Source organism: Castor canadensis, chromosome 6 (assembly GCF_047511655.1).
Source record: "Castor canadensis chromosome 6, mCasCan1.hap1v2, whole genome shotgun sequence".
Taxonomy (NCBI): Eukaryota; Metazoa; Chordata; class Mammalia; order Rodentia; family Castoridae; genus Castor; species Castor canadensis.
The window spans coordinates 46,284,322-46,428,500 of NC_133391.1; the positions used below are offsets into that span (position 1 = coordinate 46,284,322).

Consider the following 144,179-nt stretch of genomic DNA (forward strand, 5'->3'; position numbering starts at 1 on the left):
ATGCCACTTCTATTCGATGCAATAATGTTTAGAGAGTGAATTTAAGTATGATATATTGTAAGCACTTGTAAATGTCCTAATAGATCCCGTGTACAACAATAATATGATACAGATTTTGAAAAATAATAATATGTTACTTCATATGGAAAGATTTTCTAATAATCTGTTATGGAAGCTGTGGGTGAGACAGCAATTTAGCATTTGGTTTCCATGGAAGATCGTTGTGAAGGTTTATCGAGCTTGCAGGGAACAAAATACCTAAACCTCGTATCTGACAGCACTAGACGACTGTGCACAATGTTGGCCACAAATGTCTTCCAACTCATAGCGTCCACACTGGCAAGGAAGAACATGATGGGCCAAGCTTAAAGATGAGACACGCAATGGGGTCATCTCAATTATGATTGACGGCCAAGTGATCTGGAGCTGATGTGAATCCTGGGGTGACTTTAGAAGTGTGTGATCCCCTGAAGTCTCTGGGTGATCTGTAGAGCCTGGGGGAGCAGATTTTACTTATTCTGGCATGGAAGGCTGAGAGCATGTTTGAACTACTAGGTATTCCATACCATCAGACCACTCACCCCCAAATATAGGGGCTCAATGGATAGCTGCTGAATGAATGGATGAAAATGTCTGGCTCGACAGTACAGCAGATGCCATAGAAATCTGAGTCCTTGGAGTTGAAAGGAGCTTCTGGAAGATAAGGTGTGTTCAGAGAAGAGAGAATACGGTTCCTTTGCCTACATGCTGACATGTACTGAAGAAGGTTAATTGATGATACAGAAGGAGCACCATTATACGTTCCTGGTCTCCGTCATCAACAGGAACCTCAATTCTATCCAAATGTCGAGGGTTCTGGGTATAGGCTCACACACTGTCCACAGAAGCTGTTTCAACCCACCCCACATTCTTTAAGCTTTCTGTCTACCTTCTCCAGGTCACTTTGTGCAGGAAAACTTGCACAACTCTACAGAGCAAAAGAAATAATCTCATGTGCTGGACATCCAAGATAGAAATGTCAAATGGGGGTGTTCACTCCTACGGTCCAAGCCTGATCTTAATACTCTTCCTATTACCACCACTTCAAGGAACTCCCTCCTCCCATTCTCTTCTCTCTCTCTCTCTCTCTCTCTCTCTGTTTCTCCCTCTCTCTCTTTCTCCCTCTGCTCTATTGAAAGTTACATGGAAAAAACAAATTGGACATATTTAAAGTATACAATTTGATAACTTCCACATACGTTCTCAGCTGTGAAACCATCTCTATAATCAAGATAATGAATATATCCATCCCCAAACATTTCCTGGTGTCTTATCATCCCTTCTTTTTCTCCTCCACAACAGGCAGTCACTGATCTGCTTGCTGTTACTACACATTTCCTTGCGCTTTCTAAAGTTTCATAGCATACAGACACAATCATACAGCAAGCATACTTTTTGGGGGACCGATTTTGTACATTCATCTATCAATAGGCATTTGGGGCTATTACCAATACAACTGCTACGAATATTCTTGCACAATTTTTTTCTTAGTACTGGGCTTGAACTCAGGGCCTGTGCTTGCTAGGCAAATGCTCTACCACTTGCGCCACGCTCTACCCTTTTTTTTTTTTTTTAGTTTATTTTTCAGGTAAAGTCTCTTGTTAACTTGGAGAGCAGCGTTGGATGGTTATCCTCCTACATGTATCACCCATGTGGTTGGAATTACAGACTCACACCCCCATGCCAGTCTTGTTTATTGAGATTGGAGTCTCACTAATTTTATGCCTGGGCTTAAACCTCTATCTTCCTGTTTCTGCCTCATAAGTAGCTGGAATTACAGGCATATACTACAATGCCTAACCCTTGTATAATTTGTAAAATCTTGACTAAATATCTTGAAGTCAGTGTTCTACTACTGATTTACATCCTCAGCCCTACTCATATTTACCCTTTTTTATATCTTGTGGTACTGGGGATGAAACCCAGGGTCTCCTGTGTGTTAGGCAAGCACTCTATCATTTAGCTGAACCCCCAAACCCCTGATGACATATCTTTAAGAAGACTTTGTCTAGCCTGAGCACACAAAGAGTTGCCCCTACAAGTTTTTCAGTTTAGGTTTTAGATTAGACCTGTGATTCATTTCAAGTTAATTTATATACATAAATCCATTTAAATTTTTTGCATATGGTTATCCAATTTCTCTTTGTGGAAAAGACTATCCTTTCTTCACTGAATTACCTTTGTATCTTAGCTGAAAATTAACTGAGTTTGTATTTGTGGATCTATTTCTGGACCCCTTATTCTCTTATTATAATCTATTTTTCTATCTTCTTTTCTTTTCTTTTTTTCCTCCAGATTGAGGATTGAACCTAGAGTCACACACAAGCTTGACAAGCACTCTACTACTGAGCTACACCCCACACCTTTTCACTTATTTGATAGTCTCACTAAGCTGCCTAGGCTTGCTTTGAACTTGCAATCATCCTGCTTCAGTCTGTTAATTGTGATTACAGGCATGTACCACTATGCCTGGTCTGTTTGTCTATCTTAATGCTTGGTTGCTATTTTCCACACCAGTTGTGTCATAGACCACTTGGCAGCCTATAGGTTGGCTTTCTTTCTTTCTTTTTAAATTTATTTGATTGTTTTTGACACTTACTTTCATGTGTATACATTATTTGGGCCACCTCCTCCCACCAACCCTGCTTCCGGGCAGAACCTGCCTCTTGAACTCTAATTTTGTTGAAGAAAAACATGGCGGTTTTGCTAGCTTGAGATAAGGATAGCTATATAGGGAAAGTCCTTGTGTTGTTTCCATGTACTTGTGTATTACAACCAATATTGGCTCATCTCTACCAGACCTCTTCACTACTTCCTAGTTCCTTTCCAATAGTGGCCTCTACCAGTTTAAGATTACAATATTCATTCCTATACCCGTGAGTACATCAACCACATCCAAGTTTTTGGTTTCCTTCCCTTGCCCTATTCCTCCCATGCATGGTCTCCCCTTAGTGTGTGACCATGTCCAGTAATGTCACTGCATTTGTTTTGGGTCTGTAATTTGCATCTTTGTCTTAGGCGTTCATCTACTGTCTATATACAGTTGCAGCTGAGTGTTGAGGGAGCACCCTTGCTGAGACCAAAGCAGGTCTGCTGAGGACTACCTCTCTGTGTTGAGGGCAGGGCAAGCTCTTTTAACAGATGATGTGCTCATGCAGGTACCAGCTCTATCCTGAAAACACCCTATTTTTCTCCCTTCATCTAGTTTATCTTTCTAAAATGCAAATTGGATTATATAATAACTTAAAAAAAAATCCATCAGTGGTTTTTGGAGTGTCTTTAGGATAAAGTCCAAGTTCTTTGTTCTTTAAGATATGTCTTCTGTTTCTCTTTTCAGTTTCATTTCTTACCACTCCCCAGGCTTCTACTTGCATGCTACTCTCTTTGTGAGTTACTTGCTGTTCCCCAGACATGCCAACTCTCCCCTACTTCTTAAGCTTCCTTCTTGTTTCTCCCTCTGCAAAGAATACCCCTTCCCCCAGCTAGCTTTTAAAAGTCTTTTGGGTCCTGCTTTAGATATAACATCAGTTCAACTCAACAAATATTTTTAAGCAATTAACATGAGCTAAGAACTGCACTATAAGTAAGGAACAACTCATAAACAAGACAGACCTGGCCTTTGTCCTCACATAGTATATAATCTAGAGGAGGAAGTAGACTTAAATAAGTAATTACAGTAAAATTCACATGTATAGTCATGTAGAAAATAACACATAGTACAATTATGTTCCCTGAGAATACAATATTAACTAGAACATATCTAGCCATTAATCCTGTCCTCTGTTCCAAAGCAGTGGGTTAAAATTCTATCTAGTGGAGGGGGTGGAGCAAGGTACAATGAAGTAAGTGGGACTCTGCATTCCCAGTATTGTCCCAACTCAATCTTCTTGGATAAGACAGATGAAGTGGGTGTTGAGAAACCTGGAAATTCCTGGAACCAGTGTTGTGATCCTGCAATTCCCAGCTAATCATAGGACCTAGAATCATGTCTACTGTATTTAAGTTGGAGAACTCAAGTACCAACTGACTGGTCCAAATTCTAGTGGACACCAGGATGGATTTTGATCACAGACACATGGAACTCTCACTAGCCAACCATGTAGGCTCACTTGAATCATTTCATTAGCCTTATAATAATATCACCTCATAATTTGTGAAGTTGAGTATTTGGAGCTTTTTTGGAGCCTGTTTGTTCAGGAATAGTGAGATTTACTGTCGCATGAGGTGAGAGTAACAAAAGAGAAAGCATAGAGAGTTATGTGAGAGTGAGGTAGAAGAGTGAAGGAAAACCTCTCTGAGGGATATTTAATTGAAAGTTGAAGAATAAGTAGGAGCTAGCCCAGGCAAAGGAGTGGGAAGATGGGTCTATGCAGACAGAGCCTCCTCCAGTTCCTTCCCCGGTCCCCTTGTTGGGTTAGGTCCTCCTCCTCGATGTTCTCAGAGTCATGCTGAGTGCTTACTCTTATGTTATACTCATTACATGTATCACAATGGGTTTTTTCTTTGTTTATCTCTCTCCATTAGACATGAGGATAGGGATTGAGTGTCTAGTGTCCAATAACCTATCAATTCCCTCTGCATGAAATAGGGAAGAGGAAATAGGGAAGGACCTTCTTTGGGTAGAGGATTTGGGAAAGGTGGCCCTTCACGCAGAATCAGAAAAAGGTGAATGCAGGCTCATGGGTACAAGGATTGCTTCACAAGGAAAGGCATGTTTGTGGGAAGAAAATGGTGCCTTTTTCTGTAGACTTATTAAGTCTTGCAGTAGAGGGCATGGCTTGGTGAGTGAAGAACAAAGTGAGTTTAGCCTCCATTGACCTGCTTGGCTGGACATTTTTGTACAGTACAAAAACTCCACAACTGTACATAGTGACTCTGTGGATTTTTTCACTGCAGGCTCTGATACCTAGTAAGCAAATATTTACTAATAGTCCATAGAAATAAAATATTAGACTTGGAACCCCAATACTGGCTTAGTACCATGTGTATTCCGGATAGTCAGCTATGGCCATGGGGATGCCTGGCAAAAAATGGTGATGGTATGTGGCAAGCAATGATTTCTAGAAGGTTGACTAGTAAACATTGACATAGTTTGCCAATCAGGGGAGGAATGAGGAGCTAATGGAACCTGTTCCAGGGTGCAACAAATCCTTCAGGAGACTATGTACTGAAGTAAAAAGTAGCAAAAAAGAAAACAGTGAAGAAAAACCTCAAAGATGTCGCCAAAAAACTATCAGAACTAGTAAATGAATTCAGCAAAGTTGCAGAATACAAAGTCAGTGCACAAAACCCAGTAGTGTTACCACATGCCAATGGCAAATGGATTAAGTTGAAATTATTAAGTGTATATCCTGGAACTACTAGAACAAAACATAAGGGAAAGGAAATGGAATTGGCAAGAATTTTTTTAGACATGACACCAAAAACACAGGAAGCTGAAGCATAAATAGACAAATGGAATTACATCAAACTAAAAGGCTTCTGCACAGATGAAGAGACAACCTATGTTTAAATTTGTGTTAAGAAACTGAATCATGGGGATCACTGGTTTCCAGGTCCCTCTGCATTCTCCAATATGCAGTCTTTCTCTTCTCTTTTCTCCAACTAAATTTTCTACAAATAAAATCTTTCCAACCTCTGAAAAAAAAAAAAAGAGACAACCTACTGAATGAGAGAAAATATTTGCAAACTGTACATCTGACAATGGGTTCATGTCCAAACTACATAAGGAAGTGTAAAAACTCAACAGCAAAAAAAATGCAATTTTAAAAGTGGGCAATAGACCTAAATAGACATTTCTTAAAGAAGACATACAAATGGCCAACAGGTATATCAACATTACTAATCATCATGGAAATGAAAATCAGAACAACAATGAGATATCACCTCACCCCAGTAAGGATGGCTATTATCAAAAGACAAAAGATAACAAGAGCTGGCAAGGATGTGGAGAAAAGGGCATCTCTGCACACTATTGATGGAATGTAAATTAGTACAAGCATTATGGAAAGCAATAAAGAGGCTAAAACAATCAATAGCCAGGCATGGTAGTGTATGCCTATAATCCTAGCACTTGGGAGGCAGAGACAGGAGAATCATGAATTCGAGGCCAGCCTGGGTTGTATGTCAAGACCCTGTCTCAAAAAAACAATAGCAAAAAGAAAAAAAATTAAGACTAGACTATCATATGACCCAGCAATTTCACTACTGGGTGTATATCTAAAGGAAATTGTGTAGAATTTTTGTTGCTATGACAAAATGCCTGGGATTTATTTTGGTTCATGGCTCAGAGGTTTTGGTCCATGGTGATTTGGAGCTTGTTGCTTTGAGCCTGTGGTAAGTCGGTACATTGTGTCCAAAGTGTGGAAGAAGAAATCACACATCTCATAGTAAGGAAAAGTATGCGGGGGAGCCTAGGGACCCAATATACCCTTCAAGTGCATGTCCCAATGACCTGCTTCCTCCAGCTAGGCCCCACCTCCTAAAATTTCTACTACCTCCCAAAACCTCCATCAGCTGGGGATCAAGCCTTCAACACACAAGACTTTTGGGGGAAATTCCAGATCTAAACTACAATAGAAATGAAATAAGTATTTAGAAGAGACGTCTCTACTCCAAGGTTTATTGCAGCACTAATTCATAATGGTCAGGAAATGGAAATAACCTAAATGTCCATCAACTGGTGAATGACTTACAAAAATGTGGTACATACACACAATGGAATACATTCATCCATAAAAAGAATGAAATCCTGTCAGCAGTGAAAACATGGATGAAACTGGAGATCGTTATGTTAGGTAAAATAAACCAGGCACAGAAAGACAAAGTACTGCATGGTATTACTCATATGTAGAATATAAAAAAAGTTGGCTCCATTGGTTAAGAGTGGAATGGTGGTCACCAGAGACAGGAGGTATGGGGGAGGAAGGAAAGGGGAAGGCTGATGAATGGGCACTAAATTAAAATTAGATGGGAGTAAGAAGTTCTAGTGTGGTATTGCACAGTAGGGTGACTATAGATAATAATAATAATGTACTATATATTTCAAAAAGCTAGAAGAAAGTATTTTGAATGTTTTCACCATAAAGAAATGATAAATGCTTGAGGAGATGTGTTTAATCTGATTTAAGCATTACACAATGCATACATACATCAAAAAATCACATAACACTCCATTAATATGTACACATGTACAATTTCTATGTTTTCATATATCAGTTAACAATAAAATTTAAAGATGTAGGTCAGGATAGAGCACTTGCCTAGCATGCATGGGGCCCTGGCTTAGAACTCCAACACTGCAAAAAATATTAGAGAGAGAGAGAGAGAGAGAGAGAGAGAGGGAGAGAGGAGGAAGAGAAAGAGAAGGAAGGAGGGAGAGAAGGGAGAAGAGAAGAGGGAGGAGGGAGGAGAGAAGGAAGGAATACACCAAGAATACAGAAACTCCCTGGACTTCCCCATGTGCTTATATCACTGGACAATCAGGCTGCTGTTCTCTGAAGTTCCAAGTGCTTCAAAGCCCATTATTTGAGAAGCCACACAGGCTACCCTCAGCACCTTGCACCAATCTTACCTAGATGGAAGAGTTGCCTACTAAAATCGTTCAGCCTTGTACCGCTTACAACAAGCGATAGGAGGAAACTACCTGGGAGGAAGTGAGGAATGTATTTAAAAGGTGCAAAGCAAGAGTTTGGTCCCAATAGTCCCTTCTTCACCAAAGACAGAGTTATCTGCATCACCTTTGTGTACTGTTGGGGCATTGATTTGTTAAGGATTGATCTTATGTAGATTAAGAGAAGTAATTTTTCTCTGCTTCCTCACATCACTTTCCTTTGGTGCTCATCGCCTTACTCCTCTGGGGTGATGCCCAGGCTTCCTGTGCCCCTGGTTGCCTTTGATGCCTCAGAGTCTCCACTGAAGTCACCCAACCATTCTGCTTGGACTTTTTGGTCTGATCCCCTCTCCCCCATCAAAAGCGACCTGAATTATATCCCACTCCTCTAATTTTTCCTTTCACCTTCATACTTAGAAAGAAACTATTTTACCCCCATGCTATCAGGTCTCACTACTTCAAGATGTCTTTATGAATGTTCCTTTATGGGTCTTGAAGACAAAATGCCTTAAAGGAATGATGATGGGCTTTAGTGTCAGAGCCCCCAGTTTGAGTTCATGTTGTGAAGCCTCGGAAAAACTTCTTAATTAATATGAATATCAATTTATTAATTTGGTGAGTGGAAGAAAGAATAATTACTTCATAGTATAAAGAATAAATTGTCATTATAGCTATATAAACTATTCAGCATTAGAAAAAAACCCAGTGAAGTCTGGGTTATTGCAGAAGCCAGCAATACACTTGTGAATGAACTATCTCCAATGTCCTGTATCCCTTGGGAACTTAGCTTATTTATGACAACCTGATCAGAGTATGAATTGAGGAGAATCGAGCTTGATGTCATTTTTGAACTTATATGGTTTAAGTAATGATGTAGTGGGGCAACTATAAAGTTTGTGAAAGTCAATTTACCAAAACAGAATTAGAGGATTTTCTGAAAATGTCAGGCAGTTATTGTACTTCGATTGATTCTAAGCTATCACTGATTATGAACCCCCAAGAAAGAAAAAGAGGCCAATTACAAACTATCATTTTGAAGACAATTTTCTTTCAGAGACATTGCAACATTTTTTAAAAAGGTATGAAACTGATGAAATATGGACTATAAATATGGGCTATAAATTTCATACGTTTTATATATTGTTATATGTCTTTAGGGAAAATAAGAGTTATTTCTGTCTGGTGAGTGCAGACTGATGGTTTGATTCCCTTCACAGGTATCTCTTCATGCCAGAGCACAGTTTGCTATACAAGTTTCATGACACCCTCTGTTAAGAGCATATTCATCTAATTCTGTGCTCATCATGCAAGTAATTTGGTGTTCCTGGCAGAGAGGGAATGTTTTGGCCAGTTTGCTTGAGTATTCCATTATGTTTGGCAGTCAAACTTTTACTGTAAACTCATACTGTATTAGCCTATATTAGTCTCTTATATATTTCATCTACCTGACCTTGATCAGCTCTGGTTCAACTGATTGTCAATTTACAAAGCTAAGAGCCAAATCTTGGGGGTAAAATCACTCCAGAGCATTATCATCACCAGCTGTATTAGTCAGTTTTCTGTGACTGCAATACAAACATGGGATAATCAACTTATCCATAGCGAAGCAAAGCTGCTCACCTCATGCTTGGGCCACCAATAAAAAGAAGAGGCTAGGCTAGGATTCCACTATTCCATTCAAGGACATAATCCCAATGATTGGAAAGACCTCCCACTAGGCACTACCTCTCTCAGCAGCACCCCACTTGGGATCAAGGCTCCAATATACATGGGACTTTGGGGGACACATCCAAACTATAGCACCAGGTGAGATGTTAATTGAATAGTAAGCTGATCTTTTTCTTTTTACCTTTAAAATGCAAGTGGCACTTTGAGCATATGACTTTTGATTTATTCCATCATAAGGGGCCCAGCACAACATCTGCCACATTGTAGGCATAGGTCTATATAGGTATATAGACCTATATTTCTATTTCTAACTACATGCTTCTTAAATCTACTTTTAAAGGCCACAACTACCATTCTTTTCCTTCTTTCAACATAGTTATAAAACTTAAGTAAATAATATTTGACAGAGAGTTAATGCTTATTTTGAAGAGATTTAATTTCATTTGCAATTAAACCAAAGATCTCTACACTCAACTTCTAATTATTGTCATGTAGTTAAAAGAACACATTTGTACAATTGTATCTCCCAATTTTTGATTATAAGGAAAACCAATACATACAATTTAATGCCATGGTTTACCATTTTACATTCTTTTTCCTCTAATAAAACACATGGAATAGTTGAAATTACAGACGCCCTTTTTTCTTGGATGGATCACAACCAAATATTACAGAACATCTGGTATCTTCCACTGAAAAAAATAAACAACAAAGGCATTTCTCAAGTTTGATGTGTGTGAAAGTTTGATGAAGGACTAGTGAGGGTAGTTTTTTACCCGAGAAGTCTGGCCGATTAGTTGCCAAGAATCGCTGGGCAGTGGTATTTACCTACAGCTTCACATTAGTCTCCTAGTCTTTTGAGTCCAATTGCTTGATTTTATTGATTTTCTACTGTTCAGACTCAGTGGTGATTCTCCTTTCTATGTATTACCAAACCTATTCCACTGAGACAAGTCAATCCATTAATCTTGTCCTTCATGGTGACCAATGATCTTATATACCCAACAGACACCCCTGTCTCTTATGACCTTTTGCTACATTTAGTCAGGGGTACGTGAGACTCTGCTTTGTGCTCACCAGTCCCATTTCCTTTTCCTCCAGAGAAATTACATTTCCTAGCCTGTTCCAGCAGTTAGTATGTAACCACAGTGGGGACTAGTGAAAAATGAGAAGTGTGTTGGCAACACATGATAGAAGGGCTCTAGTTCCCTGAGTAATTACTCCATGACCTCCCCTCCCCTTCCAACTGATTGCCATGGAGTATGACCATGAATAAGAAATGAAACTTCCTTGTGTTAAGCCACTGAGATGTGGGGTTATTCGTTATAACAGTAATCTGTTACTAATACTTCCTTGACTTCTGTGGTACTACGTGCTTGCCTATATCTCTGTCTTATCCCTCTGTCCCTTCATTTGTTTCCTTGCACTTTGTTATGAAATGGCTAGGAAGACTCAAGTGTTAAAGGAGTGGGTTCTAGCTGATGGGATATTGGGAAGTGATTTGGTCATGAGGGTTCTAACCTTATCAATGGATCAATTCATTGATGGATTTAAAATTTGATGGCATTATTGGGAGGTGATGGAAACTAGAAGGTGGGATTTAATTGAAGGAAATAGGTTACTAGGGGAATGCCCTGGGAGGATATATCTTGTCTCTGGCCCCTTCCCTCACTCTTTCTGCTTCCTGACTGCTCTAAGGTGAGTAGCTTTCCTCTACCATGCATGCCCTTCCGCCATGATGTTGCTGCCTTGCCTCATGCCTAAGCCAGCACAGGAGCCAGCCCACCACGGACTAAAACCTCTGACACTGTGAGCCAAAATTTTCCTCCTTTAAATTGTTTCTTTCAGGTATTTTCTCACAGTGACAAAAAACTAACACAGACTCTGTACTCATTCCTTAAATTTTTCTTTAATGTAAGGTTCCATGGTCCACTATTTTCTTCCTGAACATATGTTCCACAAACAAACTCATATACTGTCTTGGTCTTATCTACTTCTGATATGCTGATGTGCAGAGTAGTATACATTCCTAAATATTGCATATAATTTTTATTAAATATATGGATACTAAATCTATTTTGTACCATGTTTTAAATATGATTTTTAAATTTTTATGAGATCTTCATCTCCCCCATTCCCTGGTAAGTTGAGAGTTGATTGTGTCTTTTATATCTAGTTCTTTTGTTGAACTATAAACTCATTTATTCAAGCTATTTATGGTATATCTGCAAGGAACTCTCTTATCTTCTTTTTTGTACAGTGTGTAGTATAGTGCCTTACATAGAGTAAGCAATCAGTGGATGTTAGTTGAATTGACTGGAAATATTTATTGCAGATCTGCTATCTATAAGGGTTCAGTCTTAGGGGTCAGTGTGGAACAAAAATAAATATAAAACTTGGTTTCTGTTTGCGTCTTCCTCTCTGTCTACTCTAAACATCCTTCTTACCTCCACCCCAATGAACAAATATCCTGAACCACACAAAAGTGATTTGCCTTATAGTTTTGATACTAAGAGTGGATCCAGAACTAGTCTGATTCTGAGCAAAATCCAAACCTTAATTTCACTTAATTACTGGGAGAGTAGATTAGTAAATGCTCAATTTTTTTGACCTGAAATTTAGAAGTATTGGAATGAAAATTATTATTGTTTTATTCCAGTACTGAATTACATTTTCTTTTTAAGTATGTCATTTAGACTATGGCTTCCTTTATATCTTTTATTGAGTAATTTCACTCTCTGGAATAATTCATAGATTCATATACTGTACAAATATTGTCAGATTTTAACATTTCTAGAGTAGCTAGGTCTTGCTTTTCCTTTCCTTTCATTTTGGAAAAGATTATTCATTCAGTGTATGCACCAGATCATCATTTTATCCACAGTGAGTAGATATTGGGACTTTTCTTCCAGGGCCAAATTGTCTTCCATATTTTGATTTTCATTCTCAATTGCAATTTCTTTTTAATGTCTTTAAGTACTTGGGCATTGAGTTACAAAACAGGCCCTTAGACTTTTCCAGTTGTTTGCTTTGTTTTATTCCATTTTGCATTCTTGTTCAAGCTTTCTGGTCTTAGATTTGCTCTTATTCATAGACAGTTTTTAAGATGTATTTTAGTAGTTTCAACTATTACTACGTCTATTATTTTAGCTACTAGACTTACTTCTACTATTATTACTATTTTCACAGTATTACAGTTCAATTGCTGAGTTCCAATATAAACAACCACTATTATTACTGAGACAAGTTCCTGGTCATTGCTGAATTCTGAGCGATTGTATCTGCTTGTGGTGTGATCTCTCTGCATGTTAGTCACTGATATACATGTACAGTTTTTTTTTGTTGTTGCTGTTGGTGGTGGTGGCTAAATGATTTTGTAGTGGTGAGAATTTCCATAGTGTATAACAATTTTATTTGTCCGAAGTCCAGTAGTAAACAGTGAATGTCTGGTTTTAATGGATTCTCCAAATGAAATGATCTAAAGGGTACCCCAAATGGCTGAAAATATGTGCACAATTATATTTTATTGTTTACCTGTTTGTGCAAATGAAGATGGAAATGTGCTTTTGCAAAGAGCCCAAAGAGCTGTTTGACTTTGTGAAAACTGCCTAATGGATCTTTGCCACATTAGGTTATAATGAAATTGAACAAATTAGAAAAATGCCTGGTACACAGCAATCATTCAGGTACTAACTGTTAGTATTAACTAATGAAGCAATTAATGTGCTTCATCAAGTAAATGTTATTTTGGAATCTGCTGCTGATGAAGGCAGCATCCTGTAGGAGACACTTTGTCATTTTTGTCAAATAAGTGCAACTGTGGTATATTCCTCTGAATGTCAAAACATCTTGAGGGTTTTGAGGGACATACTTTAATACAGCTGCTCAACTAATGAAAACTTTTAAAAGTTTTTACTGAATAAAAGCAGTTCATAGAAGCCAAAAGATTTATTCAGGCAGGACTAATGTATTCCTCAAGAACTTTTGGTTCGTCAACAGGTTAGCAACTTGTTTCTTCATTTCAAAAGCAGAGATTAGCCTCTAATCAGTGTTTCCCTGTTCCCAGAATCCTGTGGTGAATGCTTGTTGAAAAGGTAGAGTTCCAGGACACTCTGGGGAATCTATCGATTCTTTGAAGTGTTAACCAGCATCTCAGACGCTTCTTAGGGAACTTTCACTTGGAGAACCAAGACATATGCAGTCATGCAGAGAGAAAGTATCCACTGAGTCAAACTAGAGGAGACCCGGGCACCTTTTAGGGTACAGGCCACTCTTGATGCTTTGCCTGGCCACCAGGCACGTCCCGATTGGTCTCCTTAGGATCCTAAAACCCTCCTCTATGACTCCACAGTTATGACTGGCGCACACTGCATTCTGTAGCAGTTTTCCTCAACAGTAGGAAAAGAAAGGGGCTTCTGGCCAGCTCGTGATCGTGGATCCCAGAGAGGGCCTGCTCCACCTTAAAGGGCCTAGGCATGCCTGGTGTCTGGGTCTTGCGGAGTTTGGTCACCACCATATTTGGAGCGTGCCTACTCTGGGCGGGAACCTCCTCGGAGAGATTAGGTCAGCGCGGGGGGAGGTGACCTTGCTTGGTTTCGGGTACCGGGGGACAAGCGCTCCCTGTTGTGCCGCCGGGTGGTCTCACTGGCCCGCGCGCTCCTCGCCGGGCAGCCCCGCGGCCCGGCCCGGCCCGGCCTGGCCCGGCAGAGGCGGGAAAGTCGCGCGCCTGCGCCGTGGGAACCGGGCCGGAGGCGAAAAGCGGGGAGCGGAGGGGGCCGTTGGAGCCGAGTAGCGTACAGAGCGGCGTGTGACGCGGGGACGCCGCGCGCTCCCAACGTCGCCCCGGTTTGACGCACACGGCACCAAACTGTGAGTTTCAGGGGTTATTTGGTCGGATTAGCTGGGGCCCGAGCGGGTTTCGGGCCCCGGGGCTGTGGCGGCGGCGGGACTGAGGGTGGCGGAAGCGCGTGGGGACCCGGCCCCCGGCGCTCGGCCCGGGGAGCGGCGCCCTAGGCTGGATTCCAGCCATCCAAAGGACGCGTTTTGCCGCACAGGCTAAGATGGCGGCGGCGGCCGAGGAGGCGGAGCTGGTGCTGCACAAGGAGTCCGGGCCCCGGGTTCGGGGCGGCGGCGGCCGCGGGGGGCCGCGGAGCCGGAGGTGAGGGCGGCCGCCGCCGCGGGCGGGGACTCGGCGGGCGGGGGCCTCTCGGCCGCGACGTCGGAGGACGGGCGGCGGACACAAAGAGGCCGAGCCGGGCGTAGACTTGGGTTTTGTTTAGTCACATGAAGCGGAGCAGCCAGTGAGCAGGCGGGGGAAGGGGCCGAGGTCGGCCGCTCAGGGAGCCCGGCGGTCGCCATTGCAGCGCGCCGAGTAACGGGGCGGCCCCCACCCTGCGGTGTGCGGCCGGCTGCTGCGTCCCGGCCCGGAGCGCCGCGCGCGGCCGGGCGGTCACTGTGCCCGGGACCGGACGGCGCGGACGGGAAGGGACGGGACGGGACGGGACGGGGCGGGGCGGGCCGCGCGCCCCCCTCCCCACCTGCAGCATCTCGGGCCGCTAGGTGCCGGGGCACAGCAGCAAGAGGTAAATGGCTCCAAGCGTCTGGGTTGCCAGGGCCGTGGTGGGTGTCCAGCTAAAGCTTTTTGCCTCTCCAGGTCTGATTCCCTGGCCTTTGTGTCCCTGGGAGCTTAATCTCTGCCAGAGGAGAGCAGGTGTGCTCCACTTCTCCCGAGAGCCTGAAGATGAGTTGCCCCAGACCGTTCTCAGTGATTGGAAACTTAGGTGGTGGAGCTAAAGGTTTCTTGTTTCCACACTTCCACAGACGACTGTCGTGTTGGGATCCATCCGTGGTTTAGCAGCAGTAGTGGAGAACTTTTCTTGAACTGTTTTAAGTATGATTGACTTAAATATAGTTGTTATAAAACTTTTCTATTTAGACTTCAGATTTTGTGTGGTCATTAATCTCCACGAGGTGATACACACCACCGGGGGCCTGCCATGATGGTCCCGGTCTGTATACAAGTGAATACATTTCAACAGAAGTACCCACACACCATCATCTGTCTGGCCAGTCCTGACGGATGCCCAGGCAGTTGCATCTGGGTGATGAACTAGACTTGCCTTAATTGTGTCGTCCTTCTCTGCAGTAGTTTAGTTAACTTTGTTTGGTCCTACAACAAGGAAAGCATTTCAAAAACTAGACAACTAAAGCTCCTCAAAGAAACCTGCTCTTTGCCGTGTGTAAGTATCCAGGGAACTTGATGTTAGCAATTCTGTACTTTGGTAGGTTTGCTAAGGAAAAAAAGCCCAGGTTTTATAATGAAATTTTAACTTAGTGTAGACAAATAGGAGAAACATAAATGTCTGACTACGATTAGTGCAGTAGTGTGTTGATTATGGTTAAAATCATGGCTGTAAGTTTTACAGTTTCTCACAATTTAAAGTTATACTGCCCTTACATTGTACTTTATATTGGAATTAACTAATTACTGAAGTACAAACTTAAAAACAGGTAATGTTTTGTATTTGCCATGAACAGTATAACTTGAAGGCATAGTTAAAGACATTTAGATCACTGATTTATTTAGATTTCTGTGTTCAAAATGAAATCTGAACTTTTCACCATTACTTGAAGCTGTCATTTTCTTTGCTTTCAAGAGTGTATTTTCCCTTTCAACCCTTTTCTTCAAATAGAGCACAGCCTTGTTAAATCGAGTAGGAAATATATTAACCTTACTAAAATGTATTCCTGGATCATAAAATTTTACAGTGGAAGAACTCTCAAAGAACCACTATTCTTACCTCTTCTCTTTACAATATATTGTTGGGGACAGTTAAATTAGTGGCAAAATGGAAAATTTTTAGAAGTCTTTTGACTTCTATCTCGTTTTTATTTGTCATATTGCCTGGATGAGAAGGTGAATATCCACAATATTTGATAATGTTTAAAAAACAAAACAAAGGGAGTGTATTGAGAGTACCTGCTAATTAAACACTATCATTAATGAGAACTTCTGTGACAACAAGTTGACATTTATTGTGTTAAATGTGACACCATTTTTAAAGTGGTTTTCATTGAAATATATTCAGATACAAAGTACAGAGATTTCAGAGCAGTGTTGCTTATAGGTTGAGATTTTCCAGAAGCAGACTTGCCCTGGAAATAAAAAGTGAAAAAACAACCAAGTGCTTGATTCTTGGAAAGTTTGGAACAAATGCCATTATTGCCAGTTACTATGTGGGACGTGAGAGAAATGCTAAAGAAGGTAGTGCTAGTACCTTTCATCTTGTAATGGTATTTTGGTTGGATAAATAAACATGCCACTGAAACTGCTGCTTCTTAAAACAACTTTTTAAGACTCATTACTACTACAAGTCTGTTATGAAATTGAACAAATAGTAAACTTAGTTATGGTGGGATCCCTCAATGATACTTCACCTTTTGAATGTCAGCTTCATTAAAAACAGTTAAATTGTTTTAAGGCTCTTATAGGTCACTTAAGGTGCTTTTCAATTACTGATTTTCCTAAGAAAGTTGGTAGCTATTTCATAATTTTCAACACTATGTAAATGAATAGATTTAATTACACATTATTTTGTGATAATTAGGGTTACTTTGAGGTTATCTGTAAAGTGAGTCTGTTACTGGCAAACTTGACATACTCTCCAAGGTTTAGTTTATCACTCAAGTTACAGGAGAGAGAGTTTGGTTGAGTCAAGACTGATGGGTCCCAGCAGAAAGGGGAAAAAAAAGAGTCTAGGAGTGTCACAAGATGGCAGGGAAGGTGTAATTTAGAGAACATTCAGGTCCGCCTTCTGCAACCCCCAAGACTCTTAGTTGCTTAGGATTACTTATTTGGTTTTTTTTCTTGGGATGTTAATGGGGGTGGGGAGGAGAGTGGATCTTATTTCTATGGGAATACTTTTTTCAGGACATCTTTTCTGTCAGATAGTTAGGCAGTTGTAGTTTGTAGCAAATGTAGAAATTGGTATATCGAATTATCTAGCCTAATGTATGAAACAGTTTTAGCAGCCCTGTCAAAAAAGTTTTTTAATTTTTTAAAATTGATAGCCTTGTAAAATAAAACATGAAAATTAACAGTGGATACTATAATTGGGATAATCAAGTGAGCTCTAAATGTTCTAAAATTTAATCTCTGTGTTTTATACATGGGGAATATGTAAATACTGAGCAAAGTTATGAGGTGTAGCTTTGACTGAAGTGTTCTGGAAGTAGAGTTTTTGATTAAGGTTTATTAGAAGGAAATAACTGCTTTTAATAGTGCCAGTCATTTGTACAATTGATTCTAGCACTAGCTCACCCTGCTGGTTGGCCAAAGTATTTTTCTTCTTCCCTCTTAAGCAAACAAGTACCACATGAGACCTGAGGGTAATGGAACACCATATTCAATTCAGTCTTTTTTTCTGGGAGACTGAATCCACTTGAAATAGGCTATTTTCTCATCTCTTAAAGGCCTCAATTGCTCTACTCTTTAATTTTTCTTAGAGTTACCAAGGTGTAGTTACTTCCTGTTTGACCTTACTGGGAACTTTTATGTGATTATGAGTTAGTATGCTTTTATATTCTTAAATTCAAGATCAATCCTTTGAGATTAGAGATAAGCCAGAGTGGAGGTGCACACATGCCCCGGCACTCAGGAGGCCAAGGCAGGAGGATTGTGAGTTTGGGGCCCCGTCTCAAAAAATAAAACAAACAAAAAAGAAATTCTTTGACAATTGAGGAATGTTAGCAAGAAAAACAAAAAAAAGTCCTGTAAGGTAACTTTCCAGGAGGAGAAAAGCAGATTTCAAGAGGAAAAGGAGAAAGAGTCTGCCAGGGCAGAACCAGTAGCAGAGCACATTTCTCTTGGGGTGGGGGTAAGAGGAGTGAGACTGGATTAAGGTTGACTTTTCCAAGAGATAAATTTCCTCTCCACTCTCCCTCTGTTGATCTTTGTCTTATCTCTTCTCTCTCCACCTGTAGCCTTCCCATTTCATTTAGGATTCTTGAGTCTGTGATTTTGTAATAAAAGTACAGGTAACGTAATTTGTTCCATGAAATTTATTTCTGTTAGTCTAGATTGTGATAGAATTGAAGTTGATTAGAGAGCATGTGTATCATTTAAATTGAAAAGACAATGTTACTTAGGTGAAGGGGGAAGATAACGGGGATTGAACCCAGAGCTTAGAACACGCTAAGCACTTTCTATCACTGAGCTACACCCCCAGTTTTGTCAAAACTTTCTACAACATAAACATATTAAGAGCCAAACGGACAATTGAAAGTAAGAAAAAGACAGGATTATAGTACAGTTTACAAAGCATGTTTATGTTTTCTATCAATTTATCTAAGTTAAAAAATATTTTAATACTCTCTCATGGTGTTTATTGTTTTATTTGCAAGCTTAAGGTATGCACACATGCACAGACACATATACACACACTCACTGGTTTCTTGAGGAGAGTGTTAAATATAACTAGTACATTCAAAGCACCATTTATTGTAGGGGAAGGGGGATTTCCAATTTGTCTTGAGTGGCTTGTGAAGGTAGATAAAAGCCTTGCCAAAGTTGGAACCAATTGGTTCTGTTTGCTACTGACTTGCTGAATATTTTACCCACAGGCAAATGTAGTGTGTATATCCATGTACATAAAGAATGACAGTTGTATTTGTAATTAAGCATGTATAAAAAGGCAGGAAGGGATAAGTTTTAAAAGAATAACCTTTGAAGTAAAACTGGTGGTGGTCATATTTACCAGTGTGAACACGAGGCAAGTGGATTTAACAGTACCATGTTCTTAGGGTTCACGTTACAGAATCTGTAAGAAGTCCATAGCTTTCTGGCATATAACGAATACTGAGTAAACGTTAGTTACTGAATTTATAATAGCTGTTTGTTTACTGCCATTATTTGACTTTTCTGTAATGGCTTGAAGTGATCACCTGTGGTGATTTGGAATTGTGTGCTTTTGCTAATGTCCCATTTTTAGGCCATACCTATGAAGACCAGATTGTTACAAAGAAAGAAAGAAGGCAGACATCAAAGTGTGCCTTCTATGATTCTAGAACAAAACTTAAACCAGGTTAAATATTTCAGGATAACATTCCATTTGATGACTGACAGCTCATGAGTGGATATACTTGGCAATGAATGCCTTTTAGTGAAATTATTTCCCAACCAGATGCTGATTTGTCTTTGTTTACAGCACCCTGAATTTAAAGTTTGACCATGGGATAGTAGTAACCATTAGTAGAGGCAAGAGGGCAAGTGGCTACTTGTATGTAGTGCACATATAAATCCTATGTGAGAGTGAGGAGTGGCTGGCACAGTAGCTAGTTTGAGGAGGAATGGGATGTTTTCATTGGCTAGTCTGAGTTGGGAATTTCCCCAAACATGGTATTTCCCTTTGTTACTTTCCTTTTCCACACTTGTGTATTTATGTATGTATGTGAGTGCGTCTGTGCTGGTATACTGTCATCTTTTTTTCCTTTTTAATTTTCTTTCTGCCACCTACCTCCCCTACAACAAACACAGATTTTAAGCTTTTAAATAAAATTGTAAAAGGCAACCAGTAAAAATTTTAAGGTCACATATGAATATGAAATATTAAAAATTTCATTCATGTTTAAGTTGTAATTTTAGCAGTTTGGAAGATGAAGGGCAAAATCACCCATAATCTTATCTCCATTCTTTGATCAGTATTGAAAGGGAAGTGACACTGATGTTAATTAAAATCTGTGTGACTAAATATTTATATGCTACTTAGTGCTGTGAGTTATATATACCCATTTTACGTAGACGGAAGCATTTCAGTTACAGGTCATATAGATAGTAAACAGTGGAGCAGCCGAATTTGAGCCTAGGTGTATCTTGACTCTAGAGATGAGACCTTTTAATTCTGCCTCCTTGTCTTCCTGTATGTCTGTCCTTTTACCTGGTTGTACAGCTTGAAAATTCTGTCCTGGTTTTAAATCTTCACATTATAAATGCATTTTTTTCTGCCTACCCTTACTTCAAGTGGTGTCTTATTGCCCACATTGTTTATTTATGCCACCATATAAAGGCTCTTTGTCTCAGCTGCTGGACATTGGTACAGTGATACTGGCCAAAATGGATGCTGCCATTTCTTTATTGAGTGACTGTGATGAAAAAAGCTGAAGCCAATGCGAGCAAATTTGCAGTGGATTAGGATTGCAGTAGGTTTAATCTGGCTAGACATTGTACTCAAAATTGTATGTAAGTAAAATGTAGATGGCATTCAATTTATAGCCATCTGAGAACAATTTTTCTTATATTTTTATACTTTGAAAAATATAAGACCCTCCTTTTTTGAGTTTATTTTCTTTTTTTGGTACTGAGGTTTAAACTAAGGGCCTCATCCTTGCTAGGCAGGTGCTCAACCACTTAAGCCATTCCACCAGCTTTGTTTTATGTTGGGTACTTTCAAGATAGGGTCTTGAGAACTATTTACCCAGGCTGGCTTCAAAACACGATCCTCCCAAGTAGCTAGGATTTCAGGTGTGACCCACTCATGCATGGCTTAACCTTCCTTGCAGAAGCCATTAAAAATAGGCTGGGTGTGGCGTACATACCTGTAATCCCAGCTCTTGGGAGGCAGAGGATCACAAGTTTGAGGTCAACATGGATTATGTCAAATTGCAGGCCAACCTGAGGTCTTATGTTAAAATAAAAACCAAAATACTAAAAATCAACATTTGTAGGTTTATTTGTAGGTTAAATGGGCACTTAGATCCTATTTAGTTACTGTTGGTTCTTTCTAATATAATATTTATTTTTAAAAGAATAGGTTAAGATTGGCTTCTTAATACTCTTTGGGAGGATGACATTTACATACTCAAATATAATTTGTGGGGTTTAGTGATTATAATTTAACATCGTATACTTGAAAATTGCTGAAAGTATGTATACTTTAAAGAATGGCTGAGCTGGGCACTGGTGGCTCAGGTCTGTAATTCTAGCTACTTAAGAGGCAGAGATTAGGAAGATCCTGATTTGAAGCCAACTCAGGCAAACGGTTCTAGAGACGCTATCTTGAAAAACCCTTCACAAAAAAGGGCTGGCAGAGTGGCTCAGGTGGTAAGAGCACCTACCAACCAAGTGTGAGGTCCTGAGTTCAAACCTCAGTGCCACCAAAATAAAAGATGACTGACATAATGGGATACTTGAAAAATATTCCTTTAAAGAATTAATGGGAATTAATAGGAGACATAGGTAATAGAATGATTTGAATCCAGTTTTAGGGAATTTTGGTCAGGGGTGTGGGTGAGAGACAGACAACAGATATAATATATTGAATTGTGCCTAATCCTTGAGCACTTAAGGAATATTGAATTAAAATGTTGAGGAGAGTTAATATGATGCAGCATAAGAAAAATGCGAGAAAAATACCAAGGACTCGTGGAGATTCAAAGGTCAACTCAAAGAATTCCATTTAGGGAGTATTGTTGATTAAGCAGTGTGAAGCAGGTTGATCAAAAAAGAGAATTTAGAAAAGGTTTTTGGATTTTGCCATTATTGGTGACTTGTTTTTAATATGTTTTATTTAGGTGTAACTTACATACACTGATGTATACGTATCTTATGAATACAACTGAGAATTTTTACATATAAATGCTCTCAGGTAACTTTTACCTAGACCATAATAGAGAACATTTTCTGCACTGAAAAAGGTGCCTGTGTTCCCTCCTATTAATCCCCCCTCATAGAAGTAACCACTGCTCTGACCTCTATCATCATAAATTAGTTTTCCTTGTTTCTGAACTTGCTGATGGCGTATTTGTCCTCCTTTTCAAGGGTAGTAAGAGTTGATGTCTGAATCTATTTTCTGTCCTTGTTTGGCATTGCTGTGTGAATATGGAGGTAAATCAGATGATAGTTGGTACTGTGGTCTTGCTGGTTTTTTCCAGTGTGGTTTATGCCAAGATTGGAGAGGTGCTTCTTAGTTTTCATTAATAGTAATCTTTTAGAAGCTAGTTTTATGACCTGCAAACTTGTTTACAATGCAGAGATTTGAACTACCTCCACAGATAACATAGTTGTCTGGCTTGCTTTCATTGCAGTATTCTCTAGGCATATAGCCAAGAAGTTTGTGGAGGAGGTCTTGGATGCCTCCTTATATAGATGCCTTTTGGAGCCTCTTTAATAGTAGCTTCTAGGCATTATGTGTGTTAGCTTTCAGGCATTTCAGGTTACTTAATAAGGTATTTGAGTGTTTCTTACTATGAATATACAGATAAGAATAAATTGGTGTACTTCTTTTTATAGTTAGTTAGTATCTACCTCTCCAACAGAAAAATTTCGACATTTGTTTATGTATAAATAACTAGAATGTTCCCTTACAGATCGTTGCACAGGAATTTGAATGGCTAAAGCCCATGAAGGAGACTTTATCAACTGAGAATTGAAATGGAATTGTTGATCATGATTTTTACTTCTAGTGCTTGAATTAGCGTTTTTTTTCTAACTGGAATTAGTAGTTACATCATGATTATTTATTAATACTGAACAGTGGCAGCCTTATAGTATAATACTGAAGTGGTGCTTTGAGGAAAAAGTTTCTTTCTGAAATATGTATTACTTGTAATAAAGTTATAAAATACACAATAATGTGTCTTCACATTCTGTTATACCTTTGTTTTGAGGAATGGATACATTGTGTAGAAACTGCCATGAAAAGACTTTCTCATAAACATTTGAATTATGAATACTTTTGATGGTGAGAATGAAAATTGGTACTCCATATAAAGAATTTTTGTCTTTTAAAATAAGTTTAATATACTGTTGCTCCAAGAATTTTAATAGTTTTCTTGAGGAAATAATAAAAATCTCGTTTGCTAATTTATAATAACTTTTGTTGAAGTGTAGAAGGCTAAAGCAAAATTGATTAGACGCAGAAAGTTTGTTCTACAAAATATTAAGATTTTATACATAGCTTTTTTGGTACTACATTTAGAAAAATCACAAACATTAAAATGTTATTAAACTTAGCTTTAAGAACTGACTTCTGAATATAGAAAAATTGAAGAGTATGTTCTATGTTTTCATGTTGTTTTAAAACCATGTTTGAGTTTGGTTTTAGGAGATCGTGCTTTTTGTATTTAGAATACTCTTGTTTGTGTAATTGTTTTAGCTGGGTTAGAAAAATTCACTTAAAACCTCAAGATAGGAATGCACAGACACAGAATAGGATGTTTCCTGCTCCAAAGAACTAATGATGTAAGAAACAACTTGGAGAGTATTTAACCATGATGCATTTGAGTTACTGAGCTGACACAAAATTTAATATGAGTATTATATCATAAGAGTGGGTTAGTTAATAAAGCCTCTTGGCAAAAGTAATTATTTACCCAGTTGTGGAGGAAGTGGTTTTAATAGGCTGGAAAGAAAAGAGACTATCAGCTATGGAGAAAGGGATGTCAAAAAACATCAGAGATGGGAATTGTGGAATGCAGGCATTTTCCTTGGTTAAATTAGTCTCTTAAACAAATGCCATAAAAAACTTGATCAGGTGGCATGCACTGGAGTGACCTGAAGTTTGGACTAAAATTTTGAAATAAGGAGTTCTACAGACATTGACCAGAACTACATGAAGAAATATGAAAACATAAATAGCCAGATATAACAGGATTGGAGATGAGACTGAAGTGAAGAAGGCCTGTTTGAGGTTATTATCTTGGTGGTTGGGGGAGGGTACAGTAGAAGTCAGGGTAGTTTTAAAATAAATCATGCGAAACATCATGGCAGGAGCTAAGTATGGGAGCTTAGTGCAGAGTTAAGATAAAAAACACGTTTATCATCGGTTAGTCAAGATAAATTTAGTTGGAGATAGAGTTTGCTTATGAGTTATAAATGCTAATTGAGGTGTACATCTGCTTTTTCCCATAAAAAACTAACTGATTTGTATGTTTTTTTTTTCCTGGTAAGTTTGGTTTGAAAACTAAAACCCAAGAAAGTTATTCTGTAATTGTACTTTGAAGTAAAAAAAAAAAAAATGTGAGATGAATGGTAAGAGATCTTGTAGTGATAATGCTGAACTTTTCAGTTTTAATAGTACATTTTAGCCTTGGGATGAGAGACACTCCCTATTGATAGACAGGAGCTAAGGGAAAACAGGAGATAATAAAACTTAATAATCTGAGCTATCATTGTTTTTATTTGTTATTAAATAGTTTCTTATTTTTAAAGCACGTTTGGAGACACTTTTTTCCCCTTTGGCTGTGGTGGAAATGGAAACCACAGCCCTACACTAATTTTATAGGGGAAAAAATGTAATTCTAGTATTATTTTATATTGGAACCTTGAGGGTGTTTGTCTTTACTGAAGTGTTTTTTGGATTTTTTTTGTGGGGCGGGGGGTGTGATACTGGGGTTTGAACTTAGGGCCTTAGGCTTGCCAGGCAGGTGCTCTACCACTTGAGCCACTCTGTCAGCCCTTTCTTGTGTTAGATATTTTCAAAATAGGGGCTCTTAAAGCCAGCCCTTGAACCGCAGTCCTCCTGATCTTTGCCTCCTGAGTAGCTAGGATCACAGGTACAAGCCACTTCAATAAAGTGCTCAGCTTTACTGAAGTTTTTAAAAGCTTTTTTTTTTTGGCCTGCTGTCTTGCTTCAAGTCACACCTCCAGCCTTAAGGCTCTTTAACCGAGTGTACATTGTATTTTACAATGAGTAAAGGTCATTCTTGAAATAGAAGATTAGAACACTATAAAATAATGGAAAAATAAAAAATCTCCTCTTTTTAAAGAAGAAAATAGGACAGAAATTTGGGAGTCAATCATACAGTTTTAAGATAGTATGTTAACTTTAATATATAAATTAGTCGCTGTAACAATAAGTATAATCTTAACTTCAGTTTTTAAAGATGTTAATAGTTTCTGGGTACATAATAGAGAGGTATATTTCGCTGTGTCCGGGATACCTATTGAAGCAAGTCACCTAAAGCAAAAGAAAATAGGTTGCCCCCTGTTATCACTGGCAACTAGAGATTTCATCTATACCTCTAAAATTTAGGATTTCTATAAAAATAGTATAGTAAGTACAGACAGAAAACTGTTGTTCCCTGATTATCCTGGGATTAGTATAGATGATTTCCTGAAAGCTTTGCTCTGAATCTTGCTTAAATCGTCCCCAGTTTGTACCTCCGTGTAGCCCCTGAGTTCTTGAGAATATACCTATCCATACCTGCTTGCTTGCAATGAAAAAGGACTACATATGAGAGGAAAGGTAGCAGTTTGAAAGAGCTAGGCACTAGGAAACTAATTTGGTTATTCTAAATACATTGATGTCATTGAATCAGTTTATACAGGCAACAGGTATAGAGGTAATTTTCAGTGGCTGTAATTTTTCAAAAGTCTTATTCCATGAAGTGAATGTCTCAAGGTAGTGGTGCTATAAACAGTGATACAAATGCCTGAGTAGACAATTCTTTAGTGTGGGGTATTGTTCACCTAACCACCTCCTGGTTCACCTTACTTTCTAAGCTGATTCGCCAACTTTCTTTTCAAGTTTAATTACCTAAGACCCTGCCAACAGCTTTTTAATTTAACCAGTATTGATTTCTGCTCCTCCTCCTCCCTATTAAAGATTGGATTAAAAATTCTTTGCTGTGTTTTTGTCTCTTATCTAAACAAAATGACACAAATGTTGAAAATAAAAAATGGCAACACATTCAAAAACTTGTAAGCAGTAGAGTGATTATTGCATTGTTGATACCAAACAGGATAACTCCAGGCCAAAACAATTGAATGAAATAGTTCTTTTTTTTTTTTCCAGTAATGGGATTTGAATTCAGGGCCTACACCTTGACACCTTGAGTCACTCCATCAGCTCCTCCACCTTTTGTTTTTTTGTGTGTGTGTGAAGGGCTTTTCCAAGATAGGGTCTCACACACTCTTTCTGTGAACTGTGATCCTCCTGATCTCTGCCTCCCGAGTACCTAGAATTACAGGCATGTGCCACTGATGTCCAGCCCAAAACAGGAGTTTCTTTAATTTAATAAAAAGTTAGGTCCACTAAATAATATCAAGCTTGAATTTTGTGTAATTAACAGACAGCTTTGAAACATGCAGTAGAGCATCGTTAGAGAAATTGGTAATGCCAGTCTTTTTATTTTTTGCAGTGCTGGGGATTAAACTCTTGGCCTTACTACTCTTGTAGTGTGGGGGCACTTGAGTCATGCCTCCACTCTTAGGCCTTTTCATTTGTCTTTGATAGGAACTTCTGCTAACTTCCTGTTAACTTTGCCCAAGCTGGCCTTAAACCTTGAAATTACAGGTGTGTGTCACCATGCCCAGCCCACACCAATCTTTTTAGATAGTAATTTACCCTTCAGAATTTTTTAGATCAAGTAGACAAAAATTAAGGCAGTAAGGATTTGAATAGCAATATGTATTACATAATAAGATGTGTCAAATTTTGTTCCAATACAGAATATGTATTCTTTTCAAATTCTTAACCATTTTTTAAAAATGGTCTCAAAGAGAATTTGAATTTCATGTAAGAGAAATTGGATAAGTCAATACTTTTTACCATATAATGTAATAAAACGATGTTAGAGCTGAAACAATCATTTACTTAGACTCTTAAAATCGTCTGTCCTACTGGAACTTGAGTGTCATTTCATACTATTTAGAAATGAACAATGAGGGCATGACACAAAAACTGGTGACTCAAATATTCATCTAAACATGGTGGATTAAATGGCCATTTACTTTATTTGCTATCAACTTCCTACTAGAGTTAAAATGTTTAAAAAAAGGCATATAATCTCAACAAAACTAGAGGAGTGATGACTGAAGTAAAACTTGGGAAGCTAGAAAATAAGTAACTTTGTAGGGAAAGCTGACTCCCACAATCAGTGAGAAAGGCCTAGAATTGGTCTAGGATTGATGATCCAGAGATCTGGAATGCTTCAGGAATTGGTGACTGCAGGTACTTCTGAAAGAATTATCTGTATAACAAGTAAGTAACACGCATAGGGCCAGGAAAGGGTCTCTTACCTTCATCCAAGTTTCTTCTCTTACTTTCAGCTGGAGAATACTAGTCACAGCTGAGGTTTAAGGCATCATAACTAAATTCAGGAAGAATTGAACGATTCTACTTGTTGAACTGGAAAATTAACTCCAGCTTTGGTTCCCCTCCCAATTCTGAAAATACTGGCTGACAGGATCTACCCCCCGGATGTGAGATTGGAAAATTTGTCCTCTTAAGTGAACTGAATAGATAAGGACAAAAATTCATAACTAATGAGGATTCATCAGGTAAACGGCTCAGATCGGTCATACTGTAGTGGCACCCACTTACAAACACTTGAGTGGCTCACTAAAAGAGAAGAGGTAGAAGACAAAAACTTTATATAAAATGTTACTAATATCTTTGGCATTATACTATTAAAAAACCCAATGCTTAGAGAACAAGGAAGAGCTCTTAGAAATTTAGAATACGAAATAATAGGTTGAAACATTTAAATATTAAATAATAGAAGAGTTGGGAACATTTGAAAATAAGGTTAAAAATCTACAAAGGACTGAAAGATGTAAAGTGGGAGAACATAAAAGTAGAACACAGTTGCAGTTTTAGTATGAAAAATAATTGTAGAATGAAAGAAAATGGGTGGAGGAAATTAAATTGAACAAGACAAGTTTTCACAATAAAACGGCTCATGGAATGTTCTACATTATGACTGAAAAAAACAAAACACACAATGGAATTTCAGATACCAGAAATAAAGGGAAGATCCTCAAAACCCATAAAAGGAACTGTGAGTTTGTATTGGAAAGTAATAATGGAATAATCCCTTTGAAATCCTGAAGGAAAGTTATTTCCAGACCATTCTATACCCTACCAAGCTGTCAAGTGTAGGGGAATGGGTGTAAAAGTGAAAAATAGGAGGTAGAATTTCTATTTACTTCAAATGCACTGTGTCTCAGGAAGTTACTAAAAGGCACAGGCTCCATCATAGTGATGAGGTAAACCACAAAGATCCAGGAATTAGGATCCAATACAGAAAAGGGATGAAGAGAATCCCTAGGATGTTGGTGGTGGCCTGAAGAGTATCCAGTTCAGATTGGGGCAGGAAGATAACTGGATCTAGATGGTACAAGCCCTTTGCTTGGATGTTTAGAGCCAGAATGTTGCAGATTGCAGAGTTTTATGGATTTTGGAATATTTGAATAGAATTTACCACTTGAGCATCAGATGCTCGAAAAGTTTTGAATTTCAGATTTTTGGACTAGGGATCTTTAACGTGGGGAAGGGCTTGTGACCTAACTTGTAAGGGATACTTGTAAATTATATTTTTGATGCTTCTGGTTTTGGTTTTAGTTTTGGTGTTCTTAAAACATTTGGTTTAAATGTAGATTTCACCAGAGAAGCCATCTGTTCCTGGGCTTACTATTATTATATTCTTAAGTGGGAAGTTGCTTTGATTACTAAATCTCTTGTTAGAGATCTATTAAGGCTTCCTACCTCTTGAATCTGTTTTGATAATTTGTGTTTTTAGGTATTTGTCCATGTTATCTGCATCATTTGTTGGCATGCAGTTGTCTGTGTGCTTCCTTAAGTCCTTAATTTTTATTGTAAAATTGGTAGTAGTGACCCCTTTCTCATTCCTGACTGTAGTAATCTAAACCTTTTCTTAAGTCAGTGTATTTGAAGGTTCATCACTTTTGAACCTTCCTTGCATTCAGTTTACCCCCTACATTTTGGTATGTTGTGTTTTTGTTTTCATTTATTTGAACATATTTTCTAATTTCCCATGTGATTTCTTCTTTGACTTATTTGGATGTTTGCTTCTTAATTTCTACATGTTAATTCTTCATATTTCCTTGTTTTTGATTTGTGGTTTAATTCCTTTGTAGCCAGAGACCATACTTTGCTTTCATTCCTTTTAAATGTGTTAAGACTTGTTTCATGGCCTAATACATGGAATATAGTGGAGGAAGTTCCTAGTTCAACTGAAAAGAATGTATATTCTGCTGGTGATGGTGGAGTATTCTCTAGATTTTGTTAGGTCTAGTTAGTTTGTAATGTTCAAATCTTCTGTTTCTTTGTTGATTATTGGTCTTACTCTGCATTACTGGAAGTGAGATATTTAAGTTTGCACATACTAATTTTGGATTATCTTTGTTCTTTCAGTTCCATTAGTTTCTGCTTCATGTATTTTGGGGCTCTTTTGTTGAGTGTATATGTTTATAATTGGTACATTTTTTTGGTTGAGCTTTTTATTATAAAATGTCTGTTTTGTTTGTAATGTTTGTCTTTATTATGTCTAAGTACAGCTTCTGCCCTCTTTTGATTGCTGTTTGTATGGCGTATCTTTTTTCATCCTTTTACTTTGAACTTACTGGTATCTTGAATTTAAAGTGTGTGTCTTACAGACAGTATGTAGTTGGATTATTCATTCTGCTAATACCTGCTTTTTGGTCGGAGTGCTCAGTTGATTTGCATTTAATGTAATTATTGGTAAAGGGAGGATGTATACCTGTCATTTTGCTATTTGTTTTCTATATGTCCCTCTATTCCTCTAGTGTCTCCCTTTGTAGTAAATGAATATTCTCCAGTGTACCATTTAAATCTCTTGTCATTTTCTTATTTCAGTCTAGCTTAAGTTAATTTCAATAATATATATAGACATTTTGCTCTATATAGCTCTAACACCTCCCTTTACTTTGTACTATTACTGTTACACAGGAGACAGCTTCATATGTTTTTTTAAATCAGGTGAAAAAGAGTCACAAATGGAAAAAATTGTACTTTTTATATTTGCCCGCATTTATTCACCATGCTGTTCATATGGGATTCAGGTTACTGTCTACTGTCTTTTCCTTTCAGCTTCTATGTTATTTTTTAGTATTTTTGAATATCTTACTAGCCTTCATTTTTGAAAAGTAACTATAGAATTCTTGGTTGAAAGTCTCTCTTTCAGTCATTTGGAAATGTTTTCCCTTTGGCATCAGTCCTTCATGATTTCTGATGGAAATTAGTTGTTGATGTTATTGAGAATCTTGCTTCTTTTAGGATCCCATGTCTTTTGACAGTTTTGTTATGATGGCTAGGTATGGATCTCTTTGAGTGTTCCTTGATCTTCTTTGGATGTTTAGGTAATGCTTTTCATTAAATTTGAAGGAATTTTTATACATTTCCTCAAATGTTCTTTCCCCCTTTGTCACTCCCATTATGTGTATATATTGATATGTTCAACGTTGTCCTGCAGGTATCTTAGATCCTATGCATTTTTTAAAATGTGTTTTTCTTTTTGTTCCTCATACTGGGTAATCTCAGTTGATTGATTTATAGGTATACTGATTTTGTTTTGTTTTGTTTTTTTGCCTGTTCCGATGTGTTGAAACCCTCTAGTGCTTTGTTTATTTTAGTTACTGTGCTTTTAAATGCCTGAATTTCTATGTGGCTCCTTTTCATAATTTCTGTCTTGTTACTGATACTCTCTATTTTTGAGTTATCAATCTCATACTTTTCTTTAGTTCCCTATACATGAGTTGCCTTTATTTCTTTGAATGTACTTTTAAAAACTGAGTTATAGAACTTTATCTAGTTAAGGTCCATGTCTGAATTTCCTAAGGACATTTTCTGTTGACTCCTTTTTTCTTTCCATGTGTATGACTCGTATTTTCTTATGTGTGTTTTTTTAATGTCTTGTAATTTTTGGTTGAAAACCATGTTGTAAGTAATGTGGCAACTTTGATAATTATATCCCCCCTTCCTGACCAATGTTTGTTGTTTGTTTTAGTGATTTTCTGAATTGATTCTATAAAATCAGTGTGTGTGTATATGTGTGTGTGTGTGTGTGTGTGTGTGTCCATAGAAATTTCTCTACCCAGTTAGCTTAGTGGTCATCTAGTGGTTGGACAGAGATTTCCTTAAGGGCCTGGGACCAATGAATTTCCCAGGTTTTATTGAAGTTCTGTATAACACCTTTAGCACTCAGCCTGAAAATTTACAACTCTCTTTACTCTTCACTTCCTGCTTAAGTAGAGCCTCATAGTTAGGCAGAGGTGGGCATTTCGGGGCCTTCTCAGGTCTTTTCTGGGTATGTGTATAGTCTTGCACATGCATACGGTCTAGATTTACTGTATTGGCAAACAACCCTAAGGCAGAAGCATTTTCATATTCTGGATTCACATCTGTAGATTTCCATTTTCTTAGAATTTTGCCTTGGTCGGTTATTGTTGTGTTGGCTTTTGGTTGCCTTCAAATAGATGGTTTTTATTATTTCATTCAGAAACCATAGTGGATCTTGGTGGGAGTGTTGGTGAAGATTACCTATTCTCCCATTGCAGTTATTGCAGGCATGTTTAGATTGATAGATGCACATGATAACATTTGGATGATGTCACTTATCTCTTGACCTGCATTTCTTCTGTGATGGCTTCATTCTTAAATATGTTCTCTTGATGAAGTGGCAAAGATAGCCACTGGCTACTCTGACTACATCATCTCATAACTGTTGTTCTGGCTAAAGAAAGTAATACTTTATCCAGTAGTTTTTCCTTGGAGGAATTTCAAATCTTCCACGTTGGGCTAGATTCCCATCTGTAAACAAAATTACTATGGCAAGGAGGACAGGGTGCTCTGATCAGCCTGAGAGTCATTTATCTCTCTACTCAGGGGCCTAGGACTGGTGTCATTTTGATAGTTGAGTACAAATATCTTCCCACAGGAAAATCAGGATTCCATTAACAAAGACAGAGGGAATGATGGGCAGAATAGGAGACTGATTTAGAACAGTTTTCATAGATTTTTAGTGTATGATTTGATTTTGTCAAGCTCTCTGGAAATAAAATTTCACATAAAAATTATAGTGGTGACATTACTTGCAAAAATGATTTTGTCAATTCATATATATCCCTTGAGTTTGTAAAACATAACAAAATATTTCGTAGATTTATGGCTAAAGAATAGGAGGTTTTTTTCGTTTCTTTTTCCCTTTGTCTTCAAAAATTGAGACACCTACATAATGTTATTCTAAAATAACTCTAAGGATAAGAAAATGTGAATTATGGTATTGTTTAGATATTGTTAGTTTAGTCCTACTTACTCAGCTATTACTTTGTAACAGATTACTCTGAAAGTTGTTTTAAAGCAGTAAGTGGTATTAGAACAAGTCTGTGAGTCAGCAAGGTAGTGTGTCTGGTTTTGGCCTGGCTTACTTATTAGTCTGCATTTAGCAGCAGGTCAAGAAGGTGCCTCTGCTGCTCTTGGCTGGGTTTTTGCCTTTGGGAGTTGGTTGACTTGTAGACTGGGCTAGAATGAGGTGGAACATCTGAGATATCCTCTCATCCCCCCGAAGATTAAAGAGTTTGTTTTCATGGTCCTGGCAGGATTCTGAGAGAAATCAGAAACAGGCAAAGAAGTCTTTTGAGGCCTAGGCTCAGAACTGACCAACTGACACTACTGGCATTCTATTGGTGTTCCTTATAAAGTTAATCCCAGAATGAAAGGGTTGGTTGGGGAAGACTACCCCTGGATGGGAGAAACTACAGACTTCCATTACTAAGTAGTGGGTAATGGAATTACTAAGTTGTGGATGCACAGTTGGGGCTACTTTTGTAATTGTGTTGTCTTTATTCAACCTGTAAAATTAGAATAATTTTCAATGTGTGTTCTCATCTTTTACTTCAGTAGAAATTATGTTTGCGTGTAGATATATATATATGTATATATCTGTCTGATAGTCCAAATTACTCTTTGCTGCATTTTTATGAAGTATGTCTGATGTAGCTGGATGTGGTGGTTTGTGTCTGTAATCCAAACTACTTGGGAGGCAGGTTCAGGAGGATTGTGAGTTTGAGGCTAGCCTGGGCAAAGTTAGTAAGATACTATCTCAAAAGCAAAATATAAAACAAAAAGGGCTGGGCATGTGTGGCTTAAATAGTAGGGTGCTTGTGTAGCTTGTGTGTAGAAGGCCTTTGGTTCAAAAAGGAATAAAATATGTCTGATGAGATTTTGGAAGCATTATCAATGCATGGAATTACCAATTGTAGGTAGATGTTGGTAAATTACCAACTGTTGAGACATGATCCATTTGTATCTTTACTCTTTTGGTTATAAATAGCAATGATCTTTTTATGCTAATTATCATTCTAACTTTCTCAATTTATGATTTGAATTTTTCTTTAAATTTATTGTTTGCATGTTGTGAATTTTTTAAATTATAGAAGTATAATTGACACATAAGTCACACATTTAAGTTGTACAATGTAAACAGATAATGGCAACCGTATACTGTCATGAACACATCACCACAATCAAGATAAGGAACATGTCCTTTACTTTCAGAAATCTCCTGTGTTTCTTGGGAATCCTCCTCCTCCCTGTGCCCAGGCAATGACCTGCCTTTTGTTATTTATTAGGTAGTTTGTATATTCAAGAATTTTATATAAATGCAGCCATGCAGTATGTATTCTTTGCCTGGATTTTTTTCACTCAGCATAATTGTTTTGCTATTTCATCTGTCCACTTCTTCACCAATACTGATCATGGTTGGTCTTAATTATTTTAACCACTTTTACAGTTTTGTAGTGATATCTCCTAGTGACAAATGATATCAAGCATCTCTTCATACATTCATTCATCATTCACAGTTTGTTGGGAAGGCACTGCTTCAAATCTGCTTATTTTGTAATTGGGTTATTTTACTGTTTTTGAAGATGTTAAGAACAGATTTATTGAGGTATATTCGACATGCAGTGAAGCCTGCACTTTTAAGGATATAGCAATCTCTTGTTATCCATGGAGAGAGGGTTGTTCCAGGACTTCAGGGATACCAAACTGTAATAATGCTCAAGTCCCTTATATAAAATTGCATAGTATTTGCATATAATGATGCCTATCCTCCTGTATACTTTAAATCATCTCTAGATAACTTGCAATACCTAATACAAGGTAAATGCTATGTAAATAGGTGTTGTACTCTATTGTTTAGGGCATAATGACAAGAAAAAGCCCACATGTTCAGTATAGATGTAACTTTCTTCCCCTGAAGGTTTCATTCCATGGTTGGTGGAGTTTATAGATGCAGAGCCCATAGAGGGCTGACTATACAATTTGACAAGTTTTGACAATATATATGTACCCAGGAAGCCATAACCACAAACAAGATGACATGTATTAATCACCCTCCGTAGTTTCCTGGTGTCACTTTGTAATTTCTCCCTCCTCTACCACATTCTTCTTTTGAGTTTGTTTTTTAAACAGCATATAGTTTAGGGTTACTGTGTGCCCTACTGAGGCAAGATCTCTTTGTAACCAGTGCTATCTGAATTAGGAGGCTTTCTACTCTGAAGGGAACAGATACTATGTCTGGCTTTGTGTGAGTCTGGGACAATATTCCCTTTCATACTTTTGGGTGACTCTTAGGTGTGAGTAGTTTCCATGTAGTGATGCCCTAATAATCATGCTGCTTCATACTTGAAGGTGTTCTCTCTTTATTTAGTTGTCTTTTGTCCTGAGAGCTTGGGCTGTCTTGACTTCTTTGGATTTCTAGCTCAGTTGCTTCGCATCAGAGAGACTACTACTACATTCTGCCTTGGTCTCTTTTCTATAGGCAGGGGTGTATACTTTCTCCATGCAATAGGTTTACATCATTCTTATTTATTTCTCTTCTTTTAGGTTCACCATCAGTAGTTGTCTGATGTCTACCATCTGAAAACTCTGATTCCATATATATTTTTAGGCAGGAGAGTGACTAATATCTGTTACTGTATGAGGCCCTTGTATTTTTTTTCCCCCATGGTACTGTTTTTTGAACTCGAGGCCCTGTACTTGCTAGGCAAGTGCTCTGTCATAGTTACCTGTGGCCTTTTCATGTATGGCTTTTATTATGTTGAAATGGGTTAGTTGTTGGATGTTTTTGTGATGTACTGTTGGATTTTGTTAGATGGTTTTTGTGCATCATCTGAGATAGTGATGTGATTTTTTTCCCTTCATTTTGCTAATGTGGTTAATTATGTTGATTGGTTTCTTATGTTGTACTATCCTTGCATTCCAGGAATGAAACCTACTTGGTCATAGTGTGCAATCCTTTTAATATGCTGTTGGATTTGTTTTGCTAGTACTTTTTTTTTTTTAATGATTTTTATGTTGTTCATCAACTGTAGTTTTCTTTCTTCTGAGTCATTGTCTGACTTTAGTATCAGGATCATACTAATCTCATTGCGTACATTTGAACTATTTCCTCCTCTTTAATTCTTTGGAAGAATTTGAGGATGATTAGTGTTAATTCTTCTTAAAATGTTTGATAGAATTCTCCAGAGAAGCCATCTAGTCCTGGACTTTTCTTAGGAAGTTTTTGATTCCTATCCAATCTCCTTTTACTAGTTAGAGATTGTTGAGAGTTATTTTTTGTGACTGTTTTGGGAATTATATTTTTAGGAATAAGTCCATTTCTTCTCAGTTTTCCAACTTCTTGATGTATACTTGTTCACAGCATTTTCTTTTAGTCCTTTCGGCATTATTTGCAATGTTTCCACTGTCACTTTTGATTTTAGTTGAGTCTTCTTTCTGCTTTTCTTAGTCTACCTGAGTTTGTCATTTTTGCTGATCCTTTCTTGTTTATCTCTGCTTTAATCTCTTACCATTTCTTTCCCTCTGCTAACTTTGGTTTAGTTTGTTCTTTTTCTAGTTCTTAGAGATGTAGAGTTAGGTTGTTGATTTGAAATGTCCCCTTTTTTAATGTAAGCTTTTATGGCTGCAAACTTCCCTCCTGGTAATGCTTTCGCTATATCTTATGAACTTTAGTGTATTGTGTTTCATTTTCGTTTGTACCCATAGATTTCCAAATTTCCTGATTATTTCTTTAACCCAACTAGTTGGTTAAGAATGAGTTGTTTGGCCACAGCTGGTGGTACATGACTGTAATCCCAGGACTCAGGAGTTGGAGGCAGGGAAGATAGTGAGTTCAAGGCCAATCTGGGATTCATGATGAGATCCTTCTCAAATCTTTCTCCCTCCCCAATGTTTTTTTTAAATGAAAGAGTGAGGTGTTTAATTTCCACATATTTTCTGCTTTCTTTTGGTGTTGGTTTTTAGTTTCATTCTACTGTGGCTGGAAAAGATAATTTGTTATATACTTGTGATGTACCTTGTATATTTTTCATATGTATCTGAACTTCTGAATTTAATTCTGAAGGTTTTTCTGAAACATTAGTTCCCCATTTTCTAAAATGTTTATCTTTTATATATATATATATGTATATATATATATGTATATATATATATAAATGTTTATCTTTTATATATATATATAAATGTTTATCTTTTATATATATATATATATATATATATATATGGAAATCAATAGACTTTTTAAAGGTTTAGATCTATAGAAAATTTGAGTGTAGCACACTGTTCTCATAGTCCCTCTCCTCCATTTCCCCTATACTAATATCTTACATTTTTATGATGTATTTGTTAAAATTAACGAACCAACATTGTCACATTATTAGCCAAAGACCATAGTTTATTCAGATTTCCTTAGTGTATCTTGTATTCTTTTTCTGTTCCATGATAGCACATTACATTTAGTTGTTAGTTCTCCTTAGACTCCTTGTGACTTTATTTTGATGACCTTAACAATTTTGAGACATATTGGTCAGATAAATTGTAGGATTTTCTGTTGGAATGATGTTTTTCTCATGATTAGACTGTAGTTATAAGTTTCAGGGAGGATATATTTAACATTTTAGTATTCAAGTCTTCTCTTAAAGTCTTGCTGAGGAAAACTAGCTGTACTACTTTTAAGTGTTTTCCTCTTTTCTGTATCCCTTTATGAGTGCTTACCAAAATAATACCCCAGTTATACTGTACTTCTTACATGTGGACTTTCTTGCAAACTTCCTTGTAAATTCCTTTTTAAAAAAATACCTCTTTTTGCTATTCTCAAAAAGGTGAAAAATAACAGGTGTTGGTAAGGGTGTGTAGAGAAGGGAATCCTTGTGCACTATTGGTGGGAGTGAAAATTAATAGCGCTGTTATGGAAAACAATGTGGAATAGAATTACCAATATGATCCCGTAATTTCACTTCTGGATGTAGAAGTAAATTGGAATCAGTATGCCTAAGAGATATCTGTACTGTCATGTTCATTGTAGCATTATTCACAATAGCCAAGATACAGAAGCAACTCAACTGTCTGTCTCCAGATGAATGGGTAAAGAAAATGTGTACATACACAGTGAACTAGTGTTCAGCCTTTTAAAAAAAAGAAAATTGTGTCACCAGGGACAATATTGATGAACCTATATATTCAGTGAAATGAGCCAGCACAAGAGACAAATGTCACATGACCTCACTTACATGAGGACAGAAGTAGAGAGTGGAGAGTGTTTCCTCAGGCTAGGTGGGAATGAAGAGTGAATGAGCAAAAGAGATAGATGATAAGAGTATAAGGTGTCTTAGAAGAAAAGAGCTTTTATGATCAGCTACACAGAATGGTGACAGTAGCAAATAAAATGTGTTGCATATTTTAATATTGTAAAGAGTAGATTTTAAATGTTTCACCACAAAAAATGCTTGTGTTGTGATGAATTTGTTAGTGTAACTTAATTATCCCATGGAGTAAACCCATATCAAAATACCACATTTATGCCAAATATGTCTATATCTATAGAGATATATATGTATACACACATATATACATACAGTTATTATTTAATTAAAATAAATAAAAAGTTCTAAATGTGCTGGTTTGAATTTTGGTGAACAAATGCAGTTAAAAGTTTTTCAGATTTTTAAGGTATAACCCACACAGAGCAAGATTAAAAAGTTAAACTGCTAAAGTTATTTTATATGTATGTGGTATTTGTATGTACTTTTATTTTTTTATTGTACTAAATGTACATAGCATAAATTTACCATTTTAAGTGTACAGTTAAGTACATTTACATTGTTGTATAGCCATATATATCCTTTTATGTGCGCTAATGTGCACAGGCTGCCATAACAAAATACCACAGAGTGAGTGGCTTAAACAACAGAAATTTGTTCATTCACAGTTTTGGAGGCTGGATGTTCCAGATCAGTGTTTGGGTTTGTTTCTTTTGAGGCCTCTCTCCTTGCAGATCGCCTTTCCTTTGTGTAGGCTTGCCTGGTTTCTTCTTACAGTGATACCTGTCACACTGGATTATGACCTGTCCTTGTCACTTCATCTAATTTATTTGCTTCCTTAATATATGGTTAAGTTCAGGTTTAGGGCTTCAATATATGAATTTTGGAGGGAGGAATACAGTTCACTTTATCGTACCTTTTTATGTAAAGGTGCTTCTAATTCATTTTCTTGAGAACTTGCTGTTTTCAGGTTTTTAGTTTTCCTGTAGCTGCTATAGCAGATTGCCAGATTGTGGTATTTGAACCACTGAAATTTATTCTCTTCAGTTCTGCAGTCCAGAAGTCTGAAATCATTGTTAGAGGGCCAAAACAAGGTGTTTGGCACAGCTATCCTTCTGGAGGCTCTAGAGGAATACCCATTCCTGACCTCTTCCTGATCCTAGTGGCCATGTCCTTCTAGTCTTCAAGGCCAGCATTTTCATATCTTCATGCTTTTGCTTCCTCATTGTGTTTTCTTCTGTGTGTAGTTAAATTTCCCCTGTTGTCTTCTTAAAAGGTTACTTGTGATTGCACGTAGAGCCTGCCCTGATAATCCAGGGTAATCTCTGTGTCAAATTTCTTAATCATGTTTGCAAAGGACCTCTTCCCTCCATATGAAGTAATATACATAGGTTCCAGGGATTAGGGTGTGGGTATCTTTGGTGGGAATTTTAATGCTCTTACTTTGATGTATAGTTTAGTTTGTAACAGGTTTCAGTGTCCAGTTCTGGGTAAGTGGAAGTTGATGACCTTGTTAGGCTGAATATTCTGACCTTTTCTAGACACTGCAGAAAATTTTAAGTCTGATACTTAGTGTGTTGTCCCTCAAATAGCATATGCATTACCTTAGGGACTTAGTAGAAATGCAAATTTGCAGGCTCCAGTGTCGACCCACAAAAATAAAAACTCTAGAATGGAACCTAACAATCTGTAAAGCAAGCACACTAAAATTTGAAGACCACTTTTCTAATTACTGATATTACTGCCAAAACTATATTTGTCCTTCCTCTACAACCCTCTTCTGCTTAAGGCTCATACTTAAGCAGGGTTTCTGGTTCACAAACTTTTTTTTTTTTTCTGTAGTGTTGGAAATACTTAGAACCAAACTCTTGGTACTGATAATCAATTAACTAGCTCACTAAATAGAAGATGGCACTGGACTGATAGTTGTAAGTTGAATTTTTACATAGATGTAGTTATTTCATAAAGTAATGTTACTGTATCCAGAAGTGATAATTTTTTCTTCAGTCCTTGAAGATGTGAATTAAATTTATTAGCCTGAATTTTACTTGCTTGCTTTCTATATTCTGAATACATTTTGGGGTATAACACATAAATTTTAATCTCTTAATTCAGCCCACATTTAGTATGTGCCAGCCAGTTAGAGTACTGAAGACGTGAAATCTAGTCCTCAGTGTCCATAAGCAAGTAAACAGAAAGGATTCACCATTTCAGATTGCAGAGCTTTCACTAGTTGCTACAGTGATTAAGAAACACAATTTTATACAGCTCAAGGAATTAAGGAAGGCTCTACTAGTGAGACTGAGTTAGTATTGAAAAACTAGTAAAAAGATACTAGCAAAGTTAAAGGGAGGTGGAAGGTAGCTGTAGGTAGATGTTTATAAAAGCTCACTGTGTGAAAAGGCCTGAAAGCCTGAGATTTGGAAAGGTTTAGTGTGCTACAGACATGCAGGGATGAGAAAGTAGTGGTGTATGTGTTCAGGATAACCGTTGTAAATAAATCATAGCTCTGGGAAGGACAGATTTGAGATGCTAATAAGTTTGGAAATAGAACAGTTATAGCAAACTAGTTAAGAAATAAGTATGGTGGGTACCATTTTTTGAGAATAGAGAATTCAGAATAACAGGCTGAATTCAGATAGTGGAAAGAGAAATGTAGATTTTGAGGGTGAGACTCAAGTTTTCAGAATTTGCAAAATGTGGTAGAGTAGGAGTAAGATTTTTGGCAAGTGTGTTTTCAGTGACTTGTTGGAGAAGTCCTGTAGTACACTGAAGGTTAAATTGAAGAAGAGAATATGAAAACATGCTGTTCTCTAGAATAGTGGTAGTTAACATTTTGTAAGTACTTATCAGTGCTAGCTATTACCATGGTTATTACTAGCATGTTCTTTTATGCCATTCCATACTGTATCTTCAGACTTTTTGATGTATTTTTTGTTACGAACATTATATTAGCTAGACATTGATCTAAAAGTATGTTTTATTATTAAATAATCAGCCTTCCTTATCCATGGCTTCTGCATCCATAATTTAACCAACTTTAGATTGAAAATATTTGGGGAAAAATTGTGGCTATACTAAACATGTTCAGATATGTGCTTTCATGATGTTAATCCCTAAATAACACAATAAAACACCTTTTTACATGCCATTTGCATTGTATTAGGCATTGTAAGTAATAGAGATGACTTAAATTACATGGAAGGATCTGTGTAGATTATATGCAAAGACTATGCTGTTTTATATCAGGGACTTGTACAGCTGCAGATTTTAATGGCCTTGCAGGGTTTTGGAACCAATTCCCCGCAGACACTGTTCCTACAGCCATATACTAAGATTCATAGAACAAGTTGTGGAAACTTTTTAAAAGAGAACTACAAAGTTAAAGTTTCTCATTCAAATATATCATTGTTCCTCAAAGATGATTAGCTTAGCAGTAGTGTCCTGAAAGTTAAAATGCTCATGTGTTAAATACTTCTCAGATTATTTTCAAGAAAATAATTTGACTTATAATTCTTAATTTAGAAGAATAGTGTATTATAGATGTAGGTATTCATACCTGAAACCAAAAACTAAATGATGGTTTTTACCCTTATTCTTTCAGGTTTGATTTAATCTCGGATGAGATTGTTTTTGCAGCGAGATGTTAATAAGACAAAATCTAGGTAAGTAGATTACTTTGTTAAATGTTACGTGTCATAAAGTTTATGTTTTAAAAAAATGTGCCTTCGAATCCAGAGTCTTCAGAGTTTTAATACAATTTTGCAATATGAAGACTTAACTTTTTGAAAAATTTGGTTCACTTCATTTGATAGGAGCAAAAAAAAAAGGAAAGCACCCATCAGATTGTGGAACAAAATTCTTCTTTTGTGTTGAGGTTATCTGAGTATATATGTTTTTAATAACTATTCTAACATGTTAGACAATCAAGGTGATTTTTTGGGTTAGCTATCACTGGACCATAGATTTGTTGGATTGCTTCATTGCTCTCCTTGGTGGATATATAATGAGCAGTCTTCACAGTCATGAATTTTGTTATTTCTGTTAAAATTCTCCAAGTTATGGCTTCTTTCTGTTAATGTAATGTTCAGAATTGTAAACTATTGTTTCAATGTTTTTCTTGTAGATATGTCTACCGAACAACTTTTTAAATGTAGCATTCTGATTAGCTTTCTAAAAAACTTTTAAAGAATTAAGTTGTTATTATGTATTTTCATTTTTGGCCTGGTATGTGAAAGCATGCTTTTCAGTAATTGCAAGGTTACGAAATGTTAAAAATATGTTTCTTGTAAGTGAATATGGCTTCAGAATCTAAACAGTAAAAAGAATACATTGATAAAATTGCTATTAATTTAGTCTTTCTCTTACCTAGCCAGATGTTTGAATTGCCAAAATTTGGACCACTGAGTAGCTGGGACCTCAGGTGGTGCTACCATGCCTGGTTTGTTTTTAAGATAGGGTCTTACCAACTTTTCCCCAGACTGGCCTTATACCAAAAACTTCCTTTCTCAACTTCTAAGTGTCTGGGATTACTATGCCTGGCTTCATTATTATTTTTTAAATAGCTAGATTGAGCAGTGCAGAGAATGTGCAGTTAATAGTGTAATCTCAATCAGTGACTTAGGCATACTTTGAAACAAAAATTTCCTTTTATTGCTAGCTTATAGTAATAATACTAGTGGTAGTTTAGTGGTACAGTGTTCTGAATTCTGTTTAGTGCATCTCATTCCTTATTATATAGTACCTCCTATGGATAGATACTACTGTAAAAGTTATTATTTTTTGGTTAATAGTTTTTTCATTTTTATACTTTCTAAATACATTTTAATACTTTATTTTTATAACATTTATTATAAAGAACACTTGATTGTATATCATCTTGAAGTGGAGAAACAGCCAGACTTGTACTTCAAGGTCTTGCAGGGATTTTGTTTGCTAGGTGAATATACAATGTTTATTAGAACTTTTGTTTTGGTTACTAAAAGTTCAATACTACTTTTGATATGACAGTGGTTTGTCTTATTTGAGATTCCACATTTTTTCAGGGGTCGGGGGGAGTGAGGTTTAAACTCAGGGCTTTGAGTTTGCAAAACAGGCACTCACCTCCAGTCCATTTTGCTGTGGTTCTTTTGGAGATGGATAGTTTTGCAAACTATTTCCCTGAGCTAACCTTGAACTCTGATCTTCCTGATCGCAGCCTCCCCAGTAGCAAGGGATACAGGTATAAGGCACTGGCTCCTGGCTCCACCACAATTATATATGCATTTTTCTTCTTTATTGCATCATAACTAAGATACGGTAACTCTGACACCTAAAGTATAGAGTTGAATGATTGCCTGTATGTGTGTTCACACATGTAACCACCATCCAGATCAAGACACAGAAATTTTTATTACTCTAAAAGTTCCTCTTGCTTTTTCTCATTCCAATCCAATAGCGTTCCCTTGAGGTAAGCCTCTTTCTTACAAATGGTTTCTCTCATTGGTTTTGAGTTTTATCTAGGTTGTTGGGAGTATATCCATAGACATTACTCTGTGGTATGAATATATTACAAATTGTTTATATTCTGTCTATAATTTCATTCTCCGAGCCTCCAGCCTCACTTGCCAACTTTTCTGTCCTGCCTTCTTTCCTCTAGATACCTGTCCCTCTCATTGTCCCCCATCACCAGTAGAATAAAATGTAAGCTCTATAGCATGGCATTTAATTCTTTCACTACAGCTATGCCCACATGCTTAGAAGGTATGAATAAGTGAAGTTTAATGTTTCATACTCCTATAGCATTTGTTGTCACAGTACCCTCAGTCCCTTGCTTCCCTGATTCCCACTGCCCTTTTCCTTCTTGTCAGCTTATCTCTTGAAATACTTTATTATTTCAATATCATCTCATGAGCTGTAAGCCAGGCCTAGCCATACTGTAGTATGTTATTTTCTTTACTAGATTATGAGTTTGTTGAAGGTAGATACCATCCATGTCTCATTTATCTTAGCATACTGCTTGGGCTACTATGTACACTCAGTGAATGTTTGTATGCATCAAGGAATAGAGTTCTCAGACAAATAGAGATTCAGAATTTTGACTGGAATATGAACATTGAGCTGTCAGTTGCTGTTTGGATACAGGAAGGAGCTGATGAGGGCAACCTAGAAGCAGCATTGTAGGCATTTTGGAATGAAAAAATGTTCCAAGTCTTCTTTCATTCCAGTTGAAATAAAATGTCTAGTGAATATTTAGTTTCAGACCTTAAGTCAGACTGTGTCATTGTTGATTTTGATTACTATTTCTAAGCAAAGGTGTTAATGTGTGTTATGGAAATTGAAATGTTTTCTACTTAGTATTCTCTTTGAGGGCTTTTACTAGTTATATCTTTAATTTGAAGATTTTAAAAGATGTGTTGGACTAATACAAGAAGAAGATTAGGAAGATTAGTCACATATGAAAGAAGTGAAGAAAATGTCCTCATTTCCCTGAAGGTTAAAAAACATGGAGGAAGAAATTGAAGAACCATAGTCTCAAACTGTGATGACAGTTTTGATTACTATTGCTTAGGAAGCTTGCCATTTGTTGAAAATTTTTTTGAAATTTTTGTTTCATCGCTATAAATATGTCATATAATAAATAAATAATATACTTCCTTGAGAAATTAAGCATTTAAAATTTTTAAGTCATTTTGACTATATTTTTCCTTTTATATTTGAATCTTGGCTAGTTAGTTGGGTTGGCTTTTGTAGTCACTTGAGATTTTTATGCCTGAAGTTTGATTGCCCTCTCGCAAGTCCAAAGCAAGAAGAGGTTCTTCCCCATTGGGATCAATTTGTTTCTTTTCCTCAGTGCAGCTTCTCTATGAAGGCTGAACACAGAATTGGACATTGACCCCACCTCATACTGTTCTTTCTGTCTCCCTGCTAGGGTTTCTTAGATTATTACCAAATACAGAACTTTGGTTATCATCTGTTTCATCTTGGATACAAAGTATGTTTAGTTTTCCTGATGATTTAAGGAGCCAAAAAAATTTAACCTTGAAATTGCTTGATTTACATATCTCTACAAGATTTTAGACTAATCTCTACAAGATTTTAGACTAGTTTTCTCTTCAGAGGTTCAGGTTATTACTCATTTCTGCTGGGCCCTGAAGAATTGTGATTGGTGATATGAGCTAAAGAAATTATTTTGTAAAACATTTTTCATTTAACTGAATATTCATGTTGCCAAATTTACTGGCATTTTCTTTTTTTGGCAGTACTGGAGTTTCAACTCAGGGCCACACCTCCAGTTCTTTTTGCTGTGGTTATTTTGAAAATAGGGTCTCACTTTCTGCTCAGGCCAATCTGGACTGTGATCCTCCTATTTAAAATTTTCTGCCATTGCTGGGATGACAGGCAAACACCACCATGCCCAGCTTTTTCCTGTTGAGATGGGAGCTCACAAACTTTTTTGCCCAGGCTGTCTTGGAACCATGATTCTCCTGATCTCAGCCTCCTGTGTAGTTTGGGATGATAGGTGTACACCACTGAGCCCAGCCATTGTTTGGGATGGGGTCTTGTGAACTTTTTGCCCAGGCTGGCCTTAACCTATAATCCTCCTGATCTCAGCTTCCCAAGTAACTAGGATTATAGGTATGAGCCACTGGTACCCAGCTTCTCATTTTCTTAAATGCACTAAAGTTTTTGTTTTACTATAGTATACGAATTCATTATTTGAAGTGTTTCTTGTTCTGTTTTTTTATACAGTGAACGTTTTTGTACTGATAATTAATTTAATTATTTTAATATTGCACTGAAAGGTATGAGGTTCAGAAATAAAGACTGGCTTGAGGCCAGGTGGATAACTGCAGAGATAGAATTAGAACCCAAGTCATCTGACTTACCTAACTATTCTTTTGAGAAGACTGTTAAAGCTGATATTTGAAACCTTTTAGGTTTAGCTAGGCTACAGACTATGTACCCTCCCTGTCACATGATCTGTGCTCAGTAAACATTAACATTTCATTAATGTTTTATTGGTTCATTTAATATTTTGTGAATTAATTATGGTTAAATTGGTTTTAGCTCGTACTTAATACTAGTCTTAGGAGGAAAGATGACTAAATGTATAATTACAGTTATATGTGACGGGTGTTGTGAAGTAATCTGCTATTGGAAGGCAATGGCTGCGCATTTCATTTATTACTATAATTCAAAAGCCTGGGACAGTATTTTACTCAAAGTAGACACTTAATACATTTTTATTGAATGATTAAGTGGAAATACTGGAAGACTTCCCAGAAGAAGTGACAAATTGAAATTTGGAGAAACTCTTAATGACTTATCTGGATAAAAATTGGGGGAAGAAAGAATCAACATCTGCAAAGGATGAGAGGTAAGAGAAAGGGAGAATTGATAGAACAACATTTTTAAGTATAGAGCTCAACGTGGAGTATGGCTGGAACAGTGGTTGGTACCACTACTAAGTTTTAGGTATTCTGAATTTGAAATAGCTCAGGACTTCTGAGGTGAAATGTTATGTGACATTTGGATATAAGACCTATAATAAGAGAAAGATGTGAGAGTCCTCAGTATTAAATCTTCCTTTGCCACAGTCACTTTTGCTTATTAAATACTCAGTTGACCTAAACATTTTTGAAAAGTAACTTGCTCTATATATACTTATGAGCTACTGTTTTTCGTTAGAGATTCTGGCCTGTGTTTTTTCTTTGTTTGTTTTGAGATAGGGTCTTAACATGTGGTCCAGGCTGACCTGGAACTCACTATGTAGCCTAGGCTCCTCAAACTTGCAATCTTCCTGCCTCTGCGTCCCATGTGCTGGATTATAGGTATACACCACCACCCCTGGCATCTGCGTATTCTTAAATAAGATCTTCTACCTGTGAATAACAAAATTTAGGTTAAAGTGATCCTGATGTCTTTAGGTTAATCATAATTCAGTGTATCAATGGAATAAAAGGTGTATGTGAGAGGCAAATCTTGTTAACCATTGTATACTCATTGTCTAGAACAATTCTTGGCACAGAGGTTTTCAATAAATATTTGTTTATTGAATAATCAGTTACTGTTTACCTACAATGCTTTAATATTTAATCAAATTTTATTTTTTTTGATACATCACTGACTTTTTTTGCTTTTAAAAATTCCTAATGAGAGTTATTCCTATCAGATTTTTTTTACTGTTTTTACATTTATTCATATGTCTATACATTGTTTGGGCCACCTCTCCCCGCTGGCCCCCACCCCCTTCTGCCTGCCCTGACCCCCTCATGCTTCCAGGCAGGACCTGTTCTGCCCTCTTGTTCTCCAATTTTGTTAGAGAGAAAGCATAAGAGATAATAAGAAAGACATAGCATTTTTGCTAGCTTGCGATACAGAGAGATTCCTAGCATTACTTCCATACACGTGTGTATTACAACCTACATTGGTTCATCTCTACCAGACCTCTTCACTATTTCACTATAGTGGCCTCTGCCACTATAAGATTGCTATATTTGCTCACCTACAAGTGGGCACATCAGCCACATTAAGTTTTAGGTTTCCTTCCCTTTCCCTATTCCTCCTATGTGCATTCTCCCCTGAGTGTATGACCAATGTCCAATAATATTACTGCATTTGTTTTAGATCTATAATCCACATATGAGGGAAAACATACGATTTTTGGCCTTCTGAGCCTAGCTACCTTCACTTAAGATGATGTTCTCCAGTTCCATCCATTTATTTGCGAATGACAAAAATTCATTCTTCTTTGTGGCTGAATAAAATTTCATTGTGTATAAATACCACATTTTCTTAATCCATTCGTTGGTAGTGGGACATCTTGGCTATTTTTATAGCTTGGCTATTGTGAATAGTGGTACAGTAAACATGGGTGTGCAGGTGCCTTTGGAATAACCTGCGTTGAGTTGCATTCCTTTGGGTATATCCCTAGGAGTGGGACTGCTGGATCATAGGGCAGATCTATGTTTAGTTTTTTAAGAAGCCTTCAGATTGTTTTCCAAAGTGGTTGTACTAGTTTACATTCCCACCAGCAGTGTATGAGGGTTCCCTTTTCTCTGCAGCCTTACCAACATTTGTTGTTGTGTGTGTTCTTGATAATAGCTATTCTAACAGGAGTGAGGTGGAATCTTAGTGTGGTTTTGATTTGCATTTCCTTTATAGCCAGGGTGAGCATTTTTTTCATGTGTTGCTATTTGGACTTCTTGCTTTGAAAAAGTTCTGTTTAGTTCAGTTGCCCACTTCTTTATTGGTTCACTGATTTGGGGGGAGTTTTGTTTTTTGAGTTCCCTGTATATTCTGGTTATCAGTCCTTTGTCTGATGTATAGCCAGCAAATATTTTCTCCCACTCTGTGGGTGGTCTCTTCAATTTAGAGACCATTTATTTCGTTGTGCAGAGTCTTTTTAATTTCATGTAGTCCCATTTGTCCTTGGTTTCTCTTAATTGCTAGGCTGCTGGAGTTTTACTGAGGAAGTCCTTGCCTATGACTACTGCTTCCAGAGTATTCCCTGCTCTTTCGTGTACTAACTATAAGATTTCAGGACTGATATTAAGGTCCGTAATCCACTTTGAGTTAATACTAGTACAAAGTGATAGACATGGATCTACTTTCAGTTTTCTGTAGGCAGATAACCACTTTTCCCAGCAGCGTTTGTTGAAGAGGCTGTCTGTTCTCCATTGTAGGTTTTTGGTGCCTTTGTCAAAAATAAGGTGGGCACAGCTGTGTGGCTTTATATCCAGGTATTCTATTCTGTTCTGGGTCTTCATATCTGTTTTTATGCTAGTACCATGATGTTTTTATTGCTATGGCTCTGTAGTATAGTTTGAAGTTGGGTGTGGTGATACCTTTGGCATTGCTCTTTTCACTGAGTATTGCCTTGGCCATTCACTGTCTCTTGTGTTTCCAGATGAACTTTAGGGTAGATTTTTCAACCTCTGTGATGAATGTCATTGGGATTTTGATGGGAATTACATTGAATAGGTAGATTGCTTTTGGCAATATAGCCAATTTTACTATGTTGATTCTACCAATCCATGAGCATAAGAGATAAATTGGAAAATCTTGAAGAAATGGACAAATTTCTAGATACTTATGACCATCCAAAACTGAACCAAGAGGATATTAACCACCTAGACAGATCTGTAACATGAAATGAAATTGAATCAGCAATAAAGGGTCTCTGAAAAAAGAAAAGTCCAGGACCTGATGGATTCTCTGCTGAATTCTATCAGACCTTTAAAGAAGAACTAATACCAACCCTCCTTAAACTGTTCCATGAAAGAGAAAGGGAAGGAATACTGCCTAACTCATTCTACAAAGCTAGTATTGCACTCATTCCAAAACTGGACAGACACCTCCAAAAGGGAGAACTATAGACCAATCTCCTTCATGAACATTGATGCGAAAATCCTCAGTAAAGTAATGGCAAACTGAATTCAACAACACATCAAAAAGATCATTTACCATGACCAAGTCAGTTTCATCCCAGGGATGCAGGGATGGTTCAACATACACAAATCCATAAATGTAATACAGCACATTAATAGAAGCAATGACAAAAACCACTTGATCATCTCAAAACAGATGCAGAAAAACCTTCAGTAAGATTCAACACCACTTTATGATAAAAGTTCTGAGAAAACTAGGAATAGAAGGAATGTACCTCAACATTGTAAAGGCTATATATGATAAACCTATAGCCAACATCATACTTAATGGGGAAAAACTGAAACTATTTCCCCTGAAGTCAGGAATGAGACAAGGGTGCCCACTATCCCCACTCCTATTCAACATAGTCCTGGAATTTTTAGCCAGAGCAATAAGGCAAGAAGAAACAAAAGGAATACAAATAGGTAAAGAAATAGTCAAAGTATCCCTATTTGCAGACAACATGATTCTATACCTCAAAGACCCAAAAAACTCTACCCAAAATCTCCTAGATACCATAAACAGCTTCAGCAATGTGGCAGGATACAAAATCATTAGCTTTTCTATACACCAACAACAATCAAACTGAGAAAGAATATATGGAAACAATTCCATTTACAATGGCCTCAAAAAAAAAAAACATCAAATACCTAGGCATAAACTTAACAAAGGATGTGAATGACCTCTACAAGGAGAACTACAAACACTTGAAGAAAAGAGATCCAGGAAGACTACGGAAGGTGGAAAGATCTCAAATTTTATTTTTAGTCAGGTAAAGCAGTGGGAGACTTAGTTCTTTTTTTTTTTTTCTTTTATTATTCATATGTGCATACAAGACTTGGGTCATTTCTCCCCCCTGCCCCCACCCCCTCCCTTACCACCCACTCCGCCCCCTCTCTCTCCTCCCCACCCCCTCAATACCCAGCAGAAACTATTTTGCCCTTATTTCTAATTTTGTTGTAGAGAGAGTATAAGCAATAATAGGAAGGAACAAGGGTTTTTGCTGCTTGAGATAAGGATAGCTATACAGGGCATTGACTCACATTGATTTCCTGTGCATGGGTGTTACATTCTAGGTTAATTCTTTTTGATCTAACCTTTTCTCTAGTTCCTGGACCCCTTCTCCTATTGGCCTCAGTTGCTTTTAAGGTATCTGCTTTAGTTTCTCTACGTTAAGGGCAACAAATGCTAGCTAACTTTTTAGGTGTCTTACCTATCCTCACCCCTCCCTTGTGTGCTCTCGCTTTTATCATGTGCTCATAGTCCAATCCTCTTGTTGTGTTTGCCCTTGATCTAATGTCCACATATGAGGGAGAACATATGATTTTTGGTCTTTTGGGCCAGGCTAACCTCACTCAGAATGATGTTCTCCAATTCCATCCATTTCCCAGAGAATGATAACATTTCGTTCTTCTTCATGGCTGCATAGAATTCCATTGTGTATAGATACCACATTTTCTTAATCCATTCGTCAGTGGTGGGGCATCTTGGCTGTTTCCATAACTTGGCTATTGTGAATAGTGCCGCAATAAACATGGGTGTGCAGGTGCCTCTGGAGTAACAGTCTTTTGGGTATATCCCCAAGAGTGGTATTGCTGGATCAAATGGTAGATCGATGTCTAGCTTTTTAAGTAGCCTCCAAATTTTTTTCCAGAGTGGTTGTACTAGTTTGCATTCCCACCAGCAGTGTAAGAGGGTTCCTTTTTCCCCGCATCCTCGCCAACACCTGTTGTTGGTGGTGTTGCTGGGTCTTACTTCCAACTGAAAGACTGTAGTTTTCCTCTTAAATTATCCTATAGTAGTTCATATATATCCCCACCTCCCTTCACTATACTCCCCTTCCAACAAGTATATTTCTCCAGGCAGAACATTTTTTTTCTGGCATCACCATGCCTAAAGTTGGATTCAGAAGCCGTTCTTCTTGCCAGTGTTGTCCCCCATTCCCTTGCCATTGAACACAAAGCCTTGTGAATGCTACGTTGCTTTCCGTTTTCAACTCCTCACTAGCTCTTCTGCTTTTGCCTTGTCAGTGCAACATGTGCATATTATTTTCTTCTGTTCCCATGACTGCCAATTTGGTTCACATTGTCATAGCATTGATGTGTGTGTGGTCTCTCTTTGCTTACTTCATTCGCTTCATTTGTTTAAGACCATTTGAGTCAACTTTTTACAACGTTAACTCTGATTACATCACTTTTTCAAACATTAACAGCATCTTAAAGGATAGATCTTAATGCTTAAGTCTTATCTCTGGGTGTTTCCAAAGCAACTCTTGTACTAGTAGTGATTTCTAAAAGTGAAAAAAAAAATAAGACCATGATAACATAAGATTTATTTTTTAACAAGTTTGTATAGTGTTTGCTCTTTCTACATTTGACAAGAGCTCAAATATTTTTTGCCTAGTTTAGAAAAACCTAGGCCTACTTATTTATATAGTATAGGGCATTGATATAAATACTTTATAAATATTAATTCAACTCTCAATTTGTAGCTAGTAAGATTGAAATATAATGCATTTAGCAGTGAAAGGGTTGAATTTAAGCCAGGTAGTCTAGTTTCCAAGTTTTGTGTTCCTGAAGACTATAATATTACTTTCAGCACAGTAGTAAAATAATTTGTCTGTGAAGAAACACAAGAAATCACACTTTAAAAATACAATCATATGTAAATGTACACATAAATATATATATGAGCTCATACACACAGAGAACATGATTATATTAGTAAGTCTGTTTGAGAGGACTAGCAGAGATGGGAGAGGGAAATACAGTGTTAGAGAGGGAGAAGAATTGAAACATTGTGTCTGTATAAAGATAATATAACACAGTGCGCTATATGCTGTTAAATAATAGGGGAGTAAGGAAATAGAGAGTAAGTAAGTAATGGGGAGGTTAGTCTGAGTAAAGCACAATATACATGTCTAAAATGCCAAGGCAAAACCCCCTTTTACTATGAATGTACATTAACTTCTGTTAACTTTAAAAAAATGAAGGACAGGAAGGTAAAATAGGTCGTTTCCAGGGGTGGATATCAGTGAGGAGAGTAAGTATGGTGAATGTACTTTGTGTTCATGTAGGAAAATAGAACAATGAAGCCTGTTGAAATTATTCTAAGAAGCATGGAGGAGAAAGATGGGAGAATGATGGAGAAGGTAAATCAACTAAGATATATATATTATTGTAAGCACTTTTCTAAATGTCTCAATGTGTCCTCCTGTACAACTACTATATGCTAATAAAAAAATTAAATGAAATGAAAAAGTACATAATGATGTATATGCTAATCTCATTCATATTGTTACTCCTTTTTCACTTTCAGGTTATTTTGGAAAATACACAGGTACTTTATAGGTCCCTCCGTACCCTCATTGGTAATTTTTTTCCAATTTTAATATCTCATATAAACAGAATCATACATTATTTGTCTTTTGTGGCTAATTTATTTCACTTATCATGATGTCTTCAGGTTCATTCAAATGTTGTAGCATTTTACCAAATTTCCTTCTTTTCATCTCCTTCCCCACCCCACCCCCACCTGCACCCATGTCCCAAGGGAGTCAGTTTCCCTTTAAAGGCTTTGTAATATCACTGATGGACATTTGGGTTGATTCCCCAGTGTGTATATTGTGAATGATGAACATGGATGTATAGTAATCTCTTTTGAGACCTTGCTTTCTGTTCGTTAGAGTGTATACCTAGAAGTCGAATTGCTGGATTATATGGATTATATAAAATATTTTTAGTTTTCTGAAGAACCACTATATTGTTTTCTGTAGTAGCTGTATCATTTGACATTCCCACCAACAGTACATACATACAAAGATATTATTTCTCTTCATCTTCACCAACATCCGATATATATATATGTATAATTTTTTAATAGTGGCCATCTTTGTGTGTGAGGTGATAATCTCATTATGATTTTTGTCTGTTTTTTGAGATGGGAGTCTTGTTATGTTGCCCAAGCTGGCTTCTTAACTTCTGCGCTCAAGTAATCCTCCTGCCTTAACCTCCTGAGTGCTAAGCCACCATACCTGGCTCTCACTGTGGTTTTGATTTGAATTTCTCAAATGATTTGTGATGTTGAGTATCTTTTCATATACTTGTTGACCATTTGTATATCATCTTTGGAGAAATGTCTATTCAAGTTCTTTACTCATTAAAAAAAAATCAGGTCGGTTGAGGAGTTTGTTGTTATTGAGTTAAAAGAGTTCTTTATTCTGGCTATTATTCCCTTCATCATATATATAATTGGCAAATGTTTTCTCCCATTACAAAGATTGTCTTTTACTTTCCTGTTTCCTTTGATGCACAGAAGTTTTAAAGTTTGATGTATTGCAGTTTTTTTGTTCGTTCGTTTTATTTTCACATTTCTTGCCTGTGCTTTTGATATCATATCTAAGAAATACTGCCAAATCCCTTGTCATAATGCTTTTTTCCCTATTTTCTTCTAAGAATTTTATGATTGTAACTCTTTCATTTGGATCTTTGTTCCATTTTAAATTTTTGGACATTCAACTTTGTTCTTAATCAAGATAGTTTTGGTTATTCAGGTGCCCTTAATTCCATATGAATTTTAGGGTGGATTTTTCTGTTGGGATTCTGATAGGGAGAGATTATATTAAATCTGTAGATTTCTTTGTATTGTGCTGGCGTTTTAATGCTACTAAGTCTTCCAACCCATGATTATCCAATATGTTTCCATTTATTCGGCACCATTTTATAGTTTTCAGTATACAAACTTTCTGCTTTTCTGGTTAAGTTTATTCCTAAGTATTTCATTCTCTTAGGTGCTGTTGGAATTAGACTTTTTTTTTCTTAATTCTTTTTTCACTTTGGTCATTGCTAGTGTACAGAAATAAACAGCCCTTTTTTGTGTACTGATTTTTGTTTTGTTTTGTTTTTTATGGTACTGGGGCTTGAACTCAGGGCCTTCATGTTGAGCCATTCCACCAGCCCTATTTTTGAAGAGAGCTTTCCAGGATACCGTCTTGCGAACTATTTGGGCTGGCTTTGAACCATGAGCCACTGGTTCCTGGCTTGTACTGATTTTTTTTTTTGGTATACTGCAACTTTTCTGAATTCTTTTATTAGTTCTAACAGGTTTTATGGAATTTTTAAGATTTTCTCCATATAAGATCATTTCACTTGTGAATAGAGATGGTTTTGCTTTTTTCTTTTCCAATTGGATGCCTTTCATATCACTCTTCCTTCCTGCACTTCTTAGACTACCTCCCCCGCCCCGCCTTTTCTTTCTGGGCAGGGATTCCAGTGCTATATTAGGCAGATGTGGCAAAAATGGCATCTTTGGTTTGTTTCTGATCTTTGAGGAAAAGCTTTCAGTCCTTCACTATTGAATATGAAGTTATCTGTGATAATTTCACACATTGCTAATCGTTATGTTGAAATAGCTTCCTTCTATTTCTAATTTGTTGAGTGTGTTTACCATGAAAAAGGGGATTGAATTTTGTCATAGGCTTTTTTACATCAGTTGAGGTGATCATGTGGCTTTTGATCTTCATTTTGTTAATGTGTATTACATTATAATTTTGGTGTCAAATTATTACATTTTCAGGAATAAATCCCTGTTGGTTACTGTGTATAATCCTTTTAATCTGGCACTGAACTTTTTTCAGGTTCCCAGTTTCTTTTTTACCTGGAAAATTGAAGCCTCACAGATGACTTTTATAATAAAGAACTACTATAGCATATATTATCTTTTACTCTGACTTTTTCTACTAAGGAAAATTTGTTCAGTGGAATGAATGTAAGTGATGTTTTTCAGTAAATAATTGTATATTTCTGTATTTGGTTGTACATACTTCATATTAGTCACAATACGTGATAATTATATGATACCTGGATTTGAGACTGTTGTTTCTAATGGCTGTTCATTATAGTGCCATGAGCGATTATACACACACACCATTGTGAGAGTGACTTGGATCAGAATATTTCAGAGTGACTGAGCATCAGGTATTTTTGTTTTTTTGTTTTTTTAATTTTCAAGCGGACACATATTTGAGAATTTTATATGTAGATCCTGGCTACATATTACATAGAGTACTTTTATATAAATTCTACAGGCCTTGGTGAAGTTGAGTGAAATTCCAGGTCTGTCTGTTTAAAAAATTTCCCAGGCTTTTCTGAAACACATCTGAGATTTTATCACTAATCTATAATTTTCTCAGCCATAGAAAAGGGCTTTCGTAAGGGCTCTAAATCTCAGTTTTCTACTATATGGGTTGAGGGGAGATCCATATGTCTTCTGTATCAGGTATTTAAAAGTTTAGCTGTTCTCTGACCACTAAAGAAATTGGCATGAATATCTATCTGGGTAGAGAGCCAGCTCATTGATGTGTAGGATTGTGGTAACACAGGTACGCAGAACCACAGTTTTTTCTTTGGCAAATCTGTATATAAGCCCAAGCACATTTCAACAATTAGCATAAAGCATGGTAAAGGTTACCTTAGTTTGGTATTTTCAGAAGGTGGAAATTACTAGCTATTCACCTAGACCACAGTAGAACCTACATATGCAGTATGATTTAAAACATCTCATTGGTTCTGCCAATATGAAAAAATTAGTCTGCAAGTGTTGCCATAACAAAATTCCACAGAGTGAGTAGCTTGGTCAATAGAAGCTTATTTGCTCATATTTTTGGAGGCTGGGAAGCCCAATATCAAAAAGTTACCAAGTTTGGTTTCTCATGAGGCTCGTCTCCTTGACCTGCAGGTGGCTACCCTCTCACTTTGTTCTTATACAACCTTTCTTTTTGCTTGCCTATCCTTAGTGTCCTCTTATATGTCCTGATCTCCTTTCATAATGATATGTTAGATTGGATTAGGCCCACTCTAACAGCTTCATTTTAACTTTATTCTTTATAAAGTCCTCTTCAAATACAGGCTTATGTTGAGGTATTGGAAGTCAGGGATTCAGTTTCCAAATTCAGGTTGAACACAGTTATATTTGTAACAATGAGTGAGTTCAAAATGTTCTCCTGTATAAGTGAGTGATTTTCTGGGTTGAATTAATTTGGAATTGTTTATCAGATGCTCTTTACTGAAGAATGTATGCCAAAGATGATTGGTGACTTTGATTTTTGTAATGAAGATTTATTTAACCATAGACTGTACTAACAAAATGTAATACATTGATTAGATTTGTGACTTTCGCTTTGCTGGAGCCAATAAACATGTATATACTTATCAGTATATCTGAGGAATATAAAGTGTTTAGGAAAAGAGTCATCAGTCTGGGGAAGAGTTATAACCTTATATTATTTACACTACAGTTTTTTGAAGGGGATGCTGGGGATTGAACCCAAGGCCCCAAGCATCCCAGCCATGTTCTCAGCCACTGAGCTACACCAGTAACCCCACAAATTTGTCTTAAAAATTCATTCTGACCCATTTTAATTATCACTGTGATACTGTCATAAAGGAAAAAAATGTTTGTACTGTCAAAATCATACAGTTGAAGACAGTCATTTTCAGATACCAGAAAGCTAATGATAGAACAATAAGTACTGCAGAGATTTAATTTATTCTCTTTTTCTCAGAAGAAACAATAAAATAATAGTTTTAGAACAATTGTCTAAAGCTGCTTGTTTTTCACAAAACTGAAATACATTAGAGAGAGTGCTTATATAAAGTTTGAAAAGAAATTATCTAGTTGATGAGTTTTTAATTTGGGGGTGATTGCCTTTTTTTTCTCAATGCAGTGTTATTTTAAAATTTTCTACTATTGTAAATTCTGTAGTATATATGTGTTCCATTACATACATGAAATTTTGTAAATCATATATTGATACCAAGTTAAATAAACGATAAGGAGGAAGTATGTAAATAAAGTTATCACTTGTGACTATACACTTGAAATAAAGTATATACTGGGGCGGGGAGCGTTTAAGGGGGAGAAATGGTGGGGGGCGATCCAACCAATGTACCATATAAGCCTATTTGGAATTGCCACAATGAATCCCCCCTGTTCAAGTATATCCTAATAAATTTTTTAAAAAAGAAATAAGGTATATAATGTTAAATCATGTTTTCCATAAGCTTTCAAATTGACTGCATAAGTGATAATCATATGAGCTTGTATCTTTCTGCATACACTGGTGATTAGAGAGAAGCTCCAGAGAAACATTTAGTGTACCTGATGAAATCAGTTGAAGTTAATAAAGGAAAGTATGCATTGTTTAATTCCTGTAATTGACTAATTGCAGTCCCTTATTATTCATCTATAATTAGCTTATTTTTTAATTAGATATGTAGCATTTATTTATTATTTTTGTGATGTTGAGGATCAACCCCAGGGCCACATGCCTGTTAGGCAGTTGCTCTGCCACTGAACCACACCCCAAGCCTTTGTAACTTTTATTTATTTTTTTGTCTTAGCAGTACTGAGGTTTGAGCTCAGGACTGTAGGCTTGGTAGACAGGAGCTACTTGAGCTACTCCACCAGCCCTTGCTTATTTTTTTGTGTGTCCTTCATTTAGGTTGTCTACTACCGTCTAGTTGCTCACAATGCAGCATATACAACAGAAGACATGGTTCCTCTTCTTTTGGAACCTAGGGAACCTTTTTCTTGGAACTTAGGTTCATTGGGAGAGATACTTAATCAGCAATCATCAGTTGAATATTTGGAAAATATTTGAGAGGCGTAGCCCTTCATGAACATAATAAAAAGGAGTTTAATGGAGTGGGTTGAGGAAGGCTCTCCATAGTAAGTGACCTTGAGCTTATCTAAAAGGAGATTATGCGTTAACTACATTTGTGCCATGAAGAGCTAAGGATAAGAGAGCAGAGGATTCCAGAGTAAGTGAACTGCATATATAGAGGTATTTGAGAGAGGACAGTGAGTTGGATCACTGAAGACTAGTGGGAGGAAAATGTGAGGCCAGCGGGGAGAGGACCAACATAAGAACCAACACTGCTATCTCAGCAATGTTAAGGACTTAGGACTATGTATGAAGAAAGGAAAACTTGTTTCACAGAGGAGTGATGAACCTCAAAGTTTCATTTCACCTGCAGTATAGAGAATAGTCTATGGTATAGTAAGGGACCAGTAGATTCCACTTAGAATTCTCCAAGATGCTGTTCCAATTTCTTTCTGCTATAATATATAAAAAAGTAGTCACCAATTATATTCAACAAACTAGGTTCTGTTTTAGATGCATGGGACATATAAAACATGTCTCTGTCCTCCAGAGGCTTTCTTTGTGGTAGGGGAGGAAAAACAATCAAATAACTATATAATATGTCAGGTGTTAGTAAGAACGCCTTTGTGTTTCTGTGTACTATGAAGAAAAATAATAGCAGAGAAGAGATAGAGAGTTACTGAGAGTGCTATCTTAATTAGGCGGGTCTAGGAAGAACCAAGAAGGAGATAGGCACATGGGTGAAGAAACTGATCCATATGTATATTTGGAGGTAGAGCTTCAGACAGAGAACATTAATGCCAAAGTACCTGGATCATGGCCAAAGAATAGCAAAGAAAGCTAATGTGAGTACAGTGAGATGGTAGAAGTGAGTGGTAGGAGATGAAGTCTAAGACTAAGAACACTGTAATTGGATGGGACATGAACTATAATGATACTGGTTGCTTTGATAGCTTTATACTAAAATTTGTCATTTCTTTTGCTAGTAGTATTTCATGAAATTAGAATAGTATTCTGTGACTTCAACAATTTTTGTTCTTTTTTTCTTATAGTACTAGGGTTTGAACTCAGGATCTCAGGCAGGTGCTCTACCACTTGAGCCATGCTCAACCCTATCTTTTAAGTAAGAAAAATGTACTGTTATTTAAAAAAAAAAGATTCAAATACAAAAGTGTAGTGTTTTTGATTGAATTGTACCACCCCCCTAAATTTATAAATCCTAACCCTCTGTACCCAGAATGTAATCTTATTTAGAAATAAGTTCTGTATGGAAGTAAGCAAATTAAGGTGAGGTTGTTAGGGTTGCCTATTCCAATTATGACTAGTATTCTAATAAAATGATAAAATTTACACACCAAGATACTCATAAAGGGAGATGATGAGGAGACGTAAGAAGATGGCTATTTATAGGTCAAGGAGGACTGGTGGAGTGGCTTCAGTGGTAAACGTACCTGCCTAGCAAGTGAATTCAAACCCTAGTACCACCCAAAAAAATTGGGTTATAGGTCAAGGAGATCCTTTACTCACAACCCTTAGATGGAATGAACTGTTCTCACACCTTCATCTTGGATTTCTAGCATCCAGATCTATAAGACAGTAAGTTTCTCTTGTTCAAGTTACCCAATCTGTAATGCTTTGTTATTACACTCCTAGCAAACTAATACAGGTGTTAACTAAAGAGTAAAAAGGTTTTGTCTTTTTTTCCTACCTTCATTCTCCTCACACCTTCCCCATGTGTAATAAGGGTAACAGATTATTAGGAAACCTTTCAGTCATTTTACTGTGCACTTGCGTGTGTGTGTGTGTGTTTTAGGGAATTGTGGAATTAAAGCACATTAGCAACAAAAAGTCAGTGATGCAGCATCGTATACCTGTCACAAGGTACCACAATTTTTCAAAAAGAAAAAAACCTCTTGTTTTGTTTCAAAACTTTCACCAAAAGTATAAGACTGATTTTTCCATTTCACTGTAGTATTGCAGTATAACTTTTTTAATTACTTCAGAGTATTTTGGAAAAAAATTGCTACCACTTGGTGGCAGTAAATGGCTTAAAAATGAACTAGATTGCTGTTAACTGTACACTGTTATATATAATTGATAAAATTCAGAGGGGAACTATTTGATAGAAGCAACTTGATATTATAGATGTTAATTATTGTTTGTAAATAAAATAATTATTGGTATTGTAAAATGGAGTTTTACTAAATTTCATCGAATATAAAAATCTAAGCCAAGGCTTAGATTGATGGGTAAGGGATTATATAAATTTTTAATAGAAACCACTTTTAGTTCAGGTATCATTGATCATTCTGTCTTAATCCTCTTCTTATTCTAAATGTAAAAAGTGCTTTTAATATTAGAAACAAACATCTTCAACTTTAATGTTAGCATTTTCCAGGTTATGCATTTTTTTCCCTTTTACCTAAAGTTAAATTTTTTTCAGCTTATCAAGGTAAATAGGAAAACAGAAAAATATACCTAACTATGTCTTCCTGCAGCACATTGAAAGCTCAAGTAATTCTTTTTAGGATTTTTTATTCATTTAATTTAATTAGGCAAAGTATAATTGAAACATAAGGAGTGAAAATTCATTATGTTGTCAGGCATATTTTCACTCCCAAACAATTGATGTCTAAAACTGTAGTGAAGTATTCGGGCAGTGTATTGCTTCCCAGGTTGCATGTACAGCATGTTAAAGATAGTGCATTGTGTCTTTTTGAAATTGAAATAGGACTGGAGGCATAGCTCAAGTGGCAGAGCACTTGCCTAGAAAACATGAGGCCCTGAGTTCAATCCCCAGTGCCACAAAGAAAAAAAAGAAAGAAAGAAAGTACATAAAGGAGAGTGTACAAAGTGGAAGTATATAGCTCAGTGAATTAACATAGAGTAAACACTCCATAATCCTCTGCAGATCAAGAAACAGAATACTGCTAGCAAGCCAGAAGCACCCTGGGTTTTCTTGCCCAATCATTTCTCCTTTCCTCTTTCCTAGGCTTGACTTCAAAGAATATGACCTTTTTCTTTTTTTGTTTTTTAACTTTTATTTAAATAGAATTATATAGTAGTAGCATTTTGTCTCTGGCTTATTTTGTTCATTATGTTTGGGAAATTTGTGAATGTTGTCAGTTGTACCTATAGTTCATTTTCTTCATTTTATAATAGTTTATCTTTTTACTGTTGGACTTTGGGTTAAATAATGCCATCTTGAACATTCTTTTACATATTTCTTGTACATTGTGTTGGATGCATACCAAGAGTAACATCTGGGTCGTTGGTATCTCATGTGTTCAAATGTAGAAGATAACACAAGAATTGTTTTCAAAGTGGTTGTATGGCCTAATTAACCATATACAACTGTTCCTGTTACTCTGTATCTTCAGTTCTTGGTATTAATAGCCTCTGTAACTTTGGTCCTTCTGGAGAGTACATTTTCCTGACATCAAATGAAATTGAGTACTTTTCCTAAAAGAGTTGGTTGTTCAGAAAACCTTCTTTTGTGAAGTCTCTTCTCCCCTCCTGAAACCACCGTTTTTTATTACTGTTGATTTTCTACATTGGGATTTTTGTCATTTTTCTTTGTTTTTAGGAGTTTCATATATTCTAGATACAAGTTTTTAGTTACATTTGTTAGAAAAATATAACCCACTTTGGCTTGACTTTCACCCTGTTACTATTATCTTTTAATGAAAGGAAGGTTTTAATTTTAGGGTATCTCAGTTATCATTTTCCTTTTTTAGTCAGCGTTTCTTGTGTCCTGTTTAAGAAGTTTTTCCCTACTCTAAGGATGTGAAGATGCTATCTTATGTTCTAGAACAGTGGTTCTCAACTAAAGGCAGTTCACTTACCTCTCACTCCACATCTCCCATCTCTTGAGTGGAGACATTCTTAATTTTCATAGCAGCCTGGATAGAGTACTCCTGGCATCCAGTGTGTTTTTCTAGGGATGCTGTTAAATATCCTACAATGTACAGAATTCTAAGCATCCCACAGTGCATAAAATAGTTATCTAGTCACTTATCACTAGGGGTAAGGTTGAGAAACACTGTCTTCAGAACTTTATTATTTTTGCTAGAGTTTATTTTATCTATTGTTTAATATATAGAAGTCACCTTTTCTTTTTTTATATGAATATACATTTTATACTGTAACATTTATTGAGAGGATTGTCTCCTCTCCTGTACCATGTCATCTTTGTCATAAATCAAGTGATTATACATATACACATAATAGGTCTCTTTCTGAACTCTATTTTTAATCATTGGTTGTTCTACTTTATCCTTGTATCAATTCCAGAAGATAGTTTTGTTTTTTGAGGATTCCCTTACAGAGTGTGAGGGATCTCCAGTGGTCCTCAGTCCATATTTTTAAGACCTATCCTAGAAATTACAATGTGGATTCTTGACCTAAAAGAGTGATTAAATTATTTAAATCTTTCCTGACAACACAAGGGACCTAAAACTAATTCCATTTATTCTCTCCTCCACTCAATTTATTTGCATTATAGTAATGTATTTTTAGCTCCATATATATTTTAATCACCATGAAACATCATCATTTTTTACTTGTGCTTTTGGTGTTAAAGATAAAAATCCATATTTCTTATCTGTTACCAACCACTACCACCTCATGTCTTCATCCAAGAGCTTTACAAATTTAGCTGTTAATATTCAAATTGTTGATCCATTTTGGTTTAGTTTCTGATGTGATATGAGATTGAGTTCTTTTGCACATGGTTATTCAGTTGTCCCAGCAGCAAAGAACAGTCAAAAGATCCTTATTTCCCTGTTGAATGGTCTTGGCACCTTTCTTGAAAATCAGTTGGCCATACATGATTGGGTTTATTTCTTTTTTTTTTTTTTTTGGCATTTTAAATCTTTAATTAATAAACTTACATACCTGTTAGCTGGAGTCTTGAGATGGAGCCAGGCTGGCCTTGAACTCTTTTTTTTTTTTTTTTTTCATTTTTCTTTTATTATTCATATGTGCATACAAGGCTTGGTTCATTTCTCCCCCCTGCCCCCACCCCCTCCCTTACCACCCACTTCACCCCCTCCCGCTCCCCCCCTCAATACCCAGCAGAAACTATTTTGCCCTTATCTCTAATTTTGTTGTAGAGAGAGTATAAGCAATAATAGGAAGGAACAAGGGGTTTTGCTGGTTGAGATAAGGATAGCTATACAGGGCATTGACTCACATTGATTTCCTGTGTGTGGGTGTTACCTTCTAGGTTAATTCTTTTTGATCTAACCTTTTCTCTAGTTCCTGGTCCCCTTTTCCTATTGGCCTCAGTTGCTTTAAGGTATCTGCTTTAGTTTCTCTGCGTTAAGGGCAACAAATGCTAGCTAGTTTTTTAGGTGTCTTACCTATCCTCACCCCTCCCTTGTGTGCTCTCGCTTTTATCATGTGCTCATAGTCCAATCCCCTTGTTGTGTTTGCCCTTGATCTAATGTCCGCATGTGAGGGAGAACACACGATTTTTGGTCTTTTGAGCCAGGCTAACCTCACTGAGAATGATGTTCTCCAATTCCATCCATTTACCTGCGAATGATAACATTTTGTTCTTCTTCATAGCTGCATAAAATTCCATTGTGTATAAATACCACATTTGCTTAATCCATTCATCAGTAGTGGGGCATCTTGGCTGTTTCCATAACTTGGCTATTGTGAATAGTGCTGCAGTAAACAGGGATGTGCAGGTGCCTCTGGAGTAACCTGTGTCACAGTCTTTTGGGTATATCCCCAAGAGTGGTATTGCTGGATCAAATGGTAGATCGATGTCCATCTTTTTAAGTAGCCTCCAAATTTTTTTCCAGAGTGGTTGTACTAGTCTACATTCCCACCAACAGTGTAAAAGGGTTCCTTTTTCCCCACATCCTCGCCAACACCTGTTGTTGGTGGTGTTGCTGATGATGGCTATTCTAACAGGGGTGAGGTGGAATCTTAGTGTGGTTTTAATTTGCATTTCCTTTATTGCTAGAGATGGTGAGCATTTTTTCATGTGTTTTCTGGCCATTTGAATTTCTTCTTTTGAGAAAGTTCTGTTTAGTTCACATGCCCATTTCTTTATTGGTTCATTAGTTTTGGGAGAATTTAGTTTTTTAAGTTCCCTGTATATTCTGGTTATCAGTCCTTTGTCTGATGTATAATTGGCAAATATTTTCTCCCACTCTGTGGGTGTTCTCTTCAGTTTAGAGACCATTTCTTTTGATGAACAGAAGCTTTTTAGTTTTATGAGGTCCCATTTATCTATGCTATCTCTTAGTTGCTGTGCTGCTGGGGTTTCATTGAGAAAGTTCTTACCTATACCTACTAACTCCAGAGTATTTCCTACTCTTTCTTGTATCAACTTAAGAGTTTGGGGTCTGATATTAAGATCCTTGATCCACTTTGAGTTAATCTTGGTATAGGGTGATATACATGGATCTAGTTTCAGTTTTTTGCAGACTGCTAACCAGTTTTCCCAGCAGTTTTTGTTGAAGAGGCTGCTATTTCTCCATCGTATATTTTTAGCTCCTTTGTCAAAGATAAGTTGCTCATAGTTGTGTGGCTTCATATCTGGGTCCTCTATTCTGTTCCACTGGTCTTCATGTCTGTTTTTGTGCCAGTACCATGCTGTTTTTATTGTTATTGCTTTGTAATATAGTTTGAAGTCAGGTATTGTGATACCTCCTGCATTGTTCTTTTGACTGAGTATTGCCTTGGCTATTTGTGGCCTCTTGTGTTTCCATATAAATTTCACAGTAGATTTTTCAATCTCTTTAATGAATGTCATTGGAATTTTGATGGGAATTGCATTAAACATGTAGATTACTTTGGGGAGTATCGACATTTTTACTATGTTGATTCTACCAATCCATGAGCATGGGAGATCTCTCCACTTTCTATAGTCTTCCTCAATCTCTTTCTTCAGAAGTGTATAGTTTTCCTTGTAGAGGTCTTTCACATCTTTTGTTAGGTTTACACCTAGGTATTTGATTTTTTTTGAGGCTATTGTAAATGGAATTGTTTTCATACATTCTTTTTCCGTTTGCTCATTGTTAGTGTATAGAAATGCTAATGATTTTTCTATGTTGATTTTATATCCTGCTACTTTGCTATAGCTATTGATGATGTCTAGAAGCTTCTGAGTAGAGTTTTTTGGGTCTTTAAGGTATAGGATCATGTCGTCTGCAAATAGGGATATTTTGACAGTTTCTTTACCTATTTGTATTCCTTTTATTCCTTCTTCTTGCCTAATTGCTCTGGCTAGGAATTCCAGTACTATGTTGAATAGGAGTGGAGATAGTGGGCATCCTTGTCTGGTTCCTGATTTTAGAGGGAATGGTTTTAATTTTTCTCCGTTAAGTATAATGCTGGCTGTAGGTTTGTCATATATAGCTTTTATAATGTTGAGGAACTTTCCTTCTATTCCTAGTTTTCTTAGAGCTTTTATCATGAAATGATGTTGGATCTTATCAAAGGCTTTTTCTGCGTCTATTGAGATGATCAAGTGGTTTTTGTCTTTGCTTCTGTTAATGTGATTTATTACGTTTATTGATTTTCGTATGTTGAACCACCCCTGCATCCCTGGGATGAAGCCTACCTGGTCGTGGTGGATAATCTTTTTGATGTGTTGCTGAATTCGGTTTGCCATTATTTTGTTGAGGATTTTTGCATCAATGTTCATTAAGGAGATTGGCCTATAGTTCTCCTTTTTGGAGGTGTCTTTGCCTGGTTTGGGGATAAGTGTAATAGTGGCTTCATAAAATGTGTTTGGCAGTTTTCCTTCCCTTTCTATTTCATGGAACAGTTTAAGGAGGGTTGGTATCAGTTCTTCTTTAAAGGTCTGATAGAATTCAGCAGAGAATCCATCAGGTCCTGGACTTTTCTTTTTGGGGAGACTCTTGATTGCTGCTTCAATTTCATTTTGTGTTATAGGTCTATTCAGGTGATTAATTTCCTCTTGGTTCAGTTTAGGATGATCATATGTATCTAGAAATCTGTCCATTTCTTTTAGATTTTCAAATTTATTTGAATATAGGTTCTCAAAGTAGTCTCTGATGATTTCCTGGATTTCCATGGTGTTTGTTGTTATCTCCCCTTTTGCATTCCTGATTCTACTAATTTGGGTTTTTTCTCTCCTCATTTTAGTCAGGTTTGCCAGGGGTCTATCGATCTTGTTTATTTTTTCAAAGAACCAACTTTTTGTTTCATTAATTCTTTGTATGGTTTTTTTGGTTTCTATTTCGTTGATTTCAGCTCTTATTTTTATTATTTCTCTCCTTCTATTTGTTTTGGGATTTGCTTGTTCTTGTTTTTCTAGGAGTTTGAGATGTATCATTAGGTCATTGATTTGGGATCTTTCAATCTTTTTAATATATGCACTCATGGCTATAAACTTTCCTCTCAAGACTGCCTTAGCTGTGTCCCATAGGTTCCGGTAGGTTGTGTTTTCATTTTCATTGACTTCTAGGAACTTTTTAATTTCCTCTTTTATTGCATCGATGATCCATTCTTCATTAAGTAATGAGTTATTTAGTTTCCAGCTGTTTGCATGTTTTTTGTCTTTACTTTTGTTGTTGAGTTCTACTTTTACTGCATTGTGGTCAGATAGTATGCACGGTATTATTTCTATTTTCTTATATTTGCTGAGGCTTGCTTTGTGCCCTAGGATATGATCTATTTTGGAGAAGGTTCCATGGGCTGCTGAGAAGAATGTATATTGTGTAGAGGTTGGATGAAATGTTCTATAGACATCTACTAGGTCCACTTGATCTATTGCATATTTTAGATCTTGGATTTCTTTATTGAGTTTTTGTTTGGATGACCTATCTATTGAGGGTTTATTTCTGGACTCTGACATCTATCCTGCCTGTCTATCCTGTATGTCTACCTTTCTGCCAGTATCACACCCGTTGCTATAGTTTTGTAGTAAGTTTTAAAATCATAGAGTATAATTCCTTCTACTTTGCTTTTCTTTTTCAATATTATTTTTGCTACTCAGGGCCTTTGAAGTTTTATATGAATTGAGGAAAAACTTTTCTACTGCTGCCAAAAGCCTTTAGAATTTTGATAAGGATTGTATTGAATCTGTAGATCACTTCAGAGACTTGCCATCTCAACAATATTGTCTTCAAATCCATGTATTTATTTAATTTCTTTCAGCAGTGTTTTATACTTTTTAGTATACAAATACCTCTTTGGTTACATGTATTCTTTTAGTTACTTTAAATTATTTTATTCTTTCAGATGCCATGTAAATGGAATTTTCTTAACTTCCTTTTTGGCTTTTTCACAGCTGTTACATAGAACCAAACCTGGATTTTTGGTGTTGATCTTGTAACTGCAATGCTGGATTTATTTATTGGCTCTAGTGGGGTTTTTCTTGGGAGAGGGTACTATAGGACAAGTGTGTGCAGGGTATGTGTGTGTGTATTTTGCAAACCTTTTATCATGTTGAGAAGTTTGCTTCTGCTAGTTTTCTGAGTGTTTTTTATTAAATCATGAAATAGTGATAAATTTTGTCAGATGCTTTTTCTGCATTTGTTGAGAAGATCATCTATTGTTATTTTTGTTATATTAATGTGATATAATACTTTGTTTTTTCCCTTATGTTGAACCAAACTTCTATTCCTGGGATGAATTCCACTTAGTTATGATGTACTTTTAATGTGCTATTGGCTTCAGTTTTTATTTTATTGAGAGTGTCTATACCCATTAGGGATATTGGTCTGTAATTCCCATTCACTATTTTTCTCTAGCTTTGGCATTATGGTAGTGTTGAACTGATAGAATATATTACAAAATGTTCCCTCCTCTTCTGTAGAATTTACCCATGGAACCTTCATCTGGTCCTAGACTTTTCCTTTTGAGGAGGTTTTTGATTGTTGATTCAGTTTCTTTGTCATGGGTCTGTTTAGATTTTCTGTCTCTTCTTGAGTTAGGTTTGATAGTTTCTGTTTCTAGGATTTTTTTCTCTTTCGTCTACATTTTCTACTTTGTTGGTATGCAGTTGTTAACAGTATATTAACAACCTTTTTAATTTCTCTAAGGTCTGTAGCAATGTCCCCAATTTGTTTTTTTATTTATTTACATTTTTCTCTGTCTTTTCTTAGTCCATTTGTCATTTTTGTTGATATTTTCAAAGAACCACTTGATTTCATTTTAAAATTTATTTTTAAACTGATGCATGAAAACATAAAATTTATACATGTATGTGCAGTGCTGTGTGATGTTTCAGTATGTGTAAACATTGGGTATTGTTTAACTCAGTTAAACCTGTCTGTCTCCTCAAACATAGCTCATTTCTTTATAGTGAAAACATTTAAAATATCGTTAACTGTACTCACCCTACTGTGCAGTACCTCTCAAGAATTTAACTGCTATGCAACTATAACTTAGTGCCCACTGAGCAGCCTTTCCCCATCCTTCATTCCTCTCTTCTCTCCCTGGTCTCTAGTAACTACCATCCTACTCTCAATTTTTGTGACATCAACTTTGTTATATTTCACATATGAATGAGATCATGCAGTACTCATTTCTCTGTGCCTGGTTTATTTCATTTCACATAGTGACTTCCACTTTCATCCATGTTGTAGATAACAGGATCTTACTCTTTTTTATGACTGAATAGTATTCCATTGTATATGTGGGACACTTAGGTTGTTTCCATTTCTTGGTAGTTGTAAATAGTGCTTCAGTGAAGATGGGCTTTAACATACTGATTTTACTTCTTTTGTATATACCCAAGGAATGATGCTGCTGGATCATATGGTAGTTCTGTTTTTAATTTTTTGAGGAACCTCCATACTAATTTCCACAATGGCATACTATTTTCTATTTCTACCAAAAGTGTGCAAGAGTACCCTTTTCTCCACATCATCACCAGTTCTTGCAATCTTTTCTCCTTTTAATGATAGCCATTCTTGCTGGAGTGAAATGGTATCTCAGTGTGGTTTTGATTTGCATTTCTCTGATGGTTAGTGATGTTGAGTATTTCTTAATATATACTTGGCCATTTATTTGTATGCCATTTTTTGAGATGTCTATTTAGTTGGCTCTGTTGCTCTTTTTTTAGTCTTTTGTTGTGTTGTTGTTGTTGTTGTTACTGAGTTTTTGGACTTCCTTATATATCCTGGATACTAACTCCTTTTCAGATAGTTTGCAAATTATATATATAGGCAGTACTGGGGTTTGAACTCAGGGTCTCACACTTGTTAGGCAGGTGCTCTACTACTTGAGCTGCTCCACCAACTCTCTTTTGTGTTGGATATTAGTGAGGAGGTGGTCTCACTTTTTTTCTTTCTTTTTTGTTAGCAGAGGATGGCTGTGAACCTCCATCTTCCTGATCTTTGCCTCCCAAGTATCTAGCATGGGCCACTGGCACTCAGTTGCAGATTTTTTTCTTTTGCTATTCTCTAGTTTGATTGTGCTCTTTTAATGTGTGTGTTTGGTTTTTGTTTGTTTGTTTGCTGTGGAGGAAGTGTTAGTTTAATGTAATCCTGTTTATCTATTTTTGGTTTTGTTTTCTGTGCTTTGGGGACTGGTCCAAGAAGTTGCTCATTTCAGTATCCTAAAATATTTTTCCTAGGTTACGTTTAGGAGTTTCATGTCTTAATTTGTCTTTAATCCATTTTGAGTTGATTTTTGTAACGGGAGGGAGAATTCTCTATATTCTCTTCTCTCTGCTCCACTATTTACTACTTCCTTCCTGCTGGCTTTGGGTTTAGTGTGCTCTTTCTATAACTCTTTAAGACAATGTTGGGTTCTTTATTTGAGGTCTTTTTTAATATACAACTTGCAGGTATAAATTTTCCTCTGCATACTGCTTTTGCCACATCTAATACATTTTTGTATGTGGTTTTGTTTGTGTTCATCTTAGAATTGGACATCTTGCTAAATCTTTTTTTCTTTATTTTTATTTTATACATATGTGCATACAATGTTTGGGTCATTTCTCCTCCCTTCCCCCCTTCCCCCCTCACTACCTGACAGAAACTGTTTTGCCCTTATCTCCAATTTTCTTGAAGAGAGAGTGTAAGTAATAATAGAAAGGAACAAGGGTTTTTGCTAGTTGAGATAAGGGAGTTGACTCACATTGATTTCCTGTACATGTGTGTTACCTTCTAAGTTAATTCTTCTCGAACTAACTTTTCTCTACTTCCTGGTCCCCTTCTCCTATTGGCCTCAGTTGCTTTAAAGTATCTGCTTTAGTTTCTCTGCGTTGAGGGCAACAAATGCTATCTAGTTTTTTAGGTGTCTTACCTATCCTTATACCTCCCTTGTGTGCTCTTGCTTTATCATGTGATCAAAGTCCAATCCCCTTGTTGTGTTTGCCCTTGATCTAATGTCCGCATGTGAGGGAGAACACACGATTTTTGGTCTTTTGAGCCAGGCTAACCTCACTCAGAATGATGTTTTCCAATTCCATCCATTTACCTGCGAATGATAACATTTTGTTCTTCTTCATAGCTGCATAAAATTCCATTGTGTATAAATACCACATTTGCTTAATCCATTCATCAGTAGTGGGGCATCTTGGCTGTTTCCATAACTTGGCTATTGTGAATAGTGCTGCAGTAAACATGGATGTGCAGGTGCCTCTGGAGTAACCTGTGTCACAGTCTTTTGGGTATATCCCCAAGAGTGGTATTGTTGGATCATATGGTAGATCGATGTTTAGATTTTTAAGTAGCCTCCAAATTTTTTTCCAGAGTGGTTGTCCTAGTTTACATTCCCACCAGCAGTGTAAGAGGGTTCCTTTTTCCCCGCATCCTCGCCAAACCTGTTGTTCGTGGTGTTGATAATGATGGCTATTCTAACAAGGGTGAGGTGGAATCTTAGTGTGGTTTTAATTTGCATTTCCTTTATTGCTAGAGATGGTGAGCATTTTTTCATATGTTTTTTGAGCATTTGAGTTTCTTCTTTTGAGAAAGTTCTGTTTAATTCACTTGCCCATTTCTTTATTGGTTCATTAATTTGGGGAGAATTTAGTTTTTTAAGTTCCCTATATATTCTGGTTATCAGTCCTTTGTCTGATGTGTAGCTGGCAAATATTTTCTTCCACCCTTTGGGTTGTCTCTTCAGTTTAGAGACCATTTCTTTTGTTGAGCAGAAGCTTTTTAGTTTTATGAAGTCCCATTTATCTATGCTATCTCTTAGTTGCTGTGCTGCTGGGATTCCACTGAGAAAGTTCTTGCCTATACCTATTAATTCCAGAGTATTCCTACTCTTTTTTGTACCAACTTTAGAGTTTGGGGTCTGATATTAAGATCCTTGATCCATTTTGAGTTAATATTGATATAGGGTGATAAACATGCATCTAGTTTCAGTTTTTTGCAGACTGCTAACCAGTTTTCCTAGCAGTTTTTGTTGAAGAGGCTGTCTTTTCTTCATTGTATATTTTTAGCACCTTTGTCAAAGATAAGTTGATTATAGTTGGGTGGCTTCATATCTGGGTCCTCTATTCTGTTCCACTGGTCTTCATGTCTGTTTTTGTGCCAGTTCCATGCTGTTTTTATTGTTACTGCTTTGTAATATAGTTTGAAGTCAGGTATCGTGATATCTCCAGCATTGTTCTTTTGACTGAGTATTGCCTTGGCTATTTGTGGCCTCTTGTGTTTCCATATAAATTTCATGGTAGATTTTTCAATCTCTTTAATGAATGTCATTGGAATTTTGATGGGAATTGCATTAAACATGTAGATTACTTTTGGGAGTATCGACATTTTTACTATGTTGATTCTACCAATCCATGAGCATGGGACATCTCTCCACTTTCTATAGTCTTCCCCAATCTCTTTCTTCAGAAGTTTATAGTTTTCCTTGTAGAGGTCATTCACATGCTTTGTTAGGTTTACACCTAGGTATTTGATTTTTTTTTTTGAGGCTATTGTAAATGGAATTGTTTTCATATATTCTTTCTCAGTTTGTTCATTATTAGTATATAGAAATGCTAATGATTTTTCTATGTTGATTTTATATCCTGCTACCTTACTATAGCTGTTGATGGTGTCTAAGAGCTTTTGAATAGAGTTTTGGGTCTTTAAGGTATAGGATCATATTATCTGCAAATAGGGATATTTTGACAGTTTCTTTACCTATTTGTATTTCTTTTATTTCTTCTTCTTGCCTAATTGCTCTGGCTAGGAATTCCCATACTATGTTGAATAGGAGTGGAGATAGTGGGCACCCTTGTCTAGTTCCTGATTTTAGAGGGAATGGTTTCAGTTTTTCTCCATTAAGTATAATGCTAGCTGTAGGTTTGTCATATATAGGTTCTATAATGTTGAGGTACTTTCCTTGTATTCCTAGTTTTCTTAGAGCTTTTATCATGAAATGGTGTTGGATCTTATCAAAGGCTTTTTCTGCATCTGTTGAGATGATCAAGAGGTTTTTGTCTTTGCTTCTGTTAATGTGGTTTATTACGTTTATTGATTTTCGTATGTTGAACCACCCCTGCATTCCTGGGATGAAGCCTACTTGGTCCTGGTGAATGATCTTTTTGATGTGTTGTTGAATTCGATTTGCCATTATTTTATTGAGGATTTTTGCGTCAATGTTCATTAAGGAGATTGGCCTATAGTTCTCCTTTTTGGAGGTGTCTTTGCCTGGTTTTCGGGTAAGTGTAATACTGGCTTCATAAAATGTGTTAGGCAGTTTTCCTTCCCTTTCTATTTCGTGGAACAGTTTAAGGAGGGTTGGTGTCAGTTCTTCTTTAAAGGTCTGATAGAGTTCAGCAGAGAATCCATCAGGTCCTGGACTTTTCTTTTTGGGGAGACTCTTGATTGCTGCTTCAATTTAATTTTGTGTTATAGATCTATTCAGGTGATTAATATCCTCTTGGTTCAGTTTTGGATGATATGTATCTAGAAATCTGTCTATTTCTTTAAGATTTTCAAATTTATTAGAATATAGGTTCTGGAAGTAGTCTCTGATGATTTCCTGGACTTCCATGGTGTTTGTTGTTATCTCCTCTTTGCATTCCTGATTCTACTAATTTGGGTTTTTTCTCTCCTCATTTTAGTCAGGTTTGCCAGGGGTCTGTCGATCTTGTTTATTTTTTCAAAGAACCAACTTTTTGTTTCATTAATTCTTTGTATGGTTTTTTTGGTTTCTATTTCATTGATTTTCAGCTCTTATTTTTATTATTTCTCTCCTTCTATTTGTTTTGGGATTTGCTTGTTCTTGTTTTTCTAGGAGTTTGAGATGTATCATTAGGTCATTGATTTGGGATCTTTTAGTGTTTTTAATATATGCACTCATGGCTATAAACTTTCCTCTCAGGACTGCCTTTGCTGTGTCCTACAGGTCTCGGTAGGTTGTGTTTTCAGTTTCATTGATTTCCAGGAACTTTTTAATTTCCTCTTTTATTTCATCAATGACCCATTGTTCATTAAGAAACGAGTTATTCAGTTTCCAGCTGTTTGCATGTTTTTTGTCTTTACTTTTGTTGTTGAGTTCTAGTTTTATTGCATTGTGATCAGATAAAATGCATGGTATAATTTCTGTTTTCTTATATTTGCTGAGTCTTGCTTTGTGCCCTAGGATATGATCTGTTTTGGAGAAGGTTCCATGGGCTGCTGAGAAGAATGTATATTGTGTAGAAGTTGGATGAAATGTTCTGTAGACATCAACTAGGTCCATTTGATCTATGGTATATTTTAGATCTAGAATTTCTTTATTGATTTTTTGTTTGGATGACCTATCTATTGATGATAATGGGGTGTTAAAGTCTCCTACGACCACTATGTTGGAGTTAATATATGCTTTAAGGTCCTTCAGGGTATGTTTGATGAAATTGGGTGTGTTAACATTGGATGCATATAGGTTGACAATTGTTATTTCCTTTTGGTCTGTTTCCCCTTTTATTAGTATGGAATGTCCTTCTTTATCTCATTTGATCAATGTAGGTTTGAAGTCTACTTTGTCAGAGATAAGTATTGCTACTCCTGCCTGTTTTCGGGGGCCATTTGCTTGGTAAATCTTCTTCCAGCCTTTCATCCTAAGCATATGCTTATTTCTGTCAGTGAGATGGGTCTCTTGTAAGCAACAAATTGTTGGATCTTCTTTTTTAACCCAATTCATCAAACGGTGCTTTTGCTGGGGGAATTAAGTCCATTAAGTGTTAGTATTGACAGGTGTGTGGTGATTCCTGTCATTTAGTTGTCATAGTTGTTTGAAGGTTTGATTGTGTGTACCTAAGTTGAGGTTACTCTCTACTTTCTTGTTTTTTCTTTTCCTGCAGTTTGGTGCTGCCTGACCTTTCATGGTTATATTGGGTTTCACTTTCTGTGTGCTATATCCCTTGAAGAATCTTTTGTAGTGGTGGCTTTGTGGTCACATATTGTTTTAGTTTCTGCTTATCATGAAAGACTTTTATTGCTCCACCTATTTTAAATGATAGTTTTGCTGGGTAGAGTATCCTAGGGTTGAAGTTATTTTCATTCAGTGCCCGGAAGATCTCACCCCAAGCTCTTCTTGCTTTTAATGTTTCTGTTGAGATGTCTGCTGTGATTTTGATGGGTTTACTTTGTATGTTATTTGTTTTTTCTCTCTTACAGCCTTTACTATTCTTTCTCGGGTTTCTGTGCTTGTTGTTTTAATGATGATATGCCGTGGGGTAGTTTTATTTTAGTCTGGTCTGTTTGGTGTTCTGGAGGTCTCTTGCATCTTGTGGTCTGCATCTTCCCAAGCAGTCTGGGTGCTGGCATCTTCTTGCTAAGTCTTATCTGAAGGTAAGGTGTCTGAAGGTTGAATAAATTTTAAAATTAGTAAAGAAAGTGGCAGTCATACATTTTGTGAGAAGAGGGGATGTTGTCAGAAGAGGGATGTTTGGTAGTTGGTATTGCACAATGACTATATCATGTGGACCTTCTTACGTCCAACAGCAGAACAATATGATTTGGCTGAAAACATCAGATTAGTTCTTTTTTTGTGTAATTATTGTCTCTTCATAAGTATTCTTTTTTTCTGTTGACTGCTTTTAGGGTTTATCATCTTTTATGTACCATATCTGTATATAGTTTTCTTTCTTTGGTGTAACTGTGGTTTGAACTCAGGGTTTTGTACTTACTAGGCTCCTTGCTCTACCACCTGAGCCATGTCCCTAAACCCTTTTTTGGTTTAGTTATTTTTCGAATAGTGTCTCAGGTTTTTCCCTGGGCCATCCTGCACCACTGTCCTTCCACCTATACCTTCCATGTAGCTATGATGGCAGGCATGAACCACAATCCTCTTGATCTCTGTCTCCTGAGTAGCTGGGTACAAACGTGAGTCATCATGCCCAGCTGTAGTTTTCTATTTATCTTAAGAACTTCTAATGCTCCCAAAAGCTGCGGCTTGAGTTCTTTTTGTCAATTTTAGAAGATTCTCAGTCATTATCTCCTTATGTGTCTATTCTCTCCTTTTCCTTCTCTCTCTCTTATCTTTTCATGACTCCAAATAAATGTATTCTAGATCATTTCACTATGTCCTTTTTAGTTCTTACTCTTTTCTGCATTTTTCTTCTTTTTGTCTTTCCTTACTTCATTGTGAATACTTTGTTCTGACCTTTATCAGGTTTACTAGTTACCTCTTTCATTTTATCTCATTCCTGGTTTCATTGTACAGTGGCCAAATAATGTGGTCTACAGTGATTTCTGTTGAAGATTTCTTTTGGCTATTATAATAGTAAGATTTCCCCACCTGTGTTTTTTAAAGAAGAATTTGTAGTTATTTTAGAGGCTTCTTTCTGTACATTTGAGTAGTTGTCTTCAGTTTCTAAAAGAATTTTGGGAGAGTGTCATTTTTAATTGGCCAAGAATTTTAGAAGACTATGGCATTTGTAATTAGCACCTGACATTTTTTGTAGAAGTGAAATAATTACATGTTTATGTATTGTATGCATACTTTTTAGTCTTGATCTTTCAAAATCTTTGCACTGTAAGTTTACTTCATTCATCTTATAAGAAACATCTGCCGTATTAAAGATAAATTGAAGTGACCCTATGTTAGCAAAAATCTGACTTCTCTTTTATTTTTGGGTGATGCTGAGCCACCCTGCCAGCCCTGACTTCACTTGCAAATGCAAGTAAATTTTCACACATAGCATTTTTGAACTTCTCATTTCTGAATTTTAATTGTAAGACTGGGAAGCAAGGGAAAAAGATAAGAAAAGTATAGAGGTGAGACAGACATGCATACATTGGAATTGTGCCTTGAGTTGTATTTCACTGAACCAAGACTATGTACCCTTCATCTTTCCATATTCTTTGTTTTGGTTTCATGAGCCTCTTCCTAAAGAATAGGGAAGAAATAATGGTAGACCTGGATGTAGCAGTGGTGAGAAGCAACTGGATTCTGGATGTTTTGAAAATTACAGCAGTAGGATTTAATGATGATTTGGATATTAGGTATGAGAGAATGAGAATAATGAAGATTGTTCGAAAGTTATTGACCTGAAAAACTGAGGAAGATAAGGTTGACTGAATCTGTTTGGGAAACTTTCTTTGGTAAAGTAAGAGAAGGGAACTCTTTAAAGAAGGGGTGACTAAGGAGAAGTCAAATACAGCATTGCCAATGTGACCTGCCGATCAGTTTTGCAGGAAAGAATGTGTATAGAAGTTGAGGAAGTGGAAAGTGTCGTTCATACCTGACCACTCCTTCGGAGGTCTTTGTGTTCTTTCAGGTATCTACATAACCAATTTTCAGACTACTGTATTAGATAGATCTTATTATGTTACCAAAATCCTCAGTTCTTACTTAGATCTTCTTTTTAAATCTTGAATTGATTACTTTGGGGGAAAGTGGTTAAAGGTTCCCTCTATAGCTCTTAATTTTTCAATTTCACCTTGTACTTGTGCAAGGGTTTGATTTATTTTGTAGCCATTTTACTGTATGCAAAGAGGTTCATATCTTCATGGTAGATTATACAATTTTACTAATTTATAATCTCAATCTTTAGTATGTTCACTGCTTTTTTGCCTTAAATTCGATTTGATTTTTGTGAGAGTATAGGCATCTTTATATTAACATTTGCCTAGTTTATCTTTTCATTGCCTTATTTTCAGCCTCTGTGTTTGATAATTTTATAAACAACATGAAGCAGACTTCAGAACCAATCTGAATACCTTTGCTTAATAGATGAACTTCTCACTTCTGTGGTAAATACTGATACTCTTGGTGTTTGACCTCCTTTGCCCTCTTTTATTTTTACTATCTTTAGTACTTATTGGATTATTCAGTTTTTCCATTGTTTTGTTCTATAGGTTTGAATTATGTGTTATTGAATTGTTTTAGTTAATTACACTTAACATCTTAATACTTTTTACTAAGATGCTTTTAAATTTTGTGTCTAGTAGTCTGTCATAGTCCCCAGATTTTTAAGTACCATATACTTCTCATTTTGTGCAACTCATTTTTGAACAATTATCAATAGTTACTAGATTTAGTTATGCACTATAATGGTTTAGCCATTTGTTAGTGTTTCCTGATTCCTGTTTCTTCCCTTTTCATGTATTCATTTCTCTCTGTTCTTGAATATCTGCATGAGTAATTCTCTTTATGTGTTAATGGTAAGTGGAATTTTGTTTGTCTAAAAATGTCTATATTTTGTTACTATACTCAAATGCATGTTGAGCCAGTTACAGAATTTTGGGTTGAGAAATACTTTCATGTTTTTCACCATCATACTGAAAAATGGTAAAAAGGTAAGGAAACACATTTTTATAGTAAGATTTATTTATGAAATAATATCAGTAATGAAAATAAATTGAACTCCATTTCCAATAAATAAATGTGAATTAAAAATTTTAAAATATGAGTGAAAAAGCCAGTTGTAAAAGATATATTCAGAGTATTATAATTTGTATATAACACTTAAAAAAACATGCAGTTGTATAATTTTACGGAATGTTTTATGTTAGATATCATTATTTCCCTACCCATTGTTTATTTTATTCTTCTTGATTACTAAAGCACTGTTTTTTTGAGTGGTAGATTGTTCAGGTAAAAAGGATCACTCCCAGAGTGCTTGCAACCAGAGATAACCATTGACCTACATCTGGCCAATAAGAACTCAGTAGAGTTTCTGGCTTAGACAGTGATCACTGATACGCAGGAGCAGACTCAGATGCCACTTGACTTTTGTTCTACCTCCATGTAGGACATGAATTCTTATGCCTTGAATGTAGACATAAATTCCTACAAAATTGAAGAAATGATTTGGAAAAACTATACACTATAAGACTATACGTGGCTATTTATTGAAGCATGTGCATAGTGTAATTTCATTTCTGTAAAGATACACAAACCAATATACATGTTTTTATGAACAAGAAAAAGAATAGAAGGACACACCAGATTGTGATCTGGGAACTGAAATGGAAGAGAGTAGAAAGGAGAGTGGAGAATATTGCAACAAACATGTTCTACTTTTAGAATTTTTTTTTAGAAAAAAATTAATTTTTAAAGAAACACTTTCCCTCAAAAATATGAACCTGTATGTTCTTCCTTTGTTTTTGTTTTTATTTTGTTTTGTTTTTTTGAAAAAGAACAGAATTTTTAATTGTTAAAGTTGTAAAATGTGCCTGGGATTTGTCAAGTGGCATGTCTTTTTCTTCACCCTCTTAATCTAAAGAGTCACGTGTTTCTTAAGCCTTGACATTTTTTCTATTGTGTGCTCTTTTCCATTCTCCTGTTCTCAACTTCTGTAATCTGCTTCATTTAATTTGTGCAGGTATTCTATGTATATTATTTTCTTTTGCTTTTTTTGGGAGGGTGGGGGTCAAGTTAATTTAAATAGTTAATTAATGTTATACAAATTTTTATCAGTGTCAATATATACCATAATGTCATATATTTAGTACTTTTTCATCTGTATTTACTTTCATTTTACAGAAATAACATCTTTTAATCACTATTTGAGTGATATCTTTGTATGTTTATAAATACCATTTCCCCCCTTATTCTGAAAGAAAAATTTGTCTTGCAATTAAATTCTGTGCTGATAAATTTTTCTTTTACTTTTTTGCCCCCTCTCCACCCATTCGTTTTTTGGCAGTACTGGAGTTTGAACTCAGGGCTTTGCATTCATGAGGCAGGCACTCTACCACTTAAGTCACACCTTTAGCTCTTTTTGCTGGTTATTTTGGAGTTGGGGTCTTGCTTTTTTGCTTGGGGCCCATCTGAACCATGATCCTCTTATTTATGCTTCCTCTGTAGCTGGGGTGGCAGGCACATGCCACCATGCCCTGCTTTTTTCTGTTGAGATGGGGTTTCATGAACTTTTTTTGCCTGAGCTGGCCTTGAACCATGATCCTCAGATCTCAACTTCCGAAGTAGCTTGGGATGATACCCAGCTATTGGTTGAGATAAGGTCTTTCAAACTATGTTCCTGAGGCTGGCCTCAAACTGTACTTCTACCAAGTCTCTAGGATTTCAGGCATAAGCCACCTGTGCCAGCTTCTCCACTATTTTGGAGAAAGATCTTTGTTCTGAAAGAGTGCTTCCACTCACTCCAGCTGTACAGACTTTGCTCTTCAACCCCCTATTGAGGGTTGGTTTCATTCTTATTGCTGTTAGCAGGTTTTCATTTGAAAGTGCTTCGTCAGCCTGTTGCCAAAAGTCGACTGTGCTTCTCTGTTTAAAACATACTGCTTTAATGTGAGAATACTAAATATATGTATTTAGTATTCTAGTGACTCAACTGTGTACTTTTCATACATTGAATTTGTGTATTCTAGTCACTGTTAAGAATTAATAAACGTATCTCCGGCACCCTGACTCACACCTATCATCCCAGGGCAAAAACATGAGACTGCACACCCCACATGAAAAACAGTTAAAGCACAAAAGGGTGGGGGCGTGGCCCGAGCAGTAGAGCACCTGCCTAGCAAGCATTAAGCATTTAAGTGGAACTGAGTTTAAACCCCAGTACCACTGAAACCCCCCCCCAAAAAGAAAACAAAGATTGACAACCTCCTTGTAATGTAAAATAATTTCTAAAATGCTGTTGTACACTAATTTCAGCCATGTGCAGACCCTTGCATACCCTCAGCCTGTTTGAAAAACTTTTCTGGGATGGTGGGTAAGTGGTGGTCTTAGAGATTTGTATGTCTGAACATTTGAATATTGCTTAATATTTCTCTGTAGGATACTGGAATCAAATAATTTTCACCCCAAATGTTGAAGTTACTGATTTAACAGTTACTCTTTATGATGACAAATCTGATGCTACTTTAGTTCATATTCTTTTATATAAAACCTGGTTTTAGTTTTCTTTTTTTGTTTGTTTAATGTGGCATTGATCTTTCTGTTTTTAACCAGAGCCCTTGCTATGTCTGTTTTAGCTCCAACATCTTCCCCAAAAAGAGCTTCTCTTGGGACTGCATTGAAAAATTTAGCTGAAGTCCTCTCTCTTCTGTGAAGCTTTCTTTTTTTGTTTCTTTGATGGTACTAAGGTTTGAACTCAGGGTCCCCCACTTGCCAAGCAGGTGCTCCACCACTTGAACTATGCCATCAGTCCTTTTTTGTTTTATTTTTCAGGTAGTGTCTTGCATTTTTGCCTGAGGCTACCTTCAGACCTCTATCCTCTTAACTTATAGCCTCCTGGATAACTGGAATTATGGGCATGAAATACCACTCCTGGCTTACTGATTGAGGTGGGACCTCACTAACTTTTTAAAAAGCCCTGGCCTATCCTTGAAGTGTGATCTTGTTGATCACATCCCAAGCAGTTGGGATTGTAGGCGTGAACCATCATCCCCAGCCTGTGAGACTTTTCTTCACCATGATGTTTACAGTACCTTCTACTTCTTTTGAATAAAATATATATAATCTGTGTTACTCTTTGGGGACATAATGTGTTGCTTTTTAGTCACCCTTTCCAAACAGTAATCTTGCATTGATTGCATATAGGTTTCATGGATTAGGTAAATAAGAAACCATTCATTTAGTAAGCCTCTTGTGGGTCAGAATTTCTATTCATGGCCTTGCTTAAATTCTTCTTCATATGGGTACACTGGGAGGAAATGCTTTTAAAGATTTAAAAGCATTTGTTTTACTAGTGCTATACATTTGATTATTAATAAGTATTTGTGTTTTCTATGGCACAGTTTTTCATAACATTTGAGTGAAATTTTGTAAATATTGAAATTTGCTGTGAACAAATGTCCTTTCTTACAAATGCTACTCTAGAACTGAACATGTAATAAGTAAAAACTTGTTAGCAGCTCTGATGTAAGTAGGAATACAATGGCTATTTGGTAATTTGCCATCACAAAAATATGTTCTTTGGGGTTTTGAGGTTTTTGTTTTGTTTTGCTTTGTTTGTTTCCATCTAAGACAGTGGTGTGAAAAGGAAGCATCATGGCACACGCTGTGTTTCAAGGAAAGTAAATTCCTTGCATTTAAAGTTTTGCCATCCTAATTTATGATAATCATACAGTAGTAATTACCTTAATATTTTTCTTAGAAGATGATTGGATTTCTTTTTTTTTTCTTTTGGAGGTACTGGGGTTCGATCCTAGGGCCTTGTGCTTGATAGGCAGGTGCTCTACCACATGAACACATCTCCAGCCCCCTGGCTGTTTTCAAAAAAAAAATTGAGTAAATGATTACATTTAATAAAATTACTAGTTTACAGAGAGTAAAGCTTTCTTTTTTTTCTAGTTCTCAGAGAATGTCACTTTCCTATCTGAATACAAATTTGAAGTTACATAATAAAATTTGAGCATATATATATATATATATATATATATATATATACACATATATATATGCCTATATATAATACAGGTGAAAGGTTAAATATTCATTACAGATTATCATAGAATTGCAAACTTTTTATAATATGAACCCTCGTTCAATAAAATTAAGTTGTAAATTAAATATTTCATTCTGTAAATTTCAGTGTTACAGTACTTCCCATTGGAATAAAAATAACTGTATTTTGTAAATATAATGTGATGAAGTAAATGAATGTAACTTTCATATGAGAAGTTTACTTTTTGTTAAAATCTTCAAATTTTAAGAAGTGTACATTAAGTTAAATGTGTGAAATTTTGATTTTGAAAGAGTTTGCTAAATTGCTTTAGTACTTAAAGGAAGCTAGCATACATTTGTTGTATGCTAGCATCGGGTCACACACTATTCTTTCTGATAGCTAACATTTCAGTTGGTCACCTTTTCTGAAAATGAAATAGCTCCATCTTCATTGACAGTCTGTTAGGGCACAAATCATTTCTTCTACTGTTGTACAAAAGTTTCTTCAAAGACACACTGTTTATATTTGCTGTCATGACACTGACTTTGGTGTGCACACTCCAGTGTGCCTTGATCCTGTGGGGTCTGCATGATTGGGGTAGAAGTTTCATGAGCAGCGTGCTGGACTTCTTAGCTTTCAGGTTCTTGGAATATGTTCCTAACGTTTCCTAAATAATCATTAGGCAAATAGATTCTAATTCATGCTGGTTTTATACTCAAAAGCCCTTTGCCATGTTTATCTCTTGTTGAGTATTGCCACATATATGGGGACAGTAATTTTCAGTGGTGAAGTTTGCTTTGTCCTTTAGAATTATTTCTCTTTATTATCTCTATTATCTCTAACAAAATGACATGCTTTGCTTTCCTAGGACTTTTTACTCTCTCACTTCTTTATTATTTATTTATTAGTACCACAAAATTGATCACAGACAGCAAACCATAGACTGAAGAATACCAAAAGATCTTTGTTCGTGGAGGGCAAAGTTGACACATTACCTCTGGAGTGTGGGATTAACTCATTTTAGCTAGACTGGTACCTTTGATAGTTTAAAGATTTGGATAGATATGTTTACATTGAACTCACCTATGTTAATTACGCAAGTGTGGTCAAACATTTGATGAATGAAAAACATAGAAGCTATCACTCTTTTTAATTAAGCATGAATTGTTCTTATTGGAGCCACAGGCATAGGTCATTTACCTATCAAAGCCAAGACCATCATTTTCTGACTGGATGAAACCATTAACAATACAATAAACAGTCATTTCATGCTTACTATGACTTAGCAGTTTCCTTTGCCTTGACTCTTCTATTTGCAAAGTTTTTTTTTTTAAAGGATACAATTCATTATGGGGGGGATTCATAGTGACAATTTCGATTAGACTTATATTGTACATTAGTTACATTGCCCCCATCGTCTCTCCCCTTCAACTCCCTCCCTACCCCACTTAAAGCAATTGCAAGAGGTTTCTTAGTTCTGTTGGACTTCATATAAGTATACTGTCACCTTAATCTTCCTTCACCTTCCCTCCTCCCACTAGTACCCCCCATACACATGGTACCTATTTTACAGTCTTGTTTTTCATTATTAATATTTAAGTTGATGTTCAAAGGGATGTCTCAATGTATGCCTACAGTGGGTATACTTTGCTTTGGTCTGTTCAACCCCTTCCATTACTCTCCCTTACCCCTTTACTTCCCACCTCCCATTTTTCAGCAGCTTTCAGAACACACCCTTATATCCTTTACCTTTCCATCCTGTGTTTTACAATATTACTGATGCTCTATCATTCTCTTTTTCCTTTCTTCTTTCCCTGAGTTTCATAGTGTAGATTCACTATTGCAAACATGTTCTACATCTGAGTTTGTATATGATTGTGCTTGTTTTTGTGTGTATATGTTTATCTTTTGGACCTATCTTCCACATATGAGAGAAAACATGCAGCCTTCAAAGTTCTTCATTAGGAAATTAGCCTTTTATTATTGAACATTGAGGTGGCTTTCTATTACTGTTGATCCTCACCATTACATAATTTTGCTGAATTGTTAAAAGTTGTATCTTTGTAGCCTCCCCCTCTCCACATCATTCTTGTGGTTTCCTGCATCAGTTTACCATAAGGCAGCAGAATTTTTGAGAGTTTTCGTGATACACATAGTTCAGTGGTCTTAATATGTTAGTCATTTAGCACCATATTTTCATTGCTCAAGAGCCAAGGTATCAACATGTTGCAAGTTAACAGACATTCAAATGTTTGAAGATTGTGAAGATTGTAATTTACACACACCATGTTGTCTCTTGTTTTTCAGAGTTAGCCTCGTGATGAATGCCCTTATAAATGTTCTGAACTTTTAAAATATTTCCTTTCTGTGTGATATCCATAATTGAATACTACCTACATTACTATGTAGTGTACTCTCGTGGATGATGTGCAGAGTGAGAATTAAGTGTATATGTTTGTACATTGTGTATAGTATTATAGGCTTAAATACTGTAGTAATTTAAATGTACTTAATTAAGATTTGTTTTGCAATTAGGATGACAGTTGTGAATGTTTCCCTCTTCTTGACCCAGTCTCATACATTACCAGCTGAAGTTGTCATGTGTTCTTAAGGATAATTTAAATGAACGTAAGTTTTATGAAAACCTGACAGATCCTATCTATAACTCAGCTAGTAGGCAACATTATAATTTATTTATAGCTGAGTAATATAGTTAGTAATGAACTAATGTAGACCGAGGGCAAATTATACTGTATTTTTGTGCAAAATTATACTATATGACAAAGGTTAGCATTATGTAATAAGTATCCACAAAATGTTAACCTACTTGGAATAAATACAATTAATAATGTACATAAAAGAATGGAATTAACCTAATTTTCTATCAAAAAAAGAATTATTCATGAACAGAAAGTGGACAGCATAGATTTGATGACAGGAAGGTTGTATCTAATCTGAATTACTGAGTGACCTAGGAAGCTTGCTCAGAGGGATTACAGAATAATTATGTTAATATGCAATTATCACCTCATTTCTTCTGTAGTAACCTCAAGATGTAGTGTAGTGAGGGTGTTATAGCAAGTGCTGATAGTTTGCAAAAATACTGATGTTTGAGATTTCTGAGACAATAAGTCTAGCTTGAGGCATATAAGTGATGATCTGTCATCTTGAAGACAAATCTGACCTTTGTACTTTTTTTTTAATGCTTACAGTATATAACTAGAGGGAGTTATAGCTGTAGAACTCATTATTATTTTCTGGAGACTGAAGTATGTTTTATGTAGATTTAAAATTCCCATTTGCAGCTTTAAAAAAGTATGAATTTTTAAAAGAACATCTTTCAATTCAGTTAAAGGAAAATTTCTATACTATATGATTATATGGAGGTGGATTTAGTAATGATATCTAACCAAGGCTTTAAAAGATCCTAATTGATATAACAAATTCTTTGAATTGAGATTTGGGGAGTCTAAACAACATAACATTATAGTTTATTTTAAACTTACTAGCTTCTCTTTGTAAAACTTAATGAATAATGCCTATCTTCGAATATATCCCTTCTTTGTTTAACATAAACTGATACTGATGGCTTTGTTATGTATATGTGTGACCATGTAAAGATAGTTGAAAAACTGAGGTAGTGTAAAATTAGCTTATGTGTTAAATGCTTTCTTATCTGGATGCTACATAATCCTCTGTGAATGTAGGAAAATAAATGTCAAAATTTTAGGTCCATTATTCGGGGAGTTTGATGATCCATTGTCTATCATTGTGTTACTCTGTAACAGCCATGAGTCTTGAATACTATTATTAAGAACAAGTACATTTGGAACATTTTATAGTTAGAATATCTTCTGAAAATTACACCAGGAAAATTTTTAATTGTTCCTACAATACTAGCTTACAGAGTTCATTTCTTATGGCATATTTCCTAACAGATGCAGTAGATGTTAAATATTAATGTACTAGGAAAGCCCTGCCACTTACAGAAAAAGGAGGACTTTATTTTTGAGTAGAGATAATTATGAATTTGTAGACCACTACTAAACCATATTTCATTATGTAGATGTGACGGAAAACTTTGATTGTTTAAAGCCTAAATTTTACATTTGAAGTATATAATTTGATTTTTGCTAGATGTGTTTTATAGGTGAGATATCTGTTATGTTTTTACTATGTTTTTGAGCAAAGTAGTTTGATATTTTCAACATGGTAACTTAGGAAAAGCTCACATAAAACCTTTCTGATAATGAGGATGCAGTCTTGTCGACCTGGTGTTCTCATAGCTTGTCACCCTGCTGTTCTGGGGGTACCAATGAAGTTGCTTTAAATGGGAAGCGTCTGTTCCATCTCTGAACCTCTAACACCAGAACAGATGGGTGGAACATAGAACATGGAAGGTTTTACCTCTGAGGTGGTAACAGTGAAGCCACTCATTAACACTGAATTTACCACTTCGTTAGCAACGTTGCTTCCTGTTGAGAAAAGCTCATACAGGCTTTCAGATTGACTGAGCATGTATTTGTCTCCTCTGTGATTACAATAAATAGGAATAGAAAGTGTCTTTCAGGCCAGCTTTTTAAAAAGCTGTCATTCATTTAGATTTATGAGATTGTTACTAGTGAGGCATTTTACTTTTTCTACCTAATTTAATGAGAAATACCAGGAATGAGTAATAGGATGGCATCAAATTTGACTTTTCACTGACATTTGCACACTCCTTCCTAACACATGTTTATGTGCTGCCCATTTTTAACTTCTGGGTTTGAGATGTAGAGACTCCTGCTGGGTGCTGCATTAGCACCATTTTGGGGTGATATCATTGAATATGATCTTATTGGAAGTCTATTTTTATTACTGTGGAAGTTTGCCAGTCTCAAAGCAGAATTCTAAAATGTGTTGAGGATAGAATAATGATTATTGGTATAAATAAGGCCAAAAAGAGATATTTGTAATATTTGTTGTACTAAACATTTTGTGGAAAGAATAATACCATGTATAAATGCTGTTTTAAGTTGCAAAATGAGAAAAATGTTGTTAGAAACAATTTGTTTATTCTTGAACTAGATTTAATGTAAAAGCATGAAATTTGTACCATAAAGAAAGTAGAAATATTGAAATTTATCTAAAATGTCTTTATTTCTGAATAGTAGATTGTAAAATACTTCCATTTTAAAATAGCATAACTGTAAAAATTTAGAATACTACAAAAGAAAATGTGAAGGTATTCTTTGTGGAGCACAAACCCAGTCTGTGTTATTTACTATTGTATCTCTACTAGAGAAGTGACTGGTGCATAGTAAGTGCTCAGTAAGTATGTGGAGAATGAAAAACTGCACTTACTCCTATGCATAAAAGAAAAGGAAGTATAAAATTTATGCCAGCATCTTAAATAGTTAGCATGTTGGGGTTGGATATTTTGAGGGCCTCAGTGCAATTGCCAGGTTAAAAAAGTAGAATCATAATGGAACTTGTATTAGGATGGAATAACAGATTTCATGAAGAATACTATTGTTTCTTTTTTATACTTTCAGAAATTTTACTTTGCTTTTGCAGTTGTATTCTAAGTTCATTCAATCCTTATTCAGTCTTTTAGTCTACAAATATTGCCTAGCACCTATGCAAAGTGCTGCCAGGTTTTAGAAATATAATAGTGATGAGGTTGTAAACCCCTGCCCTCAAAGAGCTTATATTCTTCCATGAAGACAGGCAACTCAGATATAATGTGGCCATTTCTCAGAATAGGATATAAGATCAGAGTGCAAGAGGACTCAGCCGTGGTGTGAATGTCTCCCGAGCATTCACAAGTTCCCTTTCCTTTTAGGATGTCGTGTTGTCTTTTTACAATGATTCAATATTTTATCAAAAGTGCTTTGAAAAATCTTACCTACATTTTACATAAAATAAATTTAAAGTCTGTGTTTTACGATACTTCATTCACTTTTTAAACCACTCCAATAGACTGTCAGGACAAAAATGTTCATAATTGCACTTAGAGAATTCCTAGAATTTGGAAGCTCAGATCATTAAATTTTAACATAAAACTTCATTCATTTTAACTTTCTTGATTTAGAATTAAAGATAAATGATGAATGAATGAAACCCTGTGAATAAAGTATTATTATAGTTGGTAGAATTTTAGGAGAACATTAAATATCCTAAGAGCAAAACAGTCTTAAATATTTTAAAAATAAAAATTTACTGTTTTATACATGAGCCACTGATGTTGATACCAAATATGGTCAAATACAGTTCTTTCTGCATAGTGTTTTGTTACCTTCGTCCAGGAATGAGCTTTTAAGTGACAAGATTTGTGCTTCTCTGCCATATTTAATAATTCAAATTATTCTGACGTGTACAGTGGCTGTCCGTAATAAATCTACTTAAGCAACATAATTTTCTTTTTATTAATAATCTATGAGCTTTTAATTTTTTCTATATGTAGTGTATTCATTTATATTATGTAGATGAATGTACGTTGTATTTCCCTAGACATTTTTGTATATATGTAAAATTGAATTATTATTGCTGAGTACAAACAACAATATTAACTTTTGAGATAAGTGGTTCAATTTTTTTGAAGAAATCTTCATTCTAGGATAATTATTAGGATCTTGATACAGAAAGTAGAAAATTAAGCTAATAAAAATGTGTACTTTCAACTCTCCAAACATTCTAATAGAATTTTTTTCATGCCAATCTAAATTTTTGTTTTCCATTTTCTAGACTAAATGTGTTAAATGGGCTTGCCAGCAATATGGATGATTTGAAGATAAACACCGATATTACTGGTGCTAAAGAAGAACTCCTAGATGACAGCAATTTTGCCTCAGAGAAAGAAAGTGGAGTTCATAAACCAAAAGATTGTCAAATATCATTTCAGAAAAACAATACGTTGACTCTGCCTGAAGAATTGTCAAAGGACAAATCTGAAAAAGCCTTAAGTGGAGCCCAGTCTAGTCTGTTTATACGTGCTGGTGCTCCCACTGTTCCTAGTGAAAATTTTACCTTGCCTAAAGGAGCTGTTGTTAATGGACCAGTTTCACACTCCTCCTTAACTAAGACTTCCAATATGAATAAAGGCAGTGTTTCATTAACCACTGGACAGCCTGTGGATCAGCCAATAACAGAATCTTGTTCAACTTTGAAGGTAGCAGCTGATCTTCAGCTGTCTACAACACAAAAAGCAAGTCCACACCAAGTTCTATTTTTGTTATCAGATGTAGCACATACTAAGAATCCAACCCATTCCATTAAACTACCTACCTCTGCTTCAGTTGGTTGTGACATTGAGAATTCAGTAGGGAGTAGTGTAAAGTCAGATAGCACTTTAATAAATCAAGTAGAGGTGGGTGAGGATAGTGAAGATTTACTGGTAAAAGATGATTGTGTCAATACATTAACAGGAATTTCCTCAGGTACAGATGAATTTAGGTCAGAAAGTGATACGAACTGGGATCCCCAGAAAGAATTCATTCAATTTCTTATGACTAATGAAGAGACAGTAGATAAAGCTCCAGTTCACTCTAAAGTAGGTTTAGAAAAAAAGAGAAAGCGGAAAATGGATGTAAGCAAAATAACCCGTTATACAGACGATTGTTTTAGTGATTCTAATTGCGTACCCAATAAATCAAAAGTGCTAGAAGTTGACTTTGTGGAACAGAATGAAGAGGTACAAGCAATAGACTCACAAAAATACACATTACCAAAAGTGAAGCCCGAATCAACTGATGAAGACTTGGAATCCGTGGATACTTTTCAACATGTAATTTATAATCCAGATAAATGTGGAGATGACAGTTCACCTGTTCATACTAGCACTTTTATTTCAAATACCTTGAAAAAGAAATGTGAAGAGAGTGATTCCGAGTCACCTACTACTTTCAGTACTGAAGAGCCATCATTCTACCCCTGTACAAAGTGCAATGTGAATTTTAGGGAGAAAAAGCACCTCCACAGGCATATGATGTATCATTTAGATGGGAATAGTCACTTTCGCCATCTTAATGTTCCAAGGCCATATGCTTGTAGAGAATGTGGACGGACATTTCGAGATCGCAATTCACTTCTAAAGCATATGATTATTCACCAAGAAAGAAGACAGAAGTTGATGGAGGAAATTCGTGAATTGAAAGAACTTCAAGATGAGGGAAGAAGTGCACGATTGCAGTGTCCTCAGTGTGTGTTTGGTACCAATTGCCCTAAAACCTTTGTGCAACATGCTAAAACCCATGAAAAAGATAAAAGGTACTATTGCTGTGAAGAGTGTAACTTCATGGCAGTGACAGAAAATGAATTGGAATGTCATCGAGGCATTGCCCATGGAGCAGTGGTAAAATGCCCTATGGTCAATTCTGATACAGCCCAGAGAAAAACTCAAAAAAAGACTTTGATGAAAGACACTGTTACAGGATCATCCAAAAAATCAGCCACATATATATGTAAAATGTGTCCCTTTACCACTTCAGCCAGAAGTATTTTAAAAAAGCACACGGAGTACGTGCATTCCTCATCATGTGTTGATTCGTTTGGTAGTCCTCTTGGACTTGATAAAAGAAAAAGTGACATCCTTGAGGAACCCATAGATATCAATAGCACTAAACCATTAGTTAAACAACAGTCAACCACATTTCCAAAGAACTCTGCTTTAAAACAAGATGTTAAGCGAACATTTGGATCAAGCTCACAATCAAGCAATTTTTCGAAATTCCATAAGCGGCCACACAGAATACAAAAAGCTCGGAAAAGCATCGCCCAGTCAGGTGTAAACATGTGCAATCAAAACAACTCTCCTCACAAGACTGTTATGATTAAAAGCAGCATTGACCAAAAACCTAAGTATTTCCATCAAACAGCAAAAGAAAAATCTAATGCAAAGGCAAATAGCAACTATTTATATAGACACAAATATGAAAACTACAGAATGATCAAAAAATCAGGTGAATCATATCCTCTACATTTCAAAAAAGAAGTTAGTTCATTAAATTCTTTACACTTGTTTTCATCGTCAAGTAATTCTCACAATAGTTTTGTTTCAGACCCACATAACTCAGATACCAAAAGGCCAGAAAGCTTCAAAGACCACAAGCGTGTAGCTGTAAAAAGAGTTGTTAAAGGATCTAAGAAAGAAAGTTCTGTCGAAGGAGAAGACTTGGATAGCTATCCTGATTTTTTGCATAAAATGACTGTTGTTGTTTTGCAAAAACTAAATTCTGAAAAGAAAGATAGTTATGAAACAGAAGATGAAAGTTCCTGGGATAATGTTGAGCTAAGTGACTACACTACACAGGCCATAGAAGATGAAACCTACAATGATCTTAATCAAGAACATGTAAACTTATTCCCTCTATTTAAAAGCAAGGTGGAAGGTCAAGAGCCCGGAGAAAATGCTACTCTTAGTTATGATCAAAATGATGGCTTTTATTTTGAATATTATGAAGATGCTAGCACTGACAACCTTTTTCATGAGATACATGATCCTCAGCATTTAGAAAACGCAGAAGCTCCATTGTCAAAGCATGGTTCTGTTTTTCATTGGACTGATTTGTCTCTTGAGAAGAAATCATGTCCTTACTGCCCAGCCACATTTGAAACAGGTGTTGGGCTGTCAAATCATGTCCGGGGACATCTTCACAGAGCAGGATTAAGCTATGAAGCCCGTCATGTTGTGTCTCCAGAACAAATAGCTACAAGTGACAAAATGCAACATTTCAAAAGAACTGGCACAGGGACACCTGTTAAGCGAGTTAGAAAAGGTAAGTTCTCATGTGGATGGTTTGAGCTAAAGTATACCTATATTCAAATTCAGAAGAGCTGAAAGTTTTGTTTGAATTTGGTCTTTATTAGAATCACATAATTTCATATTTCAGAATTAATTCATTTTAGGATGGCCATTTATAAAAAAAATCTGATATTACTCTTAAAAATTTTTTTTAGCTATAGAGAAATCTGAAACTACTTCTGAACATACTTGTCAGCTCTGTGGTGGTTGGTTTGATACTAAAATTGGATTATCAAATCATGTTAGAGGCCACCTGAAAAGACTTGGAAAGACCAAGTGGGATGCTCACAAATCTCCAATCTGTGTTCTGAATGAGATGATGCAAAATGAAGAAAAATATGAAAAAATCTTAAAGGCATTGAACAATCGTCGTATTATTCCCAGACCATTTGTAGCTCAAAAACTTGCATCAAGTGATGACTTTCTGTCTCAAAATGTTATACCTCTTGAAGCATACCGCAATGGCCTAAAGACTGAAGCTCTGTCAGTGTCTGCATCAGAGGAAGAAGGGCTGAATTTCTTAAATGAATATGATGAAACGAAACCCGAACTGCTCAGTGGAAAAAAGAACCAGTCTCTCACACTGATAGAACTACTTAAAAATAAAAGGATGGGAGAAGAAAGGAATTCTACTCTTTCTCCTCAAAAGACCCATAATCAGACAGCAAGAAAGAGATTTGTTCAGAAATGTGTGCTTCCATTAAATGAAGACAGTCCATTGATGTATCAACCACAAAAAATGGACTTGACTATGCACTCAGGTAAGAGGACATTTATGACTCATATAATTTAAATGCAGTTCAATTATGCTTTCTTACATAGAATATTTGTGCAAAATGCTTTCTCAAGAATCTTCTTATTTAAGCTGCTTTTTTTACAGAACAGGTTGGTTATTCTACTGTCATTTCTATATAACTGATCAATTGATGCCCATCAGCATTGAGTCTCTGTGCCTCATTTCTTGGTCTGAATGTAAGTGAGAACAAAAGCAAAAGAAACACACAAACACATAACAAAACAAAAGGCTGATCTGTGAAAATAAAATTTTGTATGTTGAAAGATGGTTATGATGTTCAAAAGCATAGCATTCCTAAAAAAGGCAAAACTGTCAGATTTTTGCCAGTGCTCTTAAAGTGGTAACATTTTCAAGATTTAGCTGTTGGATTTTGCCCTGCTAGGTAAAACAAGAAAATAGCCTCTTAAATGGAAAGAATTTGTGTCTTTATTGTATTGCGGGATGTTTTGATTTTGGAAAACTGTTGTGAGTGTAAAACATACTTGTTTAGAATCTACAGTAGTATGCTTGTGGGACAGAACAGACAATTTAGCTTAGTGCTTGTGCGCCAATAGTTTTTGAAGGAATATTTTGGATGTATTGGCAAAAGATGTGGCAGATAAATTAACCAAACTTTATTTGGTATTTTTAGGTCTGGCCTTCTAAGCTAGAAGGTGTCTTCTGGAGGTTAAGAATGTTGGCTTACATATATGGTCTCATAATTAGAGTTCTAAGTTGAGTGTGTCTGAGGTAATAGTGATTGGCCGATGATTAATAATGAATAGTAGTACTGGAAAGTAATGTTGATTTGTTTACTTTTGGCAGACATTGAAATATCATAATAATTTGTAATGTAGTTTTGAGTTAGTCTGAAAAATGATTTATCTAGAATGGGCTTCTGGTTAATATAAATAATGTTTCATATAAAGAGTGTCTTTCAATGTTAGTAGCTTTCGGTATTTTTAGAAGGATAAAATGTAGAGAAGATGTGTGTTCTGTGTCACCAAGGTGTGGTGTATTTTAGAGAGGGAACGCATACTTGTGGCTATCATAATGATATTGAAGAACTCAACTGAGACATGTTGGGGGAGTGAGGGTTGTCTGAGATGTTAGAAGTTCCTTATTATTTCAACATGTTTTCTTTCCTTTGATGACTAAGATGTTAGCTTGTTGATCATTTATTTAGCACAAAGATTTTAGCAAAAACTTCAAATCATTAACTTTCACTATTGATTGCGCATTCAGAGTAATGAACATAAAATGCCCTGAATAAAATGTTGTGTCTAACAGCTGTTCAGTGGTGTGTTTTACCACCTCTTCTCCCAGCCTTCATCAGAAAGCCTAATTTAGTATCAAGCCTTTTACGGTTTTGTGGGTAAAACACTTTAATTACCACTTTGTCAACTAGACTTTTTAATTCTTTTTATTGGTAATGTTGCAAGCTTCGAAACTTCTCAACAGAACCGTGCTATTCAAATCACAAGATGTATTTTGGTAGGCTTAAGAAATGATCTGCATAACACAGAAATCTGCAAGAAAGTGATAATAGACGTTAAATCCAAAGGATCTTAGAGGCTCAAGTCACTTCTCTTCGACCTTTCCAAAGAGCATGGGTTGGCTGTAAATACTAACTACAAACTACTAATAGTTGGCTTAATCCCCCCCCTTCCTTATTTTAAATTAAGCTAATTCGATGAACATTTTTTAAACCATCTTTATTATGGTACTTTTCTACACACTTTAAGCTAAGAAATTTTCACTTTTTGAAGTGAGAACTGGATTATAGTTTTCTTTTGAATGATAGGTATGCCTGTGAAGCTTAGAACATGTGGGCATTGCAATACGACGTTTACAAGTGCTGTTAGCCTGTCCAACCACTTACGCGCTTATGCACGAAAGAAGAGTGCTGGACTTTTGACTGGTACAGGTATGTTTGAACAGATATCACAGAAGTCTGTTTGATACAGTACTCTTTTTCTCACCAGACTGGTGCAAATTCAGATGATATTTATAGCTTGCTTTGGTAAGCAGTAGTTAAGTCTGAATACACATTAAATTTCAGCAACTTGTAAACTATTAGGTAGAATTTTAAGCAAGTGATTCTTTTTCATCTTGCTCATGACTTGATTTTGGGAAAAAAATTAACCCATTTGAGGTGTGGAACTTCTGAGTTTAATTTTTAAATTAATACTATTTTTGATTTTTTAAATTTATTTGTAGATTCCAGTAAAGACACCTCTTTGATTAAAAAAAGACTGAAGTAGTGTAGTAGTGATAGTTTGAAGAAACGCTTTGTTAGGAGAAGAAAATCACAGTTAAATTTCCACTATATAGAATTGATTAGAAAACTAACCAAACAAAATCAGTTTTCGTTAGTCTATACATCAGATCTTTGAAGGGGCAGTCCTTAATAATGGCTCATTTTGACAAGTGGATAAATTTTTCTTTTAATAATCCTAAACTATATTTAGATTAATAAACATAGTTATAGACATAAGTGTTAACATGCACATTTCTGTGTTGTTTTTGGTTGGTTAGTCCAACCTTGCAGATTCCTGTTCATACTGCTTATTTGAGAATATTTTGCTAGCTCACTTGTATGTAATTCGCTTCTTATATCTTGCAAGATGCTTTGCCCTTTCATTTGTAGTCTTTCAAGCTTCCCTGCTTCAGCAAATCCCATTTCTCTTACATCTTAAAATATCCTTTTTTTCTAAATAGATCTATATGAATCTTTTTTGCCTAAAATTGTTTCTCTTTTTTTTTTCTCTTGCTGTTTTAAGATCACTACCTTCTGCTTTCTTTAGTTGTTGTTTTTCCAACCTTTTTGTTCTTCCTCATGTTCTGTGACTTACAACCAATATGTTCTTGCTACCAAAGACATACGTCTATTCATCTGATGTCTTTCTTCTGCTTCTTTGTGCTGTTCCTTGACTTGACATACAAATGACCTGGTTGGCTGTGACCATTTATACTAAAAGGAGAGCAGTAGTGAGTTTTACTTTACTGAATCAGAGCTTCTACTGTGGGGTTGTCATTTTTACATAACCCCACCTTCATCAGGCTTGGAAAGTAGCTGCAGACATTAGGGGAGGGGGGAGCAATGAAAATAAGAGAAGAGAGAATGGGAAATCATCATTACTGTTACCATAGTCACTAGTCTTTAATTGAACACTTACTGTGTGTCCAGCACTCTACTATGCAGTTTACATGCATAATATTTAAGAAACAGCCATATGAGGGTAGGTACTGTAATTATCTTCATTTTATAGGAGACTAGGTCTTGGAGAACTTTACCAATTTGTCTGAATTTATACAGCTAATAATTAACAAAATTGAAATTAAAATCAAGGTTGTCTCACCTTAGAGTTTTTAGAATAAAAACATTTGAAATTTATAAAATGAAATTGGGTTTAAGGTGGGAAGACATTTCTGCTGAGCACTAAATAAGTAAGAGTCTAATTAGAAAAAGCAGCAACCCAAGTTAGGCCCAATTTAGACTTCTCAGGACTTAGGAAAATGTTTTACTCTGATTATTCAAGATGATTATTCAAATATTCAATGGGGCAGGATCTCTCCACTGCATATTTTGTTAGCATTTTAAAAAATGCTTTTACCTCATCTGAAAGTCCTTCAGAACATAGTATCAGTTGCTTATAAATAACTGGTGGTGACATTATTTTTCATTAAAAAATATTCATTATCAGAGAGAAATATAGGATAAATTGTGGAGATAGTCTAGGCCATCAGGAGGCGGGGAGGAAGAAGAGGATATTGCTTTTAAAGTATCATTAACTAGTAACTAAAATAAAAGTGCTGGAAAATAAAGGGTGTGTTTGACTGTCCTAGGCAAAAAGAAGGGAAATGAACATCTGAAGAAGGTCTAAATGTAGTGTTTCCCATAACTGATACCCACTTTAAGAATTTCTGCTTCCTTTCCTTAGAAATTCTGAAATATTTTGCCCAAATTTTTAAAATCTTGCTGTCCAGTAGAGCTACACAGATGTCTTTCTTGCTTATTCATGCCAACTAAAAAGTTTTTATCCAGATTTATTCTTTTTCTTTTTCTTTTTTTGCTTCCCAGATGTGGAGAATTCTGTTTATATTTAGAAACTCTACATACCTTTTTTCTGTTCCATATCAATATCTGGTATAAAGCCATGTTCCCAACCTATGACTATAGAGGGGTTTACTAGGTTATTATAAGGGATTCATCAATTCTTATGAATAACAAGCATCATGTTTTCAAGAATATATAAGATGGTCTTTTAATGAATAAAATACTAATTCATATTTATAAGGCCTTACTGTAATACAAATACATTACAAAATGGAACATTGTAAAGGGAGAATAGACAGGAAGAAAGCCTCCATAAGGATATTCAGTATGTGTGTTCCTAGTTCAAGCAGTCTTCATTCACGGGGGGATTTTTAGTAGTGTGGTCCAGTCTTGAAGAAAAAGCTTAGATATCTCCAGACTAAATGGTGAAGGTCTTCTTGGTTACTTGTGCTAGAATAAACTAAAACCTTTTTAGAATCCACCAAGTCCTGGCCTCTTCTGTGAGATCTGGTAGTCTCTGAGGAGATAGAAGTATTCTTTCTGACTTAACATCTCTCCAGTTAGCCTTGAATAGACTAAAAAGGCTACCTCTCTGCTTCCCAAAATATCTTTTGACTCAAATACTTCTAATGTGATGGTTCCCAGTCTTTTGGGATGAGGTTACTGATTTTACTACTTTAAGAACTTTATGAAAGCAAAGTATCCCATCACAGAAGCATGCACTTACTCATTCACAGATAAAAATTACAGTCTTTGCATATCAATCAAAGGCTGCCATCCAGAATCCACTCCTGTGGCAGAAAATTGAGAGAAGAGGAATGCCAAATAAGAATGAAGTAAAAAGAACCCAGAACTGGGAATCAGGCACCTTTTTTTTTTAAATGAATAGAAGATGCTTAAGATACAAGAACTGTATAACGTAAAAACTAATTCTATTGTTAATAAAAAAGAATAATTTCACAAATTATAATTTTGCCCAGAACTGACCTAGTTTATCTTCAGTTGGTAGATTCATTTGCTTACGTTTTGTTGTGTCTTCAGTTGTAGATAATTTATGAAGCTGTTTTGATTTTTTTTAAATGCATCTCTGTCTAAAGAGACTACCCTATAAGGCAGACTTCTTAATTCACAAATTTTAGAATAAACTACACTATTGGTAGTTTTCTTTTTGAGATTTTAGTCTTTTCAGATTGATGTTTTACTTGCTTATACACATTTTTTCCTGGTTAATTCCCTATAGAAACATAATTGTCATTAAAAATCAGAGAAATTTCATGATATAGTTTATATTAAGTACTTTTGAACTTTTTTCACTTTGCTTTTTTGTGCTTAATATTTTAATTAAATGATATCTTTTTATATTGGCAGTATTATTTGGTAATTAACAGAGTACTGTACTCTTAGCTGAGTAATAGTGACTCTTTTACTCTCATAAGTATCCTAGATTAGATGACAAATTATATGATAATCCTAGTTTTTAAAATTTCTAAAACATTTAAAAATTATGTAAGGACTAGGGTTATAGCTTAGTGATTGAACACTTGCCTACCATGCATGAGGTCCTGGGTTTAATCCCTAGTACCTCAAAACAAAAATTATTTTTAAAATAAAATAATAAAAACAAAATTAAAGTTAATTCTAGCAACTTTGAGGAACAAAAAAATGTTTTGAGATCAAAATAAGTGAATTTCAGCAGAAAGGGAAATAATTTTTTTTTGGTGGGACTGGAATTTGAACTCAGGGCTTCATGCTTGCAAAGCAGGCACCATTTGAGCCACTCCTCATGATGGCGTACATTTTTATTGAGATTTCACTTTGCATTTTAGCCCCATATATCTTTATATTTCTACACACATACAATATCTGTGTACTCATTCACTCACCTGAATTGAGTGTTATATACTAATATTTTCTGTTTTATTTTTTCTCATTATTACTTGGCTAATTCTGGTCATGACCTAGTAAATTGATTATTATCAACTAAGAAGGCACTACTTACAGATTGAAAACCCTGTCCTAGAGCCAGACACCAGTTGCTCACATCTATAATCCCAGCTACGTAGAAGGCTAAGATCAAAAGGATCATGATTTGCCCAGACTGAGCAAATATGTTTGCAAGAGACCCCATCTTAAGAAAAAAGATGGGCATGGTGGTACATGACCTGTTATCCCAGTGATGGTGGGAAGCTTAAAATAGGAAGCTCACAGTTCAGTCCAACCTGGGCAAAAAGCAAGACCCTATCCAGAATAACCAGAACAAATAGCAGTGGAGGCATGGCTAAGCAGTAGAGCACCTGCCTCACATGTGTGAAGCCCTGAGTTTAATACCGTCAAAACAGAACAGGTGAGCAAATGAGAAACGCTGCCCCAAGTTCCCCGTCTTAGGAGCCAGGTACTGACTAGAAGCAACAGTAGTAGTAGTTTAGAGATCCTAATACTTCTGTGACAGCTAGTAAACTAGTTTCCTCTTTTTATTTGTTTCAATCTATAGATCACATTTTAAAAATCAAGAACTGACTGCTGGGATTTAAAACAAATTGAAAGTGTCTACTTATTTAATATTGGTGGAAGAAAAATATTTCTGTATATTCCAAAAACATAGTTTGGAAGGGCTTTGTTTCATTGTCTTCAGAACACTTTCTGCATAATATTTTGGAAGTAAAAGACAGTTGTTGCCTACAACAAATGACTGACCCATCACAACTAATGACTTTTCTAGTGAGAAAAAAAAGTTATAAAAATTAGTATTAGAGCCCTCTAATCAATACCGTTAGTGCATTGTGTCTACCCTCTTTTTGTAGTGAATTCTGTTTTATTTTTCCTATCATGCACTTTGTTTTAAGTGAATTATAGACTGCATGTTACTAGATAGGTTCTTTTGCCTATTTTCAGCTTTAATAATATAATTGGCCACGGAAGCCTGCAGCAATCAAGTGCTAATGAACATATACTACACAGTACCAGGTGCTGAGTGGGTTTGTAAACAACTAGAAAAGTTATTCCCATTTTGTAGAAAGTGCTGTGGGAGCACTTTCTGCTGTGATAGAAAGAAAAAAAGTAATATTGTGAAAGCTTTCCACTGTGTGCTAAATTATTTGTCTTTTCTTGTGTCTCTCCAGAGTGTCTTCTTAAAATTAGTATAATATTGCATATTCAAGAAATAGTATGTTTTATGGTGAGTCACTCAGCCTTAAAGAATATAAGTAGAGCCACTGCAGTGGCTCATACTTATAATCCTAGCTACTGTGGAGGTGTGGAGATTGGGAGGATCACAGTTCAAGGCCAGCAGGGGCAAAGTTAGCGAAACCCTTTCTCAACACAAATGAAGTGGTATACGCCTGTGATCACAGCTACACAGGAGGCTTGAGGGCCACCCAGCCAAACGTGTAGGACGCTATCTAAAAAGAATAACTAGAACAAAACAGGGCTTGGGTAGAGTGGTAGAGCACAGCACTCAAGTACAAGGCCCTGAGTTCAAACCCTAGGACCCACCCATCCCCCCCCCAAAAAAAAATATGTAGAAAATTCTGACCTTACTAAGATTAAACTCTAAAGGATCAAACCAGCCTCTGCTTAAAGCAAATACCTGATAATTCCTCCAGACTGGGCTGACTGTGAAAAATAGGAGACATGTCTCTCATCAGAGAATTTTGGGAAAGGATTATTGACAAAAATCAGAGACTGTTCAAGATAGTATACCATGAACTAGAATATTGACTAAGCACTGTGGCAGCTGTTTATTTTGTCTGGGACTTCTTTTTTCCTGCTGCCTTTACAATTTGTCTCATTAAAAAGAGTCTTAAAAGGAGAAAAAAATAAAAACAAAAATAGTTTATGCTAGTATAGTTCTTGCCATTATTTTTTAAATGGGTGAGAAAAATAAAACTGTCAGAAATTTTTTGTTCATTTACATAAGTTTTGGTTCTAAGGCTACAAAGACCCTGTACTCCAGCTACATAAATCTAATCATGACCCAGTGGGACAAGTACAAGTATACTAGTACACAGAGCTTAGTACGTTTTCAGCTTGACCCCAGACTCGAAGGATGAGAACAGGTTCATGAAGAGGAGGTGAACTAACACATTCCAGACCTAGAGAAAAACACAGTGTGAGCACGAAGGCATGAAATTCAGGGCTCAAGAAGTGCCAAAAGATTCCATTACAGATGCTTGGGAAGATGCTTACATCAGGTTTGAAGCTTTGAATGTTTGCTAAGGATTTTTTTTTTTCTTAAATAGAGGAACAAACTGAATACTCAAATGTGTATTTTCAAAAGCTGTCCATGAGCTTCTTGACTATTAACTTATCTCTGTAGTATATTAAGTATAAATATTAAAAGCATATATCTCTACATGTTTATTTGCACAGTAATAGCATTTATTCAGGATTTGCAAGGTAACAAATAATTCAAATTGAGTAAATTTTCTAAGAGTAGACCTTCAAGTATAGAACTTGAGTTTTTCCTAAAACCATTTTGATGATGATTTTCTAAAATTGTGAAACAGTAGACTAAATATAATTTAGTCTCCTGCCTATTTAGAATAACCTATATGAATACTAAGTAATTATTTTATTATGCTCCCAAGAAGTATGGTTTTTGTCCACTATCCTAGAAGATGATTGGTTGATTACTCATTAATTCAGTAAGCTTTCTTTTAGCTCTTTGTGCATTATGCTGAGTACTGCAGAGATAAATTGGACCTCACATATATTAGAAGCACAGATAGATATATGTAATACAGGACAAATTGATAGTTGCTGTTGAAGATTAATGTGTGAAGTACTGTGAAAGCTGAAGGAAGGAGTAACAATGTGGGAAGTTTATTAAAAATACTAGGAAGTAGGAGATGAAGGAATTTTGAATTGATCAGGTGAAATGTAGAGGGTATAAAATGCCAGTCTAAGATGTTGGAATTAATTTTGCAGTAAGGCACTGTTAGACTTTTTTAAAGATTTATGTAATACTTTGGAAACTGCTTTTTAAATAAAAGTTAACTATTTGGTCAGAAGGAGGAGAAATTGTGGTGGTATGGCCATTTCAAAGGTCGTAAACTAGGGCAATGACAATAGGAATGTAAAGGAGGGATAACAGGTGTATAATTAATATTATGGAAGTAAAGTAAGCAGGACTTGGTGGCAAAATCCTGAGAAATAAGAGGGAAGAGAGATGGCTCAAAATTTTGTTTCTGGGAGGATAGTTATACCAGTATGATTAATGAATCTGTTACCAGTAGAAAGATGGTTTTCATTTTCTTCTGTCAGTTATCTAAGCAGTATCTCATCACCTAGCCGTCCACCATGACAAAGCAAATAACCCTTATTGAATTATTGCACCACTGTAAAATAAAGTACTTAAAATTTTATGATGCTTGTTGTTGCTGACCATTGGTTAAAAAATTTAGTTCTATCTGGTTATCTTTTTTTTTTAACAAACATCTTATTTTTCATAAGTCTTCCCTAGTTCCCTAGCATTCCTATTGTTTTTGTTACTTACTGATTTAATGGAGTTTGCTTTTTATGTTTTGGATTTTTTTAAAATGTGTCCTAAATCTCTTTATTTTTGGTTGTAGTATTTGTTCTTGCTGTAATTTCCATTCTAATATTAAGGTACAGTTAGACCTTGTAATAACAAGGGATGTCACTGGCCAGAATTAAATTTTAGGTAATTTGTTTTTACTGACGTAATACAGTTATACACTGACTTTTTCTTTTGGAAGGTGGGCAAGAAGATGACTTGGAGATTGGTGACCCCTCACAGACCTAGAAGTGGAAAAGGAGCACTTTATTATTCCTTATATTTATTATTTGTTATTTATTTATTATTTATATTTATTATTCTTTAGTTGTATCTAGGGTTATGTCTTGCTAATGAATGTTTAAAATTTTAAAAATAAAATAGGTAGGTAAATAGACAGGCTAGATATAGTTATAGCCTTAGCTGCAGGTTAACTAAAGCAGAAAATAGCACTCACTATGTTTGGTTGTAGTTTTGGATTTTGTGGGAATGTGTAAAGGTCTTAAGAATGATACAAAGTCAAATGAGAGCCATTAGGACGATGGGCATGTAGCATTTGCTGTTAGAGTGCTATGCACTCCATCTAATATAAGTTGAATATGACTATATGTAAGATAATTTAAAATAGGTGGCTTCCTCAATTAACAATTATGTAGTTATTCCTACTGCATCTGAGAGAATGTTTTAGAAATAATGCAACTTTAGAATGTAGGAGTTTGATAACAATCTGGTAATTCTAAACAAAGGTGACTAAAAGCAGACTTTTCGTTATTTACTTTAATATTTATTCTAATTTTTTATGTATCTTAGCCTAACAAAAGTTGATATTCATAGCAAGTGGCTATTTTGCTTAATAAAACAGCACACAAGTCCACCTTACCTTGAAAAGACTTTTTATAATGTTTGTTTTTCTTACCTTATTATCACAAAAAAGTAACACATTTGCTATCTTATTAATTCTTAAATGACCAGTAAGCCACTTGTAAGTAAGGGATTAGCTGTTTGAGCTTTTGGAAAGCTAATGAAACACAGCAGCCTCTAACTTCTTTGTTTATAAGAATGTGTAATGAAGTTGGTATTTGTGTCTAGGTTTTCCCCTTACATCTACTTGTTCAGAGTATTCCGTTACTAATCATTCTCCTCTACTTCTTCTACAAATTGTGCATTTAAAAAGCTCCTGGGTTATCGTTACCTGTTTATTTATTTATTTACTTATTTATTTGGTAGTACTGGAGTCTGAAGTAGGGTTTTGTGCTTGTTAGGCAGGCCATTCTACCACTTGAGCCATACCCCCAGTCCTTTTTGCTTTGGTTATTTTTGAGATAGAGTTTTGCTTTATGTCTGGGCTGACCATGATCCTCCTGTTTGTGCTTTCCAGCACAGTTGGGTTGACATGGGGTCTTGTGAACCCCCCCCCCCAATCCAGCTGGCCTTGAACCACATCCTCCTGAACTTTGGGATTCAGAGCTAGGATTATAGGCCTGAGGGTTACTACCCTTAATTTAACTTCCTTCTTTGTACGGCAAACTCAGCTGTCTCTATGAGACTAATTCTAATTAAGCCACAAACCTACTTCTTAAAACAAAGGAAATCTGCTTTCCAGATAATTTACATATCTTCCTCTTCCAGGTGAAATGTTAAAACAATTCTAGTTAACTTTGCCACCAATGTTTGTGATAGGGGGTTAATTACCATTTTCTAGTCATTGGGAATGGAAACTTATAAACTGATGAAAGTTACGTGGGGACTGATAAACTATCTGGTTTTAGAGTGAAAATACTAAGAGAAATAAATGATGGTGAAAATAAAACTGACAAGGTTACTAATTGTATGTCTTCATTCTTAATTCCTGATAGGAAGGGAAACATTGCTTTTCAAAATAGTAAACCATTTAAACTGCTCATCTTGGCAGTAATGGTTGACTGATTATGTTGGTATAAGCAAAGAATTTATGTACGTAGAAGTAGGGGAGGCCTTTACAAATTTTAATGTGCTTTAGAGAGAGGGGATTTAACAGTTTTTCTCAATAGCTACCCTTTTTTTAGGGGCCAAGGACATACATCCTTTGTCATCTAGGGTACTAGTTACTCAGGACTGATCACATAATTTGCAAGGGCTAATGAAGAATAAATATGGTGCCTTGTCTAATAATTAGTAAGAATTTCAAGACAGCAGTAGCAGAGCATTAAGCCAAGTGTGGGACCCTGTGCAGCTACCTAGGCAACATACCTGTGAAAATAGTCTTATAAATATTTGGGGCAGACAAAAAGTGTAAGCTTTTCATCAAATGCCTTCCCTCCCCTCATCCTTCTCTTGTACAAGCTAACATGTTTCTTTAAAAACACAAAACAAAACCAAAAACCCTGGTTCTTTTTCAGTTGGAACTGAGGAAAAGAAAATGGTATTTGCCCAGTCTTTTATGTGCTTGAGGCTTATGAACCTTGAAGGATTAGTGACAATAATTAGAATTGAGTTTATATATCTTACATGTGAACCCCTTGGGAAGTGTGCATCCTTTTCCTACCTTCCCACTGCCATTACCACCTTCACTACCAACTTTTTAATGGTGGTAGAATGACATTTTGCCTGCTTGTGCTGCTTTTATTCCTACTGTCTTCCAGTGAACTCATAGCTGCTATAGCTTACCCAACTCTGCAAGCCAGATAGATAGAAAAGAAGTTGTCTTTCCTCTAGTAGGACTAGAACATGCTTCTTATTTGGGGTATATATGGCCTGGCCATTTTGTTATGTTTCATTGAACCCCAGTAGTATGGTTTGAATGTCCCCTCTGAAACTCAAAGTTGAAATTTAATTACCATTTTAACAGTATTAAGTTTAAAGGTGATTGAGGTTCTGTCCTTATGAATGACCTTTATTATGAGAATAGTAGGTTAGTAATTGAAGGAGTGTGTTCCTGATAAATACATATATACGGCTTTGCCCGATTTTCTCTGTCTCCCAAGTGCTTACTTGCTTTTCTGTCGTGTTATAACCCAACACAAAGACCCTCACCTGGTTCCGTGCAGTACCCTTGGACTTCCCAGCTTCCAGAACTATGAGCGAATAGGATGGAAGTAGTTAAATTGGTACCAAGAACTGGGTTACTTTTACAAATTTCTGAAAATGTGAAGCAGCTTTGCAACTAGGTAAGGGGTAGAGGCTATAGGACTTTGGAAGAGCAGGGTTAAAAAAATGTTTATATTGCTGTGAGTGGAGCATTGAGGGTAATTCTCTTGAGGGTTCAGAAGAGAGCCATAGGAAAGGTCTGAATTTTCTTATATGACATAAGAGGTTATGACCAGAATATTGGACAGTAAAGGCTCTTCTGATGACATCTCAGAATGACGGACAAGGTATTAGAAACGGAAGTTAAATTTGCTGCAAAGAACTTGGCAGAATTGTGTCCTTGTCCTTAGGAATTTATGGAATGTAGAAGTTAGGATATCAAGTGGATGAAATTTCTAAGCAGCAAAGCATTCAGTCTGCTGTGTGGTGATACACTGCTATGAGTTGTGAGAGGAAAGAAATGACTTAAAGTCATAACCTGGTCATGTAAAGAGTGGCAAAGCATGCTTAGAGAGAAACTAAAGGTATAGCCAAGAGGCTCTTTGCTGAAAGATTACCTTGGAGGTTAGGAACCTTATGCTGTTTATCAGCTGTTCATTTAACCTCTTATGCTGTTTATCACCCTGAAGGCCTTTGGTCTCTACAACTTTTGCTCATGTAGTCTCACGTGAGCTAGTAGACTCACTACTTCAAAAGGTATAGGTGATAAGCCTTGGCTAAATCCATGTGACGTTAAGTCTGCAAGCCCACAGAATGCTGGAGCTGTGGAAGCATGACTGCCTCCACCTAGATTTCAAAGGGTGTCATAGATTACCTGGGTGCTGGGTGCTCAGGCAGAGACCTTTCATGGGGCCAAAGAGAGAGCCCCAATTATGGCAATGTCCAGTAGAGCTAGGGGAGTCAGGCAGCCTTCAAAACCCTTAGAACTATATAGGGCCACCACCATGCAGTACGAGCCTGGGAGAATTACAGGCTGAAGTCTGAGTTGAGAAGTCATAGAAATGAGGCTGCCTACAGGCTTGTGGGCCCAAACTCCTCAGTGTGTCCAGGAGGTGGCACATGGAGAAAGACTTTTTTGGAGATTTAAGGTTTAATTTTGTTTTCCTTATTACATTTTAGGCTTAGTTGGGACCAGTTATTCCTTTCTTCTTGTATATCTCTCCCTTTTGGAATGAGAATGTCTATTTCTATCCTGTGCATTGTATTTTGAAAGTAGATAACTTGTTTGACCTCACAGGTTTACTAGTGGAGGGAATTTGCCTCAGGATAAATCATGTCTTGAGTCTCATCCATATTTTATTTAATGAGACTGAAATTTGGACTCTTGAGTTCATGTTAGAACTTATTAGGATAGAATGGATGTATTTTGTATGTGGACATGAGTGTGTGTGTCAGGGGAGGTAGACGACATAATACTATGGTTCTAACATCCCTTCCAGAACTCATGTTGAGGTTTTATTGGTATTGTAAGAATATGAAGACAAAGGGCTTAAAGAGATGGTTAGGCCAGGCACTGGTGGCTTAAGCCTGTAATCCTAGTTACTCGGGAGACAGAGATCAGGAGGATCACAGTTGAAGCCAGCCCAGGCAAATAGTTTGTGAGACTCTCTCGAAAAAAACTCATCACAAAAAAAAGGACTGGTGGAGTGGCTTAAGGTGTAGGCCCTAAGTTCAAACCCCAGTACCGCCAAAAAAAAAAGAGAGAGCGATGGTTAGGCTGTTAGGACGCTGTCCTCATGGATGAATTAATGCTGTTACTGTGGAAGTGAATCAGTTATTGAAGGAGTAGATCCCTGATTAAAAAAAAAGAATTTGCCCAATTTCCTACCAGTCTTGCATGTGCTCACTTACCTCTCTTCCATATTATGACTTAGCAAGAAGGCCAGAGGCTGGTGTCACACTCATGGACTTACAGGTTCCAGAACTGTGAGCAAAACACACTTCTATTGTTTCTAATTTACCTGTCCGCGGTATTCTCTTACAGAGTCAGATAATGGACTAAGATACATTAGAGATGCCAACAATTGGTTAAGGAAGAAACAGAAGAAACAAGACTTTTAAATAGGGGAGGATGACTAAAAAAATAATAATTTGCTTGTGAATGTTAATTTAGTTGTAGTGTACTTTTTGATGACGGACACTCCAGGAGTCTTCTTGAAATCCTGATTCTCTGAAGTCATTTGTATGGTGAAGAAAAAGGAAGAAATGCATTGAGGCGATTACTGTGTATAACGGCTAGAAAGGCAGAAAGGACAAGATTTTTATTAATGTCAGAGCCAAAAGTAGCTTCTATTTCTTTTATGTATAAAACTAAATGGTGGTTCAGAAAACAGGCTTAAATTTGTATGTGTTGTATTACCTATTGAGGTTTTCCACTGAGCCAACTTAGTGCTTTGAGCATGCTGTTATAGTTCATAGCATAGCAGTATGGTGTTCTTTTTGAGGACTTGTAGGATTCTGAATATTCACAGTAATGTATTTTAATTTCAGATTTGTTTGACCAAAACAGCTGTTGTACTGAAGGATATATTGTAAAACTTTTTGCATATGACCTTACTGCTCAGTTCATTGTCTTTGCAAGTACTATCTGAAGTAGTCATTGAGCTCTTTCATAAAATCAGATGACCTCAAGATTTTTGACAGTTTTCTGAAAGAAGTTGATAGTTAAAACAGTTTTTGCCACCCTAAGTATAGACACCTTAGGAAGGTTGAGTGACTGGATTTGTTCCTTTCTAAAGAAACAATTAGCGCCATGGAGAAGAAAACTATATTTAAAAAAAAAACGTTTTTATGCATATTTTAAATGCAGTTAAGTTTAAACACTTGGAAAATCAAAAAAGATTTGTGGGGTTTTTTTCCTTTAACACTGATAAGTACAAATAAAACCCTACAACAAAGGATATCTCTGTACAATAAAGTTATTTACTTGGTAGCTTATTCAGCTTTGTTACACCTTTGACTATTGGTCACAAATATTGTTGAGCTCCATACTAATATTGAATAATGTCTTAGTAATGCATTGCATATTCAGTTTCTAGTGACTCTTGTACAGTCCAGAGCAAAACTGCTTTTTCCTCTACATAAAATTAATTGAGAATATTTGGGCTGGTAACATGGCTAGAATGTTTGTATGATAGACTTGCTTATGCATCATCTGTTTCATTTAATGGAACAATTTGTATAAATCATCTTTTATTGTAGGGACATAAGATGTCCCCATTGTGTTCCTATTAAAAGTGTTAAAAACTCAGTTTTTAAATGGATTTTTTAAAATGTAGGGGTAGTATTACAGGGAGTGAGAAGGGCAGCTGAACGTATTAGAAAAAAATTCCAGCTAAATGTGTTCATATTTAACTTACTAAAAAACATTTGAAGGACTAAGTTTTTTAAAGTGATGTTGAAGATATTAAGACATTGAGACATTTAGGTTTTACTACCAGAGGTCTGAGGCTTTTAGTTTCTGAACAGAGCTTCTAAGGATTTTCAGTTCATGAACTTCTGTACCTAACCTGGTGTCCCAGCTACCAGAAATTACCAGTCACACTGACAGATTTGTTCTCCTTTCCAGGGTACCTTCAAATTACTTAAAGAAACTATAGCATTCTTGTGTAAAGTTTAGATCTGATCATCAATAAAAAACAGCCTGCTAGAGCCCATACAGCCATCAGAACTCATAAAACACTATTTTTTCCTATTTAAAAACTAAAATATTTCTGCATCTCAGAAATGCAGAAAGTCCAGTTCCATTTTTAAAGTGTCACAGCATCTAAATGTGACTTAAATGTTTTGTAACTGATAACATTCTTTTAGTATTCTTTCTCACCATCCTCTGCCCTTCTCCCTGGGTTTGCTTTATACCCCTAACATTAGCATTCTGTGAACATTGTTTTTAAGGATTGTTATAATGTATTCTATTTGTAACCTACAGTAATTTATTTACATTTTTAAAGGAGTTTGAATACAGTGTGGCAATTTTGACAACTAGCAAGGTCTTCAAAGTAAGATTCTACCTGCACTATGATAAAGCAAATACTTGCTCTGTTCCACACTGCAGGCAGAGATTATGTTTGTTTTACCTTAGAAATAGAAAGAGTAGCTGACATCTAGTAGCACTACCCTTTGAGTTTCCAGAATGGTTTTCAGTGTATGAATCACTTAAGATCCACTTTAATTCATATTGCTCACCACAACACCTTTAGGCCAAAGCAGGTGTTGATAACAGAGTATGGGGCACATTACTCTTCACACTAGTTGTGGGCAACCTGCTTTCTACACATAACATGAGGCTGGCTAGTGATTTATATCTAAGATAATGCAACAATATACTTAAATAAATGATGCAGATGTATCGAATAGAAATGTTACACATATTACATAGTGGTAAAACAGACTTCCATTCATATACTGTCTAACTTCAGTGGTTAAATTGCTGAATTTTGCTTTATTTTTACTCCAGAAGTATTTATTGTTCCTAATGTGTACAGGCTCCTGATTGAGCTAACTAATAAGAATTTTCTATTCCAGATTTGGGTTGTTTAGCTTTGAGTTAGCCATTCTTTAATATTCAACCTGACTTCCAGTAGTTCTTTTACTTAATAAGACTCTTGTTCTGAACAGAAAAAGACTGTGGGTCCTAGGTGAAAAGAAACCGAAATGAGTGGCTTGGGTGAGATTTAGGGTTCTTACGATTTTTAATATTCTGTATGGCATTTGTTAGCCTTGCCACTTGACTATTGTAAGGACCTGTGTTCACTGGTTTTGTAATAGTAGCATCTGTTCTTTTGGAGTCTGGACTTGGAACACCTCATTTTACAGAATCATTGAATAGCCAGTTCCGGCTCTCTCTTAACTTAGAATTTTTTTTCAGGGGGATTTCACATGGCAGTGTAAGAGAAGAAAAGCCATTTGAGTGACTCTTCTGTTAAATTTGTATCCCTCCCCCTTGTATCCCTAGAGATAAACTCTTACCTTCTTTTCCTGCTAATTCACAAGCAGCACCCTGGATTACTGTCATCCCTTTGTCCAAAGGAATGGTGTAGCTGTATTCAAAGATTTAGAAAGCATTATGTCCTATCCATTTCTGCCTATACAAAATATCTTTTTTTCTTTTATTAAAGCAGATTTTCTGGAATAAATGACTAAAGGAAAAATTTCTAAAACATTAAAATTTTTGATCTACGCTCATATAAAAAAACTTTCCTTTTTAATCATATTTTAAAAATAAAATATTAGAGAAAATATAAAAAATGTAAAGAATAGTTAGGATCAAACATTGGATCCAGTTATAAAGTTATTTGAGATAATACTAGATTTCTGTTTATTTTCTAATAAGAGTTACATGTTTGCATGATGGTACATGTAATACAGATTGAGTTTACAAAACGAAAGTTGAGCTTTTTTTGCCAATGAGTTTCTATGAAAATTGATTTTTTCATTGCGCTTTATAGTACATTGTTGATGTTCCCTTGCTCAGTTTTCAAAACATGTTAGATCTACTTTCTAAATATGTTATTTGATTACTATTCCAGTAATCAAATGCAAACTTAACTAATGATGTTAAAAGGTTATCATTTTCCTGGAAATAAGGAAAATTTAACCAAATGTTAAAGTTATGTATGATCAAAAGTAAATATCGCCCTTATTAGAATTATTGACCACCATAGCTGTTTCCAGCTAGTTATATTTTTCTAAGTTGTAGTTTGCTATGGGAAAGCATTATTTGAAAAAAAAAAAACAGAAAAACAACAATACAGGACAAATATATGCAGATAACATTGCTGCTGCTGGAAAGTCAGCTGCAAGTTAGTGTATGCCTCCGCAAATAGAGAAATGGATGCCAACTTTTCCTAACAATTTAGATGGTATGGACTCTCTAAATAGGTTATGTAGGTATATTTTAAAATATAATATAAGGAATGTTAAATCTTTTTCTTCCCTTTCTTAGCCTTAGATTGTAAGCAGAAGAAATCAAGGTCAAGGTCTGGAAGCAAGAAGAAAATGCTAACCTTACCTCATGGTGCCGATGAGGTTTACATTCTCCGATGCAGGTATATCCCTATATTGCCAAATCTGAGCACTTTCATCATATTTTGCTTTGAGATCTGTTAGCTGCTTTAGTTTTATTTTGTGGCAGGGTACATTCTCAACAGTCATTTAACTCATCTAAACTATTGTTTGCTTAAGTAATAAATTGAGTTTTATGCATTAGGCAAGTGCCTCTATTGTACTATGATTTACAAAGTGGCTTTTAGTTGTATTTTATTTTTATTGTATTATAGCTGCTGTGTTTGCTTTGGTTTCATTTTTATTGTCTTAAGTTCCTGGTTTTGGGGAACACATTTCTTATTCCCTCACACATGTATCTCCTTCCGTAAACACACAGGAATATGCATAGACACAGTTTAGTTTAAGGAATTCTGAATTGGAGAAGGGTCTTTAAACTGACACCTTTTTGGAGTAATTATTTTTGTTGTAAATGAATTTAGATGAGTAGATATTAAGACTATTTACATTCAACCTAAATAATGTTCCTACCTCTGCAAATATAACAAGTTTATTCTACCTGTTAATAAAGATAGAAATTGGGAGTTTTCAGGGCTTCACAGTGCTCACAAAGCAGGCACTCTACCACTGGAGCTACACCTCCAGTCCATTTTTCTCTGGTCATTTTGGAGATGAACCATTTGCAAACAATTTGCCTGGGCTGCCTCTGAACCACCATACTCCTGCTATCAGGCATGAGCCACTGGCAGCCAGCTTATAAGTAACATTTTTCATGGGGAAAACAATTAAACCTGAGTAACCAAATTTAAATGGGTAAACAGATATATAGTCAATAAAACAGGTCATGTTGAGGGAAAGATAATAGCAGAAGGGGGAGGGTAAAGGATGGTGAATATAATTGAGATTTTTTTATACACATATGAATATGGAACATTGAAACCTGTCAGAGTCATTTTAAGAAGTGGAGTGGGGAAAGACAGAATAATGGAGGGAATGAACAAAACTGGGGTACAATGGTATATGGTAAGATGTATTTTTATGTGAATTGTTTTTAAATGGAATTGGCTATGGTAACAAACTGTTACCAACTTCTTCTGTAGGTTTTGTGGCTTAGTCTTTCGAGGACCATTATCTGTTCAGGAAGACTGGATTAAGCACTTACAACGACACATTGTAAACGCTAATCTTCCACGGACTGGAGCTGGCATGGTGGAAGTCACATCACTACTTAAAAAGCCTGCCTCCATTACAGAAACTTCATTTTCTCTACTAATGGCAGAAGCAGCTTCATAGAACCAGGAAACTTTTTCAATAGCAAATTTGAATTGGATGTAAATTTGAAATTCTTTGTCTTTTTTTTGTAAACCTCATTAAATTATCCATTTATAAATACTAAATAAAGCAGGAAAATGGGGAAAAGTGAATTACAGTGACATCAGAGCAAACAATACTTAAAACAGTAAGTGGTCTATATATTTTATATAGGGTGGAAGATATGTTTTTAAGGTTTACTAAGTTTGTTGGTTAACTGGGTTCGCTCATTAAAAGACCTTATACCTAAGAGCCATTTATAAAACTGTTGCACATGGAAACTTATAGACAGACCTATTGGAAAATTATGTTTTCTGCAGTGTTACCGGAATCAAGGCTCTGTTTATTCCCCCACAAGACTTGCATAGAAAAATAAGATATTATATTTTGTTTGTTATGTATTTAGTGTTTTGTATAATACCAGGAACTGCTAACTAAATTTACTCAACTTAGGGCATTAAATATCATGTACTTCATAGTTTGAGACTGTTCACTCAAATAGGGCAGAGTACTATTCTATCTAGATGTGTAAGTGTTTTTTTAAAATCACATGAAACGGTTTTTTTTATACTAAAAAGTGGAGGGAGATTTGTTTAAACAAGTATTTCTAAAAGAAATATGTACATAGTCCTGGAAATTATTTGTGGTAAGGAAATATTCTTTACTCCAGTTGCATTTCTCAGACAATAAAGTGGTGCATCCATGCTACCTCCTACTTTGTCAACAAAGATGCTATTTACCTTTCCATTTTTGTATCATAAGGATTAAAATCTAATGTTCTTTATTGCAAGACATCCTTTTGTTAACAAATTTGTTTCTTTTTAACGTTTTACCTAAAATTTGACATGCTTACAAGGACAGGTTTGCGTCTTACTTTATTTAACATTGTAGAAATGTAATTAATAAATGATGCTCACTACACAATTTAGAATAGGCTTTCTCATTTATATTATCTTCCAAATTCGATCAGTTAGCAAAACATAATACACAAAATATTTCTACATATGATGAGAATGTTTACAATTTAAATTTTAGAACTTGTTTTGGGTGTGATTATATGTATGAAAATTGTGTAACACTATGCTCATGCTAAGAACCGACGTACAGAATTACTGAAATAAATGTGCTGTGAGGAATGGAAACTATGGTGCAGGTGTCTTGGTCATGATAAATTGTGATTATTCTTTTAACTCTTTCCAAAAGCAAATCAGTTCTTTTAATCTGAAATTAGATTCCTTTACAAATAACAGTTTTGTATGCAAGCACCATTTCACTTAATTTCACGTAGTTTGGCTAATATTATAGTTGAACCAAGGATATGCATTGATACTTTCCTTCATATGTAAATAAAGTTAAAAACAGTTAAGATAAGGAGTATTTTGGTAGAGTATATACATACCTCACTGCCAGTGAAATTGCTTTCCTATGGTATATCTCCTTACCAGAAAAATCTCTAAATAAAAAAAGACTTAAAGAAAATTATGTCTGTTAAGTGAAGCATTTCTTATTTCTATCATTGGTGGAACTAGTCCACTTGAGGTTGTGTTTCTTTGATTCAAACTGTTTGTTTTTACTAGGGTACTTTGTTCTCAGGATGCATGCACTTTTTTCTAGAGACATCACACTGGTCAAACTACTTACTGTATGTGAAAAAGATCATTATTCTCCCTTTTCGTGATTAATTAAACCTCCTTACCCAGGACATCCTGTGTGTGAAATTAGAAAGATGGACTAGATGGATTATTCCCATCCAAAGGTCTCCTAATCCCTGAGGTAGTAGATATGGGAAAAGTATGTAAGTTATTTTCAGTTTTTCAAAAGGCCTGAAGGAAATTGTGCATTTATCTATAATGATGAGACTAACTAAAACATCAAATAAAATGTGTGTAGGCTGGTTCTCTCTTGCTGAATAACTTTAATTGAAAGTTATATGTCTCTCAGTATACATACACACACATACTTTTTTTGAGTCAGGGGTCTCAGAGTCCCAAGTTGCTGGGACTCCAATGCACGTGCTGCCACCACGCTTGACTCGGTATATTTTCTAAAACTGAAAGATACACTATATAGTATGTGGAATTCAGAAAATTTTTTAAAAAATCATAAAATAGGGATTCCTGGTAAGAAGACTGGAAAGCTCTAGAGCCCCTTTCAGCTCTGATTCTTACAGTTTCGTGGTTCTGTCTTACCAAGGCAACTGTCAAGATGTATGAATACAAGTAGAAGAGTTAATTTGACCACAATTTCAGAATCAAGCCTATGTTAATTAAAAAAAAATTAACCATATTTAAAAAGAAATCAAAGAATAATTCACATTAGAAATAGTTAAATGAGTGATTTGTGAAAAGTAAAGACATTTTCATAGTAAAGATTGGGGTTACAAAACTTAATTCTTTAGGAAACATTCAAGTGTTTATTTAGAAAATAGTAGTGCTGGTGAAGTGGCTCAAGTGGTAAGAGTGCCTACCTAGCAAGTGTGAGGCCCTGAGTTCAAACCCCACTACTGCCAAAAATTTAAAAAGGAAAGAAAATATTAAAGTGGTGTAATAGTTCATATCTCTTCTAGATTTCACTTGATTATGAAATAGGGAAAAGATAAGTTCTCAGTAATAATTTGCTTAAAGGTCATACATATAAACAGGGACTGTGCAATTAGAGTGTATTAGTTGAAATGATTGCTTTGGGTTTTTTTTCCTTCTAAGAAATTGTAATATATGCTTGTTTTAGAAATGTTAGCACCAGATGTGGTGCATGTCTGTAATTCTAGCATTTGGAAGGCTGAGACAGCAGGATGGTGAGTTCAAGGGAATGGCCTGGGCTATAGCCTTTCCTAAATAAATAAATAAATGGAAAGTGAAAGGGAAAAACATGGAAAAAATCACCTGTGATATCATCACTCAAAGACATCTTTTAATTTACAGCTTGATAAATTTCTTGTTTCAATATAGTTATGATCAAAATACATTGTAATGTTCATTACAATCATAGTCCTGTTTCCCCAAGCAGTTTTTAAATTTGGTTGCAGTATTGTGCAGACTGATTTTAATTTCTGTCATGGACTAGAATCATCTTTCACCCTTACTGCAAAAGCTAGCTCTCACACATTTCAACAATGAGAGGTTGTTTTCTTGAAATCCAGTCAAGTTCAGTTACAGATCTTCCATCAATAACCCCTTGCCTTTAATTTTTATAAGTTTCTTGATTATCATAAACTATTGAACACTTTAAGTTGCTTAGATAAATAATAGTAATAATAAATAAAATTTACAGAACTGGTTTTTAGATTGGGCCAAATGCCAAGATAAAGGAAAAGTACATATCATTTAATAAATTACTGATTTTTCTCTTGTTACGAAAGTTTTGGACAAGAAAAAGATACTTAAAAATTTGTCATATACTCCACTTCTGTTTATAGACTTGCTTTCTTTAGAGCCGTGGTAGACAGGTGTGGTGGCTCATGCCTGTTATCCCAGCTACTCAGAAGGCAAAGATTGAGAGGATCAAGGTCCCAGGACAGTCCAAGCAAAAAGTTAGTGAGACCACATGTCAGCAAGCAACTAAGGTGTGGTAGTGTGCACCTGCAAATCCAGCTATGGTAAGTAGGAGGATCACTGTCCTAGGCAAAAACATGAGACCCTACCATTATTCAAATAATTTCTGAGTTTTCAAATAATTAGTTTGGCCTGCTTGAATGCACAGTTTGCTTTTGGTCATTTTTGTATTTTATAGAAGTAGAATTATACTAAATGGATTCTTTTGTGACCTACATCTTTTGCTTAATGTTATCTTTGAAATCCGTTTCTGTTGTGTATAGTAAAAGTGTATTCGTTTTTGTTGTGTGTTACTGCACTGTATAGCTATGCCACCATTTAGTTACCCGTTTTTATTGTTGATAGACATTTGGGTTGAAAAAGTTTTGAATTTTAAGAACTGTGGAGCTATGAGTGTTCTTGTGTGTCTCCTGATAAAGATTATTGAAATGTTCTCTTGGATGTTAACAAAAGAGAGAGATTTTTTTGATTAGGGAATATATGCTTTTGAGATAAGACTAAACTGTTTTCCAAAATGATCACGTATTTATACTCCTACAGGGAGCTCATAAAAGTCTTGTTCCTCAAGATTCCCACTACAGTGAGTCAGATTTCTAAATTTAGCTAGTTGGAGAATATAAATGCCATTCCATTGTTAATTTAATTTACACTTCCCTGATTACTATAAGGTTCTGTCCTTGTGTTTATTGGCTACTTGGATTTCCTCTTGAGAAATACCATCACAAATTGTTTGCCAAATTTTTCTATTGGAGTATCTGTCTTTTTTTCATGCTAATAACTCTTGGGAGTTCTGTTAATCCTTAGGTTATATGTATTGCAAATATCTTCTCATTGTGGTCACTTAATGAACGGTTCTTAATGTACTCAAATTCGTCCTTTTAAACACCTTGTAAGAGCATTTTTGTGGCAAATATTTATGGCTTTTGTTTAGTGAGACTTTTATTCACTTAATTTTTGAATCGTGTTCATGGGAATATGGATTCTAGTGCAGCAGTTATTCTCCCCTGCTCCATATTGAAGTTATTACTCTACCATTTTCTGCCTTCTCTACAGTTTTACTACAGGATGTGTATGTGGGAATTTTTATTGTTAAGTTTAGGGTCTCTTGGATTCTGCAGATTTCTTACTGTCTCTCATCTAATTCTTTCTGCCTCATTTTCCCTCTCATTCTTTTCTTTCCCTCTCCAGCTAAACACATCTGAGTCCTTCTCACTGTGTTCTGTAGGATTTTTACCTTCTCTGTTTTCTGTCTCTTTCTCCTTACGCTGCATTTTTTACTTTTTATTGTTTCTATTACCTTGGCTAGGCCTCTTCTTTCTTTTTCTCTCTCTTTTTCTTTCCCTCTTTCTCTCTTTTCTTTCTGTTTCTTTCTCTCTTTCTTTAATATGATCCACATTGTACTCTACATCCACTAATTCTGAAACTTAAAATAATTGTGGATCTGATTCTTTGAATAGCTGCTTTTTCTACTTCTTGTTCATAGTACCTCATCTTCTTATGTGCCCAAATATTTGACTATATGATGAAGGTTATGTTTCAGAATTGTTTTGAGGCCTGTGATGGGCCTGTCTTCCTCATAGGATTTTTGTTTACTTCTGTCAGGTAGTTAGGCATGGTACTACTTTAAAAGACCTTACTTCAAGTTAAGTTTTAAGTTTATCAGGCCTAACCAGAGTTAGGCTGTGACAGATGTATCATGGGAAGGCTAGTTTATATCTGGTTTTCTTTTCACCCTGTGGGGATAGTTTTATCTCCTAGCCTCATAAGACCATCCGAAATGCAATTTAGTTTCATACTACTACTACCAAGGACATAGCCTCAGTACAAAAATAAAATGTTTTACTAAGTAGATGGCCCCACTGGGTTTCTTCTCTTTTAAAATTTTGGCTCAGTAATTCTTCACTGTCTTTTTAGTTGTTTGATGCTTCTCTGAAGTTTTTGTTTTTATTAATTCATCATTTTAAGAAATTCTTAGATAAATTTTCTGAAAGTGGGAATTTTTGTATGTTTTGTTCACTTCTATCTTCCTTGAAAAAATTCTGGTATACAGTATACACCTGGTAAAATACTTTCTTTGAGAAATTAGTAATACTGAGCTTTTCTGCTTGTCTGGATTTTGTGTCTGAGTTGGAAAGTTTAAATTTGTGCTCTGAGTTTTCATAACATGGACAATATTGTTTTCTTAAAATCAATTTTGGTAGTTTTCCAGGGATCTGTCCTTGGCATTTTATTCATCAACTTAATTTTCTGCTTTCTAGAAATTAAAATTTAGTATTCTCAGCCTTTTTGGATTTCTAGTCAGTACATGTAAAACGACTTGTTTTTCTATGTGTATCAATTTGACCATATCCCACAGGCATAGAGCTACCACTGTTGCTTACTTATTACATTATATTTCAACTTTGATTTCCTTTTTAACTAATTTCTAGCTTCGGAGAATTTGTTGAAATTTTCTCTGTGCTCTAAGGTACATAGGTCTGTGCTGGTAATATTCATTGTGTTTGAAAACAATGTATAATCTCTGTTTTAAGTTACAGAGCTTATATGAGATATATGGCTTATATACTTTTTTTTTTCAGTTCTGGAGTTTGAATTTAGGGTTTTGCACTTGCTGGTAGGTGCTCTACCACTTGAGCCATGCCTCTAGCCCGTTTTTGCCTTTTAGTTATTTTTTAGTTATGATCCTGTTTTGTTTTGTTTTTGGCTAGGACCAGCTTTCGACCTTGATCATCTTTCATGCAGCCTGATTGAGATAGGGTCGTACTAAATTTTTTCCTAGTTTGGCCTCAAACCATGAACTTCCTATTTTCCACCTTCCAAGTAGCTGGGATTACTGGCGTGAACCACCATGCCTGGCTCCATTTATTTTATTTATGGTTTGTCATACATATTCATGCTTTAAAATGATATTAAAATTACATACATTGTACTCATGGTTTTTCCTTCACTTGTTAGTTCCCATAAGATAGATTAGAATCCTGGTGTGGTGGCTACTTTGTCAACTTCTCCCCATCCTCAGTTTTGCTTCTTACCCTTCTAAGCATAAGAAAGGGTCATAACTGTTGAATCTGCTGCATGTATTGTTCGGTATTTCAAATACCAAAAGAAAAAGAATATATCCTTTTTTCCCTCTCTTGCCTATTTTCAATGACAAATAGCCAGATTTTCTTAATATGTCACCTCTTGAAATAAATAAGTGAATATAGCCATTCATAATTTGGTACTTAGGTACATGTTTGCATTTATTCTGGCCATATCACTTTGTTTTAACATACACACATATATATTTGAATATGTACATATATATATATATATCTTACATATTTTAGTAGGATGTATATTTGAGTAGGATCACTGAGGGCATAGGAAGTATTTCTTTCCTTAGACAAATACATGTGCTTTTCTAGATCAACTATACCAACATCATTAAATTTTTGTGAGGTACTAGGGATTAACCCAGGGACTCGCACCTAATAGGCAAGCACTCTGCCACTTGAACTAAGTCCCCCAGCCCTTTTGTTTTTGTTTTGTTTTGTTTTCTCAAGATAGGGTCTTACTTGCCTGGCCTAGCCTTGAACTCTGCAATCCTCCCGTCTACTCCTGGAGTAGCTAGCATTATAGGCATGCACCACCTTGAACAGTTTTGTCAGTCTTCGCTCTCCTCCCATCTCTCCCACCCCTTGGGGCACTTAAGATTGCCTTTTTATCCTAAATATTCTAAAAGTATTTTGAAAGTTTATTAGTGTTGTATCTTTATTTTTCATTGGTCCTATTCAGCATTTTACGGACTCCCAATTTGAGGATTTAAGTTTACTTTGGGTTCTCAGGTGCTATTTCTTATTTCCTTACTTGTGGATATTAGAACTTTGGACCTTTCCTCCCTATTTCTCTTTCTTTTTTCTCCCACCCCATGTCTTCCCACTGTCAATACAGACCAGGCATAGGGCATGGGTTGAGGTGTATATGGGGTAGGTTTACTTTCCCTTTTCTTTATATATTAAGTGAAAGAACACAGCCTGTGGTGAGCACCAGGAGGCCCTATTTCTTTTTTTTAATGCTTGTTATCCTTTTGCCATTTTGCATCCTGTAAGAGTTCCAGCTCTGTCTTCCAACACACTAACTGACTCTAAAGCTGTTCACTCTGCTATTCAGCCTGTCTCATGAGTTTCGTGATTTGATGCTTTGGTTTGTTTGGTTTTGGTATTCACAGTTTTTCCTTTTAAGTTTTTGAATTTTTCATAAGACCCTATTTTAAGTTTTTTGCTCTATTAAATTGTTTTCTTAGGGCTAGTTCTATTGAGTTTGGTGGTAGCTCTAGGCACCAAAATTTAACGCACTTTTTTCCTGGTGTTGGTTTCCCTCAAACATTTGGTGATCCTTACTTGTTTGTTCATCTTACACTTTCTCTTTTAGATTCCTAGTTAGCCTTTCTGCTCATGTTCTGTTAATTCCGCCTAGAAATGTATGGTTTCCTTTTTGGTATTTAGAGCAACGCCATGCCTCTGCCATAGCCGATACAAGCACCCCTCCTCCAGAGCCCGCTCACCTGCTGAAGAAGTGTTTCCTCTTTCAGGCGCATTCCACTTACTTTCTGGGTTTTTTGATTTTGGGGTTTTTTTGTTTGTTTGTTTTTTTAGGGATTATTGATTAATCCCTAAAGAAAAAATATACTTTTTTCTTTCCTGACACTGTTAAAGATTCTCAATTTTTAGAGATTAGAGGATACTGCAATATATAGCTTCTCTCTTTTGTTTTGATTGATTGACTGATGAACTATTGTTCATGTAAATTGGGGTGATTATTTCTCTAAGCCATTATGAAATCACATTGTTAATCATGGTAGTTATGCTTCAAAGTTTTTAGCTGCCTCAAGTCTCTTTTTCTGCATATAACTTACATCATTCCTTTTATAGCTTCAGAACAGTGTTTTCTTTCTACTCTGCACTAGATAAATACATTTCATGAAGAAGCATAGAAATATATAAGGAATAAAAAAATTTTTTTAAGTCAATCTAAAACATAGAGTGGTTAAAACGAGTAAATTTTTACCCTGTGATTTAAATTTTGTATTCTGCCTTTTTCTTTTTGGTTGTTTTTAGAAGGTGACCTTTATTGCTTCATGAGGTGACCAAACTGCTAATTTGAAATACCTATTATGGTGCAGTTTTAGAACCAAAGCTTTGCCTACTAAAGGTGAAAGATTGTGTGAATGTTGATTTTTCCAGAACCCATTATTACTTTATATATTTAAGTCATTTGGGAGGTCAGTCAGCCACTCAGCTTCATAAGACCTCATCTCACCCAGTAGGCCTATACAATGAAAACTTAAGGCCATTCACTGAGCAGATAAAGGAAACTTAATATTCTCTCACACAGAACTTTACTGCTTTTGTATTTCCTCTGTGACGTAGTAGGCATACCCTTCTCTTTAAGGCTGAAGCTAACATGACTGTTTGAACTTATGACTGGGAACTACACTAGAATATAGATTGCTGTGTGGTGTTGGGCCTACACAGTTTAAAAGAAAATCACTTCCCATGTGGTTAATGGCTAAAACCAAAGGGCTCTAAATGGTGAGGCTAGTACAACAGTAAATTTTACTTTGTTCTCATGAGTGGGAAGAGTCCTTTCTCATTATGTCAAAGCCCATCCCCTGCCTCCTCAGTAAAAGTCCTCAGCTTTGAACTCCATGCTTTCAGACTGTTCCACTCACTACTCCTTGTTGCAGTTATCTCACAGTTCTCCACTGTGCCAAATCCTTGAACACTTTTTAGCTCCTGGTCACTTTCTCAAACATCACCCCTGTCCTACATCTGGAGAATTTCATCATCCGTGAGAAAGTGACAGAACAAATTGCCAATGCAGATGAGGGTGCTAGCCATGTAATTATCAAGTTAGCTGAGACAGGAGCAGAAACACATTCAGTGTACTAGGGAACCAAGTACACCATTTTTTCTCCATTGTGGCTGGAGAAAAACAAGGGGGGACCACGGAAATCAGTTGAAGGAGTGCTATGGAGCTGGCCTTCTAGAGTCTCTGCCAAAGTAGGGAATGTGAGGTCACAGGGTAACTTCACCCCACTCTGACGTCTTAACACTTGTGATCGTGCTCTGAGCTTTGTAACCATAGCTGCAGCCCACCGTTTTTCTGAGTTTTCAGTATTTCTCCTCTGAACTACAACTTCTGTCCTTCCAACCATAATCTATCAATCTTACCACCTTTTTACTGTTTCTTGTCCACCCCTTGTCCCCCTAATTCTCCCTCTATCTAAATTATATTTATCAATCCTTCATCAAGATCACTCTCTTGTAATTATCTTGACCATCCCTGTCACTCTCACTTTGTGTGTTCTCTTGGCAAAATCCCAGTTTAACCAATTCTCCACATTTCTGATGTGTTTTCCTCTCATTATAAAACGAAACAAAATAAAAACCTCTTTGGGTCCCCACTGTCTCTAGCTACCACCCATTTCTTGTTTTCCTTTTAAAGCAAAACTTGGTATCATGGCCAGATAAAATAATCGGGATAGGATAATAGCATTTATAGTAACATATTTACTGAGCACTTGACATGTGCCAGGCCCTCTGTGTGTGTGTGTGTATGTGTGTGTAATATGTATATATGTGTATATATGTGTATATATATGTATGGATATTAATCTTTTAGTCTCATAGCAATCCAATGAAATAGAAAATAGTATCTTTTATAATGAGAAAAGTAGGCATGAAAATCAGTTTTCCTGGCAACCAGTAATAGTGAAGCTGGAATTCAAATCCAGGCAGTTGGCATCACATCCTGTGCCCTCACCTGGAGTGTATTTTGACTCTCGGTTCTCCTGCAGCCCACGGCAGTTTCCAAGATGAGTGTTCCCTCCCCGAGTCCTCATTTCTCATGAGAAGTACTCCTAATGAGTTCTGGCTTTTGGGCCATGTGTTACCAGGTGGAATTTTTCATATTACCAGAAGTTTAAAAGTGATTGCTTCTAGGCTGAGGGCTCTTTGTTTCTCAACATCTTTTGACCTTAGTACTTTCTAAAAAGGTTTCATTGTGCTTTGTCTTTCTCTCATTGCTTATGTAAATTCACTAGTAAAAGGACCAGGTCTGGCTCTCTCTTTGGTGGAGGCACAAATTGCCTCCTAACCCTACCACATAGCAGGCCAAACAGCCAGCGTGAGATCCCAGGAAGTTACTCTTAACCTTAGTTTGAATCTGATTGGTAGTAAATAAAATTCCTTTGTCAGAATCACCCCTTCTGCACGTTGCAGTTGCTGCTTTGGAATCATTGGTAGCAATAGGTGGTAGATTAAAAAAAAACAAAAAACCTACTAAAGACATAATTTTAAAAACCTTCAATTGTAGTTATTTTCTTTAGACCCTAATCTATTATATCCCTAAAGAACTTCATGCTTAAAGAATAGCCTATAACTCTTTGTTTCTTTGTCACTTCTTATATTTATTTTTATGCTCATTTTGGGGGATAGAAAATTAAGTGAAACATTTTGTATTGATACTTTGTTTCTAGTGATATAGGAAATTTTAGAAAGTATACCCTCAAACTCGGCTAAGACTTTAAGTTTTGAGAGCAAGGGGAAATCAGAATCACTTTAGCTGACCTCTTCTGTGGTCATAGCAAATGTGCCCCTTTCTGAACAGTCACTGGCAAGGGATAGGGTTGCTGTGATTGTCTTATCCCTTTTCTGTGAGAAAGTTTGGGAAGTCAATCACCACACCTAGTTATTCATTTTGATGAATAAATACAAAAGCAAATGAAACTTTCCCACTCTGATGAGCAGATGGTAGCCATACCATGGTGATAACAGTGAGGATGATAAAGGTGAATTTGAAGTCTGTGGTGGTTCTTGGAAGAAAACTGAAAAGTGGTGGAAAGAATACTAAACCAGGAATCATAACTTGATTTCTGAGCATGGATTGTTCCCTCCTATAGCCAAATACAAAACCCTGAACTCATACTGATGTTAGCTTCCCTAACACTGGGGATTGGGCTACTTGCCCTGTCATTCTTCACCTTTAAAATCGATTTATTACAACAGAAAGAGCCCCCACTAACAATAAAACTGGCCTGGCAAGCATCAAGAATATTAAAAATGGCATGTAGAAAGTGAAGAGGTCCTTTTACTTAAGCTTATGGTTAATTATAATTTTGGAGAGGGAGAGAACTACATCTGGAAGATGCAGACTGCATCTTGGCAAAGATAAAAAGCAGAGCTGGTAGGCTAGCAATTAGACATAAAGCCAGACAAAAATCACAAGAAGAGCCATAAATAAAAGAGAGTCTTAATGTGATTTAAATACCGTGACTGAATTGCATTCAGTGTCAGCCTGGTCACCAAGTCCAATGCGACATCATCCTCTATAGAGATGTATTCTAGCAAAAGACTTCTGCATCCGCCATCTGGCCTCTGATTCAGGAGCACCTCTCACTGAACGACACGTGACCCAGTGGGACGCACCAAATTAGCTTAAACATGGGCATATCATCTTCTCATAACAAAGGCTGAATAGCACTCTAGCTTTATATTCTGTAAACTTTGTTATGGAAATTATTAAAACAACCGTCTTCTGGGTAGGGCTATAAACATTCATTGATCTTAGTTTCTGTATCAAATCCATAACTTAAGAAGATATTGTGAATTTCCATTTAAATTGAGAAGCCAATTAGATATACTTTTTAAAAATTCATCCTTTATGTGGTAAAATATAGAAGTAATAAAACTTTGTAGTTTAGTGAAACTAAACCACTGACCAGGTAATCTGTCTGACCTTCCAAACAGGAGCTTGACCAGAGAGCTCCAAAAAGATAAGAGTTTTGTGTTTTCTGGCACAACTTCCTGGAAGTGTGTCAAGAGAAAACAGTACTTGAAATTTCTGTAAGGTTTTGACTTTTAGTTTTAATACCTTAAACTGATTTCAGGCATGTACCAGAATAAAGACAGTCACACCCAATCTCCAGTCCCTATGATAGAATCCACTGGTGTTTCTTTATATTATTTTGGAAGTGTTTTACATTTCAGGAGCAACAGTATAATTGGACTATGTGGAAAGTATTGTGCCTTTAGCACTTCTTTGTCACCCCTCATACTGTGCTAAATATTTTACTGGATGTTATTTATGTATCCTTTTGTTTAAAAAGCACCCCAAATTTACAGCTCTCTAGTTAATCCTAAAAGCTTTTTGATAGTAAGCTCTTCCTGATCAGATGGATGCCAAAAATTATGTGAAAATTAGGGGGAAAGAACTTAACCATTTTTTCTTCACATGGTTAGATGAAAGACTATGACCCTTTACTGGAATAAAATGAGGAAACCTGACTCAAAAACTGAGCTGCAACTAATAGAAGTAAAAGGAAATATAGTCTACAAACAGCAGACCCCAGAATGAAAGGAATCAAAAAGTTCAAAATGAGGAAGTAAGAAATATTAATACATTTTAATGCTATTTAGTAAACTATCAACTTAATGCCATATAAACTATTCAATAGATCACAATGGAAATGGAACATGTGACTAATAAGGTAAAAAATAGTACAAAATTGTGGGAAAAGCCCGCTTAATCTGGACATCCTCAGAGCTACAAGGCATTGGTAACATGCCTCCTACACTGTTTTAAGAATGACCTGCATTACTGTGGAACCAAATGATCACGAAGGTTGATGAGGTGAACGAAGACTGCAAGAGAGCATCATAACGCCGACTCTTAGCCTGCAAAACCACTGAAATTGATCTGGGGGAAATAATTCATAAGCTCATTTGAAAGAGCAGAAGACTAGGTAATAGCAGTTACACCATTATTGAAGAATAATGCCTGATCCATGCAATAGTAGACCCTAAGCTTCTATCATGAATGTAAGCCCCACCCATATACAAATATGAAGAACCATTAGGTGGAAGATGGTGATCAGCTGTTCCCTCGCCCCTGAGTTCCAAACATAAGAAATGGACATAAGATTCAAGGTGAAAGATTTGGGCAAAGGATAGAAAAGATTATTGGTAATTAAAGTGAGTTACTGAGTGAATCTTACTCTGTAAAAGTCTTTTAAAAATCCACTTTGTATCCCTTCAAACCATTATCTTAATTTTGATACTGGCAGACCTATGTAAGACATGTGATATCTTACACAAGAGTTAGAAACTCTCTGACCTAGATAGTCAGTACAAACACTAAGAAGATTGAACCACCAAAATGAGAGGAGATGAATATATCAACATAATGACAGCATTTAGCTAATTCTCAGGAAACTGCTTTTGGAGAGCAAAGGAATCTTTGCTTTTAGCTTTTTCAGTTGCAAATTTTGAATTAAGTATGATTCTGTAGACATCTCTGATCTGTAGACAGTTTTTGCAACAGTACCTACCTCCTGGAAAAGAACTTTTAAACATTTGGCATCAATGAAATTTTTCTTAATCAAACTCTGCTTTTCATAGCATACCCTCTGACCTTCAGAAGATTCAAGCTGTCTGACAGACTTTGAGGGCTTGGGTCCTGGGGATCTAAGATCCTGAGAACTAGTTTGTCTGACTAAGACAAACTCTGGATCTGCTTTTATTGATCCAGAAAGATATTAGTGTATTCTAGATTTAGAAGTTTCAGGCTTTATTCTAACAATCTGTTGAGAACCATACCCTCTTGTACCTTGAGAATCACTAATGCAACATCAGTAGGAATAACATTCAAGAAGTTTTAGTCCTGTGCAGTGGGGGGCTAGTAAATATGTAACATCTGGTTTTCCAGCCAAGGGAGTTTGGGTTGGTTAAAGATATGTGATTTGTAGCATTTGTCAATTTCAGTAGTGTAAATTTTCCCAGTATTGTTGATGTGCAGTCAGTTCTTTTTGCTCCAGTTCACCTGTGGTCCTTGGCACATACATAGAAGCATCACTGTCTCATTCAGTGACAGCACCATTGTCCTTACCAAATAGAACTTCTCCCTCCTGCCTTGTGGCATGCTCTGTAAAAGCAAACTAAACACATGGCTCCTCTATCTGAAAGCTATGCCTTTTAAATCCTAAAGACCTTTATTATTTAGCAGGTGATTCCTCCATCTTGCTCTTTGTAGTAATATCACCCAAGTCCTTATACATTTGATTGTGGAAAGTGAAATCACAATAAAAGCTCAACCTACTTGGAAGGCTGAAGCAAGAGGAGCCCGTGGGTTTGAGACCAGCCTGGGCAGTGTGGAGATAGCCCATCAACAAAACAAAAAGTTTGAGAGCATGTTTTATTTTGAATTTTAATATTTTTGTGTTTAAAAGACTCACAACACACTGGGAAACACTACCTACCATTGGATAAAAGCCTGACTGGAAACATTTAACTGCAGTTCTGGAATATTAGCTATTTGCCTTGTTTGAAAACAGTAGAACTATTACATCAACATGTCAGATGATAGTCCTCATGTATTTTCTTTCTTAGACCTGCACATAATCTTTGTGACTCCAGGAAAGATGTGTCTCACATCTCACAAAATGACCAAGCTTCCCCACGGCCAAAATGTCCAAATGGTGCGGGTTCCTGCCTACAAATTGTCTTGTGTGAGAACTAAAATTTCCAGTTACTTTCACATTTATGAATTCCTGCTTTCTGTATTTAAAAGGCAAAAGTATTTAGCAATTGCAGAAACCTCCTCTGAGCTTTAGAGGGGAAGGCAGTGGATTCTGAGTATATAATTTCTCCAGTCATGGTATGGCTGATGTTCATAGTAACACCGACATTGCCATGTTTGCTCACCGACCTTCACAACGACCCTCAGAGATAACTGTCACTTTGCAGATAGAGAGGAGGGCTCAGGAGAGCTAAAATCACATGTCTAATGTCAACTAACTCACACTGGGTTTTGAATTTTCATTTTCCAATTCCTAAACACGTAGGTAGTCCTTCCCAACGCACAATGCTGAATGGCATTCATAATGATCTCATTGTCTGATCTCGAACTTTCTACCGAGAATTAATAGGTTTTGGTTTAATAAATAGGTGATAGATGCTCTGTTGGTGAGGCATAATAAAGTGTCGAGATGAATAAAATCAATCTACTACTATTTGACTTATGATGGGGGGATTTAGGGAAACATTTAGACTACATGAAATTCTTACTTTCATTTTACGACTGGCAGAGAATTTAAGCCCAAATAAGTTCATTGCCATCAACTTTTGTTGATGTCAGATTTCATTGGTCCATTGGTTCTTTTTTTAGCTAGCTATTTAATGTTAATATGTTCAATCACAGTTAATGAGCACATCTTTAAGTCGATGTATTTTACCAATTTCATGTGCATACTGCACATTCAAGGTCACAAAGCAAGATTTATCTCTTCACTGAGTTTCTCACTGGCACAGTTAACGACAAAATGTGACCCAGTCTTCTTAATTCCTGTGGGTTAACACTGCTATTCTGCATTGCTGTTTGCTAATGAGTTAGATTCATTGGCTGGTTCTGACTTTGTTGACATAAGCCACTGGCAAGATAACAGTGTAGAAGGCAGAAGAAGGAGGAAGGAACAGAGGGGGAAAAATGCCTAAGTCAGTTCACTGAGGTCACAGTCTGTGCAGCTGCCCAAGGAAGAAATGAAATACAGAGCACTTCCTGATCATTCACCTTCATATCACATTTTAATCTCTGACATTCAAAAAATGGATAGAAAATAACTTGTGAAGACTCATAGGAAAGCTGTCTGTAGATCTTACAGTCAGACTCCAGCCCAGCCTACACTGCAGAGCTAGAAAATAGTGAAGGTACTTTTGCGTTTCACAGCTGTAAGCAGGGTTAGCAGAGTGGCTCAAGTGATAGAGCTTACAAGTGAATAAAAGGAGTAACCAAGGAATCCTTGCTTCAGTAATGCGGTTGATGATAGATTCAAATTACAGTGTTCAAATTACAGATTCAAATTACAGTGTTGCCAGCACACTTCAAATTTAGCACAGAGTGAAGTAATGGTGCCATGGGCTATGTTGATAACTCAGGTGTTCCTCCAAGGCCGCCTCTTTTAGTGAATATTTTTAGGAAGGAAAGAGTTTTATCAAGAAGTCAGGCTGGCTCAAGCCTATAGTCCTAGCTACTTTGGAGGCCGAAATTGGGAGAATCATGGTTTGAGGCCAGTCAGGGCAAAAAGTTCATAAGCCCATCTCAACCAGTAAGTGGACATAGTGGTGTGCGCCTGTCATCCCAGCTATGCAGGGAAACACAAATAGAAGGGTCACTGTCCAGACCAACTCCAGCATAAATCAATTCCCTACCACAGAATTAACCAAAGCAAAAAGCACTGGGGCATGGCTCAAGTGGTAGCGTACTTGCCTAACAAGGGCAAGGCCCTGAGTTCAACCCCCAGTGCTGCCAAAAACAAAGTCAAGTTACATCACACACACAAAGGTATTGCCTCACTGAAGGTCTTCCAAGGCAAACAATTTCCCCTCAGTTCTGGAATGCATACTGGGGACTGGCCCTCTGCCAGGATGTGGAGGTGTGGATGCATGATTTCCAAACACTGACAGAGCCAAATCTGGAGCCACAGTTCTGTTTCTCAAATGCCGGTCTTATAAATGGAGGGAACAGGATATAAGGAAAGGGTGAAGGAGGATAAATATAGTGGAAATATCATGTACTCGTGTATGAAAATGGAAAAACGAGACCTGTTGAAACTATTTCAGGAATGGGGGAGAGGAGGGAATAAAGGAGAATGATGGAAGGAGTGAATTCAACTTAGATATATTGTAAGGACTTTGGTAAATGTCATAATGTACCCCCAGTACAACAATAATATAATTTAAAAAAATGAAAAAAAATTTAATAAATGGAAACCAGAGTAAAAGTCATGATTTGTGTATACAACCACCAGACGGCACTATGCATGAACTGCATGAGCATTTACAGTTTCTGGAAGGTGGACTCTTAATTTTCAAAGGGTTCTTTCTTAAGCAGCTCAGTGATCAATGGTGGATATATGCTTTTTAGACTTAAAAAGTGACGTGACCTGTTGACACTTCTGGAACTACCAAAACCTAGAGTATTTCTAAACTATTTCCAGAAGAGATGGAAATCATCATTAAGCTTCCAGGAGGGGGGCAGGGGAAGGGGAGGGAGATCTTAGTAAAGATTAAATATTAAGTGGGGAGGGCCAGAGACAAAGAGCATCACTTCTTATTCACAATGCAGTGAAATGGAACCATAGGAAGTTGCAGATATTCAGTAATCTGACATAAGAAAATGATCATGGAAATGGTTCAACTTAATAAAATGAGAAACTATTGGAAATGAGATAAATTTGTAAAACATGTTAAAAGCATGTTCAACTATCCCTTGACTTACTAGTAGAATGGTACAAAAGCAATTAAAAGACCAATATAATCAATTCATTAACCTCAAACAGCTATGATTTTTAATCCAAAGTGTTCTCCATATTCCACAGGATGGTTGAGAAAACAAGTTTGGAAAGTAAACAAGCCTAATTCAACATCATTTTCTATTAACCTCACAGACATTTGACACCATGCAGTAATGTGCATTGTAAAAGATATGGAAAAGCTAACTACAGAAAAAAATGGAAAAGGAGCCCCGGATGGTGAGTGCCAGTCAGTCTCTAGTCAACTGTGGAATAATCCAGCCACAAAGTAACCTTGACTTTGATGGCATCCACAGTTCTCCACTACCCCACAGCTGCAGAGTCAACAGGTGTCTACAAACAAGCAAATGGTGGGAATGGCTGTACCAGCCTCACCCTGTCCCATTGCCAGGCACAAGAGAAATCCAAGAAAACCGTTGGCATGTTACTCCTTGGAGCTCATCCATGGCTTCTGGGTCATTTGAGACCAGCTCTCTGTGTTTGCTAACAGATCTTAAAATGCCATAGAAAGTAATACAAGGAGTGCTTTTTGGTCATTGTTAGGTATCAACTTGACATCACTTAGGCCATCTTAAACTCTGCTTGACCCTAGAGTTTGGCTCCTGTAGAGTCAGGGCCTGCGAGGGAAACCTTGTTTCCCAGCACCTGTGCCAGAACACAAGACCTAGCTTCTTGATCACCCCCACCCCCAGCAGCTCCTATTCTTGTCACTGGTCTGTGACTGAAATGCCCTGGTTCCCAGCACCTGTACCAGGACACAAGGCCCAGTTCCTTGACTACTCCTAGCAATGGACAATGGACAAGCCACAGTAGAAAATCCTCCCCTCCCCTCTACCAGGTCCTTCCTTTCCTATCAAACCCCCCAGTCTGTAAGCAGCAGTGGGCTCTAGCTTTCTTGCTGGAGACCCCCTCTGCAGGTTTCTTCTCTTGAGTAAGCTCGTGCTGACGGTGAGCCATGTCTTTGTCTATTTCTCAGTGCTTTTCAGTCTAGCGGTTTTAAACACACAGAAGGAAAGCAGGATTGGTATTTGAATACATCGTTTTTCTCTACATATTAAATTTAAGTGTGGGGGTTAGCAATATATCTCAGTGATGGAGCATGTGCTTATCACGTACAGGGCCCTGGATTTGATTCCTCCGCACCAAAATAAATAAACAAAAATTAAAAATAATCTGAGGATGTAAAAGGGGAGGAAAAATAGTACCTTTATAGCATTTCTGTGGGGTAAAAATCCAAAGGGAAATTATTAAATTTTCCCAAAATTATAAGAAAGTACTATGGAGATAAACCCATTCTTCAGCATACTTTTTTTTTTCTTTTTCTTTTTCTTTTATTATTCATATGTGCAAACAAGGCTTGGGTCATTTCTCCCCCCTGCCCCCACCCCCTCCCTTACCACCCACTCCACCCCCTCCCTCTCCCCCCCACCCCCGCAATACCCAGCAGAAACTATTTTGCCCTTATTTCTAATTGTGTTGAAGAGAGAGTATAAGCAATAATAGGAAGGAACAAGGGTTTTTGCTGGTTGAGATAAGGATAGCTATACAGGGCATTGACTCACATTGATTTCCTGTGCGTGGGTGTTACCTTCTAGGTTAATTCTTTTTGATCTAACCTTTTCTCTAGTTCCTGTTCCCCTTTTCCTATTGGCCTCAGTTGCTTTTAAGGTATCTGCTTTAGTTTGTCTGCGTTAAGGGCAACAAATGCTAGCTAATTTTTTAGGTGTCTTACCTATCCTCACCCCTCCCTTGTGTGCTCTTGCTTTTATCATGTGCTCATAGTCTAATCCCATTGTTGTGTTTGCCCTTGATCTAATGTCCACATATGAGGGAGAACATACGATTTTTGGTCTTTTGGGCCAGGCTAACCTCACTCAGAATGATGTTCTCCAATTCCATCCATTTCCCAGAGAATGATAACATTTCGTTCTTCTTCATGGCTGCATAGAATTCCATTGTGTATAGATACCACATTTTCTTAATCCATTCGTCAGTGGTGGGGCATCTTGGCTGTTTCCATAACTTGGCTATTGTGAATAGTGCCACAATAAACATGGGTGTGCAGGTGCCTCTGGAGTAACAGTCTTTTGGGTATATCCCCAAGAGTGGTATTGCTGGATCAAATGGTAGATCGATGTCTAGCTTTTTAAGTAGCCTCCAAATTTTTTTCCAGAGTGGTTGTACTAGTTTACATTCCCACCAACAGTGTAAGAGGGTTCCTTTTTCCCCGCATCCTCGCCAACACCTGTTGGTGGTGGTGGTGCTGATGATGGCTATTCTAACAGGGGTGAGGTGGAATCTTAGCGTGGTTTTAATTTCAGCATACTTTTGATAAAGAAATAAGTATAAGGCAATTGACAGTGTACAATCTCTTTTCATGCATACACTTTTTCTATGACATAGGTGTCATCTTCCTGATCTTACTGAGTAAGAAAATGATGCCTGTTCCTGGAAAGTTAGTGACATAATTAATAAATCAAAATGGCAAGTTTCCAATGTAGGTTTTGCTGGAGTTTATTGCATGGTAAGTGGAAAAGATCTGTACTATAGCATCATAGGTATCTGGTTTTAGTGCCTGGTACTGTTATTGTTTTACCCCATTTCTTGATTATTCTCAGATTGACCCCTCTGGCTTTTAGGTTCCTCATCAGCAACATGGCAGTGATGACCCTTCCTCTAGAGAGGTTCTGTGGATATTAAAGATCATATATAGAAAATGCAGGGAACATTGTAGGTACTCAAGAAAAGTATAAATTTTACTTTATAAAAATTTAAAACTTTTGCCTTTCTAAAGTCAGTATTAAGAAAATGCAAAGTTGAACTGCAGACTTTGAGGCAGTCACAATGCATATAGCTTTTAAAGGGTCTTGAATCTAGAATAATGAAGAATTCTTACAATTACTTACAAGATAAATTTCTGAATTAAAAATGAGCAAAAATGTATGGAAATATCACAAAACTCCCACATTGTACAATTATTATGTGCCAATAATGAAAGAACAAAAATTTGAACAGATACTTTTTTTTGAACAGATACTTTACATGACCATTGATGTGTAAAAAGACACTAAATATCATTAATCATCAGGAAAATGCAAACTAAAACCACAATCTCGTTCTAACTATCTTATGTTGTGTGACAAACCATCCTAAAATTTAGTGGCTTAAAAACAATGACAGTACGTCTTTTCTCCCACACATCTACAAACTGGGGTGACCTTCGCAGGAAGAGTTCACCTCTGCTTTACTTGGCACTCACTGAGGCTTCTTGGATGCTGGGCCTGGAGCTGTCTGAAGACTCATTGATTTTTTCGTTTGGCAGTTGGTGTGTAATTGTTAGCTGGAACTGTTATCTGAATACTTGCACATCACCTCTCCATATAACCCAGTAATCCAAGAGCCAATCAACCCAAGATAGAACCAGGTAGACACTATCACCTTTTCTAACCCAGCCTCAGAAGTTGAAGTCATACATCAGCATTCTGGCTTATTCTATTCATTACTAGTGAGCCACTAAGGTTGGCCCCTGTTCAAAGGGAGGAGAAGAGTATCCAAGAATTTGCAAACACATTCAAAGCAACCACAGAATGTCACAAATTATATTCCTAAATATATTCCTCCCTCTATAGACCATCTCAAGGACTCATCTAATTGAGCATCAGAATCGGATTCAAAGGCAAGATCTCCAGTTCCTGCAGTGCAGCTCCTCAGGTACAGTTCTTAATCTGAAGACCTGTGAACTGAAAAAGAAAAGAAAAGTGATCTCCTCTCTCCCATCATACAAAATGGGGCAGGATAGCTGCTATAGACCCTCCCATTCAAAAAGGGAGAGAGAGGCACACACAAGTTACTGCTCCATGGACTTTAGGAAATTCAGATGGCACATGTTGCCAGCTCCTCAGTTAGAGCCTAGTCCTGCTGCCTGAGGATGATTCACTGCAGTCTTGGCTCTTCACTCTCTTTGTCATCTTTTTCTTGAATTTAATATTCATTCTTTCTTGCGCATAATAAATGGTCAGTGAGGCAGCTTAGATTTCCTAGCCTGCTTTCTGTCCTTAGGAGTTCAGTGCTTCAGAAGTTTCATTTGTTGATATCTTTACTTATTTGAGTTCAAGCTGACAGTATTTCTGCTGATAAAATTTTCTTAAAAGCTGTGGGTTTCCTATGATGCTTATGGATATTCAATCCATTAGACAAAAGCAGTATGCACAAATTTTGTCAAGATACATTATCCTCTACCTTGTTTTCCTAGAAGCCTGCTGTGGAACAATGACCATAAGATCCTTAAAAGCCTTATTGTTCAAGGGACAGGATCTTTAAAGCATACTCTTACATAAACCTTCTTGTTTGACTTTAAAAACTTTTACCTCCCTTTGCATACCTGAATACACACGTATATTCCTGATACTATTTTCATTCCTGAATAAATGAACTATCTTTGGAGAATCTCTCCTCATTTCATTATTTAGACTGAAAAATAATTGACTCTAATCCTCAAACTCTTTCAAAAACAACAAAAAAAGACAACTCATTCTATAAGACCAGTATTACCTTAATGCCAAGACCAGACAATTATGAGAAAAGAAAACTACACAAATATCTCTTGTATATATAGATTCAAAATCTTTAATTAAATACTTGCAAAACAAATTGAGCAGCATATAAGGATTATACACCATGACCAAGTGGAATTTATTCCAGGAATGGAAAGTTGATTAAAACCATGAAAAAAATCAATGTGCTATATCACATTAATAGAACAAAGAGGAAGAAACACCTGAGTATCTCAATAGATGCAATCAAAAGCATTTGACAAAATTCAACATTCTTTCATGATAAAAAACTCAATGAACTAGGAATATTCAGAAATTTCCTCAACCAGATAAAGGGCATCTATGAAAAATGCACAGCTGGCATCATATTTAGGGTGAAATACTGAACACTTTGACCTTAACAAATCAAGGATGTCTGCTCTCATCTCTTGTGTTCAACTGAGGATTCTAGCTAGTGTGATTAGTAAAGAGAAAGAAGTAAAAGCATCCAGATTGGAGAAAAAAATAAGTAAACAGTCACTATTTGCAGAAACATGATCATATATATATATGGGTTTTCCCTGAAAAATTTGCCAAAACTGATTAGACATAATACGTGAGTTCAGCAAAGTTGCCAAGTACAAGGTCAATATATAAAAATCTGTGCCAGGCGCTGGCTGCTCACACCTGCAATCCCAGCTACTCAGGAGGCAGAGATCAGGAGGATCATGGTTTGAAGCCAGCCTGGGCAAATAATTCACAAGACCTTATCTCGAAAAATCCATCACAAAAATAGGGCTGGAGAAGTGGCTCAAGGTGAAGGCCTGAGTTCAAGTCCCAGAAATGCAAAAAAAAAAAAAAAAAGAATCTGTTGCATTTTTATACATTTGCAATGAAAAATCCAAAAATAAAATTAATAAAAGACTTTCATTTGCAAAAGCATCAACAAACACAAACTACTTAGTTATAAATTCCAAAGAAGTACAAGGTTTATATACGGACAACTACAAAACATTATTGAAAGAAATTAAGTAACTCCTAAATAACTAGAAAAACATCCTGTGTTTGTGGACTGGAAAACAATATTGCTTAGATCAAAGTACTCGCCAAATTGATCTACAAATTCAATGTACTTGTTTATGAGAATTCCAATAGCCTTTTGTTTTGTATTGTTTTGAGAAATAAAAAAGCTACTCCTAAAATTCATATGGAAATGCAAGAAACTCAGAATGATCTAATAATTTTTTTAAAGAACAAAACTGGAGAACACACAATTCCCAATTTCATAACTTACTACAAAGATACAGTAACCAAACTAGTGTGGCACTGGCATAAGGAGAGACATAGAGATCCATGCTGTAGAATTGAGAGTTCAGAAATAAATGAATACAAAGATTTCCACCAAAGGTGCCGAGACCACTCAATAGGAAAGAATAATCTTTTCAACAAATTATGCTGATACAACTAACTAGCCTCATGCAGAGGAATGAACTTGGATCACTACTTCACATCATGTGGAAAAATTGTAAATGAATCAAAAACCTAACTGTCATAAGAGCTAAAACTTCAAAACTTCTTAAAAGGAGATATGTATGTAAGTTATGGCCTTGGATGAAGCAACAAGTTTTTTTTTTTCAATGTGACAAAGCATAAACAACAAAAGAGAAGTCAGATAAATTGGACTTCATCAAAATTGAAAACATTTGCATCAAAGGACACCACCATGAAAATGAAAACCCACAGAATGAGAGGAAACATTTGTAAATCATAAATCAGATAAGGATCTAGTGTCTGGAATATAGAAAGAATGCTTATATCTCGACAATAAATAAAGAACTCAATTTTAAAACAGGCCAGGGGTTTGGATAGACATTTCCCCAAAGGAGACATACAAATGGGCCATAAGCATCTGAAAAGACACTTAACATCTCCAGTCAAGAAGGAAACAAGCCACACCTACAATGAGAACCATTTTACACCTATTAGGATGTTTTTAATTAAAGACAGACAAAAAAAGTGTTGGCAAGGATGTGGAGAAATTGGAGACTTCATATATTGCTGGTAGGATTGTAAAATGTTGTAGCCACTTTGGAAAACAGTTTGGCAACTCCTCAAAAGAGGAAAAATTGAAAACACATAGTCACTCAAACGTGCACATGAATTTTCATAATAGTTTACATTACTCAAAATGCTAAAAAGTAGAAACAGCCCAATACACATCAAAGGACTGGCTAGACAAAATGTGGTATGTGCACAATGAAATAATATCCATAGGAAGAAACCAAATGCTGATATGGACTATAACATGGGTGAACCTTAAAAACATGCTATGTGAAAGAAGTCAGACATGAACAGCCAGATACTGTATGATTCCAAGTATGAAATGTCCACAGTTGGCAAAGCCGTAAAGACAGAAAGTAGATCAGTAGTTTCCAGGGATGAGGAGGTGGGTGGGGTGGGGGAGAACTGGGAGTTATACATATGGGGTTACCTTGGAATTTCAAGGAAATTTGATCTGAAGTTTGATACCTGTAATAATTGTACGTCATAGGAATATAAACCCACTGAATCATACACTTTAAATCATGGATTTTATGTGTGTGAATTATATCTCAATTTTTAAAATTGCAAAGATGAAAATATAAAGTAATTTAGTAAACCCAGCCCACATTCAAGGTCAGGAATTAGAAGGAAGGAGTGCCAGAGAATGTGTTAGGCAAATGTTTCCAAACCACACTTACTACACACCTATCAGAGTGGCTGAAATAAGGAGTGACAATAAACACTGACAAGGATATGGACCAAGCAGTTCTCACACATTGCTGGTGAGAATGTAAAATAACACAACTCTGAAAAGCATTTAGGCAGTTTTTTACCATGACCTACGCCATATTTAGCATGCCAATCACACTCAGAGGTATTTACTCAGTAGAAACAAAATTATCAGCACAAAGATTTGTACACAAGTATAAGTAGCAGCTTTATTTCTGACAGTTCAAAGCCAGCAATGACTAAATGTCCCTAACAGTAATGAATAAGTGGACTGTGGTTTATCCAAACAATTGAATATTACTCAGCAAAAAAAAAAAAAAGAATGAACTATGGATACATGCAAAAACATGGGGAAATTTCAAACAGAAACTGAGTGAAAGAAGCCAGACATGAGCAAAGAACGTAAGTTCCAAGTTAGGTGAAATGACATAAACACCGTTGGTGGCTGTCGGAGTGCAGATGAGGCGCACGGACTACAGAGGGGTACAAGGAACTTTTGGGGTGCTGAAGTGTTCTGTACCCTAACGTGGTACTGGCACATAGCTTCAGAAGCATAGCTGTACACACTTGAATGGATACATTTTGTACATAACTGTAGTTCAATCAAGTGAAGGATACCATCTCCACTCTTCCTCTCCTGAGCAAAGTCACCATGATTTGCACCTGGTTTATCGCAACAGGACTCTAACTGTTCTCTATTCTTGCTTTCTTTCAGCCCATTCCCAACAGCATTCAGGTGACTTTTAAAGCATGTTATATTACATCATCTATCTGCTCAAAATTCTCCAACTTCACTTAAGCAGAAGCCAAAGCAAAGGAAGCCAATTTACAAGAACCATGGTCTTATGTGCCTCTGCCCCAAATCTGTCTGCCTCCTCTTCTTTAGTCCTCTGCTGTCCTGTTCCAGACATTATGGCCACTTTATTTCTCTTTGAACATACCAGGCATGTTCTGTTAAAAAGCAAGCTGAGGCACATAGAATGCTTTAGCATATTTAAGCAAACAGCAGATTGTGAATCTAGAGGCACCAAACCAAAGATGGGTTTGCACTCCACTAAGGGAACCTAAGGGAAGGGGTTATAGATATGACAAGGCAAAGCAAATGTCTGATTGGCTACAGTTATGCAATTGCCTTATTCAGTCTACCCTGCTGGAACGTGCCCAGTTACATGTTAGCTGATGGATTCTTATTGGTTAGCCCTAAGTGTCATTTTTCTTTAAACTGGACATTTTTGAGAAAAAGTGCAAGTTTCACTTATATTTGCCGATCAAGCGAGGTTATAAGTTCACTTATGAGGTCTAATCGGCTTTGTCTGTTCTACTCAGTGAGTCCTCAGGCCTGGGTTCCTTGTTAATTTTGGTATCAGTGAATGTACACTGCTGTGTACCTTTTGAACGCTGGTTTGCTTTGAATGCTTTCTCCTGCATATCTACAAGGCTCTGTTTCTAACCTTCTTTAAGTCTTTACTCAAATGTTGCCTTCCTATGAGGCCTTTCTTAACCATATTATTTAAAATTGAAAGCCCATCTCTTGGTGTTTAAAGAAAATCTGACAATTTGTGGAGGTTTCTTACAAAGTAGTAAATAATACACGAACTGTTTTAAATTGTTTTTCTTTCATGAAAGAAATGTTTGATTAGGTTCTGGTTAGCATCTAATCACATGGAACTCAAATTTACAGTAGCTCGTTTGCTGACCCATACATACACAGATGTTGCTGATAAACTGATTGAGCTCCAAAAGTTTAGAGGTGAGCCAGGTGAGGTAGCACACCTGTAATCCCAGCAGTCAGGAGGCCAATGCAGGAGGGAATTGTGAGTTCAAGGCCAGTCTGGACTACATAGTAAGACCCTGTCTCAAAAACAAACAAAATTTTTTTACACATAAGTTTTAAGGTGAGAGCAGCTGTTTAATAGTGAATTGGGAATCTCACTGAAAATCAACAGTGCTGTGTTCAGCATGGTGCACTGATAAGAGAACAAGGATTCCTGTGCCAAATTGATTGGGTGAAAATTTGGCTGTTACTTTCAAACAGAAAGGACATAACTTGACAAGGGACCACTTTTTGAAAAGAAAGATCTTCCCAACATATGTATAACTAAAAGGAGGCATTTGCAACGGAGCCCTTCCTTCTCCCACTCTCCTACCCCAGTGCTCAGAACAGTAGTTGACAATACTAATTTAAAGACTCACCACAACACACACACACACACACACACACACACACACACACACACACACACACACACACACCCTCTAGGGATTGTGTGACTTTCAAAACAAAACAAAACAAAACTGTAGATTGGAAATATTCGAGAAATTCTTTGACTTTTATTGTAATAAACCTGAAGGCTAGCCTTTCCATGGAAACTGAGAATAAGATTAGGCCTAAGGCCAACTGAGGAAAAAAAAGTGCTACTAAGTACATATTTAATATGAGTGATTACTTCTTAGTTTTTTTCCTCTGAATTGGATGAAGTAATGACTGGCGTTCTCAAAGAAATAAGTTACTGTCAGAAGGCAGCATGGATCTGCTTCTTAAGGAAAAGAATGGCCCAGAATTGCCATAGGAGCAGATGTCTAACTTGTTTTGGAAGGCAGTATCATAGGCTGGGGATCCCTTATCCCAAATGTTTGAGACCAAGTGTTTCAGATTTCCAATTTGAGAGTGGGAGGTAAAATATTTACACATATATAATGAAATATCTTGGGGATGAAACCCAAGTTTAACGCAAAGTTCCTTTGTGTTTCATACATGCCTTGTGCACACAGTCTGAAGGTCATTTCACACAGTATACCCTATCACATGAGGTCAGGAATGAGACTCTACTTGTGGCATCACGTAACTGCTCAAAAGGAGTTTGGAGCATTTTGGATTTTAGATTTTCAGATTAAAGATCCTCATCCTATATTGAGTAGAGGAGGTAAGGCCTCACATGTCAGTAACTTCAAAGAAAAGAAGAAAGGGGATAGTGGAGGAGAAGAAAAAAGGAAAGACAAAGAGTGTGAACCAAGGAAGAAGTGGCTTGCTCGGGATTATGTATTAAATTACATAATGCATTACATATAAGATGTGTATTAAATTCAAAGTGGTTTTTGTCCTTACCACCATGGCAGTACCTTTGCTATTGGACCTCATTGCTGCTGGGCCTGGAAGTGAAAACGGATGGGAATTGTAGGAGACTAATCACCCCACTTGGGAAAAGTCCCTCAAAGTCCCCAGGCAGGCTGTGGAGACAGGGTGATGAGGAGAGAGCCATAGCACAGAATTTTGGGAATCTGAGGGGACAGTGAAAAAGGAGGCCTGAGGTTTGCCAAGAAGTATGGCTTTGTGAACAGACAGAGGAATTTTGGGGGTTCCTCTGTTGTGAGGCATTGTTATTCTTTGTTGCTCTCTCAAAAAAAGCACATTACTCTCCAGTCGTCTGGAGCTGGAATGAGGTTCCATTGGAGTTGAGTTGTGCCGCTGTGGCTTCAAGGAATATTTAGTGGCAAAACCAAGATTACAACACTGTCTTCCCAAATCATTTGTTTGCTGTTCAACAAGTACCACTTGGATAATAAGAAGTTAATCCGGCCCCCATATAACTCCACTTGAGATGTGCAGGGGGAGTCCGTTTGAGTCAACTGTGACCCCACTGTGTCAGACAGAACCTGACTGCACATGAGTTTGGGGGGGGCAGGGGATAATGAGCACAGAAAGTTTACAAAGCAGGAGTGAAACAGAGGTACAACCCCTCTGGGCAATTGTTTCTGAATGTATGTGGAACATAGGTGAAGGCAAAGAAACATTTGATCATATTAACACTTAGAAATCTGACTCAGATTTCTTTATGTGAATTAACTCATTTGATTGTCAAAACTCAAAAAGGCAGGCACTATTACTATGCAACCAGCTCAGTTAGGTAGGTACTAATTAGGTGAGGTTAAGAAAGTGCATAAGGTCTCACAGCTAGTAATTAGCGGAGCTGGGAGTTGAATAGTCAGCATCAATGTACTTGACCAAACATAGAGCAAGGAGGGAGAGGAGATGGGTGTGCCGGGGCAGAGAGCAAGAATGAAGCCTGCTGCTCCTACCTATGCACATTCTTATTGTTTGCATTTTATAATGAGAAGGTATTCATGCATTTACTTGTGTAACATTAGAAATATGGGTGTGTGTTGGTATGTAGCTCAGTGGTGGAACATTCATCTAGCATGCATGAGGCCCTAGGCTTGATCCCCAGCACTACAAAATAAATAAATATTGAAATCATAAAAAGCTACGTAAAACAAAGACTGGATTAAAAATGGGCCAAGGTCTTGACTAGATATTTCTCCAAGGAAAACATACAAAGGTCAAAAACACATGAAAAGATGGTCAACCTCCTTAATCATGAAAGACATGCAAATCAGAACCACAATGAGATACCACCTCACACTCCTTAGGATGTCAACTAGCAAGAACAAAAACAAACAAACAAAAAACAGAATAAATGTTGGTACGAGTATGGAGAAACTGAACCTCTTGTATCCTGTTGGAAATGTAAAATGGTGCACTTGCTATGGGAAATCATATTATTGAGTAAATCTATAACTCTATAAAGAAAACAAAGATATTATTTCAAATTTATATGTCTTATTTTTCTCATTGCCATGCTAGGAGCTCTGATCTAGCAATGAAGAAGTAGGTACCATTGCCTTATTCCCAATGTCAGGAAGAAGGCATTCAGCATATTACCATTATGTGTGATACTTACTATAACACTTAGCTTTTCTTAAAGGAATATAGTTGTAGTTTGTTGAAAATTCTTTTATTAATGGATGTTAAGCTTCATCAAATGCTTTTTCTGCATCTGTTGAGATGTTCAAATAATTTTTCTCCTTTATTTTATTAATATACTAAGTTCTATTGATCTTCAAATCATAGATGAACTTTGAATTCCTAGGTTAAACTATGCTTTATAATACCATATGTCATTTTATAATGCTGATTTAATTTGTTAATGTTTTATTAATGAGTTTTGCATCTATATTACTATGGTTTGTAATTTCCTTCCTAGTGTCTTTTTAAGCTTGGCATCAGGGCTCTGCTGGTCTCATAAGAAGAGTTTGGAAGTGATTTCTCTTCCTGTCTTTTAAGGTTGTTATCATTACACTACTTTTAAGATTTGATAGAATTCACCAGTGATGCAAACTGGGACTGCACTTTTGTTGTTGTTTTAATAATAAAGTTAACTTCTTGGGTAGATAAGAATCTATTATATATCAGTTTTGATAAGCACCATTCTTAAAGAAATTTGTCCATTTCATCCATGTTGTAAAAAATAAAGCCTTAGAGGTCACCAATAAGTTTCTTCATTATCTAGTCTTTGAATAGTTTTGGATGTGTGATAATATGTCATTCATTCCTGGCATCTTAAACTATTTTTCCTTTTTACTGACAAGTTTAGCTAGAGGTTTACCAATTTTATTACTTTTTTCAAAGAACCAAATTTTGGCCTTATTAATTTTCTTTATTGGCTTATTTTCCTGTTATTAATTTCTGCTTTTGTCTTTATTGTTTTCTTTGTTATTTCCTAAATAAAACTACTTATTCTAGATTTAATTCACTCTTTTCCCAGCTTCTTAATGTAAAAACTTAGATAACTTATTGTAGACCCTTTTTACATTATCATTTGATTCAAAGCATTTTTTCTAATTTATTTGCTATTTCTTTTTGACCCATGAGGTGGTATAAGTACTGTCACTGGTCAATTTCAGGGAACTGGTTCTGGGATCCCCAAAGATACCAAAATCTACAGATGCTTAAGTCCCTATATAGCATGGCATGGTATTTATATGTAACCTATGCATATTCTCCCCAGTTGATTGAATCTAGGATGCAGAAACCGTGATGTGAAAGGCCAAGGGATATAATTTAATTTCCAAACATTGGGGCCTTTAAAAATATCTTATTGTTAATGATCTCTTATTTTATTCTTTTGTGCTCAGAAAACAATTTGTGCACAGGCAGATGGCTCACTCCTGTAATCCTAGCTACTTGGGAGGTAGAGATCAGGAGCATCATGGTTTGAGGCCAACCTGGGCAAAAGTTAGTGAGACCCCATCTCAATCAGTAAAAGTTAGGTATGGTGGTGAGCACCTATCATCCCAGTTACATGGGAAGTATAAAAAGGCCAGGCCAGCCTGGGCATAAATGTGAGACCCTATCTCAAAAATAACCAAAGCAAAAGGGTCTGGGGACTTGGCTCAAGTGGTAGAATGTCTTCCCAGCAAGCACCAGGTCCTGAATTCAAATCCCAGGACTGCCAAAAGCATTTTAAATAAAAGGAAGAAAGAAAAAAGAAGAAAAGAAACCTTACTTTGTAAGATTTTAGTCTATTCAAATTTATTGAGATACATTTTATGGCCTAGCATATGGTTGAACTTGGTGAACATTTAATGTGCCCTTGAAAATAAAGCATAATCTACTTTTGGGTGTAGTGTTTTATAAATGTCAATTATGTTAAGATGGCTGATTGTATCATTCATCTTTTCTATGTTCTTTATGATTTGGGGAGGTCTAGTTATTGGGAGCATTAAATCTAATTAAAATTCTGAATAGTCTATTTCTCTTTAGTTCTAGCACTTCCTGCATAATGTATTTTGAAACTCTGATTTAGATACGTATACACAATTATAGTCTTTCTGGTGAATTGACTCTTACTGTTATGAAAATATTACTCTATATCTCTGACAATAGTGTTTTACTTAAAGTCTATTTTAGTCTGATAGTAATATAGTAAATCCAGCTTTCATATGTTTGTTGTTTACATAGCATATCTTTTTCCATCTTTAAATTTAAAACTATTAGTACCTTAACTTTAAGCCTATTTAAACTTTGTTCTAGACATCACATTGTGAGATGTTTTAGTTACCAATTGCTATGTGATAAATTATCCCAAATCTTAGAATCTTCAAAGAAGCATTTTTATTCAAGATTCTTTGGGTCAAGAGTTTGGATAGG

The 144,179-nt window shown here is 36.2% G+C and overlaps 1 protein-coding gene and 1 non-coding gene across 18 annotated transcripts; one reads left to right on the forward strand and one right to left on the reverse strand.

The window, feature by feature from the left end:
- Nucleotides 1–13,726: 13,726 nt before the first annotated feature.
- Nucleotides 13,727–113,131, forward strand: Znf644 (zinc finger protein 644). 17 transcript variants are annotated; one of them, XM_074076505.1, is made up of 9 exons: nt 14,213–14,477; nt 14,973–15,558; nt 41,284–41,344; nt 52,168–52,242; nt 88,202–91,230; nt 91,412–92,017; nt 93,836–93,958; nt 110,617–110,719; nt 111,776–113,131. In XM_074076505.1, exons 5-9 carry the CDS (start codon nt 88,233–88,235, stop codon nt 111,966–111,968), a joined length of 4,023 nt encoding a protein of 1,340 aa, XP_073932606.1. In that variant the 5' UTR covers nt 14,213–14,477; nt 14,973–15,558; nt 41,284–41,344; nt 52,168–52,242; nt 88,202–88,232; the 3' UTR covers nt 111,969–113,131. The 17 variants fall into 17 exon arrangements, with proteins under 17 accessions (XP_073932603.1, XP_073932617.1, XP_073932600.1 ...); XM_074076506.1 differs by lacking the exons at nt 14,213–14,477; nt 14,973–15,558 and adding an exon at nt 14,148–14,188; XM_074076500.1 differs by lacking the exon at nt 52,168–52,242.
- A 6,314-nt stretch (nt 113,132–119,445) lies between these two features.
- LOC141424530 (small nucleolar RNA SNORA51) lies at nt 119,446–119,575 on the reverse strand. Its single transcript, XR_012449440.1, has one exon. It is a non-coding gene; the product is annotated as a small nucleolar RNA SNORA51 (small nucleolar RNA).
- Between the last annotated feature and the right edge of the window lie 24,604 nt (nt 119,576–144,179).

Bases quoted from the DNA above. Each gene is read 5' to 3' on its own strand.
- Znf644 (XM_074076502.1), top strand. From the start codon at position 41,301: ATGAGATTGTTTTTGCAGCGAGATGTTAATAAGACAAAATCTAG. The intron at 93,959-110,616 runs GTATGTTTGAAC...TCCCTTTCTTAG, and splicing joins TGGACTTTTGACTGGTACAG to CCTTAGATTGTAAGCAGAAG. The intron at 110,720-111,775 runs GTATATCCCTAT...CTTCTTCTGTAG, and splicing joins GTTTACATTCTCCGATGCAG to GTTTTGTGGCTTAGTCTTTC.